The 144,179-nt window shown below is 42.0% G+C and overlaps 2 protein-coding genes across 21 annotated transcripts in view; one reads left to right on the top strand and one right to left on the bottom strand.

The window, feature by feature from the left end:
- Positions 1 to 8,241: 8,241 nt before the first annotated feature.
- On the bottom strand, positions 8,242 to 108,682 carry CTNND1 (catenin delta 1). Of its 13 annotated transcripts, none has more exons than XM_070727125.1 (21): positions 108,110 to 108,313; positions 69,744 to 69,857; positions 67,523 to 67,831; positions 65,244 to 65,315; positions 63,301 to 63,459; positions 61,156 to 61,682; positions 41,373 to 41,836; positions 41,085 to 41,268; positions 39,404 to 39,521; positions 36,384 to 36,537; positions 35,604 to 35,621; positions 31,832 to 31,900; positions 30,036 to 30,163; positions 25,629 to 25,779; positions 23,796 to 23,988; positions 22,126 to 22,240; positions 19,743 to 19,827; positions 11,188 to 11,235; positions 9,455 to 9,543; positions 8,872 to 8,928; positions 8,368 to 8,460 (listed from the first exon to the last, which is right to left on the bottom strand). In XM_070727125.1, exons 3-21 carry the CDS (start codon positions 67,715 to 67,717, stop codon positions 8,452 to 8,454), a joined length of 2,835 nt encoding a protein of 944 aa, XP_070583226.1. In that variant the 5' UTR covers positions 67,718 to 67,831; positions 69,744 to 69,857; positions 108,110 to 108,313; the 3' UTR covers positions 8,368 to 8,451. The 13 variants fall into 13 exon arrangements, with proteins under 13 accessions (XP_070583236.1, XP_070583269.1, XP_070583260.1 ...); XM_070727115.1 differs by having other exon boundaries at positions 8,368 to 8,463; XM_070727135.1 differs by lacking the exon at positions 35,604 to 35,621 and having other exon boundaries at positions 8,242 to 8,463.
- A 24,526-nt stretch (positions 108,683 to 133,208) lies between these two features.
- Positions 133,209 to 144,179, top strand: part of BTBD18 (BTB domain containing 18) — an 11,215-nt gene continuing 244 nt past the window's right edge. The window contains exons 1-4 of one of the 8 annotated variants that reach the window (XM_070726871.1): positions 133,209 to 133,300; positions 136,287 to 136,484; positions 139,029 to 139,190; positions 141,126 to 143,097. In XM_070726871.1, the coding sequence (XP_070582972.1) occupies positions 139,043 to 139,190; positions 141,126 to 143,097 (2,120 nt within the window). In that variant the 5' untranslated portion in view covers positions 133,209 to 133,300; positions 136,287 to 136,484; positions 139,029 to 139,042. Of the gene's footprint in view, positions 133,644 to 136,268; positions 136,485 to 139,028; positions 139,191 to 141,125 lie in introns of all 8 variants that reach the window. The other 7 variants (XM_070726830.1, XM_070726863.1, XM_070726855.1 and 4 more) reach the window with 7 other exon arrangements.

The following is a 144,179-nucleotide window of genomic DNA, read 5'->3' on the forward strand; positions in this document are numbered from 1 at the left end:
GGCCTACCGGAAGTCTGGAAACAAATCATTTCTGACCTCCAGAGGTCCTCTGTGGGGGTGGCCATTTTCGCCCTCCCCAGGCATTGAATTATGGGTGTGGGCACTCATGTGCATGATAGCCCGTGTGCACATGTGTGTACCTTCTGCTGCCTTTGAGAGCAGGTAGGAATTGTGTGAATGGCTGACCTGGGAGAAAGAACTGTTCTGGACCAGGGTTTCTGATTTAGAACTGACCCAGAGAAGTGGACTAATTCTTTGGCCATTTGATCATGGATCTAATGTGTGAGATGGGGGTCCTGGATGTGGGGGAAGGTCAACAGGGCTCAGAAAAGGCGGTGACATCAGGACAGAGGGAAATGGAGGAGGGGGAAACAGAAGGGGCCATTCTTGATCAACAGTCTCATTGTTCCACACGAATCTCTACATTCCAACCCTATCCAGTCATCAAAAGCTCAACTTTTGGGTGGCTACTGCCAAACATCAGCTCAACCTGTTTTAAGGCCTCTCATATTCAAAATTTGATAATAAATGGAAGGGCTGACCCAATATACAGGTAGTCCTCATCTTACAACCACAACTGAGTCCAAAATTTATTAAGCAAGATGGTTGGGAACTTTGGTCCGTTTTACCCCCTTTCTTGCCATAGTTAAGTGAATCACTGCAGTTGTTAAGTCAGTAACAGTTGTTAATCTGGGCTTCCCCATTGACTTTGCTTGTCAGAAAGTTGTGAAAGATGATCACATGACCCTGGGACACTGAAACCATCTTAAGTATGTGTCAGTTGCCAAGCATCTGAATTTTGATCATGTTACCATGGGGTGCTGTAATCAGTTGTGTGAAAAAGTCACATCACTTTTTTCACTGCTGGTGTAATATCATGAACTAAATGAACTGTTGTAAGCCAAAGACTACTTGTACATTAAGATCTGCATGGGCAACGGAAGGAGCCTGTCTTCTTGGAAATGTGGCCATCTTGAATTTCTGATGCAGCATCACCCAGGGCAGGAGTGGAGTGGCTGTAGCCGTTCAAGTTTTCCTCAGGTTTTCAGAGGTTTTGCTCTGAAAATAACTGGCTGTGACTTCATTTGTAAGGTTTCAGTGGTCAGTCTTCCTGCTGGCAAAGCCCCTGTGTTGATTATGCAATAGCAATAGCACTTCAGACTTATATAGTGTGACCAGACGTCCCGCTTTCAGCAGGAGAGTCACTTTTTCATTATTTCTCCCGCGTCCCGCACACTTTGAAAAATGTCCCGCTTTTCCCCCCTCCCAACCAGCCCCCTTGGGAAGAGGCTGAAGGGAGGGGATTCCGAGCTCTCTGTTGCTGTCTCGCCCTCCCTGTCCCTAACCCAACTTGTCCGGAGGTCTCTGTGCTTCCGTCCGGCCAGCTGTGCAGGGTCTTTGCTCGCCCGTTTCCCCCGCCCCACCTCCTCTCCCGCCTTCGCCTCCACCCGGCCACCATCGGGGCAGGGAAGCCGGGCGACTCCTGTGCTGCAGACGTCTCGCCCGTCGGCCTCTGAGCCCGAAGGAGGAGTGGAAGCCGAGCCCCACCCTCTCTCTCCAGGTGAAGCTGCTCCTGGGCAGGAGCGCCTACTGAGCCTCAGGGAAGGGGCTGGGTTCGTGGGGGGGAGGAGGAAGGGGAGAAGAGGAAGGAAGGGAGAGAAAGAGAGGGAGGGAAGGAGGTAGAGAAAAAAAGAAAGAGAAAGAAAGAAGGAAAGAAAGAAAGAGAAAGGAAGAGAGCGAAAGAGATTTTTTTTTTTGCTAATTTTTTGGGGCTAAACTTTTTTTAGTCCCCCCTCCCCCACTCAATGGTGTCCCTTTCCAAATCTTAAAACCTGGTCATTTTAGACTTATATACCGCTTCATAGTGCTTGACAGCCTTCTCTAAGTGGTTAACATAGTCAGCCATCTTGTCCCCAACAATCTGGGTCCTTGTTTTACCAACCTTGGAAAGACAAAAGGCTGAGTCAACCTTGAGCTCGGGAGAATCAAACTACGGCTCTTTAGGAAAACGTTTGGTCCTGGAATACTCCAGCCTTATAATATTGTGGGTCGAAGCTCAAGGAACACTCTCTGAGGCATGGACAAATGGAGGCCCACCAGACCCTTAGAATCTTCCACCTCCTCAAACACAGCTGAGTCAGCCCCTTCCACCCTCAGACAACACAAAAGTGTCACGAATGTCTTGCCAAGTCATAGAATCTGCCCAGGCCATGACATAAAGGCTCTGCACTTCACCAAAGTGATTGCCAAGTGAGCAAATGGGAAGCCCATCAAGTTGGCCAGTAGAAGCTGCAGTTGTAGATTCACAATCTCAGCCACTTTTCAGCCTGAGAATGCTGGGAGTTGAAGTCCACGCATCTTTAAAGTTGCTGAGGTTGAGAAACCTTTAAAAGCATCAGGCAATGTGCCATAATACTTTTCAATGCTTTTTTGTATTGGCTGGAGAGAAGTTCTAGGCCTCAAACAGAAACTATGTTTGTACATATTTCTGTTGTTCGTTTTTGGTTTATTGTGGTTTTCTAAATCTATGTTAGCCATCTAGTGTTTTAAATGCAAGTTTGGTGAATAATTAATTAGAATAAATAAATAATCCAAGCACTTAAAAGTCCAAAGTCTAATGAAACCTATTAAAAAGAATTACCCTGAGTTTATAAATTTTGGAAATAAATATCCAGAAATCTCTCTGCAATTGTCTACCAATCCAAAATCGAAACAATTCTATTAAAAAGGATCTTGGGAGAAAACTTTTCAGAACTACAATTTCCATTGCAAATATTATTCCTAGCTTTAATAGATGGACACTTGGGTAAAACAACTTTGCTGTAAAAGGACAAGCAGGTTTTTGTGCTGGGGACCCAACCTATTGCTATATTTGGAGCTGGAAAGGAATTTTTTCCTCTCCTTATCAGTTATGCTGTTGACTAAGACATTCTACACCTTTTGCTCACCATGAAAAATCTGGCTTGTTGACTCGGTTGTTCAGTTGCACAAGAGCACCTGAATCAAATGAGGAATGTAGGGCAGGCCCCACTTTTCTATGGATAAGTTGAGAGTACAACTCCAAGAACCGACAGCCCCCCATCTGTAAAGCATTGGAATAGCAAAGGCTGATGAAGTGAACAATTCAGGGCATCATTGGAGAGCAAATCAGTGTAAAACAATCTGAGAATTTTATTATTCTGCCAGCCAAGCCACTTCATCTTTTCTTACACTAAAAAGACCACGCTGTGCCGTATTGTGCCATGGGCTATGTTGACCCATTTCAATTTGGGATGACTTACAGATTAATCTGCTGTTTGGGATCATCTTTTGATCTGAATTGAAACCTTGAGAGGTAACCTGGACTTACTTAGCTTTCACCCCTTCATGCTCCTTTCTTGCTGGGCATCTGCCCTTTTATCAGTGCCTGCTATTCCTCCACAAAATTTTCCAATGAAGCAGAATCCATAACTCCTGGAAGCAGGCTGTTCCATCACTTAATAGTTCTCATTGTCAAGGAATTCCTCATTTCCTTTAGATTTCTCTTCACCTTCACCTATAGACCTTTACCTGTAGGTTCTTACCTATCCTTAGGCATGATGCAGAATAAATCCCCACCCTCTTCCCTCTGCCAGCACAAATTTTGCAAGATCACTAATATGCCTTATCTTAGCTTTTTTGTCTGTAGGTTAAACATTCTCAAGCCTTTTAACTGTTCATAGGATGTAGCCCCTATAAGCCCCATCACCATCTGAACTGGACACCCTATCATGGATGAAGTCTGACTGGTATAGTGTAGAGCAGAACTGTTGCATCTCCTTAGCTCAAAACGCGTATCTCTACAGATGCAAACCAATTGGCTCTTTCTGGCAACTGCAGCTCACTGACTTAATCAGTATTTAATTAAAAGTTAAACATCTGCAATGAACACAATACAGTGGCACCTCTACCTACAAACGCCTCTACTTATGAACTTTTCTAGATAAGAATCGGGTGTTCAAGATTTATTTGCCTCTTCTTAAGAATCATTTTCCAATTGCAAACCCGAGCCTCCGAAACTGTAAATGGAAAAGGCAAGGAGAAGCCTCCATGGGCCTCTCTAGGAATCTCCTGGGAGGAAACAGGGCCAGAAAAGGTGGGGAAAAGCCTCTGTGGGGCCTCTCTAGGAACCTCCTGGAAGGAAACAGGGCCTCCATCTTCCCTGTGGTTCCCCCAATCACAAGCATTATTTGCTTTTACGTTGATTCCTATGGGAAAAAATGCTTCTTCTTACAAACTTTTCTACTTAAGAACCTGGTCACGGAACAAATTAAGTTCGTAAGTAGAGGTACCACTGTATATAACAATTTGCAATTTGATGCTATGTCACAATGAAAAATACAGTTCAGGGGCAACGTTCGAAGGGGCTCCAGGTAGGCGCAAGCAACCCGATTTGTATCTTTATTGATGTTAGTAAAGAATAAATATCCCCCTTAATGTCTTTCCACTGCATCCCCCGTATTACACACATCACACGTAACATGAAGCTCAAAGAAATGAAGCAAGAGCCATTGAGATATGTCTGTGAAGTTGAAACCCTAAAGCTGATGTTGGAAATGAGCTTTTCCAGGCACCTCCCTGGAAGACTAATGACACATCTGACCTCATATTGAACTTGGGCTACTAACACCCGTTGCACTATTTAAATCTCGAAGGCTAATATCACTTGTGCTTCTGTAGAAAAGCTACCAACACAGAAAAATAATTTTTGCTATATTTTCTCAGATTTTACTGATGTTCCAGGCAGATTCCCAGTTGTTATTTCCTGCTCTAAAAATACAAGACAGCATGACCAATGGATGACCAGGGTGATTGGAATTATAGTTATCTAGGGGTCCCCAATTGATGGACAGGCACTGGTCCATGGCATGTCAGAAACTGGTCCATGCAAACAAGCAAAGCCTCATCCACAGGATGCAGGCAGCAATCATACGTCCACAGAAAAACCTTGGACCTCACAACCGGTCCCTGGTGCCCAAAAGATTGGGGAGCCACTGATTTAGAACACCAAGGTTACCAGGTGTGCAGTAGCTAGAGATGTCCTAGACCAGGGGTAGGCAAAGTTGGCTCTTCTATGACATGTGGACTTCAACTCCCAGAATTCCTGAGCTAGCATGATTGGCTCAGGAATTCTGGGGGTTGAAGTCCACAAGTCATAGAAGAGCCAACTTTGCCTACCCCTGTCCTAGACTACCTGCATGCTTACAAATGAAGTTATAATGCGGCTGGTTGGGTTATTTTTCTGAGGGATTTGCCAATGATGGGTGACAGATGCAATGTTTTTTCCCCCCTGAAATCAGTATTTGCATTCCATTTTCTCGCTGCTTCTAAAGAATTAAGGTTCATTTCCATCATTTTAGGGGGGGGGGAATGTTTACACCAGTGGTCTCAGCTGGAATTCAAATTGTAGGAACAGCAAGCACAGGTAAAAATGCCCCCTCATCTGTCATGTCTGAAGTGGAAGGGCGTGAGATCTCGCTGAACAGGAAAAGACCCATCAGCAAGGGAGGGAGGGTTAAATCAACTGTCCACTTGGGATCTTTCTACAAGTCAACTTCAGTAGGACCTGCCTTTAGAAAATCTGTTTCCTTTTTCTGCCAGGATGACCCAATCTTCCAAACGAAGATTGCCACAATAGAAATAGAAGTGTGTTCTGCAAAGTGTAATTTTATGTTACAACCCCCAGTTCCTGGTTACATAGAAACATAGAAGATTGAAGGCAACGGCAGAAAAAGACCTCTTGGTCCATCTAGTCTGCCCTTATACTATTTCCTGTATTTTATCTTAGGATCGATATATGTTTATCCCAGGCATGTTTAAATTCAGTGACTGTGCATTTCTAACCACGTCTGCTGGAAGTTTATTCCAAGCATTTACTACTCTGTCAAATAATATTTTCTCATGTTACTTCTAATCTTTCCCCCAACTAATCTCAGATTGTGCCCCCTAGGTTGTGTTCACTTTCCTATTAAAAACACTTCCCTCCTGAACCTTATTTAACCCTTTAACATATTTAAATGTTTCGATCATGTCCCCCCCTTTCCCTTCTGTCCTCCAGACTATCTCACTCCCTTTGTTTGAGCAAAAGCCAAACTCATGAGGCCATGGAGAACTGGATCAAATCCTCATTTGACAAGAGATTATTAGAATAGGACTACAAACACCCTGGAGGCAGGAAGAATCAATCCCCTCCTATACACCCTTATTTTGGGATGTATAGATTGGTCATCACAAAAAAAGACAGCAAGAGACAAACTCGGTAAAATTTGGATTAGTCAATTCCATTTTAACAAATACACACTTTAAAACTTTATTTATATAAAAATCATTTCAATTTAAAAGCATTGCAGAATGAATAAAGGACTCAAAGAACAGCAGGATAACCCCTTCCCCGAGGGGGAGTGGAGAGGAAAAGCAAAAAAAGAAAAGAATGAATGATTAGTTTCTTCTACAGCACTGAATTGGTCAGTGGGGAAGGGGAGTTTTGGTTCATCTGGATTAAAAAAGGAAATAGTGTTTTACATTAGAAAAAAGTTGCGCAACGCCTCAGAAGGTCTTGATTTATACCTTTTTCATCCTCCCCCCCCCAAAAAAAGGTAAGAAAAACTGGACTGGGGGCAAAGAAGAGGCAGTAATAAGACTTTTCTACTGCAGACCCTCCCTCTTTGTGCAATGGGGAGGTGGAGAGAAGTCAAGAACAGCTGAATTCCTTCCAGTTGTTTGATGGAGGCAGAGCTGTGAGGGTGAGAGAGGCCGTAGTCCACTTCAACAATAAAAGGGGCAACCGGCTACCAATGTGGTGCCCGGAGTCATACAAGATTGCCCATCTTATTGCTGCTTTGCAGATTAAAGGCAGAGATCCGTAAGCAAACCCTAAACTCCTTATTCCCTGAAGAAGCAACCCACTAAGGTGCACATTGTGATCCTCACCCAACAGTGCTCTCTCTCCCTCCTCTCACCCTTCAGCCTTTAAAGCAGTAACAGATTAGTTCCCCACGCAGCTGCCTCTATCGCCCCCCCCCCTCCAATCTTCTGACTACATCCAGGGCAACAGCAGGACTCTTGATTTCAATGCAAGGAAGGAGGGGGAGAGAGAGATGGAAAGAGAGAAGGAGAGGGAGGCAGAAGGGAACTCTGTGCCAAAATCTCTATGGTCTAGGACAGTGTTTCCCAACCTTGGCAACTTGAAGATATTTGGACTTCAACTCCCAGAATTCCCCAGCCAGCATTCGCTGGCTGGGGAATTCTGGGAGTTGAAGTCCAAATATGGTTGGGAAACAATGGTCTAGGGATTGGCCCTCTGCACTTGGAATTAGCCAGAGCACCAAGCTATTTCACAGTAGCAAAGAAAAGGCACATGTAAATAGTGACCGGTCGTCGTTTCATTCCCTTGCCTGCATGGGAGGACTTTGGGGCAATATTTACAAATAGCCTTCTCCCCCTCATGCTTCCGGCATACACCAATCTCATCAGCTCTCTCAGCAATTTGTGGCCCAATCTGGGCACTCGCCACGTTAAGTCAGCGACCCAAAACCAGATGCGTCACACTGCCTTCTCCCGTTGAGAGGCAAAATGGACACACTTCTAGGTATGAAGACTACGCCCCCTTCCACCAACTGTCATTTAACGTGCTCCACCCTCTTTCCCTCCTTTAAAGCGCTAGGCCCTAAGCATCTCTTCTCCCACCAATAAATAGCTTCCTCAACTCTGAGCTGATCCATCTCAGAAAGGCCATCAAGAAGCAACTGAGAGACAGGAGAAGGGGAAAAAAGAGACAAATCTACTATTTGTCCTCAGCCTGAGGATAAAGAAGTTGCTGTCTCAAAGAGGCGTATCTTGAAGGGCAGATGACCCAAATGCAATCACTCGCAAGCCGATCCCCTCTAGTCATCTTGTCCCCCACCACCACCACCACCTCTCCCCCACTAGGAATGTTCCAGTATTCCCAGCATCCTTTGTTGCAAACATGAGTGACACACAAAAATATATTCTATAGGCTAAGAGAAGACGGAGATGGCTGCTCTCTCTGCTTTTTTGGAAGAAGAGAGACAACCTCTCCTTAATAAAAAATAAGTTCCAGTATGATTGAATTTGCTGAGATCCATTTGCTCCGATTGTTTCCATCCGCTTCTGTGGATTGCATCATAAATGTGTATTTTTAAAAAATATCTGCCTTTCTTGTGTAATGAGATCCATCAAGAGTATTTGGTCTTTAGGAATTACTTTTTTTGTGTAAAGAATAAAAAACAAAACAAAAATATGATGTCCAGAAGTTCAAATTCTATAGGGAGATGTGAGACCCTGTGGGCTTCAGAGAGCCGGTCATTTGGCTACATGGCCTCAAGATTTTAAAAAAGCGCAGTCCATTTCATCTCAAGAGTTATATAAAATATGTTATGAACCCAAAAACTGAGAAGGCAGATGGTAGCATCTCTAGATCTTCTGCTGTGGAAAAACACAAACAAGTTAACATTAGCTATAATGAAAAACAGCAAAGAGCAGAGCTTCATTCATGACAATCTAATCCACAGAGCTTCAAACTTGACAACATTAAGGCTTATGGACTTCAACTCCTAGAATTCTCCAGCCAACTTAAATTAAAGTCCACAAGTCTTAAAAGTTGCCATGTTTGGGGACTTCTGATCTAATCCCACAGAATCATCAATCAATCCAAACCTCGGTAATTTAAGTGTTGCTCATCCTCAAAAGCAAATACAAAATTTCTTTTGTGTAAAAGACATATACACAAGATTTAACCCTAGGAAAATATGATTGGGAAAATAAGGATTCAGCACCCCTCCTTTTTTTTTAAACACAGAAATAGAGGGTTAATATCAGAAAGCAAAGACCTACCATAGGAGGATAAAGCAACTGCTCAATTTCCTCAAGGGATTCGTGCCTTTCCTCCTGCTGTAGACATAGGTATGGTTAGTAAGAACAGCACACTGGGTCCAAGTGGGGAAACAAGAAGCCTAACTAAAAATCCACTCAGAAAAGCAGAGGGTTAAATGGAGAGGGAAAAGTCAACAGAGTTGGGTTAGTCATTCAAGTTTTTGTTTTTGTTTTAAGTGTTAATATGGCTTTGAAAGAAGGAGGGGGAAGAAATGGTTAATATTTGCATTTTTCTCAAGACGCTATCTTCTTTAAAATATTTGGCTGTTCAAAAGTTTGCTCAAAAGTAATTTCATTTTAAAAAAATTCTACTCTCACAGAAATGCAATAATTTCTGCTCTTTCCTAGCTTAATCTATGCATAGTCTATTTCTCCAAATTACCAGCCTCCACAGTGGTACAGTAACACAGTGGCAAGAAAATATGGAGATGTAAATCAAAATATAAGGATGCCATCAAATTAAGCAAGAACATCCTATTTTCTCCTCCCACTGACCAAGAAGGCTTCTCTAAAGATCTCCATTAACTGAAATCCTGGTATTTACCACCAGTGGTGCTCCCTTCATAGGTTCCATTTCTTCTCCAGTCCGGTCCAATGTCCTATTATGGTCCCGTTCATTCAATGTAGAGTAGTCTGAAATCAAAAGAGATAATGATCAGAGGGAATTTCTCACAGACCTAATGAAGCTGGCAGAGATAATGGCTCCCTTCCTCTTCCACAATCATATTATTGCTTACCAATTAACCAGCAAACAAGTGTTATTTTTTATTTCCTTGCCACACACTAATCCTAATCCTTTCTACTCTTCTCCTTCTTTTTGTCAGCAATAACGCTATCTGTAAGCTAGGCCCTATGGAACTGCCAAGTGGAAGCCACCGCGAGGCTACTCAATCTGGAATACAAACAATTCGCAGGAATTATATTTAATTTTGATTGCAATTCAGGAGAAAGGAAATCAAACTTCTTCTCTCACTCTCTCTCTCTCTCTCTCTCTCATTAGGGTAGTCTCTGGCACACTGCTCAAAGTTCAAGTATAATCCTTGGCTTAGAAGAAATTCTTCTCTGCTCTGCAGTGTAATAGTCATTTGATTTCAAAGACTGAAGCATACCAAGCATAATTCCTGAAAGAGTTTGATCAATCTGAGGATTAGTTTTGTGTGTGCAGTAGTTGCAGACCTATGAAAAATAGCAATGACCTATGAATCCATTCTAATAAAGCTAGAGACTTTTAAATTGTCCTGCAGAATTCCTTAATGTCACTATTCGTTGTAACAAGTGATGAAGGCATCACAGTTAAAGGTAACAAAAACAGGAGAAGAGCCTTCTCTGTGGTGGCCCCGACCCTCTGGAACCAGCTCCCCCCAGATATCAGAGTTGCCCTCACCCTCCTTGCCTTTTGCAAGCTCCTTAAAACCCACCTCTGTCGTCAGGCATGGGGGAATTGAAATTTCCCTTCCCCCTAGGCTTATAGAATTTATACATGGTATGCTTGTATGCATGATTGGTTCTTTAAATTGGGGTTTTTTAGATTGTTTTTTATTATTAGATTTGTTTACATTGTCTTTTTATATTGTTGTTAGCCGCCCCAGTCTTCGGAGAGGGGCAGCATACAAATCTAATAAATACAAATACAAACATCCCAGAAGATTAACAAGATCAATGATTGAAGAGGGTTTTAATCCAAAGCAAGTACTGGTAGTCCTCGTCTTATAATCATTCATTTAATGACTGTTCAGAGTTATGACACATAAAAAAGGCTTATGGCTGCATTTACGACTACTGTAGCATCCCCATAGACACACGGTCAATATTCAGGTGTTGGCAAAAGGCCTATATTTATGAAGTTACATCTTCCAAGGGTTATGTAACCTCCAGTTGCAACATTCCAACCTAGCTTCTGTCAGATTCACTTACAGCCTAATGATTTATTAACAACTGCAGTGATTCACTTACACAATCATGGGAAAAAAAAAAAGGTTGTAAAATTGGGTGTGGCTCGCTGAACAACCACCTTGCTTAGCAATGGAAATTCTGGTAATTTGGAAATTCAATGGAAATTGTGGTCATAAACCAAGGATTGCTTGTGTCTGACCCTCTAACCTTTCGAATCTCTACAATGAAATGGATTGGTGGAATTCTGGCAAGCACCAGGAGACATGGGATTTCATGCACTTGGGCACTTTTTTTGAAGCTGCAGGGGACGATGGGTTTATCCAATAAAAGCTGTTTTAGATTGTTCAAAAAGTTTTTTCCTCTATAAGACAGAAAGTTAGGTACCTGGTCCCAGGTTTCCCATCTGGATCTCTTCCCGAGAGGATTTCTTGTCTAAACAGAAAATAAAATTAAAATAATTAAAGAGTGCAGCATTTCTCCTGAACTGCAGATACAGTATAAGGTTTCTTAAAAATATTTAAGTAGTGTATTTAGAGGATTAAGTAGAAATAGTTAAAAGTTTAGAATCTTATTGTCAACTTCTGAAGAGGGACATATATAATACCATAATATTAGAGCTGGGAACTACATGGCTATTGTATTCTCTCTCTTTTACTGGTTAAATACTCTTAGTAATTCAGCTAGTTCTAGACTTACAATAGTTCACTTAGTGACCGTTCAAAGTTACTACGGCACTGAAGAAAGCGACTTGTCATTTTTCACATTTCTGACCATTGCGACATCCCTCTGGCCATGCAATTTATCTTTGGGTGTTTGAGAACTGGTTTATGATGATTTCCGTGTCCCAGAGGTCATGTGATCAATCTTCTGTGACCCTCTGGCAAGCAAAGTCCATGGGGAAGCCAGGTTCACTTAACAACGGTGTTACTAACTTAACAGCTGCAGTGATTCACTTGAAAAATGTGACAAGTTGTAAAATGGGGTAAAACTCACTTAACCAATTTTTCACTTAGAAACATAAACCTTGGGCTCAATTGCAGTCATAACTCAAGGATTATCTCTACTTGAGAACAACTTGAGAAGTTCTTATTTTTATCTGTGTTAAAACTTTTAGATAAATCCTTAAGTTTTATTTAGCGTATGGTATAATATAGATGTACTAGCAATATATATATATTAACGTTTCATCTATGTTGTAGAACACAATAAAATATAAATGTCAAAAAGATCTATGTTTAAATACTAATGTCTGGCCATCTAGCCACTGATGTGCAGAATTGTTTATATTTTAAGAAATCAGATACTGGGCCGATGTATGCCCTCAGCTTACAACTGGTCATTTATACAGTACATGTGAGGTGCGAATCTTATTCAGGCTTGTCCACTGCTGATGAGGTTGTTTAAAGTCTAGCACCTTTTTTTGAGGTGTCATTTATATGTCCTCCTATGGCTGAGCATCAGCGGCCCACTTGGCTTTCCACCATTGGGAACTGATGTTGGGTAGATGCTGTGCCAATGGGGATTTGATCCTGGATTTGAACCTTCTGGCTGATAAATGAAGATCGGAACCCACCAGTTGTTCGTAATTTTTCTGTATTCTCATTCACCCTTAAAGTAAATTATGTTAGCTCCAATAAACTGCATATAATTTTCCATAATCCCCTTTTCATCATACTAAAAATGCCCAACTACCACTAGAGGGCAGTGCTCTTTGATAAGGACCGTTGAACTTACCTGAACGGTCTTCTCGCTGCACTGTGAGGAGAGTCCAATGTGGGTTGTTCTTCAGCCTCATTGGCAGGGACTGAGTTAAAAATTAACATAATTATGTCCCGCCCCCCTCTACCTCCTCAGGTTCAGTCAAGAAAAACGAAGGAATAGTGTAAACAAACCAATTTTATTAACTAAGAAGTTAAACTGGTAACGAACTGAACCCCTGGGCCAAGAAGCCGGGAGGGTTTGGACTCTCCTCACAGTGCAGCGAGAAGACCGTTCAGGTAAGTTCAACGGTCCTTCTCCCCTGCACTGTTCGGAGAGTCCAATGTGGGATATACCCAAGCAAACCAACTAGGGCGGGATAGGCTGGACCAGGGGTGTCTGAACACAAACCCGTTGCAGCACTCTGCGACCGAATGCCGCTTCCGATGAAGCGAATGAGTCTATACGGTAGTGTCTGATGAAAGTCGTGGGGGCCGCCCCGGTTGCGGCCCGACAGATGTCATCGATTGACGCCTGTGTGTTCCAGGCGGCAGTGGTGGCTGCACTTCTGGTAGAATGAGCCGTGATTGTCCTTGGCAAAGGTGTCCCACGTGTCCTGTATGCCTCCATAATGCAGGACCGGATCCATCGGCTGATAGTTTTAGAGGACACCTTGTTGCCCATGGATCCTGGGAAGAAGGAAACGAATAATGCTTCTGATTTCCTGAAAGAGCTGGTCCGTCGAATGTAAATCTTTAGAGCTCTACGGACGTCCACTTTGTGCCAGCGTAAGACTGACGGGTGTGAGCCGTGGGTACAGAAGTCCGGTAATATTATGTCCTGGGCTCTATGAAATCTTGTGTTGACCTTCGGCAGAAAGCTGGGATCTAACCGAAGAGTAACCCGATCTGGGTGGAACACGCAAAGGTCCGGCCGGACTGACAATGCCGCGAGTTCCGACACCCTGCGAGCAGATGTGATGGCCACTAAGAACGCTACTTTGATTGATAGAAGGCGAAGCGTGATTTCTCTCAGTGATTCAAAAGGAGGTCCTGTAAGGGCCTGTAAGACCAAAGTCAAATCCCAGGATGGGAAGTGATGGATAACTGGAGGAGAAAGATTCGAGGCTCCTCGGAGAAAGTCTTTAACCCATGGATGATGGGAAATCGGTCGAAGGGGGTCTGGTCTTAAGACCGTGGCGATAGCTGCCACCTGCCTGCGAAGGGTGTTTGGGGTCAGCCCTTCGTCCAGCCCCTTCTGTAGGAAGTCTAATAGATGTAAGATGGAGGCTGAGCGAGGGGGGATCTCTCGAGCTCTGTAGAATCTACAAAACGCTGCCCATGTCGCTTGGTAAATGCGAGTCGTTGACGGGCGTCGAGCCGATTGGATGGTATGGATGACCTTTTCCGACAGGGATTCCGCCCTCAAGCGGTCCCCCTCAATCTCCACACGGCAAGCCTCCACCACTGAGGCTCTGGGTGCACCAACGACCCCTGGGTGAGGGAGAGTCTGTGGTATGGGATCCTCCATGGCGGGGAGGTTGAGAGGTCCATCAAGTCCGCGAACCATGGTTGTCTGGGCCAAAAGGGGGCGACGAGAATCACCTCCGCCTGCTCCGAGAGTATCTTGGAGACTACCCTGGGTAGAAGGCAAGTCGGAGGGAAGGCGTAGAGTAGACCCCTTGGCCATGGGGAGAGGAGCGCATTGATACGGTCGGCTCCCGGGCACGGGAACCGGGAGTAGAATCGGACCACTTGGTTGTTGAGGTGGGTCGCGAACAGGTCCACTACCAGTTCCCCATAACGGTGTATAATGTCCTGGAAAACCTCCGGGTTCAATGACCATTCCCCCGGGTCGATGGTTGTGCGGCTCAACCAATCCGCCTGGGTGTTGTCTGATCCTGAGATGTGTTCTGCTTGGATCGAGACCAGGTGTGTTTCCGCCCAAGACATCAGGGAGTGAGCCTCCTCCATCAAACGGCCCGACCTCGTACCTCCCTGATGATTTATATGGGCCCTTGTTGCTACGTTGTCCGTCATGACGACGACATGCTGTCCCTCTACCCGGTCTTTGAAGGAGTGGAGTGCCTTGAAGACTGCCCTTAGTTCTAGTAAGTTGATATTGGGGTCCCTCAGGTCGTCTGCTGTCCAGAGACCCTGGGCCACTCTGGAGCCGCAATGTGCTCCCCAGCCGGAGAGGCTCGCATCTGTAGTGATCGTCACCTCCCGATGGTGTAGGAAGGGAGAGCCTCTGGTCAGCGCTTGGGACGTCCACCAGGGCAGAGAGTGACGGACGGGTAACGTGAGACGTACCTGGTGTTTGGAGTGGCTCATGCGTGCTCTTTGGAAGGGGAGGAGGAGCCATTGAAGCGGGCGGGCATGCAGCCGCGCCCATGGGACGATGCTGATGCAGGAGATGAAGACTCCTAGCAGCTGGGATAGAAGGGCCAAGGGGACCCTGGTGCGGTGCTGAATAGAAGCTATCAGCGTCCTCACCCTCTGCTGCCTCTCTGATGACAGGTAAACGATTCTGGCTGCAGAGTCTATCAGAGTTCCCAAATGTAAGAGCTGTTTGGTTGGATTCAGGTGGCTTTTCACATAGTTGATCGTGAAACCACAGGTCTCTAGAGAACGTATTGTCCGTTGTAGATCTAGTCTGGCCTGTTGAGGGCTGCTGGACAAGATGATTACGTCGTCCAGATAGGCCATGAGACGAATGGATCTGGTTCTCAGGTCGGCTGTCAGTACATCCAGAAGCTTGGTGAAAGCTCTGGGGGCCGATGAAAGTCCGAAGGGCATTGCCCTGTACTGGAAATGATGGTCCTGTATACAAAAGCGGAGGAAACGTCGATGATGTGGATGAACTGGTACGTGCAGGTACGCCTCTTTGAGGTCGATGGAGGTCATCCAGTCGTGGTGTCGGATGGATGCCAGGATTGACTGTAAGGAATGCATCTTGAAACGTTGGTAGCGAACATAGATGTTCAGCTGCTTGAGGTTGAGAATCAGGCGGTAGCCGCCGGACGTCTTGGGGACCAAGAACACGATAGAGTAGAACCCCTGTCCTTGTTGATGTACTGGCACCGGTTCTATTGCCCCAATGTCCAACAGGTGTTGTACTTCCCTGGCAATCAGGGAACATCTTGGTTGAGATAGCGACGGGCATTGTAGGAATCTGTCCGGAGGAGTCTGTAGGAAGTTGATGCGCAGACCATTCTTCACGGTATCTAGCGCCCAAATGTCGGTGGAAATAGCCGCCCAAGAGCCTGAGAAGGACTGCAGGCGTCCACCGATGGGTACCTGGATGGGTAAGTCATTTTTGTTTTCGGTACCCTCCTCTGTTCCCGCCCCGAAAGGATCTGCGGGGCTGTTGGAACTGTCGGTTCCTGTCTCCATAACCTGTTCTGTCGGACCTGAAGGATGGCTGCGTGTAGGAGCTCTGTCCATATGGCCTGGTGTTTGAGGCCGCAGGCGCGGCCGTGTCCGCTCGAAAGGACTGCCTTCTGTAGTATGGGGCCGCCCGCCTGTCTTGCCTCCTCGCCGACCTTGGCAGCACCTTTTTCTTGTCTTTATCCTCGATCAAGACTTTATCTAGTGATTCTCCAAAAAGTGTGGTCCCTTGGTAGGGCGCGGTTGCAAGACGCCATTTCGATTTGGCGTCCGCTTGCCAAGAGCGGAGCCATATTAGGCGTCGAGTGGAAAGGTTGGTAGCCATCGCCCTGGATGAAAACCTAGAAGCAGCCAAGGTGGCATCAGCGGAGAACTCCGTGGAGGCGATCAATTTATTAATGTCTTGGCGAAGGCGAGCGTCCTCCGGGCCCAACCTGGGGAGGATGTCTCGAAGCCAAAGGATTGAGGCCCGGTTGAAGAAGGAGGCTGCCATAGCAGCTCTCAAGGACCAGGCACATAGCTGGTGCATTCTCCGGATCAGGTTCTCGGCCTTCCTATCATCGGGCCGCAAACCATCCGCCATCTCCGATGGAACCAGGGCATTGGAAATTAGTGAGGTAACCGGGGTATCCACAGCCGGGTATTGGAGCAAATCCTCTATTTCTGGATCGAAGGAGTAAAGCTTCTTGTCCAGAGCTGAGGGACCCAGAGCTGCTGCTGGTTGCTGCCAGGGCCTCTTTATGTTTTCTGCAAATATGGGCACTGCAGGGATAGTTTCTGAGTCCCTTTGAGGCTCATTAATGAGTCTGGAAGCGGGTAATGTGCCCACATCCTGGTCAGCCGTCTTTTGGGCACTGGTCAAAGTTAGTGTGGTTCTGGCCTTGTTTAGGAGAACCCTGAAAAGGGGTGCCTTGAATAAGCCTGCTAATACAGGCTGTTCTGGTAAGGTGGCTTCATCCCCCGACAGCTCATTCTCTGGGTCTGAAAAGGCCTCTCTGAACTCTTGCTCCTCCTGAAAAGAGTCATGCAGGGAAGGTGCAGGTGCAGGAGCTGACCAGATATCCTGCCTGCTGGGGCGAGGTGGCAGTGGGGATTGATGTTGTTGTTGGGCCCCAATTGCTATGCCCTGTGCATAAGCTGAAGCAATCATGTCTTGTACCGAGGGAGACATGGCTTGCCAGTTATCTGTAGAGCCCCTGAGCCCTGCTGCTGTGGGCGTGAATGTGGCTGTAGCTGCTGGAGGTTGAGAGGCAGGCCTGCTCCATTCTGATCTCTGAAATCCCTCAGATGGTGGGGGGGCACTTAATGGGCGGTCTGGTGAAAGACCCCCAGCGCTTTGAAAGGGAGGCCCCTCGAAGGTGGCCGATGACAGGGGAGGAGGACCCAGCGGGCTTTGATAAACGGGTGGAATAACCATGGCTGAGGGGCTAGGCCCTTGTCTCGGTTTTGCTTTGTCCAGCTGGGCCTCGAGGGCCTTTATTTTCTTCTCAGCCTCCTTTAGTGCATTGGAGGACTGAGAGCTTTTCCCCTTAGATTTTGAGCTGGGCCCCTTGTCCTTACTTTTATTCTTGGAGGAGGAGGGCACAGGAGCGCTGGGACTGGATTGAGACATGTTTGTAACAACACCGAGCCAAAAACACGAGGTTACTGCTTAAAAGCAAGTAAAATGGTGGACTAGGGAAGCTGGTGTCCCCTAAATAACATGTCATCTGTTTTTCCTGCTCGTGATTGGCTGGATACTAGGTAGAAGCCCATAATAGCTTCGTTGTCCTGGCAACGCCCTGAAGCAAGATGGCGGCCCTGGGATAGGCTGAAAAGAGCCTAGTCACTCTGACCCCTTAGCAAACAAGATGGCGGCCGTGACGTCAGGCGGGAAAAGCTCTGCTTTTGAAACGGCCGGAGGGGGACTCAGAGGCTTTGGCCCTGCGCCAAAATGGCGGGCGCAACTTCGGGCAGCTCGGCAATCACCTTCTGCACCCCCCCCCTTCAATTCCTTCGATCGCTGCTCCTCTGAGCGATCGGGAACAAGGTGGCTGCAAAGGGCCTCCGAACAGCTGATCTTTTTTTCTTTTTCCATTGCCGATCGGCAGGAACGCTGTCTGGGAGCTGCTGGGATCGCCTTACAGCTGATTTCCCCCCATGGGGAAATTCTGTGTACTGATTGCTCCTCTGATCGGTAAGAACCGATACTCGGAGACTCGTTGCGCTGGAAGAGTGGTTGGGGGGGGGGTCTGATCGCGGGCGTCAGGGACCCCAATCCAGCGATCCCTTTCAGCAAGGCAATACTCCAGAGAGCAGTGGCCTCTCAGGGATTGAAGAGACGGAGAACAATACCCCGGAGGGCAGTGGTTCTCGAGATCCAGGTCTTCCTCCTATAGAGAAAGGGAAAAAAAGGAGAAAAAATTATTGTTAGTAAACATCCTATAAATCTCACATACTGTGAGAAGAAAACTCATAGTCCCTACCCTATGACTGAGTTTTTAAGACTGAACCTGAGGAGGTAGAGGGGGGCGGGACATAATTATGTTAATTTTTAACTCAGTCCCTGCCAATGAGGCTGAAGAACAACCCACATTGGACTCTCCGAACAGTGCAGGGGAGAATGATTCTCAGGTTTATATGGCTTTCCCATTTACAATATAAACAACTGTTCTGTTTGCAAATATAAACATCTGTTCTGTTTGCAATATAAACTATCTTGATTCTTTATTTTTTAAAATCATTTGTTCCACAGATACATAATTTGCATTTCGACTAATGAAGCTTTCACCTCAACTCCTGGTATTATAGTATTTTAAAAAAAACCACCCAATATATAATTTAAAAACATTAGTGAAGAAGGTGTAAAACCCCAGAAGAAGGGTGAAAAATTAAGTTTATCTGGAAGTGGAGATCTAAAGGGATTTCCCCACATTTTTAAACATTAAAGCTGAAATATAAATGCACATTATAAGAAACCATCTACAGCATTCACACATAAATCGTTTCTATCCTTTTTAGGAACCTATATTATCCATTTTAGTTTGATAGATTACAGACTGGACAAAAGGCTCAGGTGATTGGATTACACAGCATCAACAAGAGTCTTCTTCCTTCAAGCTGTCTAATCTTATTCTTTTAAAATCCACTGGCTGCTATGGGCCCCAGAAAATCCCATTGCTAGAACAGAACTTAATAGGCCTTAAGCATTGTACCTTATGACGAACTCATATTTTCTTTTATGTACACTGAGAGCACGTGCACCAAGATGAATTCCTTGTGTGTCCAATCATACTTGGCCATTAAAATTCTATTCTATTCTATTCTGTTCTATTTTATTCTAAAACTGCAGTGTTCGTCACGGCTCTAGCAGGGGAGCAAAGAGGAAGAGCCTTACAGGCAGTCTTTGATTCACAACCACAACTGAGCCCAAAATTTCTATTGCTAAGTAAACTGGTGGTTACATGACTTTTTTGCCCTATTTTACGATCTTTCTTTTTTAATTTTATTTAAAAATAAACTTTATTTGTAGCACACAAAACACACAAAAAAACCAACATTAAAATAAAAGTTGGACAATTTGTGATGTGCCTGTAACACAATAAAATACAACCTTTCTTGCCACAATTCTTAAGTGCATTCATTAAGTTAGTAACGTGCATGTATTACGTGAATCTGACTTCCCCATTGATTTTGCTTGTCAGAAAGTAGCAAAAGCTGATCACATGATCCTGGGACACTGCAACCATCATTTCCAATTAATGCACATTAAGCTTTAATAAAGGTGGTGTGTGACACATTTTATTGATTTCCACTGCCTGGACTTCTTAGCAAACATAAATACCTGCGAGAATAATACACTTTAGCATTTACCTTTTTGATTTTTATCAATGAGAGGCAAGGTGCTATCATCAAAGGAGTTGCTACCCTGGTTTCTAGACATGTTATTCAAATGTACCTGTGGAAAAATAGTGGAAGTGTTCAATGCATTTATAATGAAAAACTATTGTTTTATTGCCAGTGGTTCTCAACCTTCCTAATGCCATGACCCTTTAATACAGTTCCTAGTGTTGTGCATTCCCCCACCAAATATAAAATACAGTAGTACCTCTAGATACGAGGTGCTCCACATGTGAGTATTCCAAGTTACGAGCCGCAACGCGAGCGAAATTTCTGTTCGACACCCGAGCTCAAATTCGGGATACGAGCCGAGCTTCCGCTAGGTGGCGCAAGAATCTCCTTGCTTCCAATTATCTTGGTGTGAAAAACAAAGTCTAAAGGCATTCGTTCGAGATGCGAGTTGATCGACTTACGAGCTCGGGTCTGGAACGAATTAAACTCGTATGTCAAGATACAACTGTAATAAAATTATTAGGAAGCTCAAGGGTGGGTTCTAACTTATCGCACTGCCAGTTCGCTTCCTCCTGCTCTGCGTGGCTGTGCCTTATGGGTGTGTGGGTGTGCACATGCATGCAGAGTGCCAGTTTAAAAAAAAATGGCAAAAAAATAAACCCGAAAGCAAGATGGCGATGCATGTGCAGTGCCAGAAATTTGGCTTCTGTGCATGCTCAGAAGTCCCCATGGTACATATACATATATACATACAGTAATCTATTTGCAGCAGTCTATTTGCATGTGGGTGGACCTGCCAGGAGACAGATAGAGGAGCAATGTCTCATTTCCTAAGACCATTGGAAATGGTCTTAGCACTCCGGAGACTTCCCGAAGGCCAAAAACAGCCCAATGGGCAAAACGGAAATCCATTTCCCCAAACTTCCGGTTTGCCCGTTGGCCTGTTTTTCACACTCCAAGGGCTTTAGGCCTGGGGGTAAAAAACAGCCCAAGGGTGTGTTTGCATGCATGTGTGTTCACATGTGCAGTGTGGTGTAGCTGGGTGTTGTGTGATGGCACATGTCCGCATGGTGTGAATGTGCTCACTCCCATTTTTGGCACACAAGAAGAAAAAGGTTCGCCATCCCTGGCATATGGTAAAAAAAAAGGAGTCGCTACAGAATTTACTCCGCTAGTCGTTGCCCACAATAGAAGGCATTGTTCAGCTCCGTTTGAAGGCCATTGAGCCAACACTGTCTAAAGAAGACATTTCTACATTCATCTGGACAGCATGACATCACAGAGCGCTGGTACCTTTCCATCAAAGTACTACCTATTTTATCTACTCACATTTGTATGCTTTCAAACTGCTAAGGTTAATAGGAGCTGGGGCAAGGATAGGAGCATCATGGCCCTTGGGTCTCGAATCTGGGCTGCTGGCTTTCCAACCAACAAGCCCAGCATCTTAACTAGTGAACCAGTCATAACACATGAAAGCTATACAGTGGAACCCCGACATAAGAGCTGCTCTACTTAAGAGCAACTCGAGATAAGAGCTGGGAGGGGAGAGATATTTTTGTTCTACTTACAAGCCCAAATTCGAGATACAAGCGCCAAGGAGCTGTCTCCTGAAGCCAAACGCTAACTTCCGCGTTCGGCTTCAGGAGACAGCTGCGAAGCGGCACGCGTGTTTTAAAAGGTTGCAGCCGGCCTGGGGGGCTCAGGGGGGTGCTTGCAGCTTTCTTTCTTGCTCTTTTTCTTTCTCTCTTTTACCTTCCCTTCCTCTATTTCTTCTTTTCTTTCTCCTTCCCACCTTCTTCCCTCCCTCCCTCCCTTCACTCATTCCTCTCTTACTCTCCCCTTTCATAAGTTTCCTTGCTTCCTTCCTCTGTTCCTGTCCCTTCCCTCTTTCCTTCCTTCCTTCCCACCCTCCGTCCATTCATTCACCCATTCCTCTCTTGATCGCTTAAAGCCGGTCCCTGGTGCAAAAAGGATTGGGGACCTCTGTCCTACAGGATTGGGTGGCAGAGAAGTTGAACATATGTAAATTTAAAAGTTTAAGAAAGTTTACAAGTTAAGTGAAAGAAACTTCATTATTCATTTATATGTACATGTACATTTCTTCATTAAAAACATGTCTTTCTGCATAATTTAGACTAACTTTGTGAGTTTTTTGAGGGCTGGAACCAATTAAAATTATTTACATTAATTCCTATGGGGAAAAGTCGTTCGAGATAAGAGCTGCTCGACTTAAGAGCCCAGGTCCGGAACGAATTAAACTCGTATCTCGAGGTACCACTGTATATGCAAATGTATGTGAGTAAACCAGTGTATAAATGTATGTGAATAAAACCAACGTGGCCCAGAGAAGTTGGTTTCAGACTCAAGATCCCCATTTCCCAATCTTTCCACAACCCTCAAATACCTGGAAGTCTGATTTCTTCCAACCTTCCTTCTCCAAGGGTTTCCGCAATTCTTTGTAACCCCATATGGTCTGCAGCACAAGAGCAGCGGCTCTGACTTCTCTTTCTGATCGGTTCCTAGTGAGAAAATAAAGCAAAATGCATTATAAAAATCTAAAATAAGCAAAGGACTTGAATGCACCCACAAATGCACTAGACAGTTGCTCCCCACAAGGAGACCACAAGACAGTTGTTTCCGGCAGGTTTTGAGAAGATGACAAGGGAACAGTCAACCACAGAGAGTGCCTTTCAAAGGGCACGGAGTACTTCCTTCCTTCCTTCCTTCCTTCCTTTTGGTCATTCTTGTTAACTGTTTTACAGCTGTTAGGAAGCTTTGGATTGACCAATATTATAGCCCTGGCTGAGTTTTCCTCAATCCTTAGCAAAATAAGTTCTAAATTCAAGTATAATTGGGGGGGGGGGGATAAACAGCAAAGGGGTGATTAAATTTTGATTTTAGAAAATTACAAACGGAGTAAAGGTCCGCATAAATTTGAAAAAAGAGTTTGGAATTCATTATAAAGAATCCTTCCCATGGGAAATGCTTTTGTGTTTGAATTCTTTTTTTTTTAAAGCATAAAATAAGAATTTAAAAATTGGACATTAGAGAGAGCCAGAAGGAGCTAAAGATTACAATTACAATTAAGAATGAAGCAAAATATTTCAACACTGGACATTTTATTGTAAGCCACCCAGGTTGTTTGGATTGTGAGGTGGTTGCATATCAATGTAATAAATAAATAAAAGGATATTTTTGAACAAGGGATCATGGAGTTACTTTTAAGAATATCTGCCTCTATAGACAGATGGAGTTCAGGGATGCTATGGAAGAGGAATAAGTGTTATTTGACATGATTAAGACTAAATTGAACATAGATTGTAAAAATGATAAGGCTGTGAGAATGACATGGAAAAAGATGTTACCCAGATGTTACACAAATAATTGGTTTATGTCTTAATGATTAAAAGGGATATATATATATATAGAAGTAACAAACCAAGAGAGTGATCTGGGTAATTTTCTTATATTGGTTTTTATAAAAGAGACTTGTTAAATAAAGCTTTGAAGAATTTTGTGAAAAGGGTTAAAGAAAACATGGAAAGGACATTATTTCAAAGGATTAAAGATCAAGACTGATAAAAGTAAAAGGAAGGACTAAAAGTTGGTTTATTTGATCAAGGTTAAAATTGTTATGGCACCTCTGGTAACCCTTAATGGACTTTTACTGACACTGGAACTGAAATGAAGCTTTAAGGATTTATTTTATGAAAAGCTGGTAAGTTATTGAATTTGTGTATATCTGTTATCATGAAGGTAGAGGTGGTTTCTGTATAATTTCTCTTTCTTGACCATACTGCTATTTTTCTTTTCCATTTTTTTTCCTTTCCTGCACTTTTTTTTTCTTAAGCTTGTATTAGTTTTTATGACTGGGAGAGAAAGCATATGCCCCAAGACAAATTCCTTGTGTGTCCAATCACACTTGGCCAATAAAGAATTCTATTCCATTCTATTCCATTCCATTCCATTCTGACTGTAATTTTAATACAATTACTCTTGATATTTTTTTAAAAAAATCTAAAAGACAGACTTTTAAAAGAGAAATGGAAGGCCTCCTTTACTTCTTCCCCTTACCCTGATTTGTTGATGAGCACCAATTTCTCAATGCCTTGTGTCTCCCGCAGTTTCTTGGCTGCTTCCAGATTGTCAGCGATGACTTCATTGATAGTATTCAGAACAGAGACCACTGTGTCTTCAGAGAGGTTCTTTGCCTGTGTCTGCTGTCCTCCTGGAAGGTTTTTCACCAAACTGGGAATGGCATGTTTACCTATGAGTGGGATTACATCAGAGCCACAATGAGGAGAAAGAAACTTTAAAAGCGGCTGGATCAGCACCTCCATCCTGAAAACCAACCGTATGCGAGAATTTCCTGGAAGCTCACAAGTGAAATATTGGAAGGACCGCAGATTGTAACACAACATAATCAGGATAATGGCACGCAATGACAGGAGGAACAGATGGCAGCCAAGACTTAAATCACACAACAGGAAAAGGAGACAAGAAACAAAAAAAAAATACAATTTGCACGTGAATTCATTATACAGTAATTAATGAAACTGTTAAATACAGCATATTGAAGACACTGCTGTGTCTTCAGTGAAGACAACTTCAATGTCAGAAACACTGAAAAGATGCAGACGATACAAGGCACTGCACTCCAGAAGGAATGGACCATAAAAAGATTCCTGCTCCATAATACAAACTACTTTTTTTGCCTTTCAGAAAAACCATACCTAGATCATGGTTTGCAGTGTCCCAAAAAGCTGCAGTGTTTTTACTCTAGAACAGCATAGAGCAGGTAAAAGTGTCAACCCCACTTTTTCAAAAGCTATTTTTGGGGTAAGGGCCTCAAAGCTCTTAAGTATATCAAGCAAAGATACTATTTAAATTCAGTGGGATTTTAGGCCAGATTCCAGATATTTCTTTCAGATATTTCTCAACTGCAAATTCCAGCATGCACCCCCCCCCCCACACACACACACAACTTCAGCAGTATCTGGGAGAGCACACTAATTCCCCTCCTTTGCTTTCAACTTCACAAAATTCTGGTGATTGAATGATAAACAAGTTTCTTCTCTTTAAAGGACACACTATCCACCTTCCTAAATGAGGTAAGGAAACTCTGCACTATAAAGACTGGTGTGTGTGTGTGTGTGTGTGTGTGTGTGTGTGTGTGTCCTGAGGGCTTTGAGGGGGAGGGGGAGGAAATGCAAGCTTTATACTGGTCCTGCCTTGCCATCCATTTCTGATGCTGATTGGGAAGTACCGCAAAACCTTTGATTTGGCAGCTGGGAGTCTGGTATGTCTGAATAAGAATACTACTTTATGACTGTTAGTGGGATTGTTCCTTAAATGATGCATTCCCCTATAGAAAAGGACTTCTCCATTTTTTCAATGGAAAATCAAGAAGAATCAGAATTTTATGAGGTTTGGCAAAAGGTATACATCTGGTGGGATACAAAGAAACAGAGATAACCTTATTTTTATACTATTTTAAATATATTTCTATCTAGTAGTTATATTGTATTAGACAGTGATTATTTACAATATAAAGATAAACTCCTTCTTTCTTCTTCTACCATTTTTCTTTTCTTTTCTTCATAGTTCATTTTAAGTTATAATTTTAAAATTTCTATATATTTTTAAATGTTTTAGATGTGTTTCTACTTATTATCTTATCATTGATATATCTAAGTATTTTATAAACAATGATAGAGTTAGGGGTTTTTCTCTCTCTTTTTTACTTATTACAAATATAATGATGACTTCTACTTTGAGAGGAGCGAATGTTGCTCCACTAAATGTTATATGTAATGTATGTTTTGTCTGTCTTTGCAATTTAATAAAAAATATATTTTAAAAAGAAAGAAAGAAAAGGACTTCTCCTCCTTTTCCATTCCCCCTTACCAATCAGCTCCTTGTTACGGGAATCCACTGCCAGGTTGCGTAGGGCTCCGGATGCTGCTTTCACCACGCGCTCGCTGTCGTGGGTCAGATGGTCCGCAACGGAGGAGAGACCTTTCTCCTGGCGCAGGGCAGAGCGGACGTATCTCCCATACTGTAAGGAAGAACAGCAACACTCAGCTCAGAATATGAGCTACAATAAATGCAACTAGTTGCTGACATCATTCAAACTGCTTTCCAGACTTATTTATTTTATTTATTTATTTATTAGATTTGTATGCCGTCCCTCTCCGTAGACTCGGGGCGGCTAACAACAGACTTGTCCAGAATTCGGTCACAGATTCCAATTCCTACTAACTCAAGCCAGCACAACCTTTGATCATCTGTCTAGAAATTAAGGCAGCTGTTACCCAGAATATGCGGGTATTGTATGAGAAGGCTGTTCTCAAACATTCAGTGTTTGAGATGTAAACATTCCAACATTACATCTACATCAATCAACTGATAGTCTTCTTAAAAAGTGAGATTAATTCTATCCAGAAATTAATAAAATACTACCACTGAATAGATTTTTTTCCCCCAGAAGTTTTTGCCACAATGCTGACTTCATTCTTCTTTACAGAATAATGACTATTCTTCATTATTCTGTATTAGAAACTCATCATTACCCAAGGCCAGAATCCACACATGCAACATCTTTAGTCTCTCATTGGAAGAGATCTGAATGGGTAAGTTTCTGCAGCTGTGAAAATAGCAGGGTTAATTTCTAACTTCTTCCAGGCTGCTCCTCGTAAAATTGGATCAGCTAACCAAGAGAACAAAATTGTGAGTGTGTGTGTGTGTGTGTGTGTGTGTGTGTGTGTGCAGTCCAAATTTGGGAAAGGGGGTTAACCACAAGAATGCTCATTGGATATTCTGCAAGTCAGAATCTTTAATCTACAGACTATCTTACAAGTCAACATGCCATTGCAGGCATCCCACTAACTTGGAGACCTATGCAAGACAGAGACATACACTCAGAATGCCACATCAGATAACCTTTTATACTTAAAAAGATATGGTACACAAAATAAAAAACAAAATATGTGGGGGGGGGAGACAATTGGCTCGTTTCTGTGTTCCTTCTTAATCTGTCCATAGTTGCCTTATCTTATATACAGAGAAGGAATTCTGGTTCTATTGATTCCTTAAGCAGAAGGCTTTCAAGTTGGGCTTTAAATTTTAACCAGTTTCCCACAATGCTCAAGGATTTTAGAGAAACTACAAACACAATTGTTAGACTAGGTTTTAGCCTCCTTCTGCCTGACAATTTTTTGCATTAAGTGGTGAGAAACTGACTATTAACTATTTTAATATTAACTATTGTCAAATCTTTAATTCCATTGAGAGGGTCTCAGCAGTTAAGAGTATAATTCTTAATTGCAGAATCAGCCAGATGTTCAGAGGGGGTTTGGCATTTTTTTTCTACCTGTTGAGTTCTTATCAAGGATCTGGGAGAGACAAATCTGGACTTTTGATGGTACTACAGATATTGTCGCAGGTTGTTGTTGTTATTACAGTTGACCATACAGTCAGCCAGATGTTTAGACTGGACCTGGCATTTTTGTCTACCTATTGAGTCCTTCTCAAACAGATAGACAAATGTTGTTTGATGGTATTAACAGTATCATTGTAGGATGTAAACGTCTCCAAGTAAAGCTGCCTTCTGCAATTCACTGATGTTGATTTTTGTCAATGCTGAGTGTTTTCAAGTGATGCTCCAAATACAGTGATCCCTCGAGTTTCGCGATCTCAATCTTCGCGAAACGCTATATCGCGATTTTTAAAAAAATATTAATTAAAAAAAACCACTTCCGGGTTTGGCTTCGGGAGTCAGCTGGGAAGCGGCGCGGCTGTTTTAAAAGGTCTCAGCCGGCCTGGGGGGCTTCCCAGCACCCCCCTGAACCCCCAACCCGGGTTCGGGGGGGTGCTGGGAAGCCCCCCAGGCCGGCTGCGACCTTTTAAAACAGCCGCGCCGCTTCCCAGCTGAGTCCTGAAGCCAAACGCCAAAGGCGAACTTCCGCGTTTGGCTTCAGGACTCAGCTGGGAAGCGGAGCAGCTGTTTTAAAAGGTCGCAGCCGGCCTGGGGGGCTTCCCAGCACCCCCCCCCCGAACCCCCAACCTGGGTCTTCCCGGCCGCCCACGCAAAGGGGAAACCCCGGCTCCTCGCTGATGCCCGCCGCTCGCCCGCCCGCCAGCAAGAGGGGGAAGACCTAGGGAAGGTTCCTTCAGCCGCCCAGCAGCTGATCTGCTCGGTAGCGCAGCAGCAGGGAGGAGCCGAATCGGGGTTTCCCCTTTGCGTGGGCGGCGGGGAACGCAAACTCCACCATCTACGCATGTGTGGCCATAGAAAAAAGGGCGCGCATGCGCAGATGGTGTTTTTACTTCCGCAACCCTACATCGCGAAAAATCGATTATCGCGAGGGGTCTTGGAACGGAACCCTCGCGATAATAGAGGGATCACTGTAGTTTGGAATTACATCTGAAGTGCCTATTATTACTGGTATTTTCTTTTTCTTTTATAGTCCATCTATTTTTCTTTGCAGGTCTTTATATTTTAGGATTTTTCTCCAGTTCTTTCTCTTAATACAATCTACCTCCTATTTTCTACCATTACTACTTATTTGTTACTACTGTACTACATATTTGCACTTTCGTAATACAGAAATATTTGTAGTGCATCACCTTTGTATTGTTTTGTTATAACAAGCAGAATCTTAAGTACTTCTAGACGTTTATTCAGAAAGGAAAGGAACAATGGTGACAATAGAAAACCTTTATAGCATTGTTGGTGGAAGATTGCTTTAACTTTTGCTTTGTTGTTTTAGGAATGGCGCCACATCGATAGAAAGGTACAAAATGTGGCTCCAAACACTGGGGGGGGGGGGGTGTTTAAAAAACTGAAAGGCAATTTTATTGAAACCAGTCAACCTGAATTTTAAAATTCTTGTAATGTTTACACTACAAGATCAAGGCAACATGCAGGACAAAAATAAATATAAAGCTGGCTTAGTCACTGTTGCACACAATGATTAAATCATGCCTGTTTCTGACTTTCATAGATCAGACAACTTGATTGATTTTACTGTCTACCAGCATCCATTGCTCAATTTCATACTCTTGGAATGCATGCTCGTGTTTCATCTTACAGGCAGTCCTCAGCTTACAACAATTGGGACCAGAAATTCCATCCCTAGGCTGTTTGGTCAATTGTTAAGTGAATCATAAGGTTGTTAAGTGAATCCGGCTTCCTCTATCGACTTCTGCTTGTTGGAAGCCAGTTGGGAAGATGGCAAATGGCAACCCCATGACCCTGGCATGTTGCAACTTTTGAAATATATGCCCTAATTGCCCAAACTATGACCACGTAACCATAGAGACTCTGCAAGGGCCGTTAAGTGTGAAGGCTGGTTGTTAAATAAACAGTTCTAAGTCAAGGGCTACCTATAAAAATATAAAGCTGGGATGCATCACATCAACTATTACTCTTACATATATTGGACTAAGATGTGTGTTTCTGACTTTGGTAAATCAGACACTTGGATTGATTGCACTTAGCATCTATAAACACAGCATTTATGGGTTTAGTTTAATGAGACTTTTGGAAAACATAGCCTGCTTGCAGTTTTTTTGGCTCATATACTGTAGTTTTGTGTCCTTCCCAAACTTCTAACTAATCCATACGTCTGTGATGAAAAAGCAGCTTCAACATAAGAGGAAGTAGCAAACAAGCTATGGCTATTTTGAAAGTCTACAAAGCTTGAGGGTTGGTTGTCATTAATCTCTACAGTTGCTTGTCTGTCTCTGGCTTGATGTGATTTACGACTTAGCTCTTTAAGCTAGGAGACCACAGTCTGATAGATAGATAGATAGATAGATAGATAGATAGATAGATAGATAGATAGATAGATAGATAGATAGATAGATAGATAGATAGATAGATGTAGGTAGGTAGATAATAGATAGGTAGGTAGGTAGGTAGGTAGGTAGGTAGGTAGATAGATAGATAGATAGATAGATAGATAGATAGATAGATAGATAGATAGATAGATAGATAGATAGAAGATAGATAGAGGTAGGTAGGTAGGTAGGTAGGTAGGTAGGTAGATAGATAGATAGATAAATAGATAGATAGATAGATGATAGATAGATAGAAGATAGATAGATGATAGATAGATAGATAGATAGATGATAGATAGATAGATAGATAGATAGATAGATAGATATGTATCGCATGTTTTTGCTGAATTTTTAAAATTAAGGGAGACTAGGATAGCACATACATTTGCTATCTTAATGCAATACTTTGCTCAGAGTTACTAATTTTAAGGGGAAACTACAGCATTGCTTCTCTTTTATGTGGTTACTCACCGTCCAACGACCAGCACACAGATTCTGGAGAGCTCCTGCTGAGGCTTCTATGATAGCTGGGGTTTTGCTCTCCTTTAACAATGAAATATAAATGCGGACAATTTCTGGCTGGAAGAGGAGTTCATAGCCTAATAGAGGAAAGAAAACCAATTACACACAAATCCGGTCAAACTGTATGCCTCCCATATCTTCTTTGGAGGCATCTATTAAGAGAACTTTCTTAATAATGGCAAATTCCAACCAGCCCTTCCAAAGGTGTCTGGTATCAATACTTGCTCTTTCAAAGTTAGAAAAAGAAAGTGTGTGTGTGTGTGTGTGAGAGAGAGAGAGAGAGAGAGAGTGTGTGTGTGTCTTCTTCCTAGCCTATTAACTGGTTTCTGCAACTTTTCATGTGTTTGTACTTTGTTTCTGTTAATGATGTGGGGAGTTCTGCTGAGAGGCAGCAGAGAATTCTTTTAAATGAATGAAGACACAGAGAAAGGAGGATTCTGATCAATGGGACCCAATTCAGGTGGATGCTTTTAAGTACTTAGTCCACTTCCATTCTCCAGCAGAGAGTATGAAATCACTACAACCATTTCTCCAGGTTCCCATGTTTACACATCGCTGTGGAAATCAACATCAAATTGTTCCTCGGGATCTCTAGTTTGTGCTGCAAACACAATGTACATATAACTGTACATATAACTGTGCATATGTACATATAACTGTACACACACATTTGTCTTCAGGCTGCTGCAAGACTGGTGCTAGCTGATAGTTAGTCTCACTAAGTAGGTTTGTGTACAACCTTCGCTCAGCCCTGCTACTTTTGGGGCAGTTCAGATTGGGACTGCAACTTGCCCCTCCGCATTCCAACTCTTTGGAGACTTTGCAGATCTCTCAGCTGCAACCTGTTGCTGGCAGGTGACGGGCAGGGACTGCTTTTGGACAGTTAAGAGAGAACACTTGTTTTCATCTATTCCTCCTGCTTTGATATCCCTCTTTAAAGCCACTGTTCCTCTAGAGCTCAGTATTAAAACTAAAGGGAAGCAGATTCCTCAGTCAGTACGGTAGACAGGAAGACGCTCTAAGCCCCGTCTTCTAACCTGAAGAGGTAGAGTTCACCCTTTCCTATTAAGGGCCATTTCCTGTGACTAAGAATATTTGTGCTCTGTTTTATTTCCAGATTTGGCAATGGTTACAGAAATGAAGCCACTGCCTTTTCAACTGCTTTGGTCATCCTACAATTGGGTAATTTCCTGACACACCTATGAGTCACACCTTTGTTAGATTTGAGGTGGTTTATTAAGGTTGGAGGGAAAGAAAAAGTATTTTCATTCAAGCCTCCAATAAAACATTTCTCAGCATGTACTGTATATGACTTACCACTTTTGGTTTCCTAAAGCCAAACAATGTAAGGACAAATGCACTCAACAAAAGCCATACAGGAAAACAGTTAAAAGAAGAACAATCAGTTCTCCTAAGGAAAGGAGGAAGTCAAAGAAAAAAATATTCTAGAAATATAAGGAGCTGTATCACAGCATAATTTCCAGATAGGCTTGAGTTAAAAGAGTCCCCAGACAATGTTGCTATAAGTGCTACAGCATGCATTTTTGAGATAGGAGTTTGGGCAAGGCTGATCTAACTCAATGCTGCCTATTTTGAATGGCAATAGTTCACCAGATCTTGGACAAAGAGCTTTTGTCACCAACTGGTGCCTTATCTTAGGAAGGATCAAATTTGGGACCTTGTGCAAACAAAGCGTGTTTGCTTTCCTGGAGCTACTGTTCTTCCAAAAGCAAAGGAAGCCATACCTTTTGCAGGGGTTTGTCTTTTGGGGAAGTCAACTACATCAGCAGACGGGTCCTCTGCCTGCTTTTTACCTTGAAAAGAAAAAGAATAAAAACCCAAATATAACAAAAAGAAATCCTAAGTTATAGACACCCCCGCCAGACACAAGAAATATAGTTCCAAACTTTGATTTCTTTTGCTTAAGGAAAAATGCACAAAGAAAGGAGAGATTCACACCTACTAAACTATAATTAGGATGAGGGGGGGGAGAGAGAGATTCGCCTTCACAGGCTAATGAACTGACTATTTCTGCACCATCTGTTACAACTTGTCAGTAACTCTCCCCCAAAACTGTCTCTTGATCACACACATTTAGCTGGAGATGCCAAGAGTGCATTTGAAACTCCATGCATACCAAGCATCCGAATATGGTCCTTTTCCTTTTAATTTAAATTTTCATGTTCAAATATGCTCTTAAAACTAGCAGTTTATTATGCTGGGTAAAATCAGAGCCTCCAGGCATGTGGACGTCCATCTTTCAGGAGTCTCATTGATGACCAAGCTGGCTAGGAAACTCTAGGAACTGAAGTCCACATTATCAGGGGGCAGGCTGTAGTAAGCCACCGTGAGCCATCTGTTTCTTAGCAACATTTATTTATCTATTCGACTTCTATGCCGCCCAATCCCAAAGGACTCAGGGCGGCTATCAATTTTATTTCCCCAAACTTCTGAAGTTATTAATGTTCTATTTAAATCTCTTCACCTACCCAAACATATATAATAAACATACATATATACACCAACATACATATAATACATATGTGTTGTGGTTAGCTCTGGCCCAGCTCCTGCCCCAAGGAATGTGCAGGTGGATGTGGGGTAGACATCCACATGCAGCAGGCCTGTTTTGCTCCCGATGGAATCTGCCGACGAAGCCTCCTCTGACCAAGGAAGCGTGAGTGACAGGGAGGAGGGGAGTTTGGCAGACAGCCCAGGAGGAGATCAATTATCTGTATCATCCTTGGATTCTGAACAAGAATTAATGACACATCCACGCATGCGGAGAGTGATGCATAGGAGACAACAACTGAAGGATTATTACAAGAGAAAATGAGGCCACCTGTGGTTGGGTAGGGCTGCTGTAATTAGTGCTACAGATAAAAGTGCAACTTGGTGTTTTAGCCTCATGGCAGTTTATTTGATTCATTGTTTCATCAAGATCGTGGTTTTTGTGCTGTTCAAGATTGTGTGTAGACTCTTCTGGACTTTAGAATTGGACTCAATTTCCCAGTTATTGGGTGAGCAATTGGATTGCATTTAACCTGTGCCTTGTGTGTACCAGAAAATCCCTTTGACATTTAAAAAGGGAGCTGTTTCTGTTTTTCTGTTTATAAAAACTTTTGGGGTTTCCTTTTATCATGTGGTGTGTGTCTGCCTGGACTAATTACCCTGTAATTACAGGCTGCAGAACACATGTGTATATTATATAATATACATATATACACACCAAGAGAATATGAAATTCAAACAAGTTTTGAAAAGGTAATTACATCAGCAATAAAAGCGAACAAAAGATGCATGAAACCAGCCAACATTTTGCAAACCGTAGTTAAGTGATGGCTAATCTTTTTGTCACTGTGTGCCAAAAGCATGCATGCGCACCCATAATGCATTATATGCACAACCCACCTCCACACACACATAACCCCCTGCGTGCACCTTGCCCCTCCATTCATGCGCGTGCAATCCCTCGGCATGACTCTCTCCCACACGCATCTGCACATGACCTCTACACATGCGCCCTGGACCCGGTGCATGCGCAGCAGAGACCCCAAAACCAGCTGGCCGGTGGGAGGAATGTGTGTATGCTCGGTGGAGTTGAGCTGGGGAATAGTGAAGAAGGTCTCTGCGTGCCACCTGCGGCACATGTGCCATAGGTTCACCATCACGGCTATAGTTTATAACTTGGCATGCAATTGCCATTTGTGGCTTATTAAACAAATTATAGCGAAGCATGATGTGCAGATCCAAATTTACTTCTTTCATATTAACTTACAGTCAAAATGAGAATCGATGTGCTCTCCCATTTAGGACTAGATGCTACCACACTCCAATTCAGAAAATGAATTCTCTACTTTCTCATATTTATTTGGCTTCGAATCATGCTAGCATGCCAAGTTACTGCATCTATCCAAAGGCATCTAAAATTTACTGAGAGTAGTAGATTCTTGGAACAAACTTCCAGCAGACGTGGTTGCTAAATCCTGAATTTAAACTGAATTTAAACATGCCTGGGATAAACATATATACATCCTAAGATAAAATATAGGAAATAGTATAAGGGCAGACTAGATGATCATGACATCTTTTTCTGCCATCAGTCTTCTATGTTTCTATGTTTCTATCATTTTACTCAATTTACTAAAATTGAGAAAAATGAAATTGACTAAACTAGATGGCACTCTTCCAGTTAGCCTTAAAATTTGTTCAAAATCCATATTTGTTTAAGTTAACTTTAAATTTATCTTTAAGGATTGGGAAGGTTGCAAAGGCTGCAATAGCAGAAACACAGTATCATTGAGAAATGGCCACGTAATACAAATAACCATAATTTTCAGAGTATCCAAAGTATAAGACGCACTAACTTTTTTGGGGGGAAGAAAACAAGAAAAAAAAATCTGCTTCTACCTCTGTCTCCCAGCAATTTGCCTCCTTGCAGCAAACAGCCTATTTCAGTTTCAGTTTCAAGAAGCTTGATTAGCACAAGCATAAGTCCTTAGAGAGGGGAGGCATATAGAAACATAGAAACATAGAAGTCTGACGGCAGAAAAAGACCTCCTGGTCCATCTAGTCTGCCCTTATACTATTTTCTGTATTTTATGTTAGGATGGATATGTATATAAATCTAATAAATAAATAAGGGGCGGTGGAATCTGCCAGTGCCTCCTTGCAGCCTAAAACAGCTGATAGTCAGAAGCTGATCCAACAGACAATCGCCTGCTTGTGCTAATCAGGCTGTGCTGAAGCTGAAACTAGAACAGGCTGTTTGCTGCAAGGAGGTAAATTGCTGGGAGGCAGAGGCCAAAGAGTGGGAAGGGGGGCTACATTCGGTATATAAGATTATTTAGATTATTTTTTTTATTTTTAGATTTGTTACATTGTTTACTTTGTTGTTGTTAGCCGCCCCGAGTCTTCGGAGAGGGGCGGCATACAAATCTAATAAATAAAAATAAATAAAAAAAATAAAAAAAATATAAGACACACCCACGTTTTCACCCTCTTCGTGGGTGGGTGGGAGTGTGTTCTATACTCTGGAAAATACAGCAATCTACTTATAAAGTGGTTCTTGAGTAGTTTTTGTGGGCCCTGTTCTCTCCTGTAAAGCAGAGGCTCCACAGGTTAACCATTATGCAGCTGGAGAATATACTCAAGCAGCCAGGTACTGTATATTCTGTTATTGTCATCAATGTTTATTTCCAAGCCTATTTCCGGATACCTCGATTTAGTATCTTAATTGAGAAGTGGCTTTCATGTTGATGTCACTTGACTCATCATTATCCTACTTTTTTTTGGGGGGGGGGTGTCTGATGGCTCTCCCCAGGCACAGCGCAAGCGAAAGAACAGAAAGAGTGCATCCTCTCACCATGAGACTAGCAAGGAGTCTCACAACATTCAACACCGCCCTTGCTTATGCTTCTGATGGGGTTCAATCACACTAATGAGACCAGGAGGCAAAGCTGTGTATCACACAAACAGGCATGCCCCAAAAAAAAAAATTCAAAAAGCCCAACTCACCTCTAGCGAACCACTCATCTTTTTGGCGCAGAGAAGGACAGGGAGGAAGGGAGGCAAGAGAGAAGAGATGCCAGCAGGACCACAGCCATTTGGGGGAAGGGGGAAATATAAAGCAAAGAGAAGGGGAAATAGGCCACAAATTAATTGAAGAACCATCCATCACCTGAGCTGAATTACCAAACAAAAAATGCTACTTGTTACAGTGAGATAAAGAATAGGACAGCCAGAAAAGGACCCCAAGATGCTTCTACGGAAAGCAATAGCTTGTCTTGTGAAGCCAAGGATTAGAAGCACTTAAAAGCCAACATCCTCTTCCCTGCTAGTTCTACCCTCCCTTTTCTCCGGCTACTTAGCAGAGGAGCAGGTACAGTAAGACCTCACCTATCGCTGGTGTTACGTTCCAGACCCGGCCGCTATAGGTGAAATCCGCGATGGGGAATTTATCGACTGATAGTACTTATTTAAGTATTTATATTGTAATTGTTTGGTAAGTTTTCATTGTTTTAAGTGTTTATAAACCCTTCCCACACAGTATTTATTTTAGATACAGTATTTAAATACAGTATTTACAATTTTAGATATATATTTTTTGAAAAACCTGCCGATCGAGTTCCGCGGGCTGTTTAAATCTGCCGATCGACTTCCTCAGAAACCCGCAAACCAGCGAAGATCCGCGAATGATTTTTCTCATTAACATTTCTTGAAAACCCGCGATGAAGTGAAGCCGCAGTAGGTGAAGCGCGATATAGCGAGGGACTACTGTACTCGAAAGTCACATACCTTTGCCTTTTTTGGCACCAAAGCAACTGGCTGCATGGGGGCCAGTGTTGTTGGCAGCATTGGTGGGGGCTTCCTGATAGCGCTCCGCGTGTGGGATTTCACGATGTACCTGATAGGACAGGTTCCTCAGTAGGCAGACACAGTTCTCCACAAGCTGGGGGGAGAGAGTTTCTCACGTGAGACAGGAAAAACCACAGGAGCGCCAACGCTTCATAGCATAACCAGAACATTTCAGTCTTCATTTATTTAACAGGGATTTTACCCACTTCTTCTTTTTAGCTGTTAACTAGGTAGAATGCCCTCTGGGCAGAAAGCTAAAATTAAACGTTCTTAGGAAGAGATACAAAACTGGGTTATTGAAGGCTGTGGGAGTGTTGATACGTTCCCTGCTTAAAAGAACACTGTGAAAGGTACAGATCTAGATACTGAGTCGGAAGAAAGCCATAGACTGAAAGGGAGAGGTGGCAACTCTTATCAGAAGAGAGAATGTCCTAACAAGAAAGACCAGGCTCATTTGGTCCTTCTGTGCTATTTTCACTCAGGTTTAAGATTTATTTATTAATTTATTATTTATTTATTAGATTTGTATGCCGCCCCTCTCCGTAGACTCGGGGCAGCTAACAACAATAATGAAACAATATGTAACAAATCTAATATTTAAATTAATTTAAAAGACCCTTATTTAAGAAACCAAACATACATACAAACATACCATGCATAAATTTTATAGGCCTAGGGGGAAGGGAATATCTCAGTTCCCCCATGCCTGACGACAGAGGTGGGTTTTAAGAAGCTTACGAAAGGCGAGGAGGGTGGGGGCAATTCTGATCTCTGGGGGGAGTTGGTTCCAGAGGGTCGGGGCCGCCACAGAGAAGGCTCTTCCCCTGGGTCCCGCCAAACGACATTGTTTAGTCGACAGGACCCGGAGAAGGCCAACTCTGTGGGACCTAACTGGTCGCTGGGATTCGTGCGGCAGAAGGCGGTCCCGGAGATATTCTGGATTAAGGATGGCATAGTCAGATTCACTGGAATAGCAATTCTTTCAAGAAATTTAGATCAGGGGTCTCCAACCTTGGCAACTTTAAGACTTGTGGGCTTCAACTCTCAGAATTCTGGCAATTGAAGTCCACAAGTCTTAAAGTTGCCAAAGTTGGAGACCCCTGGTTTAGATTATGTTATTGTTATTTTAATATATTTAAAGCCACCCTTCAAAAAACTGTTTTCTCAGGCGGGTTTTCTCAATCTCCTGAATTCCTAATCACAAGCCATGAGATTGGACTATACAGTTATTGTTCTTTTGACTTTAAAACACTAATATTTGAACTATAACCAGCTTGATTGCTGTGCTCCATAGTAACTCATTGCTACAAATGGAGGATGGTCTTATTAAGCTGCCCATCCCTGAGGTGTCCTAGGAAGTGGCAGGAGGAACAGGTATTATGCCCTGGTTTTGCACATAAACGTTCTGGGATCGAAAATGGGGAAAAAAGATGTGCTTAGGGGAAATGATACTCTAACTTTTGTTTCTAAATCACTCGTCCAAAGATCTTACTGGTTTTGATTTTATATCTTTGGGTGGAAGCCTGTGCTGTTTAAAATCCAAACAGGATGTTCTAATTTTGAGAATATGGGAAAACCAGATGGCCCGTGAAACAACATTGTACCTCCTAAAGAAAGGCAGTGAATACCAAGCTAGCCTCAGAATTGAATAACAAATTGGACTAGAACAGTGTTTCCCAACCGTGGCAACTTGAAGATGCTTGGACTTCAGCTCCCAGAATTCCCCAGCCAGCAAATGCTGGTTGGGGAATTCTGGGAGTTGAAGTCCAGATATCTTCAAGTTGCCAAGGTTGGGAAACACTGGACTAGAAGACCTTGGAGGTCTTTAGTCCAATCCTCTGCTCAGGCAGGAAACCCTATACCATTTCAGACAAATGGTTGTCCAATCTCTTCTTTAAAACTGTGGAGCATTCACAACTTCTGGAGGTAAGTTGTTCCACTGATTAATTGTTTTAACAGTCAGGAAATTTCCTTAGTTCCAGTTTGCTTCTCTCCTTGATTAGTTTCCATCCATTACTTCTTGTCCTGCCTTCAGGTGCTTTGGAGAATAGCCTGACTCCTTCTTCTTTGTGGCAGTTCCCCAAATATTAGAAAACTGCTATCATGTCACCCCAATCCTTTTCATTAAACTAGACATACCCAGTTCTTGCAACCATTCTATTTGTTTTAGCTTCCAGTTCTCCTAATCATCTTTGCTGCTCTTCTCTGCCTAAAGCCTCAACTCTTTCTAAAGCCTCAACATCTTTTTTTACCTTGTGGCGACCAAAACTGGATGCAGTATTCCAAGGGTGGTTTTACCAAAGCATGAAATGAAATATTAAATTTAAATATTTCTCTTCAATCCCCATAAAATGAAACTTCAGAGCTCTCTAACTACAGTGTTCCCTCGATTTTCGTGGGGGATACATTCCGAGACCGCCCGCGAAAGTCGAATTTCCGCGAAGTAGAGATGCGGAAGTAAATACACCATTTTTGGCTATGGACAGTATCACAAGCCATCCCTTAACATTTTAAACCCCTAAATTACCATTTCCCATTCCCTTAAGAACCATTTACTCACCATTATTACTGGTACTCACCATTGAATAAGACACTTAGTGATCCTGATATTTATAAACATAATTATTTATTAACAATATTTTTTTTGTTGTTATTTATTTGCAAAAATTATTAGTTTGGCGATAACATGTGACATCATCGGGCGGGAAAAACCGTGGTATAGGGGAAAAAACGTGATTTTTTAATTAATTTTTTTTTTAAACCGTGGTATAGGCTATCCGCGAAGTTCGAACCCGCGAAAATCGAGGGAACGCTGTATATGTAATTTTTTTTCTACTCAGAAAATGGTTAATCCAAATGGAACTCACGGAACATGTGGTGAAGGGAAAGTTCGATTTCATATATTCCACTAAAAACAAGCTGGGGGGGGGGGAGTTTTGTGTGCTTCCCCTCCTCTTTACCTTGCTGTCTAAATCTTTCTGGCCAATTTCTGCTTGGACAATGTATAAAAGTGCATCCACAAGCCCATCGCACTCCCGCAGCTTTCGACGGGCTTCACTCCTCTCTGAGCTGATGTTCCTATAAAACCAAGAAGGATGGAGATACCAGCAGGTTATGGCTTTGAAAATATATCAGCTTTAAGCCAATTTAAACCAACTTCTACTCTCAAGGTGTTGTGGCTACGTTCACACAATGCAATTACAGCATTATTGGTCCAACCCTGCTGTGCTTGATTTGGCAAAGCGTGCCAAGCATTCAAAATTCTGCGTTACAAATCACCAGTTTCACACTGGGTGGCAAGCCAAACAAATCACACTGCAGCTTATCACAATCTGTGAAATCTAATCCACGTGGGAGTTTGGGTGGAGAATTTCAAGGTCCTAGGGTGAACTTCTAAATTCAGCAACAGGCGGATGCTTCTGTCTTCCGCAATTTTTAACAGACCCTCTATCAGACCTTGAGATTTCATCCGGCAATGCTGCCAGCCTCGGAATGACAAAACAAAGTTCAGAGACATGCCATCTGTTTCAATGTTGATTTTGCCAATTTTGCTTACATTCATTTATTTATAAAATTTATTGGCTGCCCATCTTTACCACAGGGTAATTCTATTTTGATTTTAAAAAAATTCTACTGAAACCATTAGCAGCTCTGTATTGCTAATTCCAAAAAGCCCTTCTCTTATTCCCAGTTTTGATTATGTGGACAGCCCTGTCATTTGCTGTCCAGGGTCATAAAGCCAACGCAAGGTTACTGCATTATCGGGCTATCTAGGAAGCACCAACTCACTTAAGATCCTCTTTTGTGGCCAAAACAGTGGTACCTCTACCTAAAAGTGCCTCTACTTATGAACTTTTCTAGATAAGAACCAGGTGTTCAAGATTTTTTTGCCTCTTCTCAAGAACCATTTTCCACTTACAAACCCAAAACTGTAACTGGAAAAGGCAGGGAGAAGCCTCGGTGGGGCCTCTCTAGGAATCTCCTGGGAGGAAACAGGGCCAGAAAAGGCGGGTAGAAGCCTCGGTGGGGCCTCTCTAGGAATCTCCTGGGAGGAAAGAGGGCCAGAAAAGGCTGAGAGAAGCCTCTGTGGGGCCTCTGTAGGAATCTCCTGGGAGGAAACAGGGCCAGAAAAGGCTGGGAGAAGCCTCCGTGGGGCCTCTCTAGGAATCTCCTGGGAGGAAACAGGGCCAGAAAAGGCTGGGAGAAGCCTCCGTGGGGCCTCTCTAGGAATCTCCTGGGAAGAAACAGGGCCAGAAAAGGCCGGGAGAAGCCTCCATGGGGCCTCTCTAGGAATCTCCTGGGAGGAAACAGGGCTCCACCCTCCCTCTGGTTTCCCCAATCACAAGCATTATTTGCTTTTACATTGATTCCTATGGGAAAAATTGCTTCTTCTTACAAACTTTTCTACTTAAGAACCTGGTCACGGAAAGAATTAAGTTCGTAAGTAGAGGTACCACTGTATATGGTATCTGTTTGGCAACTGGACTATTCCATGAAACAACACCTGGCATCAAATGGCCTTTCCCCAAGAGGCAAATCCTCACAAATTCCAGCATCACGGGTTGACTTTTTTGCCGTTTAGAAGCTGCTCTTCAGAGAACTGCCAAGAGTCCTTGTAATAACAGCATAGATCCAGCTCACCTAAGGCAGCCAATGGTGTTGGTGAGCACGGATTCCCACTCTATATGGCGGGGCTTGGAGTCTTCGCTGGGCTCTCGCTCCCACCCAGAGCGTGGGATGATCACCTCATCTGTGAGGGCATGTAAGGCATTATCCACAATGGCCATTTTTATTGAGTCGTGAGAGGATAGGTTCCAGAGTGTCCCTGTGGTGGAGAATATATATAATGTTACTCAAAGACATATCTGTGTGCTAGAAAGGCCCCTACACCTCTAGCCATTCTCTGTGGACAACGCCAGCAATGGTTACCTGTAATGACTTCAGTGAGGTCCATGTCACGTGCCTTTCGGAGCAGGCGCACCAAAGCAGGGACGCCATCGCAATTCTTGATGGCCACCTTGTTGTCCTGGTCTCTGCCGTAGGAGATGTTCTTGAGGGCCCCACACGCCCCATAGTGCACCTCTTTCTTGGGGTGGTCCAGGAGCCCGACGAGGACAGGGATGCCCTTTAGCTTGCGCACATCTGTTTTCACCTTGTCGTTTCGGTAGCACAAGTGTTGCAGGTAGGCTGCAGCGTTGGACTTGACGGCATCCAAGCGGAACCCCAGCATAGCTATCACCTCGGGGAGATCGGGCTGGCGCCAATTGGCTGGGGGTGGGCCTCCTTTTCGCAGGCTGTCCAAACTGGCTAGGCTGCCTCTATCGTGCTGTGCCATTGGGGACCAGTAATACTGGTCTCTAGCCATGTCATCCACAAGCATGTCTTCGTAACTCCTGCAAAGAGAAAAGAAAGTAAGCGGCCAGGTAAGCCATCTTTGATCGAGGCCACAGAGAAGAGCTCTGTACTAACCTACCAACTCTCTCATGAGGACATCCTTTGCGGTCGGAATTAGAAAAGACTCACTTCCCTGGAAAGCCTCAGACACCACCATCTCATCACTAGAAATCAACAGCATTGGATCCAAAGATGCTTTGGATCTGATGTGGGCACATATGTATAACGTTGGTAGCTTCTTAAAGCAGGAGTCTCCAACCTTGGCAATTTTAAGACTGGTGGACTTCAACTCCCAGAGTTCGAAGTCCACCAGTCTTAAAGTTACCAAGGTTGGAGACCCCTGCCTTAAAGTCCACCAGTCTTAAAGTTGCCAAGGTTGGAGACCCCTGCCTTAAAGTCCACCAGTCTTAAAGTTGCCACGGTTGGAGACCCCTGCCTTAAAGTCCACCAGTCTTAAAGTTGCCAAGGTTGGAGACCCCTGCCTTAAAGTCCACCAGTCTTAAAGTTGCCACGGTTGGAGACCCCTGCCTTAAAGTCCACCAGTCTTAAAGTTGCCAAGGTTGGAGACCCCTGCCTTAAAGTCCACCAGTCTTAAAGTTGCCAAGGTTGGAGACCCCTGCCTTAAAGTCCACCAGTCTTAAAGTTGCCAAGGTTGGAGACCCCTGCCTTAAAGTCCACCAGTCTTAAAGTTGCCAAGGTTGGAGACCCCTGCCTTAAAGGACTCCTGCGTCTTCCATAACAGTCACAGGGCCTCAGGGAAAGGAAGGAAGTGCAGAATGAAATAAACAAGATGTTAAACATTAAGTGGATAATTACAAAAGAAATAGCGGTATTAGTTAAACAAAAGAGAACTGGGAGATTTTAAAGAAATTAAAACTGCAGCACTGGAAAGCGCTCAAGCAGTAGTGGAATTGGGTTGGAAAGAGGCTAAAAAATGGACATTACAGAATTGGTACTGGTACATGGTGGATCACATTCACTTTGAAATTATGGAAATAAGATTAAACAACTTTAATGAAAACAAACTGGAGAAACTGATGGAACGATGGGACAAGGTGAGGGATTATATGTTAAGTAAAATTTGCGACAAAAAGGTGAAAAATAAACTCAAATCACTCTTTGAATTGTAAATAAATGCAAATCAGAGCTGAGGAAATAACAGAATATATACTCGTAAATAATGCTTTGCGACTATGAGCCCTTAGAAAAGAGTGTGGTTCCTTTAGGGCAGGGGTAGGCAAAGTTGGCTCTTCTATGACTTGTGGACTTCAACTCCCAGAATTCCTGAGCCAATCATGCTAACTCAGGAATTCTGGAAGTTGAAGTCCACATGTCATAGAAGAGCCAACTTTGCCTACCCCTGGTTTAGGGGACGGCTGTCAAATGCAATGAGGATGATATCCACCCACTAGACGAGTGATGGCGAACCTTTTTGGTTCAAAAGGGGGTGTGCACGCACATGCTAGCACGCGTACACAGGCCCACACTCATTCCCTCCCCTCCACACAGGCCTCACTGAAGCCTGGGACAGTGAAAAAATGGCCCAACTGGAACTTTGAAAAGATGGGCTTCCGGTTTGCCCATTGTGCTGTTTTTCGCACTCCTGAGGCTTCCCTAAAGCCTACGCAGGGCGAAACGGCCTTCCCGAAGGCCGAAAATCAGCTGACCAGGGCGCTCCTGGGCACTGAAGCTGACATAGGGCAACGGCTCGCATGCCCCCCGATATGGCTCCGCACCCCACCTGTGGCACGCATGCCATAGGTTCTCCTTCACTGAACTTTTGGATCTGAAAAGTGCACACCTCTACCCATTACTAATACCGCTAACCTATTATCTCAGGGACCGCCTTCTGCTGCACGAATCCCAGCGAACAGTTAGGTCGCTGGGTCTTCTCCGGGTCCCGTCAACTAAACAATGTCGCTTGGCAGGACCCTGGGAAGAGCCTTCTCTGTGGCAGCCCCGGCCCTCTGGAACCAACTCCCCCCAGATTAGAATTGCCCCCACCCTCCTTGCCTTTCGTAAGCTTCTTAAAACCCACCTCTGCCGCCAGGCATGGGGGAACTGAGATACTCTTTCCCCCTAGGTCTTTACAATTTTATGCACTGTATGTCTGTATGTATGTTTGGTTTTATAATAAGGGTTTTTAACTGTTTTAATATTGGATTGTTATATGCTGTTTTTATTACTGTTGTTAGCTGCCCCGAGTTTACAGAGAGGGGTGGCATACAAATCCAATAAATAAATAAATTATGCCCTGATAGTGTCAGCAGCGTCTCTCATGCTTGGTTCATGAGGCAGCAAAGGAATCCAGCATGGCCTTCTTTCCCAATCCTGACAGAAGACAGGAGCACAGGCAGGTTCCCTTCAACCTGCCTCATTGCCCCATCAAAGGCAGAGGGAGCCGGCCTAGAAGTTAGCTTGAATGTATAGGTAGGCCCAGCCGGGCCTAGGGGAGGGGCGGGGGAATTAAAAGTGAACCGAATTAGAAGCTGTCAAGAGTTTTCCTTCTGAGCAAACGCCTGTTCTAATTTGACCACTAGAGGGCAAGTAGATGTCATCTATGCCTAACCACAGGCCCTTTCTACATCATCCGGCCTATTCACCATTGCCCCAATTAGACCAAAGCTGTTCACAAAGCCTTCTTGTCAAGCCTGGCCTCCCGACACGGCAATGCTTTCTTTGTTGCGCAATCAGGTCAGGTAGGTGAAGTTAGATGACATTGATTCAAGGACGTTTCTGGATCTTTACGTGACACAATCGAAGTGTAAATAATAACGTACCCGGAACATTTTAGAGGCACGCCAGCAGACTTTACTTAAACGCTTTGAAAATGATTAAGCGACTCTCGCTTAAAGTGTCACACCTAGTAGACTGCATGTCTCATTATTTAATATAAGGGGAATCAGACAGGGCAACGACGACAGTAAGAGGACAGCTGTGCCTTCAGGACAACACAACTCAGTGTGTACTTAGTAATTTTCTTCTTTATCACATCAAATTTAGCTTCTGTAGTGTAATTTACAGAAATCTTCTGCAGGCTGTAGTATTTAAGGCTTTGTTCAGCCTGCCTTAGAGAATGATTGCAAAGAAAGAAAGGAGGGAGGGAGGGAGGGAGGAAGGAAAGAAAGAAAGAAGGAAAGAAAGAAGGAAGGAAAGAAGGAAAGAAAGAAAGAAAGAAAGAAAGAAAGAAAGAAAGAAAGAAAGAAACCAGGAAATGCCATCAAAATAATGCAGAAATTAGGGTGAGGGGGGAAAGGAAATGGCAAAATGAGGTCATTTTTATTAAAGAGCTTCAGGAAAAGAGAAAGTTCCTTCCATTGTAATGATGGAACAATGATGGAATGTCAATAGATACTTCAGCAGCTTCTTCGGGGAATTCCCCTAAGCCAGGGGGCAGGCAAAGTTGGCTCTTCTATGACTTGTGGACTTCAACTCCCAGAATTCCTGAGCCAATCATGCTAGCTCAGGAATTCTGGGACCTGAAGTCCATCTGTCATAGAAGAGCCAACTTTGCCTACCCCTGCCCTAAGCAATTTTAGGTACATGTATCCAAAGCAGGCCTTCTCATTTAAGCCAAAGAAGTCAAGATTCTACCCAAAGCTCAATTCAGCAGGTTATGCAAAAAAAAAGTTTAAACAGTTGATACCAGTAGGACTCATTACAAAAGGAAACGGGATGGGACTTTTGCCAGTGCCGTTTTAACTTTTGAACAGTCACAAAACAGACGACTGTAAGTCGAAGACTAGTGTAAAAAAAACCCCACAATTTTAAATATACTCTAGAGGTTTTTAATTTCTTCAAGGACTGTTGGAAACAAAGCTACGCCTGGCAGAGCTGTTAAAGATCTTGGCCTTTGGAGAAAGAATTATATCTCTCAGCTCAAGTTGCATTCCCTCCTTCTCCAGTTTGTGAGCCATGAAAAGTCAGTCCAACCTCCGTCTCTGCTCAAACACAGAAGCTGATCAGTGTACATAGCAGCACTCCGTCCCTGGTGCCTTATCGCCATCTGATTATACTCGACATTCTTTGCAAAATGAGCTAGGAGCTGCTACTATGTGAGTATGTATGAAGAAAGCTGGGCTGCTATATTAGAACAAAAGACTGACCAAACTAACAAAATAAACGTTTATCTGCCCTGAATGCAAGAGTTATCTAACATTTTACCCAAGTGACAAAAGGCCATATCAGGACTATATCATTTCATGTTTTGGTTCCCGCAGCAATTCCTCAGCTTAGCACCTGTTATCTCTGACACGCAGGGGCAGTACCAAGGAAATGTAGCTAAATCCGCCTTCACTTGCCAACTGCCTCAAATTCAGAATTCATAAACGCTGGATTGGGCTGGGAGGTGGCGTGCCTTTTTTTTATTTTATTTTTTAAAAACACAGGTTGCTCTTAGACATCCTTTCAACTCAAGACGAGAGCTGTGTGTTATGCCAGTTGTCTAGAAGAAGGCTGGGAAATCCCTGATCAAACAAAGCAACCTATTTAGCCAGTAGCAGCTGCAACACGCAACTGAATTTTAAAATACCTGCCAATATTTTCTCCCCCAAGTCCTGGATAATGAAAACGCTGCAGTCTTGAAACAGTGAAATATCTACCTCCCACCTAAGGTTGCAAGTGAATCACACCTTCGAGTTAGTTTCCCCATGATAATAAGTCTTTTTATAAAACCCTCTTGTTCTTCTTTCAGCATTAACCGCTTTGCTAAAACAACAGTGGCTAGAACTCTGTTTTAACATGGATATATTTATTTATTTAAGTGAATATAGTTCACTAGAAATATTACACACTTTTTATAACACACTTTTAATAAACTTTTATTAGTTTATTGAAGTTAGAAATTATAAGGAGCTCTTACGTAAGTGGCCTTTCACTGTTTTTGATTTCTTAAAGAATATCCAAATATTTTTTTAATACTACTTAAGTTATAAGATTGAAATGAACATCATTTAAAATATTATGAAATGATAGCTAAGGTAAAAGTCCTCCCGCACATGCGTGCTACTTGTTTCCGTCTCTAGGGGCAGTAATCATCTCTATTTCTAAGTTGAAGAAATACTGTCCAAATACATCTCTATGGTCATGTGGCCGACATGACTCAATGCCGAAAGGCCCATGGAGTGCTGTTAATTTTCCATTAAAGTCATCTCTATTTTTCTACTTGCATTTTTATGTGCTTTCAAACTGCTAGGTTGGCAGAAGCTGGGATGAGTACCGGGAGCTCACCCTATTACGGGATTCGAACTGCTGAACTGGTGACCTTTCTGATCAACAAGCTCAGCGCTTTAGCCACTCCGTCCCCTTTATAAAATGATAGCCTACCACAAACGTGTGATAAACCACAATACATAACTGCCTATGCCAAAGCCATACGTCTTAAAAACACAGAAGTACTGTAATACCAAAGCTGTCTACACCAGTGTTTCCCAACCTTGGCAACTTGAAGAGATCTGGACTTCAACTCCCAGAATTCCCCAGCCAGCATTCGCTGGCTGGGGAATTCTGGGAGTTGAAGTCCAGATCTCTTCAAGATGCCAAGGTTGGGAAACACTGGCCTACGCCAATGGCTTATTACACTGCAAGTTTTCTTCAGCAATTTTCAGAAAAGTTACTCTTTCTTTGGTAAGACATCCCACTATATTTAGGGGAAACACAAGAGGATTCCAGCAGGGTGATGTCATGTGAAGGTTTTTTTTGTAAAACCTGAGTAAGCCAAGGCAACTCAACAATAAATTGTCTGGAATCAGTTTGCCTCTTGATCTTTGGTTGAAAAATGTCCAAGATAAAGTACTTTGTCATAAGATAAGCTAAAGAAAATAAATAACTTTGTTCTACCCCGCTAATTTTTCTTGACAGCACAAGGAACTGCCTCATGCTAAGTCAAACCACTGGCCTGCCTAGTTCAAGCCAGCTGACTCTGAAGCGTAAAAAAGGCTCTGGGAGGGGTTCTAAAATGTTGCTTCAGAATGGTAACTTTCAATTATGCTCCTGAAATGTTCTCTTATCAACATCTGTGACAACAAAGGATTTTCAAGAAAGCATTAGTTGCTCTCAGGCTCACCACAGTAGAAGAGCTTTGTGCCCCGTATATGTTGTGGTTAGCTCTGGCCCTGCTCCTGCCCCAAGGACTGTGGATGTGGGGGAGACATCCACATGCTGCAGGCCTGCTTTGCCCCCGGTGAAATCTGCTGATGAAGACTCCTCTGACCAAGAAGACATGAGTGACAGGGAGGAGGAGAGTGTGGCAGACAGCTCAGAAGGAGATCAATTATCTAGCTCCTCCTTGGATTCGGAACAAGAGTTAATGATACAGCCACACATGCGGAGAGTGATGCATAGGCAACAACAACTGAGAGATTATTATCAAAGAAAATGAGGCCACCTATGGTTGGGTGGGGCTGTGGTAATTAGTGAGGCTGCTATAAATAGCAGCCTGTGGGTTTGGCCATTGTGGAGGATTATCTGATCATTGTGTTTCGTGACTGCTTTCCTGACTTTGACCTTTAGTGTGCTGATTTTTCCCCGCTTTGAAACTAAACCAGGGCAAAGTGTGTTTCACTTTGTGAAAGAAGAAGGACTGTGAATTACCTCACAGCTGCAAGATAAGTATCACAGAACTGTACAAATTACCAGTTTGTTTGGAGACGAGTGCTCTTTGTTATACCAAAAGATGGCTTAGTTTATGTGAACTTTCATTATAAAGAACATTGTTTTGAATTTTCAAACGTGTGTGTGTCTGAAATTTGTACCTGTGAATTTTTGGGAGGAGTCTACCAGAGAGCCTGACAGAACAGTATACATGGTGTATTTGGGGCAATAGCAGAATCTAAGAGCCTGTCAGTCACAGCTGGACGAAAGAGAGAACATTCTCCGATATCTTCCTCAGACAAGTTAGCATGAAATGTAGTCCCTGAAGGAAGGGAATTTAAAGACCTTTGAACCAGGACTGCAAATTTCCCAGGTGCCTTGAGAGACAGACAATGACGGTTAACAATTATTTTCCATCTTTCAAACTTGTCCGTACAAGATACCCACATAGTTCTGGGTTATTTTTGAAGCCCTGCACCCACACAGAAAAAATACACAGTTCTTTGCTTCTCCTAATCTCTTGATCACAGAACGTAAGCATATAGTATTCCCGCTCCCTGCAACAAATGCGAGATGAAGAATTGGGGGGGGGGGGGGTAGGGGGGGTTGTTTTTAAGCCTAGTCTAAAGCAGACCTGGCAGCTGTTCTGGGAAAATAGTTTCAACGCAATCTTGCCCTTGTGGAGATGTGAACAATGTGGGGAGCCAGAGGAAATTAAACCTCTCCGGTGAACTTATTGTCCAAGTACATTAACTCCCAATGTTTTGTGTGCATGTGTGTGTATTCTTAAGAATTCTGGCAGAATTCTCGAAAGTGCATCTCCAACATTCATGAAAAATTAAAACTAGAGGACATTATATATGCATATGGAAGAGAATTCTTTATTGGCCAAGTGTGATTGAACACACAATGAATTGTCTTGGTGCATATGCTCTCAGTGTACATTAAAGAAAATATAAAGTAATCCCTTGCTACTTCAGGGTTCATCTTTTGTGGATTCGCTACTTCATGGGTTTTCAAAGGTGGCTTAAATCCATTAAAAAAATTTTAAATCCATTAAAAATTTCTTCTACAGTACTACTGTACTCTATTAAAGAAACTGGTAGGATATCACATGTAGTTCCAGCTGAGAAACATTATAAAATGACCGTTTAATGCAAAGGGTGGGTTTTAAAAGTCCAAATATTCATTAAATATATTAAAATATATATTTCCTCTACTTCACGGAAATTCATTTTTCACAGGTGGTCTTGGAACGCATCCCCCGCGAAAAACAAGGGATCACTGTAGATTTGTCAAGAATCATGTGGTACAACACAATGATTGTCATAGGAGCCAAATAAGCAATGAAGAAACAATCAATATTAATAAAAGTCTTAGGATGCAAGCAACAAGTTACAGTCATACAGTCCTAAGTGGGAGGAGACAGGTGATAGGAATGATGAGAAAAAACTAGTAGAAATAGAACTGTGAACTACTAAATCTTTACAGGTTTTTTGCTCAGAACAAATGAACTAAGGTAATAGTAGACGATTCCATAAAGTCAGAAGGGGGGAAGGAATGCATACAAAATTGCACACAGACCTACAAAGCTCCAGTCTGGATAATAATAAGGGAGAAGCCGGAGAGAAAGAGCCAGCTGCAAGAAACACTCAGATTCCAAAGATCTTTGCGATCTTTATCAGTCTGTACACAGCACAGTGGTTTCACAACCGGTGGCTTGAGGTCAAAATCCACATAGGTAGATTCCATTGGAGCAATTTTTATACCAAACGTCACAGGTAACCAATGACATTTTTTCTGTTATAATAAAAGACTTGCAGGTTGTTTAATCATTGACTCTGGTCAAACCAAAAGGGGCAGCATCGTTAGGATCAGTTCAACAGAGAGTTCATTCCTACCCAGAGTTTCGAGGCATTTTTAAATATGTTGGAATTATATCCCGCCTTACATAGAAATATAGAAATCTGACGGCAGAAAAAGACCTCATGGTCCATCTAGTCTGCCCTTAAACTATTTTCTGTATTCTATCTTAGGATGGATATATGTTTATCCCAGGCATGTTTAAATTCAGTTACTGTGGATTTATCAACCACGTCTGCTGCAAGTTTGTTCCAAGGATCTACTACTCTTTCAGTAAAATAATATTTTCTCACGTTGCTTTTGATCTTTCCCCCAACTAACTTCAGATTGTGTCCCCTTGTTCTTGTGTTCACTTTCCTATTAAAAACACTTCCCTCCTGGACCTTATTTAACTCTTTAACATATTTAAATGTTTCGATCATGTCCCCCCTTTTCCTTCTGTCCTCCAGACTATACAGATTGAGTTCACTTCCAACAAATGAGTACTCAAGGCAGCGTGAAGAATAAAAAGCAGACTGGAAAAGAAGTCCTCCAAAGGGAAAGTCTGGAAAAAACAGCAAGTTCAAGCACCTATAATGAAATGAGACAGAACTGAACCCTAATCTAAGCACACGTATTTCTGCTTGTTTATAAAAAGGTCCTCAGAAAAGAAGCCAAAAGAGCACCTTCTTCTATTTAAGGCTGTGGTTCTCAACCTTTCTAATGCCACAACCCCTTAATATAGTTGCTCATGTTGTGGTGACCCCCAATCATAAGTCTAGCATCAATTCTCCCAACAGAGCTTTAAGCTGATTGGCAGGAAGGTCAGAGAGACACCCCCACTGTAATTGCATGATTGGTCAGATTGTAAAAATATATTCCAAGGTGCCAGAATAGAAGCTTTAGTTCCTAACCCCATGGGAAATTTCCTTTTCCCATGGTCTTAGGCAACTCCTGTAAAAGGGTCATTTGACACCCCCCCAAAGGGGTCCTGACCCCCAGATTGAGAACCACTGTATTCCATACTTTTGAAGCACTATCAAAATGTCAGGGGAAAGGAGAAAGGAAAGTTTGAAACTGAAAACGCCTTTCAATAAAATCTAAGCTAATTTGCATGGGAGAGCAGCCATTTGAGACACTGGCTCCCATAGAACTGGTAATAATCATCTATTAAAATTATTGGATAGGAATCACATGCTTCCTATAATTCTTCGGCAGTTTAGTTGGAGAATTCTCAGCCCACAGAAGATCTGAACACTCTCTAGTGAAAGACTCAAGCAAAGCAGCTTACAATTGTCCAAGCAAGACGCAGCTGAAGATTTTGGGTTATACTACTCACACAACATCTCCAAGAAAAAGTGCAGATTATGCACCAGCTGAAGTGCAAAAGCACTTCTCCCGGCCATACAATTAAACCAGTAGCAAAATCTAAACTAGGATATACCGTATTTTTCAGAGTATAAGACCCACCTTTTTCCTCCCTATAAAAGGCTGAAAATTTGGGTGTGTCCTATATTCCGAATGTAGCTTTTTTGAAGCTTTTCCCCCCAGCCTAACTAGGTGTTAATGATTTTCCCGGCTTCCTACTTCATCCAAAGAAGGTTTTTTCCAGTCCTAAGTCTTTGCAGGGTTGTCTTCATTCCTACTCACTCTGAAAAAAGCTTTTTCAGCCCTCATTACTGTGCTAACGATCTTCCTGGCTTGCAGCATTCTTTTTATTGCTACTCCCTCCAAAGCAGTTTTTCCAGCCCTAAGTCTTTGCAGGCTTGCTTTCATTCCTACTCCCTCTGAAAAAGGCTTTTTCAGCCCTAACACGGTGCTAATGATCTTCCTGGGTTGCAGCATTCTTTTTCATTCCTACTTCCTTTCCTGCCCTAAGTCTTTGCAGGCTTGTTTTCATTCCTACTCCCTCTGAAAAAGGCTTTTTCAGCCCTACCCAGGGGATAAAATAATGTGCTAAAGCTGAACAGACTAAGGATGCTAGCCAAATGAATACCTGGTAGGCAGATTCCCCCCCTATTTTTCTCCCCAAAAACTAAAGTGTATCTTACACTCAGGTGCATCTCATACATACGGTATTTAAACTGCAGGTTGGGCTTCAAGGGGACCGTAATGCTACCCAAGACAGATTAATAAGCCCTGGTCCTTTTTCTACTAAACATAAGCAATGCATTAAAGATTTAATTTGCCAGTTATTACTTAATCCTACTTCTTTTTTAATTTAGTCAACGTAAGGCAGCACACATACCTCCTGTCTCCTATTTTCCTCAAAACAACAATAGGGTCTCAACCCACCTATTTCAATGTACAACTTTTCTAAATTTAGATGGAAAGGGAGAGGCACTTGATAGATAGTCCATCAAAATCGGCCAGTGAACTCCAAGCCACCTCTCACAGTAATTGCCTGTCACACACACTGTGCCAGTAGCTAAGATGTCTAATAATATCCACCTCCACATCTCAGAGAAGTCTCCTCCCCAAATCCATTCCAGCTAGCACGTCGGTATTTAAGCTAGAGAAATCCAACAGGGCTACTTGCGATTCAACTTGGGCATGAGGTGTGTCGATATAGATTCACCTAGCTCAGGGGTGTCAAACTCCTCTTGTCACATGACATACCGGGACTTCCCCCTTCACTAAACGGGGTGTGGGCGTGGCCAGCACATGACGCATCCGTCCCGTGGGCCACCAGTTTGATCACCCTGATGCCATGGCACAAGGGAAAGGAGATGCCAATTCAAACGGTTAGGATTATTTTGTCATCATCTTAGAACTTTTGTTAGGCAAGGATCTTATGCCAATTACATCCATTCAAGTGTTGGGGAGGGTACCAAATATCATCACACTATATTTTCAAGATATCAAGGCCACCATGAATCACAAAAGGAATTATTATGGATGAGTGTTCTCAGTATGGAGTTGAGGTTGTACTAGTTATTTAAAAGGTTACTTTCACAACCATAGTTCCCTCTAAGCTGAGCAGTGAGCAATCGCTCACTTAAAAATCATCATCAACTCAGAGTTTTCCAAACCTGCCCAGAAGCCGAGAGGGAAAGAGTGAGAGGGAAGGAGAGAGAGAGGAAGAGAGAGAAACAGATAGAAAAAAGAGAGGAAGGAAAAGAGAAAGAAAAAGAATGGGAGTAAGGAAGAGAGAAAGAAAATCAAAATCTAGTTTGAAACTAGCTCAACTATTTAAGTGGCATTTGGATATTGATAGAGTTGCCCTATTATGAGCTCATTGTTATAGACACACAGTACAGTATTTATTTTGAAATTCTCTGAGGCAAAACAGGGTGGGTTTTTTGTTTGTTTGTTTATTTATTTATTATTTCTGTGCCGCCCAGTCCCGAAGGGACTGCCGCTCAGACACTATACTTTTCCGCCCCCCCCCCCCAAAAAAAAAATTAGAGGGAACACTGTTCACAACTATAGAAACATAGAAACATAGAAGTCTGACGGCAGAAAAAGACCTCATGGTCCATCTAGTCTTCCCTTATACTATTTTCTGTTTTTTATCTTAGGATGGATATATGTTTATCCCAGGCATGTTTAAATTCAGTTACTGTGGATTTATCTACCACGTCTGCTGGAAGTTTGTTCCAAGGATCTACTACTCTTTCAGTCAAATAATATTTTCTCATGTTGCTTTTGATCTTTCCCCCAACTAACTTCAGACTGTGTCCCCTTGTTCTTGTGTTCACTTTCCTATTAAAAACACTTCCCTCCTGGACCTTATTTAACCCTTTAACATATTTAAATGTTTCGATCATGTCCCCCCTTTTCCTTCTGTCCTCTATGATTTTCAGGCTTGAAAACGCATGGGAGTGACAGGCCCCCAGACAACATTTCAGCTGTCAACCAGTGGAAGTGGCTCATCTTTATTTTGTCAGTATCAAGAAAGCATAGGATGATAACAGCAATAATCCTTCTCCTGGACTTTGTCAGAAACCAACTACTGCAAGGTCTCCAGGAGCTGGTTATTTTGGGATGCCTTATCTACTCAATTGAATAGAGAGAGAGAGATTCCAGATTCCTTGTGGAGTGTACTTGCTGAGTGTAGCGAGTGTTATTCCCTTTGCCAAGATAGTGATTGGGAAATTCAGGTCAGCCTTTGCTACTGTAATTGCTTCACAGCTGCGTATGTTCTTTGGCAACAGCTTTAATGACTGATGCCAACCTTCAGTTAAAGAAAAGAAAAGCATGAAGTTTCTCTGCAGGGAAAAAAAACCAGGGCTAAAATGGTGATGGGATTTGGGATATCTATACGGTAATTAAGATTATTGAACGGGTCCAAAGAACGGGCTACAAGAATGGTGGAAGGTCTTAAGCAAAAAACGTATCAGGAAAGACTTCATGAACTCAATCTGTATAGTCTGGAGCAGTGTTTTTCAACCAGTGTGCCGTGGCACACTAGTGTGCCGCGAGACATGGTCAGGTGTGCCGCGAAACTCAGAGAGAGAAAGAAAACAAGAGAGAGAGAAAGAAAGAAAGAGAAAGAAAACGAGAGAAAGAAAGAAAGAGAAAGAAAGCAAGAGAGAGAAAGCAAGAGAAAGAGAACAAGAGAGAAAGAAAGCAAGGGAGAGAGAAAGAGAGAGAAAGAAAGTAAGAGAGAGAGAGAAAGAGAGGGAGGGAAGGTGGGAGAAAGAAAGACATAGAGGGAGGTAGGGAGGGAGAGAGAGAGAGCAAAAAAGAGGAAAGAAGGAAGAGAGAAAGAAAGAGGGATGGAGAGAGAGAGAGAAAAAGGAAGGGAGAGAAAGTGGGAGAAAGAGAAATAGAGCGAAAGGGAGGAAGAGAGTGAGATAATTTTTTCGTCCAAACTTTTTTTAGCCTCATCCCCTCAATGTGCCCCATGGTTTTGTAAATGTAAAAAATGTGCCGCAGCTCAAAAAAGGTTGAAAATCACTGGTCTGGAGGACAGAAGGGAAAGGGGGGACATGATCGAAACATTTACATATGTCAAAGGGTTAAATAAGGTCCAGGAGGGAAGTGTTTTTAATAGGAAAGTGAACACAAGAACAAGGGGACACAATCTGAAGTTAGTTGGGGGAAAGATCAAAAGCAACGTGAGAAAATATTATTTTACTGAAAGAGTAGTAGATGCTTGGAACAAACTTCCAGCAGAAGTGGTTGGTAAATCCACAGTAACTGAATTTAAACATGCCTGGGATAAACATATATCCATCCTAAGATAAAATACAGAAAATAGTATAAGGGCAGACTAGATCAGTGTTTCCCAACCTTGGCAACTTGAAGATATTTGGACTTCAACTCCCAGAATTCCCCAGCCAGCATTCACTGGCTGGGGAATTCTGGGAGTTGAAGTCCAAATATCTTCAAGTTGCCAAGGTTGGGAAACACTGGACTAGATGGACCACAAGGTCTTTTTCTGCCGTCAGACTTCTATGTGTCTATTAACCACCTGAGTGTATTTTTTAAAAAGTCAATGGAAGGAAACTCCAAATTCAGACCAGGTTTATAAGAATGAGAGGAAAGGAGAGGATAACCTTTTTCACCTTTCTCTGATCCTTCAATTTGTACTCTTGACTTTCCAGAGGTCTTAGAACATAGAAACATAGAAGATTGACGGCAGAAAAAGACCTCATGGTCCATCTAGTCTGCCCTTATACTATTTCCTGTATTTTATCTTAGGATGGATATATGTTTATCCCAGGCATGTTTAAATTCAGCTACTGTGGATTTACCAACCACATCTTCGTTGCCATTTTAACCGAGAAGACTATTGGGCCTCCTCACTTTGAGAACAAAGAAAGAAAAATTCTCAACAACACAGGAAAATTTAAACACTCAGAAACTTCTGTTTTTCTACTTTGAGGGGGGGGGGAGGAATTAAGATTCTCTTTGCTATCTTGGAGGAATCCTTCTCCTTATTGGATCTCTGAACATCTACTCCAAAGTCTTGCATTGGTGCTACCGTTACAGTCTGTGGTCGCTTGTTACATCCATTGGACAATCTCATGTAATCCTAAACCACCAATCTTCCCTCTTGCATCTGGGTTTTGCTATAAAAAGATTCTAACACTGAGTTAAGCAATAATTTGAAAGGGTTTGCAGGTTTTCAATCTCTAATTTGCCTTTTAAAAGTCTGATTTTGTTATTGGCTCAAGAATCTTCCTAAACTAGATACTCTCCAGGCGCCTTAAAACAGCATGCTCGGATTAGGGGGAAATTACTCCCGACGCTTTACTGATTTTTTTGAATATTACATCAGGCAATTATAGGCATGGAGACTAATGGGTAAAATGGCAAGCAAACAACAAGGCAATTTCATCTACAGACTTCAACTTAAGCAAGCAAAGTAAATGCAATACCTTAGGAGGTGGAATGCTTCCTTTCAAATGGCTGCAAGTCAAACAGATGTATTACAGAAGACCTTTGCATGCCTTAAATTTATGCAGTTTACTGTAGCTGAAGACTGTAACATGGAAGGAGTGGGCAGACTAATCAGATTATGAAAATTGAGACCCTACTTGTGAAAGGCAAGGCAGGCAGGCAAGGGACATAAACTTGCCTTAGAGAAGGGAGGGCAATTTGAATACACAGGAGAAATGGAAGCCGTACTCCATAATTACTTATTGCATTGCCCCATTTCAGTAGAAACCACAACCACATCCTCTTTTTTTGGAATGTTTAGGTGGAACAATTTAGGCCTCTGCAGTGGATCAAGCTAGCAAGTTAGGATGGTGTTTAGTTCTTTCTTTCTTTCTTTTTTTGTAATGGAAATTCATATTCCCAGGATCCTGCAGCAGCTACCAGACCAGTTAAGAATCTAAGTTAAGCAATTATAGCCCAGAGGATAAACAGATTTCTCACACTGAACAAGATATCAGGATCATTCCATACCTTAGAAAAGAAAGAGGGGAAAAAACCAAAATAAACCCCTCCCATGAACTAATCACATCTATCTTCACTTAGCAAGCCCACACTGGTGTAAGCAGCAACTCATTGCCAAATCCTCATATAAATACCCTTCTCTTGCTATAACCCACCTGTAGCACAGAAGACTTTATCAAAAAGAATAGTAGTCATATGTTATCGCTACTAGATCAGTGGTGGGTTGCTCCTGGTTCGGACTGGTTCTTAGAACTGGTAGTGCTGGCGGCAGGAGGCTTCGTCCACCTGCCCAGGGCGCTTCTGTGCATGTGCAGAAACCTCCCGCAAGTGTAAACCGTTAGGCAAATTAATTTACAACCCAGCACTGTACTAGATGTACTGCGATATTATTTGTATAACCATGAAATACTTCCTGCTTGTAATTTTTACAACTCCTCCACAAAGTTTAAACTAGTATTTACTCAGAGGAGGGAAGGAGGCAGGGAGAGTCTTGGGTAAGTGCAGAGCCAAGGTCTAAAATAGAGGCCTTGAATCCAAGATTTAGCCACAATCCAGCAAAAGAAAAGAAAAATCCAGCCTTTAAAAGCTTTAAAAAGCATTTCAAGCATAACTCAACCTTGTTCATTGTAGTCTGATATTTTCAGCTTTATTTGCCTAGATGCATCTGGTGGAATGTATAAGCACATGTTACATTATTCCCTGGATAAAAGGTATTTTCTCGTCCATGGCATTAAAATCTTGTATCAGTGATAAAGATGAAAATTTTTAAAGTTCTTATTTTTGTTAGAAAACAGAAATCTGATCTGACCTAAATTCATTTTTCTATTTTAAAAACAAAACAATTTAATACAACTCATGTTCGGTAAATTTATAAAACATAAAAGTACAGCTTAGTCAGAAACTAATTACACTTTCTAGTTGCGCTCACAATAAAATTTTAAAATTTTTCTCAAAGCTGAAACTATCAACCGCAGAAGTGATTTTTTTTAAAAAGAACACCTCTTAATTTTGTCAGCTTGACAAGTTAGAAAAACAAAGTTGAAGTCAAAAGAAACTGTCAACATGGTAATAAAACAGAACTATTTAGTCTGACCCTAGACTATGTCCTCACTGTCATCTAAGCACAGGATAAACATGTCCTGACAAGGTTTTCTGCCATAACCCCATGAGTAATTTTGTTTCCAATACATATGTGAAGCACCTAAACTCATCCTCAGCTGTTTTGCTGTTAAAATGGTATTTTTTTCCCCTTTAAACTGACAGCAAACTCCAGCCATTTTAATCCAGGTTAATTTCATACATTTTGCTCTTCCCTTCAGGCTGGCTTGGGAATGCCCATCGCCAAGTCGGATTCCTGGGCACTGTCTTCCAGGAGCATGTTGTTTTGGAAAACTGGAGTTCTCTGTTGTTTCACCCACCATCTGCCAGAACAGACGGGGTGTCTGATGGGCTACATACAAGAGGAGGCGGCTTTGGAAGAGATGGGATTTCCCGTTGCATCCACCGCTTCCTGGAGGATGCAGTTTATTAAATCCACCCTCAAACAAGGCTACGATCAGCCGAGTGGCAAGCTTGTTTTAAATGCAATGTTGGAAGTGGTGAAATGGGACAGCTAGCTCTCCCCTCTCACTGTGCATGTGGGACAAGCTTGTCAAATAGCAGATCGAGGGCTTCTTCTGGGGAGCGGGCTTAGTGGTCTTTCAAAAATGGTCTTTGAGGTCTAATCAAGGGTAGATCCACTGAACTCCTAGATCGGAGCTGTCAAACTCACAGCCCACAGGCTAGATGCATCAAGTGCTGGCCATGTCCACACCCGGTTTAGCAAGGGGGGGGGGTCCCCGATATGTCACATGACACCCGTGCTTAATTTTTAAAAATCAGTAGCAAAAGAGGCCCATTAAATGAAAGCTTCTGACTCTATTTGTCCTCAAATGTAGGAACTCCAGCTCTCATATTCTCCAGAGCAGAAGTTCTCCGGGAGAGAGGGTATTTATTTATTTTATTATTTGATTTTTTATGCCGCCCTTCTTAGACTCAGGGCGGCTTACAACATGTTAGCAATAGCCCTTTTTTTTAACAGAGCCAGCATATTGCCCCCACAATCCGGGTCCTCATTTTGCCCACCTCGGAAGGATGGAAGGCTGAGTCAACCTTGAGATGGTGGTGAGATTTGAACCGCTGACCTGCAGATCTACAGTCAGCTTCAGTGGCCTGCACTCTACCTGCTGCGCTACCTCAGCTCAGTATCTCTGAGACCCTTTCATAGGGGGTGGGGGGGTCTGCAAAATCAAGTTTTAAAATGTGTCAATTTCAAACCAAAGATCTTCAGTAATTTTTAAGAATGTAGAAGGGTCCCAAAATCCAAACATTTGAGAACTCACTGTCCGAGAATAAAACTTTATTCATTCATTCATTCATTCATTCATTCATTCATTCATTCATTCATTCATTCATTCATTCATTCATTCACTGGGAAGTATCAAACATTTCCAGACAGGAGAAAAGGGAAAGGGGAAAAAGAAAAATATTCCCTGTACAGTAATACCTCATGATACGAACTTAATTGGTGCAAGGAGGAGGTTCGTAAGACGAAAGATTCGTAAGACGAAACATTGTTTCCCATAGGAAACAATGTAAAGTCAATTAATCCGTGCAACCAAAAACCCCCCCGCAAAAAAACGGCTTTCGGCGACTGCTGGGAAGCCGCGCGGCTGTTTTAAAAGGTGACAGCCGGCCTGGGGGGCTTGCCAGCACCCCTCCGAACCCGGGGTTCGGGGGGGTGCTGGCAAGCCCGCCAGGCCAGCTGCGACCTTTTAAAACAGCCGCGCCGCTTCCCAGCTGTCTCCTGAAGCCGAACGCGGAAGTTCGGCTTTAGCGTTCGGCTTCAGGAGACAGCTGCGAAGCGGCGCGGGTGTTTTAAAAGGTCGCAGCCGGCCTGGGGGGCTTACCAGCACCCTCCCGAACCCCGAACCCGGGTTCGGAGGGGTGCTGTCAAGCCCCCCAGGCCGGCTGCGACCTTTTAAAACACCCGCGCCGCTTCGCGGCTGTCTCCCGAAGCCGAACGTGGAAGTTCAGCTTTAGCGTTCGGCTTCAGGAGACAGCTGCGAAGCGGTGCGGGTGTTTTAAAAGGTCGCAGCCGGCCTCGGGGGCTTGCCAGCATCCCCCCGAACCCTGAACCCGGGGTTCAGCAAAATTTTGCCTCTTCTTACGAACTTTGTTCGAGTTACGAACCGGCGTTCGGGAGGCTTCTGGGAAGCCCCGCCGCCCAGCTGTCACCTTTTAAAACAGCCGCGCGGCTTCCCAGCAGTCTCCAAACGCCGGTTCGTAACTCGAAAAAAGTTCGTAAGAAGAGGCAAAATTTTTCTGAACCCCGGGTTCGTATCACGAGTTGTTCGTAAGACGAGGGGTTCGTATCTTGAGGTACCACTGTATGTTTAAAAATAGTCTTGTACTCACTAAAATAGTAAAAGATTGAGCTGTGCTGTTTACCGTTGCAAATAGGTATTTAGAAGGCAGGGATCTCTTATGGAGCAGCACGTGACACAGGCATTATTAGGAAGCAGACTAGACAGCTCCTTAAAATACAAGCTTAGAGCTTGGAGGTTTGCCTTCTTTTTGTTACTCGAACCTTTTCTATCATTGGGGTCCTATTTTCCCCATCTGCAATTTCATGCCGCTCGCCTGGACTAGGATTTATCCCATTAGCGGGAATGAGGCTGATCTGTGTCACTGAAAAAAATTACCAGCTCAGCATAGTTGTGATGTAATCCTTCCCTGCATGCAAACTTACAGGAGAAGGAGCAAGCATATTTATTCCCCTGGAGAATTTTTGATACGCAAATAGTCTCGAGTTAACCGCCGTCTATCTATGGTACCACACACTAAATTTATCCCAGAACTGTCCTGGTTGCTTTAGAAATGTCACTGTTACACAGTACCACAATCAATTTTTCAAAGATAGTTAGATCCTTCTCTACAACATGGGGGAAACATCAAAGCGTCTGGCTCAAATATACTAAAAATATCCTCTCACCTGAGTCTCTGGCGGGGATCAGAAGGTGTCCCGGTCCGCCTCGCTGTCCCATATTCCGGCACCGCCCCATAATCCAGGTCATCATACGCCATGCTGCGTTGGTCATCCTCTAGCCCGTAAGGCTCAGCGTGGAAGCGGTTCAGGTCCATGTTGCTTCCCCCTACCCGCACCTGCGGCTGGGGACCATAGACATCCTGCCTGCTGGGGGCCCTGTAGCCATCCACAGAGGGTCGGTAGCGCTCATCAATCCGGGTGACTCGGGATAAGCTACCGTAGCTGTGTTCGCTGCCGTGGTAGCTCTCTTCGTAGGGCCGCCCATAACTATCGGAGTAGTGATAGTTTCGTGGAAGGGTAGCCGTGCCTGGCTGGGTCATGTAGGCCCCGGGGCCGCCATTGGTGTTCTTCCTGAAATTCCTATCCATGGTCTGGATGTAGTTGTTGGTAACTGGAGAGCCATCAATAGGTAGGCCATCGGGGCCCACTTGCTGCACTGTACGTGTGGTCATGGTCTTCACAACTTTTTTCACCTACAGAATAATAAGAATGAGCATCAATTTGTCATTTCACAATAGTTCTGAGGGCAGAGCGGGTATCACTGCTCATACGCTGCAGAGCATTTCTTCATTAATTCCACAGGACACTACTCTCTATTACAGTGATGGGTATAGCAAGGGTGCCACAGGTGGCACGCAGAGCCGTATCTGGGGGCACACGAGGCCCTGCCATGTGTCAGTTCCAGAACACTGGTCAGCTGATTTTCAGCCTTCTTTTCAGCCGTTGTCACTTTCAGGCTTCAGGAAAGCCTCCTGAACCAATGGGCCTACCGAAAGTCTAGGGCAGCGGTGGCGAACCTATGGCACGGGTGCCACAGGTGGCACGCAGAGCCATATCTGCTGGCGCGTGAGCCATTGCCCTAGCTCAGCTCCAATATGCATGTGTGTGCCGGCCAGCTGATTTTAGGCTTGCACAGAGGCTCTGGGAGGGCATTTTTGGCTTCCAGAGAGCCTCCAGGGGATGGGGGAGGGCGTTTTTACCTTCCTCCAGTTCCAGGGAAGCCTTTGGAGCCAGTGGAGAGTGAAAAATGGGCCTTCTGGGCCCACCAGAAGTTGAGAAACAGGCTGTTTCCAGCCTCCAGAGGGCCTCCAGAGGGCCTCCAGGGGGCGGGGAAAGCTGTCTTCGCCCTCCCCAGGCATTTGAATTATGAGTAAGGGCACTCGTGTATGTGTGATAGTGCGCGCAGGTTCTTTCGGCACCTGAGGGGAAAAAAGTTGACCACCACTGGTCTAGGGCCTTCAGTGAGGCCTGTGCGCATGTTGGGGGGCAGTGCAAGGAGGTTGTATGCATGCATGGGGGGCAGTATGGGAGTTGTGCACGTGCAGGGGAGGGGGCATTGCATTATGGGTGTGGGCACACACACACACGCTATCGCACGATTGCACACCCATTGGCACCCCAAGCCAAAAAAGGTTCACCATCACTGCTCTATTATCTCAAGTCACGTCTTGCATATTCAAGCTTCAAATATTATCCTGTTCTGTAGAACTCCCTAGAAAATTTTCTGATCCCTGAAACTCCTGGACTACAGGAAAATTAAATCCAACACTTTTCACTCATCAACAAGAACACCTGCAAAACTGTATCTGTAGTTGTCAGTATCTCACTTCACTTCACACAACGCAAGGGTACCAAAAGCATCACTGTTGGCAGGCTCGCCTGCTCTGTTCCTTATGTCAAGTCAAAAACACCTCCAGGATTTCAGATCTGCTACTAATGGTTTTCTCACACTGATTATCAACTTTATGCCAATACAACAGTTAACTCCAACCAGACTGAAGAAGCATTAACTAATTGGTCAAAGTTGCAGCTTTCTCTGTATTTAATAAACTTTCTATATTATGTCTGCGCTGAACTTTTGAAATAATAAACTGAATAAATCACCAGGTGAAGGCTACCTCAAATCACCATATAAAGACAGTTGCCAGTGACAAAAAAGAGAAAAGCATTATTTGTTTTAGATGCTTTTTATTTGCTATTAGAGCTGACTCAACCCATGCACCTGGTAACTATAAGCACCACCTCTTCCCTACAGAAAACCCTTCCAGACAGTTTGCCTAACATGCTCGCCACTTCTCCCTAGACTCTCACCGTGGTCTCTGTACGACGGGTTGTCCCATCATCTGAGGTCTCTACTGAAACAACTGACATGGCACCTTCGGGGTCCTCCTCCATGGTGTATGTCTCTTCCACAATTTGGCCTGGATCCTGCATCCTGGGAATGGTGCTGTATATGAGGTGACTATGGTCCTAGGTAAATAGGGAGAGCCCGTCAACCTATTTCTGTGCAAACAATACTCTTAAAGCAGTAATTTCTTACAGATCAGACACCACTTGTAAAATAAAATGTTCAATGCTCAAGCCTCCGAAAGCAACAAATTGCTACATAAGCCAGCAGTGTGCATCAGATGCCAAAAAACCCAACACAGTTCTAGGCTGCGTTAACAGCAACATCGCGTGAAGGTTAATACCACTATACAATGCCTTGGTAAGACCAGACTTGGAATACTGCATTCAGTTTCAGTCACCAGGATGTGAAAAGGATGTTGAGACTCTAGAAAGAGTCCAGAGAAGAGCAACAAAAATGATTAGGGGACTGGAGGCTAAAACATATAAAGAACGGTTGAAGGAACTGGGTATGTCTAGTTTAATGAAAAGAAGGACCAAGGGAGACATGATAGGAGTGTTCCAATATCTCAGGGGTTGTCACAAAGAAGAGGGAGTCAGGCTATTCTCCAAAGCACCTGAGGATAGGGCAAGAAGCAATGGGTGAAACTAAACAACGAGAGAAGCAACTTAGAACTAAGGAGAAAATTCCTGACAGTTAGAACAATTGATCAGTGGGACAGCTTGCCTCCAGAAGTTGTGAATGCTCCAACACTGGAGGTTTTTAAGAAGAAGTTAGATAAGCTTTTGTCTGAAGTAGTGTAAGGTCTCCTGCCCAAGCAGGGGGTTGGAGTAGAAGACCTCCAAGGTCCCTTCCAACTCTATTGTTATTGTTATTATTATTGCTGTTGTTATTGTTATTATTATTGTTGTTTTGTTGTTGTTGTTGTTATTTGTTTGCATGCACTATAATATATTTTAAAAATGTGTTCAGCGTCTGTAAAGCTGTCAAAATCAGACAATGTGAAGAAAGGTGCTAAAACTCATAGGAAATAGTTGAAAAGTGGAATTTTATTCCAAGATGGGGACACATGTCCTGGAAAGGTGAAGACAGAGTCAAAAGAGGGGGAAATGGAGGCATAGGTGGAGATCTTTAGAAGACTCAGTCCTGATTGGCTGGATAGATGTATCATCCCAAACTTGGATATGGGCTCCACCCACTATACAGAAAAACCCATGCAGAAAAATCTCATAAATTCAGTGATATATGTTGAAACTCTCTTGACTAAGACTTTAGAACTCTGGTGGTGGTTGTTGTTGTTGTTGTTGTTATTATTATTATTATTAATTAGATTTGTATGCCGCCTCTCTCCGTAGACTCGTAGACTATAATTTGCATTTCATTAGTTTAAGTAAATCTATTAGCAAACCACCAAACAAGAATAAAATATCACAAATTTTCTTTTCATACATTTAGTCACCAAGGTGTTCCTTCACATCTTTTATCCACATAAGATTTCAAATTTTATTTTAATTTTTTTTTTTTGGATTTTGCTAAGATTCCAACCAATTATCTAAGATCTTTTCCAAAAGCTTAGCTGCAAAGCTGTTTCAAAAAGATCTTAGACAATTGGTTGAAATCTTAGCAATAAGTAAGTAAGTAAGTAAGTAAGTAAGTAAGTAAGTAAGTAAGTAAGTAAGTAAATAAAAATAAAAATAAATAAATATAAAAATAAAAATAAATAAATATAAAAATGAATAAATAAATATAAAAATGAATAAATGAATAAATAAATATAAAAATGAATATATATATATATATATATATATATATATGTATGTATGTATGTATGTATGTATGTATGTATGTAAATAAAATGAAATTCTGTAAGCTTTGCCAGAAATAAGTTTTCACTTTCTTTTCCTACCTGTGGTCCGTTGAGTTTTAATTCTGAGAATTTCTGTCTCTCCAAGTCAGCATTGCCCAAGAAACGTCCGTTCTGCAAAAAATAATAGCGATGAATTTTGTGACCAGTAACAGAAAACAAGAAAGAATGGAAGGCAGGAAAGGAAAGAGAGAGAGAGGCAGACAGACAGACTGAGCACTTCAGTCTATTACACTGAATCCCACATAAAGCTACAATGCCAAATATTTAGAAACGAAGCCGCTGCAATTTGAAAGCGAGAAGATAATACCGGTATTAGCTATACAGTGTAGGTAGTATCTTAGGTTTAAATTTCTTCACGGAAATAAAGAAACAGGTGTGTATTATCGTATCCGTTTATTAACATCTATAACATACTGAAGTTGAATACCGTACATTCCAAGGTTTATAAATACTGAGTCCATGCTGTCCCAGTTCTTACAGACCCCCCAAAAAAATCAAAAACAGCAAATGGAAGCATTTTTAGAAATAGTTCAGAAAACCAAGCCATTGATAAAATCTCTGGAAAAAGTCAACCTGGTCTCCGTCATCTAGTTCTACTTATAGACACCACCCTTTATTGCCCAGAATGAAAAGGGGGGAAAAAATTATAAATTTTTTTTATGGTAGAGTTTCTGCTTATCATATTTATGCCTTCCTGCATGCATCCAAAATAATTTCTACCCACTATTTGGAGGGGAACTCTGTCCTTCCAAGTATGAGTGGAACACAGTATTTATGCTAAACACAAGTTTAACATGATCTGATATTGGCGATTTGCTCATCTGTACAGCGTTTAAGATAAAAGGGCAGAACCTGAATACCCAGTAGAAGCCAAAACCCAAGGGGAAAAGCAAGATGGTGTCAAGGCTTAGTCAAATGTGGCTGTTGGCAGACACATTCACTTCATCCTATTTCATGCTTCTTATGTCAATAGTTTCAGGATCTGATAGTCACCACTGGAGGCCATTTTACTATCATCATCTTGTACAAATATTGTCATTCAGAGCAAAGATTGCTTTGTTTACTGTCTGGCATTCCTTAGTCCGTAAATCTTCTCGTTACTCTTTTTGTCTATTTCATCAGCTTAGGGTTCTCTTTTCATAAAAACCATCAAGCTACTGGTTAAGCATACACAGGAGCTTGCATCAGGCATGGGAAGGGCAATTAAGAAAGTTAAGGGTATAAATACGTATGATCTACAGATTTGTTTTCAAAAAAGCAAAGGACTCTTGTAATCTAGTGGCTTACTACTAAACATCTCCACTGTTGTACTGTGTATCCACAAAACAAATAGTGAACCTGTGTTCTCAGTTGACACTACAAGTGCATATGTAATAAGCACAATGAATTTGAACATTAGCCAGACACTGTGAAATTGGATGAGACCACTAGTAATTAATTGCCACACTGGATAGCCTTTAACCAACACAGCTCTACTCCCTACTCATACTGAATACTGACAAATACAGCGGGACCTCTGCTGACGAACTTAATTCGTTTCGTGACCAGGTTCTTAAGTAGAAAAGTTTCTAAGCAGAAGCGATTTTTCCCATAGGAATCAATGTAAAAGCAAATAATGCATGTGATTGGGGGAACCACAGGGAGAGAGGAGGCCCTGTTTCCTCCCAGGAGATTCCTAGAGAGGCTTCTCCCCACCTTTTCTGGCCCTGTTTCGTCCCAGGAGATTCCTAGAGAGGCCCCACGGAGGCTTCTCCCCGCCTTTTCTGGCCGTTTCTTCCAAGGAGATTTCTAGAGAGGCCCCATGGAGGCTTCTCCCTGCCTTTTCTGGCCCTGTTTTTTCCCAGGAGATTTCTAGAGAGGCCCCATGGAGGCTTCTTCCCGCCTTTTCTAGCCCTGTTTCGTCCCAGGAGATTCCTAGAGAGGCCCCACGGAGGCTTCTTCCCGCCTTTTCTGGCCCTGTTTTTCCCCAGGGATTCCTAGAGAGGCCCCATGGAGGCTTCTCTCTGCCTTTTCTGGTTACAGTTTCGGATGCTCAGGTTTGTAAGTGGAAAATGGTTCTTGAGAAGAGGCAAAAAAATCCTGAACACCTGGTTCTGATCTAGAAAAGTTTGTAAGTAGAGGTGTTTGTAGGTAGAGGCACCACTGTACACTCATCAAAACACATAGCTATGCAGACAGCAGACACCTGACGCTCTTGGACCAAGCTGCTCTAACAAAGTACTTCCAACAGAAGCCAAACTACCAAAGTAGCCCTCCAGCAAGAACCACATAATCAAAAGAGGACAAGTATCCCACTTGAGCACATCACTAGATGTTACCTGGTGCCGGCGGGTGAGGGTGCCGTTGGCCATTGTTTGGCTGGCATCTTGTGGGGAGACACGGACGCGCTCCAGCTGTGCAGAGACATGGCGCCGTTCTTCCTCCAGCGCCCGTGTCAGCTTCTCAAACTGTGCCTCCTGTTCTTTGACGGAGGCAAGTATACTGGCAGTCGACTCCACTTCCGAGTCATCCATGGTTTTGAAGGCCCCACACAGGGGGAGAGTGGGTGCAAGGCAGGGAGATGCCACGGGGGATGTGAGAATTGACGACACACCGAAAAGGGGTACGAGGGGAGAAGGATCCCCTCACTTCAAAGGACACGTTTGGGAGACAAGCAAGGAGAAAGAGAGAAAGACCGATCTTAGATCTGGGGAGAGATTAAAAATACTTGAAAGAGACCAGGTTCCACCTAAGTCCTCCTCCCCCAAATCAGTAGAGTGAGAAAGATTGCACATTAATAACCACTGTAATATTTTAATTGGGTCAAGAATATATATCTATGTACCTATTTACAGAGGTGCTCCTATAACACAATGTGGATGGTTGAAAATCCATCCCTCCAGAGTTTTCTTCATTTCAAATCAGATACTGGATAGGATATAGGCATGCTAATGACATTGTCATATATTTTTAATTAATTGGATGCCTTAGTTTACCTTTTTAGGACTTCTTTTTATCAGAATATCAAATATCAAGTGTCATTTTAACAAAGACTATGGAACTTTCTATCTTTGCAACGTAGCACATTTACTAAGAATTTGCTCTAGTTCAGTGTTTCCCAACCTTGGCAACTTGAAGATATTTGGACTTCAATTCCCAGAATTCCCCAGCCAGCAAATGCTGGCTGGGGAATTCTGGGAGTTGAAGTCCAAATATCTTCAAGTTGCCAAGGTTGGGAAACACTGCTCTAGTTAAGTGGCTGTCACTTGCTGCCTTCCTGGATTAATTTTTAAGACAGTGTAATGCATAGGGAGGCCATGTTAAAAAGAAGCTTTAGCCAAGATTTCCTTCTGTGAACACCAGTCGGAACAATCTTTAGGTGCTTCTTGATCATTTTATCTCATGACATTATTTCTGGTCATCAGAGGAAGTTATCTCAACTTTTAAAAACTGTTTTTAGGAATTGCAGTCAGTCTCAACCACACATACATATTTTACTATAGCAGCATTTTCATATCTGCTCGCCTGCCTGGGTTCAGGTTACTGACCCTCGAACAGGAAATTACATGTCACTTTACATTTATGCATTCCTGTCAAGAGAGTAACTTCTACCATTTTAAAAACACGCTTCTTGGGAGTCAGTTAGCTGTACTACCAACTAATTATAACAGGCTACGGCAGTTATATTGAGCAACATGATAAGCCTGGGCCACAAGGGGAGAGGCAATAGGCAGTGTTTTTAAGAATCTGCAGTGTTTTCTTTCAAACATACATATATAGAGATACTTGGAGAAAAGCTGCAGGTTTTGTTACGTTACCAAAAAATGTTTGTCATATAAAACTGTTTAAATGCTTTTTACCACTATTTATGCAGTGGTCACAATAAATAAACAATCCTAGAGCTTCTCCAATTTAATCTTGCAAAATCGTTCACAAGCTATATGTACACTTCTGTATGGAATTACATGTCTTTGTTTTTTTATGCATTTTATTCCCCAACTGGAAATTTAGTCCTTGTAAAAAAAAAATATGATACATTAAAATAATTTAGGCGTTAAGGATTGGGAAATGCTCAAGACTTATTTTATTAGAATTTTTTTTCTCAAGCCAATTCTCTTCAGGACCCCCTTTTTATCAACTTAAAACCACAAGTGTTAAGCTATGAACCTTAATATTTATTATTAATATTAACAATGATGATGGTTGCCAGTCTTTATAACAGGGCTAACAAGACAAGCCAGGAGAACAAGCCATTTTGCATATCATCTACCCAAACTGTTGTTGCCAAAGTGCTTCAAGACAAAGCATTAGCATATGTCCATCAGAAATATCTTCAGCCACAGCCTACTTATGAATTAATAAAGATATTTTTAATGGACCTCATATACAAAAAGGCTGACAGATTTGTAAACATATATATATGTATCTTCCATCCTGGAACCATTGTTCTCCTGACCACAAGAGTTTCACAGTCTTTAAAGAAAGCCAACCTGAAAGAAACCCCAATATTCATCCTGACACAAAATAACATTGAAGACTGATTTTCTGTACCATACACACCTGTGGAGGAAGGCCGGTCTGAATTGATTGGTTAAGGCACAGCTTGGTCTAAGTGCAGAAAATCATGGGAGAAGGAGCCCAGCCACCAACAGCAAGGAAGCAGGAGAAAAAAGGCTGCAGAGAGACAGCAGGAAGGGGATAAAAAATAGAAGTGTAAATTTAAAATAGGGAAGGAAGCAAAGGGGTCAAGGAAGGAAGGACTTAAGATCAAATCAGTGTTTATACATTTAAAAAAAAAAACCCAATCCAATTGTTTTCCCAAAAGGGATTTAAAACAACTTTCAACAAATTAATTTTTTTTAAAGAAATAATTGCTTCATTATGCAATAGTAGCATAGTAGAAATCAGTGTTTCCCAACCTTGGCAACTTGAAGATATTTGGACTTCAACTCCCAGAATTCCCCAGCCAGTGAATGTTGGCTGGGGAATTCTGGGAGTTGAAGTCCAGATATCTTCAAGTTGCCAAGGTTGGGAAACACTGGTAGAAATGTTTCAGACTGGATCATGGAATTTGAGGCGCATTTAATCTTTTCCCATTATGACTACAACTGAGGTGAGGGAGAAACGCCACGAAACAGAAAATCTACACACAGAGACTACATTCCTAAGAGATTGGCAAGGGGGAAAAAAGAATTTAACTCCACCTCGGTTCTGAATGTTGCCATTTTCACACATGAATAGGTTAGAGTTACAGAGCAAACAATCTGATAGGGCAGAGATCTTCAAAATGCACAATTTGTTCAGAGATTTATATGCAGTTTCTTCCTAAAATTGTAGGCTTTCAACTTTTTCATAAGGCAAATTCCTGATGCAACCACAACAAACCTAAATGTTACAGTGAACAAAATAAACCTCACATTTTGAGTGGCCCATGAACTAAATATAGACTCTTTATAAAGCTAATGAGCTTGTCCTCAATAGTCCTGAGCATACCAACCATCAGTTTAAAGTCAAAGAGGTTTGACTATAGAGAAAAAGGAATCACTTATTATTATGCCCATTTTTAAAGAGAGTGCATCCCTTCTCCTTTTAAATTCTTTTAAAAAATTCTTAAAACCTTTAGTGCTTTTAAAAAAAATCCCTTTTCTTTCTGGTGGTAGGGGAAAAAATAACAGAATGTTATTTTGTGGGATCTTATAGAGGATATACAGCATTTCAAAGGTTTATTGATTGACTGATTTCTTTATTCAATTTCTGTAGCTGCCCAACTCAACCAAATGACTCTGGCCGGCTTACAATTCTATAATTATAAAACTAAACAACTAAACAAAACATTAAAACAATAAATACCTCCTTTTTGATCTATCAATCCTAAAGAAGCTGAAGAAGCTACAGGTTACCCTCCAACAGCAATTCTAAAAACCTAACCTTCTGATATCCCAAGACAGGCAAGACCATATCCCTGTCTTGTACATTATTCCAGTTTTCAAAAAACTGATTTTTAAAAAAAGAATACTGTACCATTACTTGCTTGCAACCTTTCCTCCAAAATATTATATATAAATATAGGGGAAATACAGGATTACGGTATGGGCTTGATGTTACCAACTCAGTGGGCTATACATACCGGTATTTTGATTATTCTGGATTTGATGGAAGTAGTAGTGGCCAGAAACTGTTTCCCTCTAGCACTTATATCCCCTTGTCCAAGCATGCTGGATGTGTTTCTTTACTTTTTAATTCAGATTCCCCCTCCCCCAAAATCAAAGCAGGAACAACATGTTTGGGCTAGCCAAGCCTCCAAGACAGAAACGCTCTCAATCTGCTTTCCCACGGTGCTGGTGACATGTCAGCCCCTAAACTGACTTAATACATAAGACCACAGGCATAACAGTTTGGAAGGGGAAAGTGGTTTCTTTGAAGAACACATTCAAAAGATTATTTGAATGTAGCAGAACCTTGTGACTTTTTTAACCCCCATAGAATAGACTTAATTCCTCAGAGGGCTTTCAGTTAACCATCACAGTTGAGTGTATTGATACAGAAAACCAATATTAAAATTAAAGAGAAAGCCATCAGGAAAAAAACAATCTACAGCATTGAAGTCTATTGAAGCTCATAGAAACGGCAGATTGACGGCAGAAAAAGACCTCGTGGTCCATCTAGTCTGCCTTTATACTATTTCCTGTATTTTATCTTAGGATGGATATATGTTTATCCCAGGCATGTTTAAATTCAGTTACTGCGGATTTACCAACCACGTCTGCTGGAAGTTTGTTCCAAGCATCTACTACTCTTTCAGTAAAATAATATTTTCTCGCGTTGCTTCTGATTTTCCCCCAACTAACCTCAGATTGTGCTCCCTTGTTCTTGTGTTCACTTTCCTATTAAAAACACTTCCCTCCTGAACTTTATTTAACCCTCTAACATATTTAAATGTTTCCATCATGTCCCTCCTTTCCTTTCCGTCCTCCAGACTATACAGATTGAGTTCATTATGTCTTTCCTGATAAGTTTTTTGCTTAAGACCTTCCACCATTTCTGTAGCCATTTTTGAGACATTTCATGTCTCCATTTACTGGAGCTTTTGCAGGCTTGCTTGGGATTGTAACAGAGTGTTAAACTTCCATCTCAGTGTCAGGAAATAAAAGTGTTAGAGGCACTTTTAACTGAATTAAAGAGGAAGCCTGCAACAGCACAACATCACTTAGTGGTAGCAACTACCCAAAGTGCTTACTTGAACACAGAATCTCCAAGAACGTAATCCACCCTTATTTTTTAATGTCATTTTGCTTCCATCTGTGGCCTATGCAAATGTTACAGTTTGCAAGCAAGTTTGATGAAGCAATTTTGAAAGATTGGAGTGTGTGTTGCAATTCTGGATTGTAACAGTTAACACACATCAGATTCATATTTTCAGTCACATGTAAAAAGAACTTCTTACTCCAGTTCAGACATATTGGCACCAGAAGGACTTTGACCCCAAAGACACATTGTTAGTTTGCTTAGGCAATCTTGCACTTTGCCATATGATGATCCTCACCCCGCCTGTAATCTCCCCTCTGCCAAAAGCCAATGCAAAACTTCAACAAGGGTGCACTTAGACTGGGATAGTTCAAGTAGAGCTGTCTCCAAACCCCAAAATAAACGGCCTTTCAAAAAGTTATACAGCATTGCCTTCCTGGGCTTCGTCATCAACTTCAGGTCAACCATGGGGATTAAAATCTGCAAGGCACACAGATGACATCACAAGCAAACAATGTGGTGTCGCAATCAAAGAATTGTAATTCTTCCACCAGCCCAGGCACGTATCCGTTTACAAGCCAAAGACTTACTACAGATTATGAGACAAAAGCTATGAAATGTGTTCGTGTAGGACTGGAGTCCCTGGTATTCATTGTTCCAAGCAAGAGGCAGTCTCCCCTTTCAGCATGAGAAAAAGATACCAGGAGGGGTGGAGGGTGGCGCACAAGAAGGCTCAGGCCTTAATGCTGCACTTGGTCTCAAAGTAGTATGCCCAGGCAGTGAACAGAACCAATTTGGAGATCATGTGTCTCCAGCGATGGGTAGCAGGCAGGACGGGGTGGAACACAGTTCCACCAGTGGAAATTTATTTATTGGATTTGTATGCCGCCCCTCTCCGAGGACACGGGGCGGCTCACAACAAAAATGAAGCTGTGTGCCCAGCTCCAGCTGACCATCCCACCCTCCCACCCTCCTCCTCCTCCTCCTTGGAAAGCAGCAGGGAGACCAGCACGGCAGGACTTGCAGGGGGTCCATTTCCTCCCCCCTCTTTTCTCAACAGCTAATTGGCACCCGTTCGCCTAGCTATCCAGCCTGAGGCAGGGGGCGACCCAGGAAGGAGAGTGCGGGAAACGCGAAGCAAATTGTCACCCCAGAGAGCGACACTGGTGAGGTTGTAAGTTGAGGACTTAACAATTCACTTGAACGATGATGATCGTTCAAGCCACTCCCATCTGGTCGCATGGCCGGAAAGCCACTCCTACCCAGTCACATGACCATCAACTCACACCCACAGTGTGGCAGTAAAAATTTTGGCTGCCCAACAACTATGGATGGCCTGTACTTTAAAAGCAAGAAACAATAAAGATACAGATACATGTAAGTCCAGAAGAAAAATCATAAATTCTAGTGATGGCGAACCCATGGCACGTGTGCCACAAGTGGCACGTGGAGCCATATCTGCCGGCACACGAGTTGTTGCACAGGTTTAGCTCCAGTGTGTATGTGTGCGCTGGCCAGCTGATTCTTGGCTCATGCGGAGGCTCTGGGAGGGTGTTTTCGGCTTTCAGAGGGCCTTGGGCAGACAGGGGAGGGCATTATTCCTCTCTCCAGGCTCTAGAGAAGCCTCTGGTGTCTTAGGACAGCAAAAAACAGGCCTACTGGGCCCACCAGAAGTCAGGAAATGGACTATTTCAGGCCTCCAGAGAGCCTTCAAGGGGGAAGGCAGAGGAAGCCATTTTCACGGTCCCCAGGGAATCATGGATGTGTACACTCGCACATGTGTGATAGCGTGCACACACAAGCTTTTGGAACCCGAGGGAAAAAAGGTTCACCATCACTGCAATTTGAAGGCTTGGGAGATCAGCCTGGTATTCAAAGACTTCCTGAACATCATCAAGATGGGAACTATGAAGATCTTGAGAAGATGCTATTCCACAGGACAAGCATCATTTATTTATTTATTTATTATTTGGATTTGTATGCCGCCCCTCTCATGTCAGAGAAGGCACATTTTTTATTTCATTTTTTATTCCATTATTTAATTTAGATAATCAGGAGCACATACATTCTACTCAATGGGCAGAAACTATTACACAATGGGCAGGAACTATTAAGAGACAAAATAACCAACCCTTAAAACATAAAAAGAAAAACCTTACAGATGATAAGTAGCCCCTTGACTGGTACAATGCCAATTACTGCCCAAACTATTTCTTTTTGGACCCAATGTAGGTTCCAGGTTATCTTGAAAGCTAGCTCCATGTAGATTGATTGCAATAGCCCAGAGGTCTTCAAACTCGGCAACTTTAAGACTTGTGGACTTCAACTTCCAGAATTCTTCATCCAGCATAGCTGACTGGAGAATTGTGGAAGCTCAAGTCTATGATTTAATGTACTTAATAACTCAGTCAGAAAAAACTCTAGGAATTCTACTCAAGGCTTTGGAGGGACACAGGTTGTGTATTTTTGTTCTAACAATAAACAGTAGATACAGTTTGCAAACAAAACTCTAAAGTGATAAAACGGCTGGAAAATGTAAGAATCAGAGCGGTTGTTTTCTCAACAAGGGTAGATAAGATGAAATTTCAGCCTTTCTTACTCCCTGTGTTACCCTGTTTCCCCCAAAATAAGATATCCCCAGATAATAAGCCCAATCGGGCTATTAAGTGCATGGCAATAAGGCGAAGCACTTATTTCAGGGTTCAAAAAAATATAAACAGGGTCTTATTTTCAGGGAAACATGGTATATGAGTTGCATGCCAAGAGAATAATGAGCATTACAATTTTGTAGAAGTTTGGGACCTGAAACGCAAAATTCAGAAAACTGATTTATTGAATTCAGCTATTACTTGCTATTACAAAGTTTTGGTCAAATCTCCCTCATATGTCAACACAAGAAAGAAAGGAAGGAAGGAAGGGAGGGAGGGAGGGAGGGAGGGAGGGAGGGAGGGAGGGAGGGAGGGAGGAAGGAAGGAAGGAAGGAAGGAAGGAAGGAAGGAAGGAAGGAAGGAAGGAAGGAAGGAAGGAAGGAAGGAAGGAAGGAAGGAAGGAAGGAAGGAAGGAAGGAAGGAAGAGACAATATTGAGTATCACTTTAACAATATTTTCAGCCCTATTTGATTAGCTGTGGGTGCTTCTTTAGGGTTACATAGCATTTGATAGATATTGTTCCAAGGAATACTGAAGGAGGAACCTATCAGGTTTATGTCTCACTTTGTCCAATTCCTGGCAATATTTATTTAACATTATCCTCAAATTTTACTGCTTAAGACCACAGAAGGTATCATATGTCATTTCACTAAATCTTAATTTTTTTAAAAAAAAGATGTTTTGGAGATATATTTGCATGACTTTTTCAACAGCCCCAGGACTACACAGTCTCATTATATTTGCATGTTTGCAATATATTTGCAAAGCGAAAGAGTAGAACTATAGTAGTCCTTGAATTACGACTGGCTGTTCAACAACCATTCAAAGTTAGGCTTCTGAAAAGATGCTTTATACCCTGTAAAGCATTTCTGACCATTGCAAAGCATAACATAGTGTGAGTGTGTGCGTGTGGTTGTGCACACGCGTGTGGTTGTGCACGCGCATGTGCATCCACCCACATTGTCACATTTCAGACCGCATTTCAGAGACTTTGCAATTGACTTGTATTGATGACTGGTTGCCAAGTGCCCCTTCATCACATCATCACCATCTGCAGTCTTCCCTGCCAGATTCCCCACAGAGTCAATGGGGAAGCAGGAAGGAAGGGTTGCAAGCGGAGAGGACACAGGGGAAACAGAATTCCCTACAGCAGCATACTCTTGGAGAGCAAAAGGGCTCTCACTTAACAACTAGGCACACATTTTTTCCTTGGGTGCCAAAAGTATGTGTGCCCACACCATAATTCAATGATCCCCCATGTACCCTGCCCCTTCCGCATGCGCTCACGACTCCCACTCCCCCATTTTTAGACTTCCGGTGGGCCTAGTAGACCTGTTTTTCGCCCTTCCCAGCCTCCAGAGGCTTCCCTGGAGTCTGGGAGGGCGAGCACTGCCTTTCCGGGCCCCCAGAGGCTGGAAATGGCCCATTTCCTGACTTCCGGTGAGCCTGATAGGTTCATTTTTTGTCCTTCCCAGGCTCCAGAGGTTTCCTTGCATCCTGGGGAAGGTGAAAATGCCCTCCCCTACTCCCCCCAGAGGCCCTCTGGAGGCTGAAAATGCCCTCCCAGAGCCTCAGTGAGAACCAAGAATCAACTACCCGGCGCACACATGCGTGTTGGAGCTGAGCTAGGGCAGTGGCTCGCATACCAGCAGAAAAGACCCCGTGTGCTACCTATGGCACACATGCCATAGGTTCGCCATCACGGAACTAGGAGATTGCTTAATTTATGCAACTAGGAGTGCTAAGATTGTTGTAGTTGAATGTAGTTGAATGAAGCAAGCACATGGGCATCTTGTTTAACAATTCCTTCCTTTAATGACCAAGATTCCAGTCCCAATTTTGGTTGCTAAGAGGTGGACTACCTGGTACATTATCTAAGGAGTCCATTCCTTAGAACTGAAAAGGAGAGTATCTCATGGAACCCTAACTCCATTAATATCCTCATTGAACACTAATGCTTACAAACCATGTTATTTAAAAATTCCGCTACTGGTTGGTATTTGAAACCGACAGCTCAGGATCAAGATAGGGTGGAAATTAAAATTTAAACTAATTCCCATAGCTCTTTACCTACATTTCCCTAATAGGTAAGTCATAATCCAAAGTATTAATTTTGTTATTACTCAGTTTAAGAAAACAAGATGTTTACATGCTACTTCCATAGAGTTTTGCTTAATTAAAAAGACTTAGTTTAGATTACTCCAAAGTAACACAATCTTCATGTAAGAGTTATCTTCTTGTATTAGCCCAGATTCTACATGTTTCAGTATTAGAGTGGCTAGGTAACAACTAACTGTTAAACAATGGTTTGCTTAGTTTTGGTATAAGAGGTTATATGAATTCCATTAGTCATTAAGAAAAACAGTTTGCACTTATCCATCAATATAAATGTGCAAATACCACACTATATTTCTTGACTCCTTTTTGTATTCATGAGTTATCTCTATCAATTAATACCACTGTTTATAATACTAATACTACTAATAATATTAATACTAATAAAAATAAAAATAATAATAATTTATTAGATTTGTATGCCTCCCCTCTCCGCAGACTTATAAATCCCCAGGATCCAAATTTCCAAACTACTAAAGTCAGAAGGCAACATTTTCACTTTTGTGGTACAAAGCTGAGAATAAGCAAGATGAACCTTGAGAAATCTTAAAATTACTGGAATCTCGGTCATTGAATGAGTTGAAATTGGCTGATCTGACAGCAACTCGAAGCTAATAACTTCAAAAGGATGAACAAATCTGCTTTCAAGAAGTATCCCCCCCCCCCTCCATGCCCTACCACTTGTCATAAATATCTAAGCTAGGTATCCAACTGACTATCTAAATGATGCCAAAAAGACAAGCATTCCCTGTAGGAAGAAGTTTGACATCAGATACACCATTAATAATTTAGGACAATCATAAGTTAGAACATCTTTTCCGTTGCAACTTCAAAGATTCCAGGGCTAATTATTTAAAAGCTCACCATTCTTTTATGCTTCTGTGTCAATCTTAAATTCAGTTTTCTAGTTTGCTCAAATATTTTTTTTAAAATAATTTTTGACTCTGTACCACAGATCATTAAGTTAAGCCAGGGTTCCCCAATTAACTTTAAAACTTGTGGACTTCAACTATGCTGTGTTGGAGAATTCTGGGAGTTGAAGTCAGAAGTCTTAAAAGTTGCCAAGTTTGAAGACCTCTGGGCTAAACTAACACATTCTAATCTATTTAAAATCAAGATAATAGCATCTTGTCAAACCAAGAGGCTAAATGATACCCCTTCATGCATCTGATAAAGGGAGCCATAGTTCACAAATGTTTACGCCCATGGATTAAACCTACCCAAAAAGTTAAGACACCACCTTCAAATACTCCCTGCACAAAGGCAAATGAACAAAGTATATGCAAACCAAGATGAGGACACAGTAAACATCTGAAATGATCCTCAGACATCTTTTTAAAGCGTACCCATGTTTCAATATTTACTGAATTAGCTATCATGAAGCCTTTTATACCTCATATGAAAGACAGTTGCTACTATTCAGTTGCTTTGACTCTGGATTACCAAGGACATCATTTCGGCGGGATTATAAGTCACTTTTTCTTCGAGGTTTTACTTACGTCATTAGTATCCAGCCTCAGTTTTTCCAAACATTTTATTTATTTATTTTATTACTTAGATTTGTATGCCGCCCCTCTCCGAAGACTCGGGGCGGCTCACAACATGTAGAAACAAATCATAAGTAAACAGACAAATTTAAAAATATTTAAATATTTTAAAAACCCCATATGCTAACAGACGCACACACAGACATACCATGCATAAATTAAACATGCCCAGGGGGAGATCCATAGACATTTTCCAAACATCCATTTTCTTCAAACACATTTGCTTTCGTATTAGCAATAGCAATAGTGTATAGACTTATATACTTATATACAGGGGTGGGCGGTTGCCCGGACTGGGGGTGGGGGGGAGAGGAACGCAGTGGAGTAGCAAAAATGGAGCTTCACCCCAGAGCACCCAACTTGCATTGAAAGATGTTGAAAGAAAATGCAGGGCATCCTGCATAAGCCACGGCCACAGTAAGGCAGTAAAAAATTTGATAGCCCTTCACTGCTTATATACCATCCCAAAGTGCTTTACAGCACTCTCGGGATGGTTTACAATGTTTTGCATAGTGCCCCCTACAATCTGGGTCCTCGTTTTACTGACCTCGGAAGGATGGAAGTCTGAGTCAACCTTGAATTGGTTAGGATCGAACTTCAGTTGTGAGTAGAGCTTCTTGCAGTGTTGCGTCCTAAGCTGAAAATGCTCCAAACATTTATGCTTTAGCTTTTTCTTATTACAGCTTCTTTTAAACAGCTTTGTTTTACTTCAACTACTATCAAATGACTTGTTCTTGCAGTATTCTTCACAATTTTCTCATGCATCATAACTGGCAGGCATACTTTTTTTTCTTCAATCAGCCTTTCTGAGCTCCATCTTTCATTCCCATGCAATGAGAAAAACCATGGCTTTGACAATACGCATCAGTCAGAACCAGAGCTGGAAGGGACCTTGAAAGTCTTCTAGTCTAACCCCCTCTACTCAAGCAGGGCTGAAAGGATGTTTCCCCACTTTTCTATTTCATAGAAACATAGAAGACTGACGGCAGAAAAAGACCTCATGGTCCATCTAGTCTGCCCTTATACTATTTCCTGTATTTTATCTTACAATGGATATATGTTTATCCCAGGCATGTTTAAATTCAGTTACTGTGGATTTACCAACCACGTCTTCTGGAAGTTTGTTCCAAGGATCTACTACTCTTTCAGTAAAATAATATTTTCTCATGTTGCTTTTGATCTTTCCCCCAACTAACTTCAGAGTGTGTCCCCTTGTTCTTGTGTTCACTTTCCTATTAAAAACACTTCCCTCCTGGACCTTATTTAACCCTTCAACATATTTAAATGTTTCAATCATGTCCCCCCCTTTTCCTTCTGTCCTCCAGACTATAGAGATTGAGTTCATTCAGTCTTTCCTGATACGTTTTATGCTTAAGACCTTCCACCATTCTTGTAGCCCGTCATCCAGAAGTGTCGTAGTATTTTTCCCAGGTACCAGACATCTGTTTATTTCGTGGCTACTGTTATCACTCCCACGAATATTAGTCTAGAAAAATCATCTGCATTCAACTGGCACTGCCCATTGATGTCAACTTAATTTTTTTTTAAAAAAACACAATACTGAGCAGCAAACCAGCTTTTGCACTTTCTTCTTTTACCCATTAAGAGATTCCTAGAGCCTTCTTCACTTTCAGCCATCAAATTCTGAAGTTGCCAATGGTCCTCCCTGCAATTTCTTCTAGTAATAAAACATGAACGGCTGTTAATTCACCCTCATTATGGAGACCAATGTCAATATCTGGCAAGTAAGTGCAACCACCTGTGAGCTTTATATGACATTAAAGCCTTCAAGGAGTACTTGGGAACTGTACCTGCTTGCGGGAATTGGAAGATATTTTTTTTAAATTTTTTTTATTTTTATTTATTGGATTTGTATGCCGCCCCATTACAGAAGTTAAGTTAGAAAATGTAAATGCTTTCCCTGTTTTCAATGAACAATCGCTCCGATCCCTGGACTCTGCCAAACCAGGAAGCAAAATATTAACCAATATTTACTTACTCCTGCCCTAAGAATGAGGCTTTTATATTTTCAGTATCAATTTCCAAACACAACGTATATTAAAAGAGAGAATCTTTCTTCCTGTTTTCAGACTTCAATGATGCTTTCCTGCAACTTTTCTTCACAGAAGCAAAAAAAGCCATTCTTATGTTTAAAACTGAGTTTCCTGTTTGGTGCAGTGTTAAGGAGATAGACTAGAAAATAGGAGACTGGGATTTCTAGGTGACTCTGATTTCCAGCCAGTCATTTTCCCTCGGACCATTTCCTCTGTCATGGAGGAGCTATGAGAAAAATAAGACCAGGAAGCATTACGCCTACCATCCTGAGCTGTACAAACTAAAAAATTTGTTTATAGAAGAAATATTTCAGCTTTCATCTCAATTCTCAGAATCAGACAACTGAAGATAAGTTAGAGCTTTAGGTGATTTGACTGCCAAAGTTTTCTGATTAATAATCACAGCAATTCCCCCCCCCTTCCCAAATCATATGACGTTTGTCAGTAGACAGAAAAAAAATAAATCTGATTCTTTTCTTCATGCAAAGTACGAGGGTCGCCCAGAAAGTAATGCACCACATTTTTTGCTTCAACAATTATTTATTGAACACAATGAAACTTACACACAGGAAAGAATGATGTTTCTTCTGCACTCCCTATTTTTCCACGTAATCTCCCTCCCGTTCTATGGCCTTCCTCCAGCGAGACACAAGGGCGTGTATGCCCTCTTGGTACCACTCCTTGTTCTAATGGCCTCACCCTCTGTTCTTCTGTTCTGTTCTTCTAATGGCCTCACCCTCTGTGCCCAGCGACTAACCGTATTTCTGTCAACTGCAGAGTCTCCATAAACTGCACAACAAAAGTTTGTGAATGTTCCCAACAGTTTCTTTCTCCACAGTGAGAAATTCAATGACGACACACTGCTTTTTAACGTACATCACTTACAGACGCCATTTCAAAACACTGCTGCAGCTACACTATCTGTCTGAAGAAACACAAAATTTACACATGCACTCCTGACAATTCAAATAATGTATATCTAAAGTTTCACATTTGTACCATTACTGTAGGCTGAGAAAAAAAAAGGTGGTGCATTACTTTCTGGGCAACCATCGCAGATTAAACTATGGTTCTTTTTCTGAAAAGAAAAAAAACTTGCTAGGGATGTATGTAAACTCTTTTAACAAGCACTACTGGACGTGGTGGCTTAGTGGATATGAATTTGAGTGTGTTGATCAGAAAGGTCGGCAGTTTGATAGTTCGAATCCCTAGTGCCGCCTGACGGAGTGAACTCCCGTTAGTTGTTCAGCTTCTGCCAACCTAGCAGTTCGAAAACATGTAACAATGCAAGTAGAAAAATAGGAACCACCTTTGGTGGGAACGTAACAGTATTCCATGCACCTTTGGCATTTAGTCATGCCAGCCACATGACACAGAGATGTCTTTGGACAGCACTGGCTCTTCGGCTTTGAAATAGATGAGCACCGCCCTCTAGAGTTGGGAACAACTAGCACATATTTATTTATTTATTTATTTAATTTTTATGCCGCCCTTCTCCTTAGACTCAGGGCGGCTTACAACATGTTAGCAATAGCACTTTTTTTAACAGAGCCAGCCTATTGCCCCCACAATCCGGGTCCTCATTTTACCCACCTCGAAAGGATGGAAGGCTGAGTCAGCCTTGAGCCGTTGATGAGATTTGAACTGCTGACCTTCAGATCTACAGTCAGCTTCAGTGGCCTGCAGTACAGCACTCTACCTGCTGCCCCACCCCGGCTCCTCATATATACAGTATGTATGCGAGGGGAAGCTTTACCTTTACCTTTTCCATCATTTTCTCTTTATATCTTCAATTATGTATTCCACAGGGGTCATTTGTATATTTTTTTTTTCATAAAAGAATAGCTTTTATATGGTCACATTTTTTTTATAGATAAGCAAACTAGAAATTCATTTCCTGGGTTCATTGCCACACACAGAAATTGTCTTTATAGCTTTGTGAGTTGTCGTTTTTTTCTCTCTCTCTTTGATGAGGCACACATCCTGTTAGCACTTTATAGTTCAACCTTCCTTGGACTTTCAGCCTGTGTCTTTTTCCAACTTCACAGAATCACAGAAAATGGAGAAGTCTTTGTTAGATCATTAGTCCCATGTAATTAACTGCTGGACATTTTCTTCTGTGTTTCTATTAAAGAATTACAGGGACCATCTAGAAGAACCAAGATTCAATATTGCAATGTAGAGTGGCAGATCTAGGTGAAACTGAACTTGGATGTGATGGGGTTGTGCAGTATTCTGTAACCAGGTATATAGAGGGACGGAAAGCATCTTAAACCAGTAGTTTAGAAGGTCCAACTGAAGAAGATGCAAGTATAAATAATGCGTCACTTTAACTCATGTTAACAAGGTTAACTTTACTGTAATACTCTGCAAACCAGCTTTCTGTGGTTTAATAAACTATGATTCAGCAAGTATGGCTGTACCCACTGCTGGCAGCTTGCAGTAATCATAATACACCCTTAATTAACAGAAGTCAAAGTTGTATGAGACGATACAGGATCCCCCTATACTTAATTAATGTTTTTCATACTTCAGAATGCAGAATATTTTTCTGGTGTGAAATGTGTGTGTGTGTGTTTATTGTATATTTTAGAGCTGCTTAACTTGAGATACTGGTTACAAGTAATCGCAACTTTGGTTTAGTTTCACAAGCAGTCCTGCAGGCCAGAACTCATCTCTACTCTTATTCGAAATACAATATTCAACAAGACTGAATTTTCAAAGCGCTAAACCAAACTTTTTCCAATCACCTTATAGTGAGCACAGTAGGTTCTATTCACCTGTTTCTCATTCTGAGCTTTATTTCCAAAGACCCACGTTGATTTCTGCCTTTACTTGGCAGGAAGATGAGAAAAAAGAAGAAAAAAAGAACCGATATGATAGCTTTGTTTGCAACCTTGTTTGGACTTTGAACACTGCCACTCCTTATACAAGCAAGCTGCTATCCGTGCAATAATGATAAGGAGACCACAGGTCCTTGCAGGCAGCCATAGACCCTTCCAACCACTTAAAAAAAAATCTTGGTAGACAGAGACTTCAGCAAAAAAACTACATGCAGGGTGTGTTCCCCACTGACTAAAACTGGCCCAAGGCAGAAAAGTAAAGCTTTGCCCTAACCTGTGTCACACACACAAGACTGGTTGAACTAGTTAATCTGATCTCTGCAAGAGACTCACCTGTCTCCCTAACCTATGCACAGCTATCCTGCACCCTTAAGGGATGGAAATTACATGCTGACCAGGAAGAATTCTTGTAGGATACTGGAGACCTATGACTCTATACAGTGATCTCTCGGTTAGCGCGGGGGTTACGTTCCAAGACCTCCCGCGCTAACCGATTTCCGCGTTATATTGGATGCGGAAGTAAAACCACCATTTGCGCATGTGCGCCATTTTTTTCATGGCCGCACATGCGCAGATGGTGGAGTTTGCGTGTGGGCGGCGGGGAAGACCAAGGGAAGATTCCTTCAGCCGCCCAACAGCTGATCTGCTCCGCAGCGCGGAAGCAGCGAGGAGCCGAAGATGGGGTAAAGGCAAAGGGGAAACCCCATCTTCGGCTCCTCGCTGCTGCCGCGCTGCGGAGCGGATCAGGTGTTGGGCGGCTGAAGGAACCTTCCCTTGGTCTTCCCGCCAGATCACTTGCCGCTTGCCGCTTGCCAGTCCACACACGCCCCCCTGGATGAGCCGGCCACAGGGGCGAGGGGTGGGGATGAAGGGGCAGGACTTCCCGGGCGGAAGGCATGCTCGGCTCTGCCGCTCCAGCCCCTTTTGGTCGAGCCTCCCTAGCCAAGCGACTGCCTTCCGTCGCAGCGGGGAACATCGGCGCAGGAGGCAGGAGAGGACCGGGCGACCGGAGAAGCAGCGCTGCCGCCGCCACGCCTGGCTCGACTTCCCTGGCTGCTTGGCCGGGGAGGCTCGGCCGAAAGGGGCTGGAGCGGCAGAGCCGAGCCCGCCTTCCACCCATGGAGTCCTGCCCTTTCATCCCCGCCAACCACAGGGGCGAGGGGTGGGGATGAAGGGGCAGGACTTCCCGGGCGGAAGGCGTGCTCGGCTCTGCCGCTCCAGCCCCTTTCGGCCGAGCCTCCCCGGCCAAGCGGCAGCCTTCCACCGGGAGGCTCAGCATTCCGTCAGTCGCAGCGCTGGCTGTCAACTTTTCTTTTTAGCACTGGGGAGGCAAGTCAGCTCCTGCCCAGTTTTAAAAAGAAAAGTTGACAGCCAGCGATTGTTCCGCTGCCGCCAGCATGGCCTGGCTGGCAGCGGAAGATGTAACGGAGCCCACGGGGGATTCGCCTTCCTCCCACCCGCAGCCGAGACTGATCGTGGGCTCCTTCGCAACCTCGGAGAGCTTCCGGGGCATGAAAGCTCACGAAAACCAGGAAGCTCTCCGAGGTTGCGAAGGAGCCCAAGATCAGTCGGCTGCCGGCGGGAGGAAAGCGAATGCCACGGGGCTGGGCTCGGCTCCCCCCTCGGCTCCCCCCCTTACCAGCCCCGCCGCGGAAGGCTCCATTCTGTTCCCTGCCGGCCCGATTGAGCGGCCGGCGGTCTCCATTCAGGGAACAGAATTAAAAAAAAATTCTTTTTTAATATTTTATTTTTTTAAATAATATTTTTTGAAAAACCACGTTGCAGCGTTTCGCGTTAATCGAGAACGCGCAAGTCGAGGGACCACTGTATACCAATGAAAAGCCCACCTTGCCATATATGGGAAAATTCGAGCAGCAGCTGATACAAAACCAGGATCCCTGAGGCTGGCAAAAGAAAAGGTAAAATGGACAAGGGAGGCATGAGATCAAAGGGCAGGGGAGCACAAAGATCAACGCAATCAAGTCCCAAGGGAGAGTTCAACACAATCCCATAATTATCTCTGATGTTTTTCTCACTTTTTTTGGTCCTAGCTGAAAAACTACTAAGGAAAGCTTTTCTTAGTACTTCTGAGGTCAGCATGGATGCAAAGTTAAAATCCAATGGCCGCTTTAAGGGACACGCCACCCCGTCTGGGAATATTTAGGCGGCTAGTTAGCGGTAGCCCATGTCCTGCTGGGAATTTAGTTATCATTTAACTCAGCAAAAATGTGCTCGGGTCAGTGGCAAAACAGCTTTAGGGATGGTCGGAACAGAACAGCAGCACTCTCCCAAGGCGAGGCAAGGCGAGGCCCGCAGCAAAAGCTAGAGCAATAGGAGCCCCACCCAGGAACCGAGGCCCCAACCTTTCAGGAAGGGAGCAGCAGGAATAAGGAGGGGGAGGGGTTGTGGGGCACACACACACACACACACACACACCAGGAAAGGAAACCAACCAAGCAGAGGGAAAGGATTGTTCCACTGGTATGCCAGAAATCTGGCTGCAGGGCAGCTGTCCTTCAGAGCAGTCAAAGGAGAAACTGTGTGTGTGTGTGTGTGTGTGTGAGAGAGAGAGAGAGAGAGAGAAACTGCCCTGCTGGGAGACTTTAACTCAGTTACGTAACTCTCATTCTTGGGGCCCAAATACAGACAAAGTGAGCCTAGCTAAATTGAACAAAGACAGGATAAGACTACAGATTCAGATGGCCAAGAGTCTACCACTTACACACACACTCTCTCTCTCTCTCTCCCTCCCTCCCTCCCTCTCTCTCTCCATTGTGCTTTCACTCACTTCGAGAATTTATTTGTCTGAGGGGAAAAAATTACAATCCTTTGACGGATGCCAGCATAGTTAATTTGTGACCAAGGTCTGCAAACACACCAAGACTTCTCTTCACCAAAACTGCTTTATTTTAGATATTTATTTAAACCCCATATTTATTATGGTGAACGTAACTAATTCTCCTTCCTGGTCCTGTTTTCCCCACAACAACAATCCTGTGAGGTGAGTGGAGACAGAATGACTAGCCCAAAGTCACCTCCTTGGCTTTCAGGCCTAAGGTCAAAATAGAGCTCCTGGCTTTCAGGCCATCTCCTTCACCACTAGACCCAACATTTTCCAAACAGAACCTCTTTCCACCCTCACTTATGCATCCACCTCTGTGTTGTGTGGTTGTTCTAGTTGTGCATCCTTTCTTCCACTTACTGAATATCTGCAACTGTTGTTATTAAGGGGCCAAAACGACCATCAATGGTAGCTTTTGATACAATCAAAGCTACCCACTCCTTTACCCAAAATGAACAGGAAGAGGACTGCTTTAACACTAGAAATACAGTTGGCCAAGTTACATTGCGCCAAAGCTAATTAGATCCTCAACCGTAAGACAAGCATTTAATCTGGACTATCATTAAGTGTTACGATTCTGGATGAATTTATCTTTTATTTTATGTACACTGAGAGTATGTGCACCAAAGACATGTATTTGTATGTCCAATCACACTCGGTCAATATAATTCTGTCCTACCCTACCCTACCCTACCCTATCCAGCTTGGGCAATTTACTGGCCACAACATAGCAAAGAATAAAATAGGCGTTGATTGCTTACCTGAACGCCTCTTCTCGTACGGTGAGCGGGTACAGCAGTCACATGGGTTGCTCATGTCCAATCCGGTGGAACTGAGCCTAGTGTTAAAAAAGCTTGCCGGATCCGCCCCTTCCCCAGAATTCGCGAATCCATAGACTAGGCTCAGCTGTGAAGCTCTGTAGTGTTCAACTCTTATTGTTAGAGGAAAAAAGGATTATAGAAAGGTAAGGAAGACACATACAAGGGCGGGAAGTGACTGCTGTACCCGCTCACCGTACGAGAAGAGGCGTTCAGGTAAGCAATCAACGCCTATTCTCCGTACTGAAGGAGCGGGTCCAGCAGTCACATGGGACATACCCAATAGATGGTCCCTAGGGTGGGATTAGATTGCTATCGTGTGAGATAACGGATTGGAGTACCCTTCTGCCGAAGGCAGCGTCCGCTGAAGCGTAAGCATCAATCTTGTAGTGCCTGATGAAAGAATTTGGCGAGGCCCAAGTGGCTGCTTTGCAGACCTCCTCCAACGGGGCTTGCGTCGCCCAAGCGGCCGAGGTGGCTGCGCTTCTGGTGGAATGCGCTGTGATGTTCCTTGGAACTGAGAGGGAGGCCGATTCATAGGCCTTAGATATAGTCCCTCTGATCCAACGGCCTATTACTGTTGAAGACACTTTGGTCCCCATGACTCTGGGGTGATAGGCTATAAACAGTGCTTCTGACCTCCGAAAGGGTCCTGTGCGTTGGATATAGATTCTCAGCGCTCTAATAAGATCCAGAGTGTGCCATCTAATTGCCAAGGGATGGTCTCGTTGGAGGCAGAAGGAAGGTAGGACAATATCCTGAGTTCTGTGGAACATGGAACTGACCTTGGGTAAGAAGGTAGGGTCCAGTCGCAAGACTACCTTGTCCTGATGGAACTGACAAAGGTCCTGCCTGATTGAGAGGGCAGCCAGCTCCGAAATGCGTCGAGCAGAGGTAATAGCCACCAGGAATGCTACCTTAAAAGATAAGTACCTTAGGGACGCTGATTTTAGGGGTTCGTATGGTGCCTGCGTGAGGGAATGGAGAACCCGAGGCAAATCCCAAGATGGATACCTGTGGACCTTGGAAGGTCTGAGGTTGGCTATGCCCTTGAGAAATTCCTGAACCTCTGGAAAGGATCGGAGAGGCTGTCTGCGGGGGCCCCCTAGGACAGATGAAATGGCTGCCAGATGACGCCGGAGGGTGCTGGTAGAAAGTCCTTTATGGAAGCCTTGCATAAGGAAGGAGATGATTCTGTGTATGGGAATGCACAGAGGGGAGAGGCCTTCCTGAAGGCACCACTGGTGAAATTTGGACCACGTGTGGTCGTAGATTCGATTGGTCGAACTCCTTCTGGCCTTTAAAATGACCTCCGCTGTATCGGGGTCATGACCACGCAGTTCTAAGTCTCTCCTGATAACAGCCAGGCGGTGAGGTGGAACCACTCCGGGTCTGGATGGAATGAGGCCCCCTGCCGCAGCATATCCCCCGAAACGGGGAGTCGCCAGGGGTCCTGAACGGACAGCTGTTGGAGATCCGCGAACCAGGGTCGGCGGGGCCAATGAGGGGCGATTAGGATCACTCGGGCCCTCTCGGTGAGGACCTTGTGGATCACGTCCGGGAGAATTGGAATTGGAGGAAAGGCGTAAAGTAGGCCTGGCGGCCATGGGCTCCGGAGGGCATTGATTGCTTCCGCTCCCGGGGATGGAAATCTGGAAAAGAAGCGAGGGAGTTGGGCGTTCGCATTGGTCGCGAAGAGATCCAGAATAGGTAGGCCGAATCTGAGGCAGATCTGATGGAACAGGTCCTGATGGAGGTTCCACTCTCCTGGGTCTATCGTTGCTCGAGATAGCCAATCCGCCTGGACGTTGAGGCTCCCCGAGATGTGGTCGGCTAGGAGCGACCGAAGATGTTTTTCCGCCCAAAGGCCTAACTTGAGGGCCTCCCTCATGAGAGCCTTGGATCTCGTGCCCCCCTGTCTGCAGATATGGCTTTTTGTGGCAATGTTGTCGGTGAGAATGAGAACGTGCCGGTTGGGAATGCGAGGAGAGAAATGTTTCAGAGCCAGCGAAACGGCTCTTAATTCTAGCCAATTGATTGGCCTGGAAGCTTCCTCCGGGGACCACGTGCCCTGGGCTATCATCCCCTGGGCGTGGGCGCCCCATCCCGATAGACTGGCATCTGTGGTGATGACAAATTGATCCGGACACCTGAACGGGGATCCTTTGTCCATGGCCGGAGACTTCCACCACTTGAAGGATCTGCGAACACTTGGTGGAATGACAATGCGACGATTTGAGTTGCTGTGCCCCGATCTCTGAAAAGGTAATAGGAGCCACTGAAGTTCCCTAGCATGAAGGCGGGCCCAGGGAATGATGCCTATGCATGACACCATCTTCCCCAAAAGGGAAGACAGAGTTACTATGGATACTGAAGGTTTGGATAAAATGTTGGAAATTAACTCCCCTATACTGAATTTTCTCTCGGGAGAGAGAAAAACCTGGGAGGATTCTGAATTAATAATGGAACCCAGGTGTAAAATGGATGTGGAAGGTTGGAGATGACTTTTATCAAAGTTGATGGAAAATCCATGGTCCTGAAGGACTGACATGGTGACAGACAGGTCTGAAATCACTTTCTCTAGGGAGTTCCCATGAATCAAAATATCATCAAGATAACATAAAATGTGGATGGGAGACGCCCGGATATAGGCCGCCAGGGACCCCAAGAGCTTTGTAAAGACCCGAGGGGCCGAGGAAAGGCCAAATGGCATCGCCCTATATTGGAAATGCCTGCCTTGAAAGGAAAAACGTAAAAATTTCCTGTGGCATTTGGCTATAGGAATGTGGAGGTAGGCCTCAGTGAGGTCTAAGGAGACCATGAAATCTCCCGTGTGGATGGCGGCCAAAATAGAAGATAAGGAGTGCATCTTAAACTTCCTATATTTGATGAATAGGTTCAGCTTCTTTAAATCCAAAATAGCTCTCCAACCTCCGGAGGACTTTGGTACCATAAATAGGATGGAGTAAAATCCTAGGCCCTTCTGACCGGAAGGGACCGGTTGAATGGCTCTGATTGACAATAAATGAGAAATGGCCTCCTCCATACGGTTACAATCTGAGGATGACCTGGGAGAAGGGCAGGCAATAAAACGTTTCGGGGGAGGAGAAACAAATTCTAACAGAAGGCCTGTTTGAACAGTGTCAATGACCCAGGGGTCCTTGGAGGTGAGACGCCAATTAGAGGCGAAATGGGCTAGGCGACCCCCTATGGGAATTGAGGAAAAATTACCATCTAGGTTTTTTTGAAGCCCTGTTAGAGGACGCTCCCCTTTGGAAGCGAAACCCTCTGCCCCTGGAGTTCCTACCTTGGGAACGAAAGCGGGGGGAATACTGACCTGGAGATCTCTGATAGGAAGCCGCTTGATCTGGTTGGCGCCCTGGGCGACGAAAGGACTGCGTTTTGGTAGCCTTTTTGGTGGTTGGGCCCAAGACTTTCTTCTTGTCCGTGGTTTCCGTAAGGAGTGGATCCAGAAGATCACCGAAAAGAAGGTCGCGCTTTAAGGGACCCTGGGATAACTGCCACTTCTGGCGTACTCCCGCTTGCCAAGGGCGAATCCATAGGAGTCTTCTTGCCGTTGTAGAAGCTGCAATAGACTTAGCAGAAAATCTAGTAGATTGCAAGGTGGCATCAGCCACGTACTGGGCAGCTGCAAAGACCTTGTTGAAGTCTTGTTGACCTCTCAAGTCATCAGGAGGAATATGCTGTTGTAGTTGGCGAAGCCACAGAAGCATGGCTCTGGAGAAAAAGGAAGCTGCTGCAGAACTTTTAATGGCCCAGGAATCTGCGGTGAATCCTCTTTTGAGCATTTGTTCAATCCGCTTGTCCTCTGGGCGGAGGACTTCCTCTGCTTCGCCTGGCACAGCCGCTGCCGAGTGAAGGATCTTGACAGGTTCATCCGGTTTAGGAAAGGAGAGGAGCTCTTCATAGGAAGAGGAAAGTTTGTACAATTTTCTGTCCTTGGTGGAGGGATTAAGGCCAGAGGCTGGGAAATCCCACTGTTTAAGTAAGGCATCTTTAAACAATTTAGGCATAGGAATTACCTCGTTATCCTCCTGTTCCTCTGTGAAGTAAGGTAAGTTCTCCTCCGGGGGATCAGTGGAAGTGGAGGCTTGTTTCTCCTGGGCCGCTAATCCCGTAGAAATTCTAGCTTTGAGAAGGAGAGATTTGAACAATTGAGAAGGAAAAATAGTAATTGGAGAAGGAATCTTTATTTGGGATTCCTCATCATCTGAGAGGCCTTGAAAGGGATCCTCATCATCCTCCAAATCTTCATATTCGTCCTGAGAGGAATCTGAATCCTCCTGAATAGGAGCTCTAACCGCTGGGGAGGAACCCAAGAGGCGGGAGGGACGAGGAGGAGGAGGAGGTACGGAAAGCTCATTGATGGTGGAGAGTTTGGCATCAATGGCCTTGGACAACACAGAAAAAATAGATTGGAACTCAGGAGGTAAACTAGAAATATCAGCAGGAATAGCAGAAGAATCCCTAAAGGCCTGGGAGGATCCTGGCTGAGGGGAATCTTCAATCATATCTGGTTCCTCTGGACCTATGCCCCATAGATTAGGTTGGGGTCTGTCTAGGTTAGGCTCATCCAGAGATAACACAGGGACCCCAGAAGGAGGTAGACTAGAAGCCTCTGGGGGGTCTTGGCTACTGAGTACTTGGGCCTGTACTTTCAAACGCTTGGCTGATTTATCATGGATTCTTTGTAGGGCTAGGTCCCTTCTCTTCTCGGCCCTGGTGACCTTGGTCGAGGGGCGGGCCCCTGGAGAAGAGGAGGAAGAGGCCTGGGGGATACTAGTAATTTCATCGCCTGTAGGCCTGGCCTCTCTGGGACCTTTAGTTGTGCCTCTCTTGGGAAAGGTAGCCATAGTCTGACAATTAACAGAAGACAAGGCTGAGCCAATAACTGAATAATTAAGGAGAAGAATTTCAAGTACTTCCCAAGAGGAATGGATCCTGCTTCGAGGCCTCGAAGCTGCTGAGACTTGAGGGCAATCTGGGCAAACCCAGAGTTCGTGTCCCCAGATCCAGCGGGGCCCAGCCTCCCTAAACTTTGTAATTAAGTAAACCAAGGCACTCTGGTTGGAGGCTTAGCCGGTGGAGAATTAAGCCTGGGCGTCCCAAGGCCCGCTCCGGGATCCACGCGGTGGACTGAGGCCTACGCGGCTGGCAGAAGGCCAACACAAGAGGCCTAAATTTAAAAATGGGCGCGAAGGCCTTCGCGCCGAAAAATCGCTCCGAGATAGGATTTTTAAAAGGGAAGCGATCGACTAAGTCCAGGAGACTAGAAAGGCGTCTCACTCCGCAGGAGGTATATTAAAGCCCTTTAATCATATTACAATAATGAATCAATAAATCAATACTTGCACCGAAACCTCCAGGCCAAAGGATTAAAGGAATCCACAAGCGGCCGCGGGAATCGTACACGGCAAAACCGCCGGGGGAAAACGAAACCGCAACTTCTCCAAAGGAAAAAAGCCGAGCCTCAAACGGCTGGCGCTATCCGTGCAAGTAAATAATAATGATAAAACAATTCTTACTACTTTTGAAGGAAAAGATCGAAGGGAAGGTGTTAGAAAGTTGAACGAGCTATCACAATACAACCGCAGGATATGCGAACTGAGCGAATTCTGGGGAAGGGGCGGATCCGGCAAGCTTTTTTAACACTAGGCTCAGTTCCACCGGATTGGACATGAGCAACCCATGTGACTGCTGGACCCGCTCCTTCAGTACGGAGAATTCATAAGACATTGATGGCATTCCACCTTTTTGTCTGCCATAATAATCCCGCGCATTACAAGTGTTTTCACTGTACCTATAGAGTGTAACATGAAACAAAGAAGAAACACGTCTGAGTTAAGGATGCTTATGAATAAGATTATAAACATTCATGACCACATTTGTCAATGCATTTGGATTACAAAAGCTGACACCAACCACCGTTGGTGCAACCACCGTTTTTCCACTGTTTTAGTGTCTCGCTTTATACAAATTTGCTTTAAGCGCGATTTTAAAACCAGGAAAGCTTGTATACCTAGCAGATAACTCTGGAATAGTCTTTTCAAAATGGAGTAATATGGTCTGATAAATCTGAACTACAAGAACACCAGAAAGACATCCATCTTAAAAGGCACTTAATTTGCTTCAGCCGTTAAACAAAGAAACGGGGAAAAAATAAAAGATTGTCTTTGAGGAGCCTGAATAGTGCAAGAAAAATGCAATGACAAAAAAAGGGCATCTGACATCAAACATCTCTCTCTCTCTCTCTCATTCTTCCGTCTGAAGACAGAAGTATTTTATTAGCATGAAACACTAGCTTTGAAAAATGCCCACTAATAGTTTGCAATCAAGCCCTACACTTGTCATCAAGGCAATTATGCTTGACTGGGGACAGAATTCCTCTAACTCAGTTGGGAGCTCAAGGGCACTAATACATTGGAAGACTCTTCCCCTGGGCGCTGCAGGATGCACACCCACCGGATTTCTTTCTTTAAAAAAAAAAGAAAAAAGATTTAATTAAGAAAATATTTAACGGAAAGCTATGCTGCAAAGCAAGACGCCAGCTGTAGTGTGGGTTTTTTTTTTTATTAATGTAAATATTTCTAAGCTCCAAATTAGATCCTTAACATTCTGGGAGAATAAAAACAGCAGATTCTTTTTTAAAAAGCCTTTCTTTGTAAATATGACCGCCTGCCAAGGAAAGGAACTGGGGGTAATTAAGAGCATCCTCACTAATTTGTGATTTTGTTATTACTGTATCTACCTGTCATCTGTGGAACCATCCACACATGAGAAAGACGCATGCAGAGTGAGTAGTCTTTGACCACTGTTTAGACCGTTTACACTTTTGTTGGTATCTGTAAGTTCAATAGAACAGTGTTTCCCATCCTTGGCAACTTGAAGATATTTGGACTTCAACTCCCAGAATTCCCCAGCCAGCATTTGCTGGCTGAGGAATTCTGGGAGTTGAAGTCCAAATATCTTCAAGTTGCCACGGTTGGGAAACACTGCAATAGAAGGCTGTTTCCCAAAGTTTCTGTAAGTTGAAGTCCAAATATCTTCAATATCTGGGAGTTGAAGACCAAATATCTTCAAGTTGCAAGGTTTGGAAACACTGCAATAGAAGGCTGTTTTCCAAAGCACCAGAAAGCCAGACAAGGAACAACGGATGGACGCTGACCAAAGAGAGATTCAACCTGGAAATAAGGAGGAACTTTCTGACAGTGAACTTTCAACCAATGGAACGTCTCGCCTGCGGAGGTTGTGAACACTCCAACATTTGAGACTTTCAAGGAGATTGGGCTACCATTTGTCTAGGGTGGTGTAGGATCTCCTGCTCAAGCAGGGGATTGAACTAGATCAGTGTTTTTCAACTAATGTGCCGTGAGACATGGTCACGTATGCCGCGGAGAAATTAAATATGCATCCCCAAACTACCATTCCTGCCAGGATATCCCTTTTGTGTTCATCGAAACAGGCCCAGGTTTCACACTAAATGAGTATAAATACATTTAGAAACTATATTTGTTAACTATATGTATAAAATGTACTTTGTTAGAGTGTCATTTTGTGTCATTTTGGTTGGTGGTGTGCCCCAGGATTTTATAAATGTAAAAAATGTGCCGCGGCTCAAAAAAGGTTGAAAATCGCTGGACTAGATGACCTACGAGGTCCCTTCCAACTCTAATAACAAATTAAATAAAAATAAAATATTCTGCTCCCAATGAGATATCCTACGGAGCACCACAAGCTTTCCAAGTTTAGACAACTACAGGAGCAAGGGGCAGGGGGGGACATTGAGCTCAGCTTTTTATGTCCTCAGGATCCTTACAATGAATGGATCACGGGGCAAGACACCTGGATTCACGTGCCAAATCTCTAAACTCTGGGGATCTGCACAATTTGCAAATCCTTTCATAACACAAAGGTCACTCTCTTTTCTCGGTGGGAATTTTGCAGCTGAAATCAGGGGGGACAAAGAGATTGAGCATGCGCACATACAGACGTCTCTCTCTCCCCCCCCCCCTTGCCCACCCATTTCCTGTCACAGTAGCACTAGATCTCAAGCTCAGAAACAAACAAACACAGAGTGCTGGATTCTGGGAAATGGGCCAGAGCATTCCAGGGCAGCCTTGAGCACCAATCAGGAGCCAAAGCTCCCACTTTATCCTGCAGAACACCCTTATCTTATTAGAGGGAAAACAACTCTTGTAACCCCACCGAGACAACCGGGGCTCGAAGGGGAGGCTTGTGTCAAGGATGCAGGCCAGGGAGGAAACGGGAGCAAGGAGCAGGGGAAAGGAGAAGTTGTTCTGTAGCCATTTTGCTACACCAACAACATTGCAACAGGAATTCCACGCTAGAGGAAACAAAGGAGGATTAAAAACCCATCAATAGCATACAGTCTCAGGCGATAAACCTCCCAACATTTCGTATGGAAGCTTCTCAAGGGCACCAATTCATTCCCTTATCGTACAAAGATAAGTTGATGCATTTTAGCACGCTTCTCCCCATTCTCCTTGCTCAAAAGGAGTTGGCTACTTTTCCATCATAGCCTTATTGTAAGTACAAATTGTGGCCCTGTCTATCAGGAAGACAGATTTTTCAAGTCCTTTGCAGCGGGATAGTCTCAGCCTGGTCTGGATACAGATTACTAGAAGCAGTCACTAGAAATCCTTTCTACAGCCAATAACCCTGCTGACATTTATTTCCAAGGCTGGGCAACCCTGAGGAACAAGATTAAGAAAAAAAAGTACTTCAATGAGCCAACGTTACTCCTGCCACAAGCTCCTTAAAGCACCTGCGTCTTTTCTCAACAGCCCTTCTGCCCCTGCCATATGAATCCAGGAAAGACGAGGCTACTTTAAAGATTGTTTTTGTTCATGTTCTGAAGCACCTTTTGGAGACTGAACTCAAATATCCTGCACAACCTTATTCCATATACCTGCAGAAGACAACAAGCACATAATTTTGTTCTGCCTAGTTTAAAGCTATGGGAGGATAAGAATTAGATTTACAGTAACGATTCCTAATTCCTAATTACATAAAATACCAGCCAGGCAACACTTTCTATTCTCTAAATATACTTAAGTGACAAAACATTAAGAGGAAAGGAGAAAATTATGTGGTTTGCATTTATTATGAGTACTAGGCCCAATTATGGTTCAGGCTCTCCGTACAAGAGTTTTTAAAAAATATTGATCTCTGAAGCCCAGCAATCCATTTCTCTAGATCAAAACCTTTTTTTCCTTGGGTGCCAAAAACACATGGCCACATGCTATTGCGTGCGTGCGAGTGCCCACACCCATAATTCAATGCCTGCTTGCCCACTGCGCATGTGATCCCCCCCATGCTGCCCCACCCTGTGTGCCTATGCACACGATCCCCCTGTGCCCCCATTTCCCGTTTTCGGGTGGACCCAGTAGGCCCATTTTTCACCCTCCCCAGGCTCCAGAGGTTTTCTTGGAGCCTGAGGAGGGCTAAAACAGTTTCCCCCATCCCCCAGAGGCCCTCCGGAGGCCAAAATAGCCCTCCCAGAGCCTCAATGCACATGTGCACTGGAGCCAAGTTAGGGCAATGGCTCGTGTGCCAGTAGATATAATTCCGTGTACCACAGGTGGCACATGTGCCATAGGTTCACCGTCACTGCTCTAGATTCTCACTACCTGAATCTGACATCTCCCCCAGGCTTTTTTATATTTCTTGTTTATTATGTATGTGCTGTATGGTTTTTAATTGTTGGGGTTTTTATATATTTTTTATTATTAGATTTGTCCCATTGTTACACTATTTCTTATTACTGTTGTGAGCCGCCCCGAGTCTTCGGAGAGGGGCGGCATACAAATCTAATAAATAATAAACCTTTCAAAATTGATAAAATTGTTTATTCACTAAATGTTTAGGGTTATCCACCCAAGTTACTTTAAATAGGTGGTACATCTACATAACAGCTGATAAAACTATTTAGAATAAATATGATTACTCAAGATACAGTTACTACATTCAAACTTTGTTCAGTAAGTAAACTATTACTCTACCCACAATCACACAAGAGTGAAGCTCTTCTCTCACTTGACATGTAGTTTTTTTTAAAAATATTGTTGATTGATGCTTAAAGTATATGTTTGTAAGCGATCCAGAGTTGCCTCTAGACGAGTGCCACACAAATATAACTAACAAATAAATAAGGGCGGAACCCAACTGGAGCAAAATAGTATTGAAATGGCAAAGTAGGTATGGCTCTCATCTAGGAAACTAAAGTACCTCCCAACTATGCATATATAGTACTAGCTTTTGTAGCCATCAACAAAATCCATACAATTTTTACCAACAGCCATTTATTGTGAACCTTCTGCATTATTATGCATTATCAAGTTGCTTTTGACTCTTAGCAACAGCATAAGATAGATCACTGTGCATTACCACCTGTGTTAAACACAAAAATTGGCATTATCAGTATAAAAATATAAGAAGAGCCATGCTGAATCAGGCCAAAGCCTATCGAGTCCACTATTCTGTGTCACACCGCCAATTGTACATGGGGATCTTGAGCAGAAAGAGAAGGCAAGACCCTCCCTTTCTCCTGACCCCCAACAAATGGTACTTAAGGGAATCATGCCTGCCTCAACCAACATAGAGGCGGCACATGGACATCTGTTTCAATAATCACAGATACACTTGGCATCCAGGAATCTGTCTAATCCTGCCTTGAGGCTATCCAGGCTGACAGCTGTCATGACCTCTTCTGGAAGTGAATTCCATAAACCAATGACCCTCTGGGTGAAGAAATATTTCCCTTGATTTGTCCTCATTTTCTTACCTATGAGCTTTAGGGAGTGCCCCCTCCCTAAGTTGGCTTAAGTATGCTTAATTCTTAAACATATTTTCATGATAGCCTTAAAGCCCAGGCAATGCCTGCAACTTAATTGGAGGAGGGAGGGGGAAATTTCATATTTTCCGGTTCTTAATATTCAAATAATTGGAGCAGCCTATTATGAACCTGTCATGGCCCTCCACAATCGAAGAATCTTATTCTTTTTGTTTTTTGAGATTCTCAGAATCTTAAAAACCTAGCAATTTTCTAGATCTCACTATTACGGTTAAGAACTGACAATATTGCTCTAAGTGAGATGGGCAATATAAAAGTTTTAATATAAAATACAGTGATCCCTCGAGTATCGCAAGGGTTACGTTCCAAGACCCCTCGCGATACTCGATTTTTCGCAATATAGTGGTGCGGAAGTAAAAACACCATCTGCGCATGCGCGCCCTTTTTTCCATGGCCGCGCATGCGCAGGTGGTGTTTTTACTTCCGCACCTGGGAAGACCCAGGGAAGGTTCCTTCCGCCGCCCAGCAACTGATCTGCTCGGCAGCGCCGCAGCAGCGAGGAGCCGAAGATCCGGGTTTCCCCGCCGCCCACGCAAAGGGGAAACCCCGATCTTCGGCTTCTCGCTGCTGCCGCGCCCGCCGCTTGTCCGCCCGCCGCTTGTCCGCCGCCTGCCTGCCCGCCTGCCCGCCGCTTGTCCGCCCGCCGCTGGTCCGCCGCCTCGCTTGTCCGCCCTCCGCTTGTCCGCCGCCTGCCTGCCTGCAGCAGCAGCGAGCAGACGAAGATCGGGGTTTTCCCGCCGCCCACGCAAAGGGGAAACCCTGGCTCCTCGCTGATGCACCCGCCCACCGCCCGCCAGCAAGAGGGGGAGAGATAGAGAAAGAGAGAGAAGGAAAGAAAGAGATGAGAGAGGGAGGAAGAGAGTGTGAGAGAGGAAGAAGCAAGATAGAGAAAGAGAGAGAGAAAGATGAGAAAGGAAGGAAGAGAGTGACGTCATCGGGTGGAAAAATCGCGATATAGCGTTTCGCGAAGAACGAGATCGCGAAAATCGAGGGATCACTGTAGTATAAAATAAAAGTTCAGAAACCATAAAAGGAGAGTAGGAAATTTCCAATGTACCCAGGCTTCTCTTTAACGGTTCTTCAAAAATCTTTCCGAAATAACTTCACTGCTACTTGTTTGTTCTCTGAAAATTTCTATCCTGCAAAATTAGTGTTGAAACTTTAGACAGAGCCTCTATCCAAAAGCAGAATATTGCCTTCTAAACACAATCTCAATATCATATTCCACAACAGTGCAAAGAAGATATTTGCATTAATAATAACTTATTTCAAATATATAAATATCAATAATTTTAATAAATATATTTAAATGCCAGATGTAACCCAAAAAGAATATTGGTTATGATTGGAAATTTCCTAAAGCGAAGTTGCTGTCTAGAATTGTCCTAGTCTTATGTCCCAAGGGGTATTGGGAGACACACCTTTATGCCTTTTTCAATTATTTGGCTACTTGTCCAATATTTTTACTTTATCTGACAGGAGACTGTATCTTATCTGCTGAAGCTATGCAGTCCTTTTAACTGAGCTGGAAAGGTTCAAGATTGAATCTGACTGCTTCTACACTAACAGTTCTACCACTGAGTTACAGCCTTTTTTACACCACCACTTAGTCCAAATATATGCCACCAAAGAGTTGTTTCTCCAGCAAATCAGAATAGCATGGCATTCAATACAGTACTCCTAAAATAATGCCAGAGTCTAAAGTCTCGATGTCATCACTATTTGGTCCAGACCTCCTTCTCTTCTCTGTATACAAGATCAAAGTAAAGTACAAACACTACAAACAACTTGGTATGTTCTTCCGGCAAACAGGAATGGCATGACACAGTCTGGAACAACAAGTGCTACAAGTCTATTGTGTGAGGTATACCAGAAGACTTGCACTAGACCACGATCAAGTATTGCCTGACTGTTGAGCTGCTATGACTAAGGTTGCAGGCTACTTCCTCCACAGGCACTCAGAACTTTAAAGAAGGTACAATTGAGTTCATCAGGAAGAGCTCATGGAACATGCATCCCCATCGGATCCTTTTTTTGTGTATTTAGAAAGGGAAGGCAACAAGCATGAAACTCACAAACTCACAGAATGAAGATACTGTATTCACTTCTCACACCAGCTTTTTTTTTCTGAGCAGGAAAAAGATAATTATTTCTAATATTTAAGAAACACTTCTTCCCTTAAATTTAAGCATTTAATCTTCATCTCACTTTAACTTGAGCTCTTTTAACTCCTCAAAAAGAGTTTAAGTCAATGATTAGAATTTCTTCTCAAAAGTTTACAATAAACTGCCCAGGAAATAGCCCCCAATTTTATTCTTAAGAAGTCTAATTTAAAGAAATCCAGCTACTATAATTTAAATCAAAGGCATGATTTACGCACATTTCCTGCCTAGCAGATGAAGTAATTCAAATTGCAATTCATCAAACAAAAATAAATTAATAAACATTATGAAACTAAATGTTAGGAAGTTTTAGGGAGATACAGCAAAAGTAAAACTGAGGCATTCCTTCTACAGACACAATGCTATCCACAAAAATAGAATGTCTCCCTGTTTTCATGAAGCGTGAAAGTAATGGATTAACTACTTAGAAATATCTATATTCTATCAATCCATTTGCTTCAAACTGTTTCATGCACCATATGTTTTAATATTCCTATCAAACCGGTTTAAACAAGAGAACTGGAAACGAACAATATCCAATAGTCAAGAAAATGTCAACCAGGGGTTGACATACTATATTATAAAATTCATTGGGTTAATGCAATAAATAGATCACGTAAGTTCTCTTCTCCATTTTTCTTATCCAGGAAGCACATTTTACAATCCAAACATCCATACCTGCTTATAAGCCACACCCAACTTTTAAGAAAAGGTTTTACAAAGAGCTACACAATGCAAAATGAGACACAGCTGCACCTTTACAAAAAGCAGCTTAAACTAAATGGGTACCATAGACTGACTCTCATTTGGTTGGGTGAAGGAAATATTTTAATCCAAACATCTTTTAAAATTCTTTGTTGTTCATGCAGAAAGGAAGGAAGCAAGCATTTCCTGGTCAGACAGGAAATGATATTGTGTTTAGAAACTTGCAGGAAAGAGAAGACAAATTTCCGACTGGATGCTAGATGTTGGTTTGCTCGAACAGAGAAAGGATGCAGGATGAAGTCAAGGAATGCAATCCATTCTTCTTCTTTTCAGATTGTATCTTATAACAATTCCACCCTCTGTCCAACTCCCCACAAATCTCATTCCCAGGCCTGGGCTTCTGTTTTTTCATGTTCCCTCTTACACACACCCTTTTCACTGAAACACACAAGAAGGCTGTCATCTCCAGAACACAAAACATCTCAGTCCCCACCGCCCCCATTTTCAAAAATGTAAGACTGCAGCCACATTTTATCAGGACCCTAAATACACCATCGTGCAATCTTGTTGGACAATCTTAGCTCTGGGATGCAAGCAGTCCCAGAATTCTCCTTCTGAAGTCCTCTGCCTATATTTGTGGAAAACAAGAGTCCAGATTGCTAGTACAGTATTTTGATATGGGGGAATTTTTAAAAAAATCAGATTGAGCCCTAAAAGACATATCATAGTTAGGCAGTCAAGACATCCTTCCATTCCAACCATCCTTTAAGCAGGATTTTCTCCAAACTGATACATTCCAACTACATGCTAGATTTGGAAAACTTGGTTCTAGCATGTTTGCTGAAAACTAAGGAAACTATAGTCCCAATATATCTAAAGAAATCCAGACTAAAGCCTAACCCTACCAGCAATCCCAATTATTAAGAATGTATAGCATACTAACCTCATCCTTCCTCCACCAGCTCTGGTTGTAAAATAAAATGTGAAACCTAAAATTGCTGTCTCAACGCTGCTCTCCTTATGACAAATCAGCTAGCCTACGTTCAGAGTAAAGAGAGTTGTGAATTAGTCAGGAAACATTTTTCTCACAGACTTATATTGCTCAATTCAGAAGAGTACTGACAGAATTGGGGTGACATCCCATTTGTCAGTGACTGAGATGACCACTCGAGGAGGGCATAATTAAGCAATAGCTCGCGGGAGAGAAAAAGGGAACAATCGAATAAAGATAGAAAGACTACCATCCAAATCGCTTCTTTTCAGTCTCAGCGGAGGGAGTGGCTTTTTGTGAGATATTTAAGCCAAAAAGAAGCAAGTATTGCAGGCTTCTCCCTCACCAAGGGGAAAAAAAATCCAAGCCTGCTTGATTCATAAGCCAGGCTGTGGCAGCAACAGTACATGCAATAACATGTTCAAAAGTATGTACTGTATTGTGCTATTCCAAAAAAGAAGGGAAAGGCATGTGTGCGATCAGAGAGGGCTCTGCTAGATGGTGAGACAAGTTTGACTTGTCTACAACTTTAAACAGGCGGAGGAGAGATCTGGGGAGCAAAGAGAGAAATCCATGTTTTGCATTCCCTGAAGTAAGGACAAGTCTGATCAAAGACAAGTTGGTGTCTTTTCCTTGGAAAAAGTTGAGTTGATTTTCTCAGAAATTGGTGCTATTGGTGTTTTTTTTCCCCCTGCCACCATTGCCCTTAGGCTGTGTGGTAAATTTTCCCCATCTGAAAAAGGAGTTGCTGTTTGTCAGTCCCACGCCCTGTTAGCATTTCTGAGAGATGCTAATAGGCTATAAAGATGGGTTTCACTCACACATTACAGTTTTACATGTGGATCAACTTTCAATCTAAAAAGGTGGTATCACTTTTCAGCCAGTTGATCACAAGGGCCTAACCTTCAGCTATTCAAATAGGGTATACAATTTATGTATGGTATGTCTGTGTGTATGTCTGGTTTAATAATGGGGTTTTTAAATGTTTTTTTAAAATTTATTAATTTGTTGTGAATTGTTCTATTGTATGTTGTGAGCCGCCCCGAGTCTACGGAGAGGGGCGGCATACAAATCTAATAATAGATAGATAGATAGATAGATAGATAGATAGATAGATAGATAGATAGATAGATAGATAGATAGATAAATTTAATAGAAGAGTGGAAAGCAGTTACGTGGATTATTATTTTTATTTTGCTTGAAGAAGATACAAAAACTGCATTAAGCTGTATGAATGGCTGTTTGGCCAGCCTCATTTTTACATTTGGCTTTGTTTGGAGATTGTGGGTGCTGGCAGAAACTCTCGGTTGAAGAGCGGCAGAAGGGTGTGTCAAAGGACTTGCTCTTATGTAGCCACAAAAGCAGGAGAGGCTGGAATACCATTGGCAGTTCTTCACTCAATTATGACAATGTCAGTTTGGACAAGCTAGCCTTCACAATTCTAGCTACGCTTTTCATATATATTTACCCATGTGTAAAGCATGGAAAATGCCTCCTTTTGTTAGCATGCACTCAAATCCTCATAATCTTCACTTAGTACCTAAATAGGTAGGTGAACATGGTAGTTGTAGCTAAAAATATCTGGAAAGCACCAGCTTGCTTATCTCTGTTTGAGAGGTGGTAATGAGAAGAATTCTCTCCAGAACACAGCACAGCTCAGTCCCCACCAAGAAGAATTCTTTGGAGAATTATTCTGGCCATTTTAACTTCCCTGAATACCTAAATATCCCTGAATACCTAATAACAAGAAATGGGGGGAAAAATACATTAGTTAATCCATGTTGGAAGTGCTATATTAAACAGAGGCGCATTTCCACCCCCATTTCAAAACCTTCCAAAATCCAAGTCAAGTGCAGATTAACTACTGATTAACCTGAATGGTTGTCCCCTTTTCCCAAATTCAGAACTGTGTGAATTCATGGATGTGGATTAATTTCCATTACTCAGAAGAATCGTAATCTTCTTTATCAGTACTTTCTGACTTCTCTTGTCTACTTTCTCTTTCTCTGATTCTTGTGATTGCATAAAGGGCATAAAATAGGAACCCATACTACAAGGGAAAGTCACTGTAGTTTATATTTCTTTAGAAAATCAACCTTAGTCCTCCCTTCAATGACTCAGATGATGGTAATGCGTATGTCTGCCCCCCTCCCTGTCTATATACTATACTCAGAATAAATCAGAAGTCCCTTGATTGACCAATATTTCAACAGCTCCTAAATTACGTTTCAAGAATGAATGTGTTACATAAGTCATCAGTGGTAATGTTGTCACTCCTAACAGAGGCAACCCCAATAACCCCAGTTATAATATATTCTGCTCCAGGTTTTTAGTTTTATTACATTCATTCATAAACAGAAATAATTTAAAGTTCCATTTTGAAAAATGTTGGTGAAAATAACCAATATAGTGCTCCATTTCTTATAATGCCATACTATATATTCAGTAGCTACAACACCTGCAAAAACCCAACCCCTGTTATTTTTACCTCTTTTACCTAAGCTACCTTCTAGCAAAAGATGGTCTCCCATTTCAGGCAACTTTGGTTAAATTCAATTTCTCCAGCTTGGCACCCTCCAGACACATCAATTCTCATTGTTCTTAGAAGTATAGCCAACAAGTTCAATTACTGCAACTTGTGTAATTAAGTTAGTTATGACTGCATTAAGCCTTACTGATTTCACCCAATCTATTTTACATATGACTAAACCTAGATTCAGCCCACTATTTTGAGCTATGTGGAAGCCACTTCATCAACTTAGAAAACTTTATAGTATGATTAGATGCAGCTTAGTTCACATTACAGAATCATAATCCATTCACTTAATTGTACCTACTGTATTTGTCAATCCAAGATAGTGCATTTCTCTATTGCTCCCGCTACGAACGTCACAATTTATTTAAACAGAGCTGACCTTTCAAGTAGTCGTATCAGCACCTGTTTTGATGATATTTTAATTCATGTGGGAAATGAAGCAGTTGTAACCTAGAGCAGTGTTTTCCAACGTTGGCAATTTGAAGATATCTGGACTTCAACTCCCAGAATTCCCCAGCCAGCAAATGCTGGCTGGGGAATTCTGGGAGTTGAAGTCCAAATATCTTCAAGTTGCCAAGGTTGGGAAACACTGACCTAGAGCATGGGTGTCAAACTCGCCACATCACATTGCCGTCACATGACATATTGTGAAGTTTTTTTCCCTTTGTGGAACTGGGGTGGGCATGGCCTGCACATGATGCATTCCAGCCCGTGGGCCACCAGTTTGTCATCCCTGACCTAGAGATTTAAAAAGTTAATTGGGAATAAAACTAGCCAAAGTTTGGAGGGTGTGCTTCTAAACCTGACTCCCAAAGGATCCACATGCACTAAAAAGAGTTGGATTTACTTCCCAGTTCCACATACAGAAGTGATAAATACACAGCTTTACACTTTAGCTCACTGGCCTTCCAGCCCAAACATACTGACTCTGAAGCATACCACAGAACATTTGTGTGGCTGAGGTTTTTTTCCTCAATGTGCAATTAGATGCATATAAAAAGAATAAGCAAACTACAGCTCTCCAGTTGTCATTATCTTTGTCAAACTTGGCTCAATATTTTTTAAACTATACAGAACGGTAGCTTCTCTACCATGAAGTTACTGCCGCCCTTAAAGAAGCAAGGGCTCTTTAAAATGGAGGTAAACTGCCCCACCCATAACGTAATTCAGCACTGAGATAAGTAGCTGAACTTTGCTTCCTGAAAAGCTCTCATACGTTTTAGATATTCACAGGTGCAGTAATTAAATGCTGCTTTCTTTAATACTGTATGTAGAGTTCCCATAACATAAGATTTACCAGAAATATGAGACAATTTGGGCATGGAAAAAAGAATCACCTTACTAATGATTTCTTGTAGGGTCCCTGTTTAGATAAAATAAAGCTTTCCCTCTTCTCTCAGACATGGTTCCTTTCTGGCACAAAAATGCCCTCAGCAGAAATACAGAAGTTTGTTTAGAATCATTTTTTTTTGCCTCAGGAAAACAGGTACCAAGCTCAAGCACTTCATTTTCCAGAGTTTGAAATTCTGAACCAAAGTATTGGGGGTTTCTCACCACTACTCTCCAGCAAATGTACTCTAAATGGCAGAACCATTTTTAAAAAAAGGACAAATAAGTACTTGAACCTGGCTGGTTTGACCCCTAAATCACTGCCCCATATCATTAATGTATAATGTTTAGCAATAGATCTCAAGGGAATCAAAGGGGAAGATGCCCAGGTACTAGCCAATCTGATGCCTCCTTTGTGTTTGGAGAGAATATGATTTTCTTTTACATGCATGTACTGTATTTACACTGGGAGGAAACCAAGATCTTCAGGGTTTCAGATAAATTATTATCCTGTTTTGCAACTACTAAACCCACAAGCCACTGTGTTGGTTTAAACCCAAAGGAAGAAAGCTCCTCCTCTGTTTTTTGAAGTGCCTTTGTGTTCTGCTTTCTCAGAGAAAAGGCTCTTTCTTAGGGATTTGGTGGCTAACCAAGGTTTCTAGTGTAATTCCATCGAATTATCAAGACATGAAGAGAAACAGCAAAATGGCAAGAATGTAATAGCAGGAAGAGGCATTAGAGGGAACGCTACCTCTTCTTCAATGGCCAAATTTTAACTCTGTCCTCTTTTAACTATGCTATTTGTGTAAAAGGGGTTTGCACTATTGTTAACATCTTCCAACAGGCTTCCCACAGGACCCCCAAAGCAGTTTTCTTTATCAGCTTTCAAGAGAAAGCCCCACCCATAGAAATCCCAAACACATAAAGTGAAAATGATAGCCACACCCTGTGAATCTACATGACAATTGGCAGTCACCAAAAACCTGCCCCCTGCCCCAAGGAATTCACTTTAAAAAAAAGAGAGACTTTAACAATGAGAGAGGGGCAAGAAGTTTGGGGAGCATAATAGGCAGGGGAGGGCAAAATGCGAAGGGTGGGAGGCCACGCAGTTCAATTACTCATAACTTCAACAATTCACGTAGCAAAGGTTTCGGTGCTTTCAACTGTAGGGAGACCCACCTGGGCAGAATTCAGGACTACTAACAGAAAAAAAAAATAATAATAATAATAATAATAATAATAATAATAATAATAATAATAATAATAATAATAATAATAATACCGCACTACAGATTCAGCATTGGTGATTTTGCAAGACATTCCAGAGTTGTTTCTTTTTTAAAAAAAGCTTTGTCTAACTTAATTGAAGTAAAACGGTCACTTAAACCAGTGTTTCCCAACCTTGGCAACTTGAAGGTATCTGGATTTCAATTCCCAGAATTCCCCAGCCAGCATTCTGGGAGTTGAAGTCCAAATATCTTCAAGTTGCCAAGGTTGGGAAACACTGACTTAAACAACTCCCCTAGGGACTTTTGCCGCATTTGCAAAGATTCACAAAACTAAGGAAAACTCCTCCCGAGTTTTCAAACAGAAGCACACAACACTTTTAATATCTATCCCCCCCTTCACACCAGTAACGTTGCTTTAAAGACGACAAGAGATCCAAGTCTTTACAACTCCCGCCCCCCACCTTTTACCTCCCAATGCCGGATGGTAGGCCCACTCCCTTCCCACTCTCAAACCCCCACCTCTCTTTCAAGAGGAATTTACGATGCTTCCAACCCGGGAGGAAAGTTTTTTTGCTGGTTCGATCCGGAGCTTAACTTTTGAAGCAAGTTAACCCACCCACCCACCCCCAATCCGTAAGGCACCTGGGAGAAGCGAAACGCGACCGACCCCGCACTGTTGCTCTTCTCTGCAGGACGGCGGCGGATCCGATGTAATCTTTTTGCCCTTTCCTCCGCTCCCTTCTCTCTCCCCCTCCCCAGCAAGATCTCCGCCAAAATCCAAGTCGATCCTTGCCCCTCCCCACACATACAGAAAGAGAGAGGAGGGGGATCACCCGGGTGGATCGACCCCCCGAAATTGTAATGGGGGGAAAGGGGGGAAATCTCCCCGTGCCCAATCAGAAGTCCAGCCCGAGAGGAGCGGCGGAGAGAAGGGCAGTCGGATCCAACGATTATAGAAATCGCCTTACCTTGGGCTCTCTTTTTTTAAATCCTCCCTCGCTTTGCTCTCGCTCGCTTCCCGGGAATCTGGCGGTCCCCTTCCGCGACTGCTTCGGAAAGCGAGTTGGGCTTCACCACCGCCGCCGCCCCTGGAAGGCTTTTAAACAAAACAATCGGGACGGAGAGGAAGCGGAGCGCTTTTCCCCGCTTTCCTTTTCCTTCTGGAGTGCCACGATCCCAACTGTTCCGCTAGGTCTTCTTTCCTAATCATCCGAGTTGACAACTTCCCACAGTCTTTTTTTTCTTTCTTTCTTTGGACCGGGCGCCTTCGGTCTCCTTCCCTGCTGCAAATGCAAAGGAGGAGGAGGAGGAGAAGAAAAAAAGATAAGCTTGCGGTTTCCTAACCAAAGCGCTAAGGAAGGATTTTTTTTATTAAAAAAAAATATCTTATCAACCGGAGCTTTAAAATCTCACGGACAAAAGACGGAGGAAAGCAGCAGCGATCTCCTCTTCCTCCGCCTCCCTCCCTCCCTCCTCCTCTCTCTCTCTTTTTCCCCTGCGGGATCTTTCGCTACTCCCCCCCAACCTCCCCCCCCTTGCTCAGTTCCAACACCTAAAATGGAAGTTGCACCCAGCCAAAGGCAGAGCAGGCGGGCGGTGACACAAGCGAGCGTCCTGCCCAGCCCCTCTTTTTCCCGGAGTGATGTCAGCTCCCGCACGGATCCAATGGGAAGCGGCCATCAATCAGGGATCCTTAGGCCTATCCAATAGGAAACTTCATTGTAGATTTTTTGTGTGTGTGGTGGGGGGTGCTTTAAAAAAAAGACAAAAAGGAAAATAAGGGGGGGGGGGGGTTGACAGGAGAAATGTGCAAAGAACTTTTCCAAATCGTAAAAGAGAAGGATGCTTCCGCTAAAAAAGACAGAAGCCCGAATTTAAATAATAATAAAATTCTAGCGCGCTGAAGAATTTTCTCCAAAGGGAAACATTCCATTCCGCGAGGAAGAGTCAGAGTCCAACACGCTTCACTTAGTTATTTCGAATTTCCTCTCTTCTGTGATATCCCGGGATTTGAACTAGTTCTGTTAACATTTTTTACCCTCTGAGGGGGTCGCTCTGCGATGGGCCCCGAGAAATCTCGGCGGGGCGAATTTCCCCTGAGAATTACAGCTAGGCTTGCGCAATCCTAAAAGAGTTATTCAGAAACCAGGACGGGGTTGCATTGGTTCTATTGTTCCGCTTCCTCCGCGTACAGATGCCCCCCCGTCTCACCCCCCAAGAAATGAAGCGTGTAACAAAAACATGCGATTTCAGAACTTTATTGTATTAAGGTTTCCCTAATAATTAAAAAAAGTGGTATGCCAGGATATTTTAGTCGAATTCCGAAGTGGGGATTTGGCAGCACTTGGGATCATCAAGTGAAAGGATTTCATTTTGCGTGCCCTGTAATTAAATCTGCACTGATTTAATTTGGCTACAGTGACTAGGGATTTTTTTCTTTCTTTCCTGCCTCACACCTTTTTCAGAGCGCAGGCAATTTGTTTTCTTTGCCTCTGATTAGCCTGTAGTCTTACTCAATGTTTAATTTGATTGTGGATCAGGATTGTTGTGCCCTACTGTAGTAACTCAGGTGCTTGATTGAGTGTTTGGAGATACTCTATACTTAGGTTCTTTTCCCCCCTTCTTATCATTCTGAGCACTGATATTTTTTTAAGTCAGTATCAGTGGGATGTCAGTGCTTAAAAATGGTATTTAATTCCCAAGGACGATATAGGTTTATTGAAGTGAATAAAGCACTTTTCACTAAGAACAAATTGGAACATTTTCTAAGGCAAGAGGAAAATAGATTAGAAACAAAATCAACTTCATTCAAATTAGAAAATTAGGCTGTAGTCCTAAACTCAGTGAAATTTTCTCTCAGTTAATTTTAAACATGCATTCTCTCTCTCTCTCTTGTAATGCTTAAGTACCATGAGCCATCTCTGAAGTACAGTATAAAAGTGGAAAGAGTCCAAGTTGATTATGTTCTCATGTTTGATGAACAAAAATACATATGTACTCATGTTCCACATACCATAAAATAATTGGTATTTTATATATAATTAGCAAATGAATAGATACAGTATTAAGAATCCTCTACAGTACTAGTAGACCTTGACTTATGGCCACAATTACGCCTAAAATTTCTGTTGTTAAGAGACATTTATTAGGTGAGATTTTATGACCTTTGTTTTCACAGTTGTTAGGTGAATCACTGCAGTTGTTAGTCACATGGTTATTAAATGAATCTGAGTTAATTTAATTTAATTTTGACTTATATGCCGCCCAATCCCGTAGGACTCAGGGCGGCTTACAACAATAAAATAATACAATAGAAGACTTCCCCCGTTTACTTTGCTGTAGTGTCCCAGGGTCATATTTGCTTGCAACCTTATGATCACATGACCCTGAGATACTACAGCTATCATTAATAAATGCTGTGACCATGGGAATGTTGCAACAGTCTTGGGGAAAAGGGTCATGTCACCTTTTCAACATTACCCTTGACTGAAGATCGGTACTCTCATATCTGGGACGGTTGTCCCCTTCCATTAATTGTGCAGCTTCAGGATAGAGGCATGGGACACTCACCTAGCCAGCCAGATCAGCTGAATCAATCCTGGCGATCAATGGGGTGACAGATGTCACAGCCAGATCGCCATCACATCCACTTTTTCAACATTGCAACTTCAGTGACTAAGCAAATGGTTGTAAGTCAAGGATTACCTACATTCCTTCCCTTCAAACTAAATATTACAACTGCTTTAGACTTTCACAATAAAAAAGTAGGATTAAGAATAGCAGGTGATCTCTCATGTACAATCTTATACCAGTAAGTCAAATTATTTTACAAAATAATTATCTAGGTCCCCAGCAGTCGGGTTTCAGGCCCGGTTACAGCACGGAAACTGCTTTGGTCGCGTTGATGGATGATCTCTGGCGGGACAGGGGTTTATCCTCTGTCCTGGTGCTCCTTGACCTCTCAGCGGCTTTCGATACCATCGACCATGGTATCCTTCTGCACTGGCTGGAGGGGCTGGGGGTGGGAGGCACTGTTCTCCAGTGGTTCTCCTCCTACCTCTCTGGCCAGTCGCAGTCGGTGTTAGTGGGGGGTCAGAGGTCGGCTCCGAGGTTTCTCCCTTGTGGGGTGCCTCATGGGTCGGTCCTCTCCCCCCTGCTATTTAATATCTACATGAAACCGCTGGGTGAGATCATCCAAGGACATGGGGTGAGGTATCATCAATATGCTGATGATACCCAGCTTTACATCTCCACCCCATGTCCAGTCAACGAAGGGGTGGAAGTGATGTGCCGGTGCCTGGAGGCTGTTGGGGCCTGGATGGGTGTCAACAGACTCAAACTCAACCCGGATAAGACGGAGTGGCTGTGGGTTTTGCCTCCCAAGGGCAATCCCATCTGTCCGTCCATTACCCTGGGGGGGAATTATTGACCCCCTCAGAGAGGGTCCGCAACTTGGGCGTCCTCCTCGATCCACAGCTCACATTAGAGAACCATCTTTCAGCTGTGGTGAGGGGGGCGTTTGCCCAGGTTCGCCTGATGCACCAGTTGCGGCCCTATCTGGACCGGGACTCATTGCTCACAGTCACTCATGCCCTCATCATCTCGAGGTTCGACTACTGTAATGCTCTCTACATGGGGCTACCTTTGAAAAGTGTTCGGAAACTTCAGATCGTGCAGAATGCAGCTGCGAGAGCAGTCATGGGCTTACCTAGGTATGCCCATGTTTCACCATCACTCCGCAGTCTGCATTGGCTGCCGATCAATTTCCGGTCACAATTCAAAGTGTTGGTTATGACCTTTAAAGCCCTTCGTGGCACTGGACCAGAATATCTCCGAGACCGCCTCCTGCCGCACGAATCCCAGCGACCGATTAGGTCCCACAGAGTGGGCCTTCTCCGGGTCCCGTCAACTAAACAATGTCGGTTGGCGGGCCCCAGGGGAAGAGCCTTCTATGTGGCGGCACCGGCTCTCTGGAACCAACTCCCCCCAGAGATTAGAACTGCCCCTACTCTTCCTGCCCTCCATAAACTCCTTAAAACCCACCTTTGCCGTCAGGCATGGGGGAATTGAAACACCTCCCCCGGGCATGTTCAATTTATACATGGTATGCTTGTGTGTGTGTCTGTTAGTATATGGGGTTCTTTTAAATCTTTAAATATTTTAAAGTTATTTGGATTATTTATGATTCGTCCTATCTTGTTGTGAGCCGCCCCGAGTCTTCGGAGAGGGGCGGCATACAAATCTAAATAATAAATAAATAAATAAATAAATACATACATACATACATACATACATACATACATACATACTGTACATACATACATACATACATACATACATAAATGGTGGTAGGCTTTAGGAGAAACCCTCCCATCGTACCACCTCTCACAATACTAGACAACATAGTATCAACAGTAGAGACCTTCAAATTTCTAGGTTCTATCATATCGCAAGACCTAAAATGGTCACCTAACATCAAAAACATCATCAAAAAAGCATAACAAAGAATGTTCTTTCTGTGCCAACTCAGGAAGCTCAAGTTGCCCAAGGAGCTTCTGATACAGTTCTACAGAGGAATCATTGAGTCTGTCATCTGCACCTCTATAACTGCCTGGTTTGGTTCTACAACCCAACAAGGCAGACACAGACTTCAGAGGATAATCAGAATTGCAGAAAATGTATATTATCTTTTATGTACACTGAGAGCATATGCATCAATGACAAATTCCTTGTGTATCACACTTGGCCAGTAAAGAATTCTATTCTACCCTACCCTACCCTACCCTACTCTGTGTAATTGGGCTCAGTGGAGACCTGCCATTTTACCGAAAGTTGGGCCTTCGTGGAGCAGGAGCAGCCAAGTTAAGCTGCAAAAAATCTGGACAACAGATCCCTTCTATTTATACCACTTTTCTTTATTATGAATTTAATTATAAGGCTTACATTTTTTCCATGTGATGTAATTACAGGGAGGGATCAGAGAATAGTAGCAAAACACCTGCAAAATTTTCCTAGTTCATCCAGGAAGGCAGGAAAAACTGGTCTTTGCAGAAACAATCACTGGTCGCTAAAAAAATGGCTAGAAGCCATCCTTCCTGGACTAAGTTAATAGTTTCTTAATGAAAAGTCACTTTCTATACTTGAGTTCATAGAGTACACTAAGCATGAATTTATTTATTTATTTATTTATTTATTTTATTATTATTATTACTACTACTACTACTACTACTACTATTACTACTACTACTACTACCCCTTTTGTTGTATAAACAGAGCCACAGTGGGTGGGCCCTTCAAGTTAAGCTTGACTTCTGCTGTTATTTCTTTCACAGAATTTCCCTTAGTGCAATTATTATGGAGGTGTGGAGGTAAGAAATGATAGTGAACAATACTATAGAGGCTTAATATGTTATTCAAAATCACTGGTTGCTTCATCCCAGCTTTATCCAGAATCATGGTATTTATTTCTTTTCACACTTTAGCTTACGAACCAACTTTTGGAAAGCTATAGTTAGTAATATCAGCCATTAAAGGTTAAAATGATCCCATTGTAGCGATAGTATGAAATAAATGTAAACTAAGAAGCTGCAGATTAAAAAGGCATGATGCAATATTTTAATTAAGTGGCTGCACAGAGCAATTGTAATATTTATTTAGGGATAATTGCTTGACCGGATTCCTCAGCCAGTGACAATCTGCATGTAGACACACCATTATCTGCATAGGAAATATAAGTAATTATGTGGCAATTATTCATCTTTATGCAAAGGAAACATTTGCATAACATTTTCAGATTAAAAGGATGTCAAGTGACATGCCTGTGATACTTGATTTACTTGTCAAAGGAAAACCAAAAGCAGTTTAGTCCATAAAGTTTATTTATGTGAATTGCAGGCCATGTTCATTTGGTTTTATAATTTACTGTACAAATTACAGATTATGGAGTTCTTAGTCTTCTGGTTGTTTGCTGCTTCTTTGCTTGTAGACATTTCATTACCTGAGTAGGTAACATCATCAGTGCTACTGAGTGTGGGATTTCTCCCTGCTGATATACAGTAGCTTGCCCTGTCAGTGTAAGAGTATGCTTTTTCTCCTTAAGAGTTTATTGATTAGGGTATTGTTCTCTGCTTGCTTAATATTGTCTAATATTAATTCTTTTTATATGAGTATAAGTTCTGGAGAGGATGTGTTCTGCTCTTTTTGTTATCTTTTTAGCTTTTTTACTGTCTCTTTTTAATGGTATGTAAATATGATTTATCTTTATGTATCTATTGATGACTGATTTGTCTATTGAAATTACAGATTTTATTATGACTGATTGAAAATTGTAATTGGACTGGACAATAACCATGATGCACAAATTTCCATCCTCTAAGTGGTTAAACCTCAAGAACAATTTGGCACATGCTGCTCAGTGCCGTAGTTTGTTTAACTATGCTATGTTATCTAAACTACAATAACTTGGTTTAATCAATACAGTACTATGTACTAAATAACAACTGAACAAACCATGACACAAGAATACTACATGTGGAAAAGACACAAAGTTGAGATCGCTGTCAGATTCTATGGATCTTCTGAAGGAAAAACAAGTGTTGGTTATGACCTTTAAAGCCCTTCATGGCATCGGACCAGAATATCTCCAAGACCGCCTTCTGCCGCACAAATCCCAGCGACCGATTAGGTCCCACAGAGTGGGCCTTCTGCGGGTCCCGTCAACTAAACAATGTCAGTTGGCGGGCCCCAGGGGAAGAGCCTTCTCTGTGGCGGCCCCGACTCTCTGGAACCAGCTCCCCCCAGAGATTAGAACTGCCCCTACCCTCCTCGCTTTTCGCAAACTCCTTAAAACCCACCTTTGTCGTCAGGCATGGGGGAACTGAGATATCTCCCCCGGGCCTATACAATTTATGTATGGTATGCTTGTGTGTATGTTTGTTTAATAATGGGTTTTTTAAATATTTTATATTATAAATTATTAGATTTGTTATAAACTGTTTTTATTGTGTTGTGAGCCGCCCCGAGTCTACGGAATGGGGCGGCATACAAATCTAATAAATGAATGAATGAATAAATAAATAAATAAATATGCAAAATACAGAATATTAGGGCTAATAGAAAAATGCACAGTGGAGTTATAATTATTAGCCATTTATCTGTTATCTCAATTTTCTACTTTCCATTCTTTTTATACATTTGATACCTCAACAGCATAAATGGAATGTTCGGCTGTATTACCCTGTTCCCACCCAAAATAAGACATCCTCTGATAATAAGCCCAATTGGGCTTTTGAGTTCATGGCAATAAGGCCAAGTGTTATTTCATGGTTCAAAAAAATATAAGACAGGGTCTTATTTTCAGGGAAATACGGATATGGCTAAAAGACTGACACTCCCACCTTGGAAATATTAATATATGGCTCCATTCATTCTATGGATTGAAGATTTGATTACATTTCCCAACTAACAGCAGACTGCCTATAGGTATAGATTTTGTATGCACAAGTGAAATAAAATATAGAATTCATTTTTACAAAATACAGTGGGTTAAAAAAGAATAGTTATATAAATGTATTAGAAATAAATTATACTTGCATATTTATATTAGAAAAACGTATATAGAATTGTAACTGTTAGTTGCTACAATAGTATATTATACTTTACTTTTTTTCTATTTTTTATTTTTAAGCACTTTTTCCATAGGTTTTGTATGTACAGTGGTACCTCTACCTACAAACGCCTCTACTTACAAACTTTTCTAGATAAGAACTGGGTGTTCTATATTTTTTTGCCTCTTCTCACAAACCATTTTCCACTTAAGAATCCAAGCCTCCGAAACTGTAACCAGAAAAGGCAGGGAGAAGCCTCCGTGGGGCCTCTCTAGGAATCTCCTGGAAGGAAACAGGGCCGGAAAAGGCCGGGAGAAACCTCCATGGGGCCTCTCTAGGAATCTCCTGGGGTGAAACAGGGCCTCCACCCTCCCTGTGGTTTCCCCAATTGCACACATTATTTGCTTTTACATTGATTCCTATGGGAAAAATTGCTTCTTCTTACAAACTTTTCTACTTAAGAACCTGGTTACAGAACAAATTAAGTTTGTAAGTAGAAGTACCACTGTATTTGCATTATAGCTATCTCAGGTTTTGACTTTTCTCTTTATTTTTTTAAGAAGCAATAATAAATAAAAATGTATATTAATATACAGAGATAAAAGAAGGTCATGGAAGTTTGGTACCATTTACCCAACACTGTATTACTTCAGAGAGAGAAAACAATAGTCAAAACATTGTATTTTTTCCAACTAGTCACATTCTCATATAAGGCATGAGAGAGATCACAACTGCTGCAAAGTACAAACAGAAAAGATCACATTGTTTAACAGCTTAGATTCATTCTTAAGCAAAAGGATTCGCATATCATAACTGAGCCTCAAAAATCATTGGTTCTTTCAGCAAAACGAGTATTGAGAGTGCACTATATTAATTTATTTTAGTATTATTACTAACACTGTTCAATTTAGACTGCTATCTACAGGCATGTTGCCAAATGGGCAAAATAAAAATCACGATTGCGTTGTACTGCTGCGGTTCATTTTCCAATCAACCAACTTCCTAAGCAAACACTTTTATTGTGAATAAAACAAAGGCCTCTTTTACTGTAGGACAAAGATTCACTTATTTTCTTGGATTAAATAACCTATTTTATGAAGGTCACAGTTTGGCAAAAGTGTTGTATGGCAGCTCAACCTGATACTTTGCAAAGTAGTAGTATCAGAAGCAGAAGCAAACATATAGTTCCTGGAACAGTCAAGTCCAAACCTAAGGGATGTTTGGTTAGGAAAGGCTGACATATATTAACCAATCACATATCCTCCAGCTGTAGCAGAAGATCACACATTCCTGGGTAAAATCTGACTGACATCTGTAAATGAGTATTGCTGTGGAAGAGTTAATAAACAATCAAATGTCCATTGAATTGAGCTCAACTCCTGATGTGCCATAAATACACCTAAATAAACTTGACTGTAAAAAATATGACTTCAGTAACCGAGTTGACGAAGCGTGGAACTCATTACCGGACTCCATAGTGTCATCCCCAAACCCCCAACATTTTACCCTTAGATTATCTACGGTTGACCTATCCAGATTCCTAAGAGGTAAGTAAGGGGCGAGTACAAGTGGACTAGAGTGCCTTCCGTCCCCTGTCCTATTGCTCTCCTATATCTCCTATACCTTTCTTCTATTCCTATATCTTTTCTTTTATTCTTTCATTGATATGTTCTATTACTATACCTTCTTTTCTATTCTTTCTTAGATATATTTTACTATGAGTATCTCCTCTATAACCTTCTTCATGTATTTTACTATGTGTATATAGATATATACCCACTAAAACCCTCATTGTGTATTGGACAAAATAAATAAATAAATAAAATAAATAAATAATAAATATATGCAGATATCTTGGTAACATTAACTCAGGTTGTCCTTTTTTTTCTCCCTTCTGGGTATTTTTTTCTGACTTCCTTTCTACTAGCCTCTAGCCCTGTGATTCTCTGGTAACAGTTTTCCATTAAATCCAACTTTCCTTGATAATAAATTCAACCCACCCAACTTTTTCTAAGCATAAATGATGCCAGCCATATGCTGCCACCTGCTGAGGCATGTATATGAATATGATTATACCTAAACTTCTATCATATTTTATTTATACTACTGATATACAAACTGTTTGTTACTAACAATTATGGGTGCTTGTATACATACAAACACAAATAAATGCTGGTAACATGGAGTCTGTGTACTGGTAGTATAAATAAAACATGATAGAAGCTTAGGTATATCAAATCTAAAACACCATTTCAACCTATCCCAATTAAACAATTAACTTATTGTTAACTAAAAAGTTGTTCAGTGGATAGAAGTTAGAGTTAGATTCTTAATCTGTTAGGAAAATACTATTCCTCCATAATATTGAAAAAATGAATAATATAACTAAAGATAGCTTAAAAATTTAAAAATACTGAAAATAGATTTTTAAAAACTTTTTTAATTCTTCTCCCATTTTTTAATCAGGTTTAAATAAATAAAGGTCAAAGAATAGGGGGGGAAAGAATTTGAGAAGATCATTGATGGACAATCTATTTCCACTGAACATATATGATTAAAAAAATGTTCCAACTGAATTCCACATAAAATAAATGCAATTATTGTTCAAGTCAAGAACATTTACAATATTTGAAGAATGGTTTCAACTTTTCTTTAAAATATTTTTAAAAGATGGGAAAAAGTTTTAGGATATTAATGAATCAACTTGGAATCTTATGTGATATAAAATTTGATCAAATAATCAGGAAAGTAAAAATAATTAGTAATACTGTATCACATTCTCTTAAAATTGCATTAGATTAATTAAGTTGCCTCTAAAGATAGAAATCCCAGTTTGATGTTTGGGCCAGGATATACACTCTGGAAAACTAAAGAATATTTTTCTTTGAATCATTGTATTAAAAATGTGGTAAATAGAATAGAGTGAAAAATGAACATGGTCATGAATTCTGTAATTAAATAATGGTTTATTCACATATGCCCTTTTTTACTTCTATCAAAAAAGAATTTAAATACATTTAGATAGAATATTGTTTATGGATATTAACATGTAATATTTATGATTACAAATCACAAGGACATGGGGTGAGGTATCATCAATATGCCAATGATACCCAGCTTTACATCTCCACCCCATGCCCAGTCAATGAAGCGGTGGAAGTGATGTGCCGGTGCCTGGAGGCTGTTGGGGCCTGGATGGGTGTCAACAGACTCAAACTCAACCCGGATAAGACGGAGTGGCTGTGGGTACTGCCTCCCAAGGACAATCCCATCTGTCCGTCCATTACCCTGGGGGGGAGTTATTGACCCCCTCAGAGAGGGTCCGCAACTTGGGCGTCTTCCTCGATCCACAGCTCACATTAGAAAACCATCTCTCAGCTGTGGCGAGGGGGGTGTTTGCCCAGGTTCGCCTGGTGCACCAGTTGCGGCCCTATCTGGACCGGGACTCATTGCTCACAGTCACTCATGCCCTCATCACCTCGAGGTTCGACTACTGTAATGCTCTCTACATGGGGCTACCTTTGAAAAGTGTTCGGAAACTTCAGATCGTGCAGAATGCAGCTGCGAGAGCAGTCATGGGCCTACCTAGGTATGCCCATGTTTCACCATCACTCCGCAGTCTGCATTGGCTGCCGATCAATTTCCGGTCACAATTCAAAGTGTTGGTTATGACCTTTAAAGCCCTTCATGGCATCGGACCAGAATATCTCCGAGACCGCCTCCTGCCGCACGAATCCCAGCGACCGATTAGGTCCCACAGAGTGGGCCTTCTCCGGGTCCCGTCAACTAAACAATGTCGGTTGGCGAGTCCCAGGGGAAGAGCCTTCTCTGTGGCGGCACCGGCTCTCTGGAACCAACTCCCCCCGGAGATTAGAACTGCCCCTACTCTTCCTGCCTTCCGTAAACTCCTTAAGACCCACCTTTGCCGTCAGGCATGGGGAAATTAAACATCTCCCCTGGGCACGTTTAATTTATACATGGTATGCTTGTGTGTGTGTTTGTTAGTATATGGGGTTTTTCTTAAATCTTTAAATATTTTAATTATTTGTATTATTATGATTGTTTCACTTGTTGTGAGCCACCCCGAGTCTTTGGAGAGGGGCGGCATACAAATCCAAATAATAAATAAAATAAATAAAATAAATAAAATAAATAAAATAAATAAAATAAATAAAATAAATAAAATAAATAAAATAAATAAAATAAATAAAATAAATAAAATAAATAAAATAAATAAAATAAATAAATATTGTGTGAAATATGCATTTTCTACTCTTTTTGCTTGCTGTTTCTTAACATTTTGTTTTATTCTATTTTTATTTTGTGTTTTGTACAATATGATTAGAACAATCTACTTTAATAAATTCAACTTTTAAAAGTCACTGGAACAGCAGAAACTGGAATATCAGAACAAAAACAACAGTTGCTTTCTGAGCCAATTAAAATGCATCCATTTGTCCTTTTACCATGTGAGTTAAGTACATTAAAATTATTTTCAACCACAAAACCAAAACTAAACAGGATTATTTTGTCCTCTAATGGTTTTCAGCTGAGTAATTTGGGCAGATTTTGTTTTAATCATCCTTTTCTCAAGCTTTGCTTCTATCAATAAAACACCATTCTGAGGACACAAAATTTTATCTTTGTTGTCAAAACCCCCCATAAAAGCCAATTGATTGTCTTCAATATTTTGGAATTGATGTCTCTTGGGGTTAATTAAGCAGTCTGGTTGTTTTAAAAAAGGGACATCCATCCTCTTCAAGCCCCCCTAATTAATCCTCCAATCTTCCCTCATAGCAATAATAATAAATATAATGGATACATAAAGTTAAAAACATCCTCATATAATTATAACATGCTTCCAGTCTTGTTTGGAAAATTCAGCCCTCTGCAGCTAGTAAATATAAGTAAGTACAGTATAGTAAATTTAGTACGTAAATAGTAAATATTTAGTAAATAGTAATTATGTGGGTCATAAAACAGGTCCAGGCATGAAAATAGAAACAAAACAGTGGTGTGTGAAAAGCAGAGAAACTGAACTCAAAATATTTACTTTAGTAAATTTATGCTGAGAATCTATTACTATTATTATTATTATTTCTTACTAATTATGCAGTAGATATTTCTCACGTAGGAAGAAATGTCTTTTCAAGGTTGTTATGTAATACCACAAGATCATTTTGCATAAGGGCAAAGAAGGTAGAAATTTTTATCATTATTGCAATAAAACAGAAAATGTGAATTATCTTTCTACTGGCACTAAAAATATTTTGCTGCTATATCTATTATTATCGCTTGCTGATTACCAAGAAATACGTAGTATAATTGGCCTGTTATACATTATCTCCAATACTGACCAGAACAGGGAAGTAAGATATTAAGTAAACAAAGACATACCTGTAATACTTTACACCTTGTTAGATTGTGGTCCTAGCATTCTCTAAAACTACAGCACAAGGAGGGGGTGTTGTAATTTCAAAATAAGTTTGTTTTTATTTTGCATTTAAATGGCTGCAGCTTCCACCTGAATTCTATAAATATTTTCAATTGTAACTATGAACAGCAATAACATTCTGCTACTTTTAAACTCAAGCTGCTTTAACCTGCCAAAATCTCTATCTTCTGTCTACAATTACTTCTGTAGTGCTACAGTCCAATAGGTTTAATGAAATTCTCACTGTACTGTATTCGCAAGGCTGACTCCCCACAAGACTGAATAATGTATTTCTTGCACTTCAGTAAGTAGTTAAATTTTTGAGTTCAGTTTCTCTGCTTTTCACACGCTTCTGTTTTGTTTCTATTTTCATGCCTGGACCTGTTTTTTGACCCACTTAACTATTATGAGTCAGAAAACTCTTATGGCAGCACATTATATACTGCTCGAAAAAATAAAGGGAACACTTAAACCCCAGAATAAGTAAATCAAACTTCTGTGAAATCAAACTGTCCACTTAGGAAGCAACACTGATTGACAATCAATTTCATTTTGTTGTCAGCACATTCAACATCTTACAGAACAAAATATTACATTCATTCAGATCTAGGATGTGTTATTTGAGTGTTCCCTTTATTTTTTTGAGCAGTGTACATAACTACCTTTATAGAAACAAACAAATTTTGTACTGTATTAAGAACGAGGCCGCGCAGGAAAGACCATAGCGAGTACTTTTTCTGTTTGAAGATCTGTGAGTGTTCTGTATGAAGTGAGCTAATGTGCCATCTGTTGGGGAGTTTTTATTAATTCATCTCAGGAACAGTTTTCTATTGAGGTAGATACAATGCTACAACAGTATTGAAAATAACTTCAGAAGGTACTTACTGAAAGCCTCATCCAAAAGTTAAAGTATATTAAGAATATGCATTATAATTAATCCTGAGAAAGATGTTAAGATTATGATACATAAAGGATATAAACAATATAGTCTCTAGGGCAGAGATTTTCAACCTTTTTTGAGCCGCAGCACATTTTTTAGATGTACAAAACCATGGGGCACATTGAGGGGTGGTGGTGGTAAAAAAAGTTTGGACAAAAAAATTCTCTCTCTCCCTCTTCCTCCCTTTTGCTCTATTTCTCTCTCCCTCCCTCTTTCTCTCCCTCCCTCTTTTTTTTCTCTCTCTCTCCATCCCACTTTCTTTTTCTCTTCCTTCTTTTCTCTTTTTTGCTCTCTTTCTCTCTCCCTCCCTCCCTACCTCTATGTCTTTCTCTCTCCCACCTTCCCTCCCTCTCTTTTTCTCTTTCTCTTTCCTTCTTTCTCTCTTTCTCTCTTTCTCTCTCTCTTGCTCTCTCTCTTGCTTTCTTTCTCTCTCTTTCTCTCTCTCTCTCTTGTTTTCTCTCTCTCTCTAAGCTTCGCGGCACACCTGACCATGTCTCACGGCACACTAGTGTGCCACAGTACACTGGTTGAAAAACACTGCTCTAGGGATATCCAACAAAGCGAGTTTTACAATGTTTATTAGCAGGCTTTGTTTGGCATATACAGTATGTCACAGAAGTGAGTACACCCCCTCACACTTTGTAAATATTTATCTTTTGATGTGACAAACTGAAGAAATGACACTTGGCTATAATGTAAATGTTCTGTCCCACGTGCCGAAGCCCCAAATACGTACGCAACACACAAACACTCACCATGGTTTGTTTTAGAAATTAATTTACAAACAATTCAAAGAAAACCAAGACAAGACTGAGCCTCCAAGAGTTGGCAAAGTTCCTGGAAATTAGTCCTTGAAGAATCCAAGCCGAAACAAAGAAAACCAGAATCACTGAGCAGGCTATGAACAGACAGGTTTTCTGAAGACTGGAACCACTGAAACCAAAATTTAAGCAAACTGGAAACACAGAGATTAATATTCACTACAATGAACTACAATACAGGATTCAAGAGACAGGATGCAAGATTCAACAAACAAACTGGAGTCAGGATTGGCATTGTTCCCTGCCACCTGGCTCAGATGGGTTAGCACTTAAGTAGCCTCAGGGCGTGGCCACTTAGCCTGCAGCTCTACTCTCCAGTAGACCTCCACCAGAGTAAACCTTCCTGCTTTTTCAGCAGTTATTGCTTCTCAGCAGCCCTGCGTGCTCTTTGATTCAAGAAAGGAGTAGCCCCTCCTTTCTCAGCACTGCTTCTCAGGAGCCAAGAGGTACCGCAGGCTTCCAAAAGCAGTAAAGTAGTGAGTATACAGCTTGTATAACAGTGTAAATGTGCTGTCCCCTCAAAATAACCCAACACACAGCCATTAATGTCTAAACTGCTGGCAACACAAGTGAGTACATTCCTAAGAGATAATGTCCAAATGGGGCCCAAAGTTAATAAAAGGCTTGACAAAATGCTGGCAAAATGATTTACAAATAGACGAAAGTGAAATGAAAGAAATAGTAGAATATATATATAAGATTAAGAATACAAGAGTTAAAGAGATGAGAAGAAAAACTTTACATAAATGGTATTATACACCGGCACAACTTACACACTTCCAGGGGAAAGGGAAAGGTAATTGTTGGCATGGTTGCCAAAGGAAAGGAATTTTCATGCATATGTTCTAAGAGTGCGTTGAAGTTCAGAAATTTTGGAAGGAAGTGCAGAACGAAATAAACAAAATGTTAAACATTAATTGGATAATTACAAAAGAAATAGCGATATTAATTAAAGAGAACTAAGAAATTTTAAAGAAATAAAAACTGCAGCATTGGAAAGCGCTCAAGCGGTAGTGGTATAGGGTTGGAAAGAATCTATAAAATGGACATTACAGAATTGGTATTGGTACATGGTGGATCACATTCATTTTGAAATCATGGAAATAAGATTAAACAAGTTTGATGAAAATAAATTGGAGAAGCTGATGGTACGATGGAATAAGGTGAAAGATTATATGTTGAGTAGAATTTGTGACGAAAATGTGAAAAATAAACTCCAATCACTCTTTGAATAGTAAACAAATGCAAATTAGAGCTAAGGGGGAAAAAAAAGAATATAATCTAGTAAATATTTGAACCCCCCCACAATTGGTGGTGGTGGTGATGGTTATTGTCAGTCGGGTGATGGGCACATGCACTGTGCACTGTTTTATGTTTGTTTTATGTAACCTTATGTGCAAAACCAATAAAATATATTTTTAAAAAAACAAAAAACAAATGGGGCCCAAAGTGTCAATAGTTTGTGTGGCCACTATTATTTTTCAGCACTGCCTTAAACCCTCTTAGGCATAGAGTTCACCAGAGCTTCACAGGTTGCCCCTGGAGTCCTCATCTACTCCTCCATGGCAGCATCACGGAGCCCTGCAACCCAGCGTCCAAAGGGAGGAGATCATGCTCTGCTTCAGTATGTCACAGTACATGTTGGCATTCATTGTTCCTTCAATTAACTGTAGTTTCCCAAAGCTGGCAGCACTCGTGCAGCCTCAGGCCATGACATTCCCACCACCATGCCTGACTGTAGGCAAGACACAATTGTCTTTGCACTCCTCACCTGGTTGGCGCCACACACACTTGACTCAATCTGAACCAAATATGTTTATACTATTGGTCTCATCGGACCATGGGACATGGTTCCAGAAATCCATGTCCTTAGTCTGCTTGTCTGCCGCAAACTATTTGCGGCCTTTCTTGTGCATCATCTTTACAAGAAGCTTCCTTCTGGGACGACAGTCCTGCAGACCAATTTGAGGCAGCATGCGGTATATGGTTTGACCACTGATAGGCTGATTTCCCACCACTCTTCAACATCTGCAGCAATTTTGGCAGCACTCTTAGGTCTATTTCCTGAAGCCAACCTCTGGATATGACGTTGAGCACAGGCACTGAACCTCTTTGGTTGACCATGGCGAGGCCTGTTCTGAGTGGAACCTGTCCTGGTAAACTGCTGTATGGTCTTGGACACCTTGCTGCAGCTCAGTTTCAGGGTCTTGGCAATCTTCTTATAGCCTAGGCCAGTGATGGTGAACCTATGGCACGGGTACTACAGGTGGCACGCAGAGCCATATCTGCTGGCACGCAAGCTGTTGCTCTAGCTCAGCTCCAATATTTATTTATTTATTGTTTGTTTGGTTTTTATTTATTTATTTATTTATTTATTTATTTGTTTGTTTATTTATTTATTGGATTTGTATGCCGCCCCTCTCCAGAGACTCGAAGCGGCTAACAGCAACAATAAAACAGTGTACAATAGTAATCTAATACTAAAAACGATTAAAAACCCATTAATATAAAAACCAAACATACATACATACATACCATGCATAGAATTGTAAAGGCCTAGGGGGAAAGAGGATCTCAATTCCCCCATGCCTGACGGCAGAGGTGGGTTTTAAGAAGCTTACGAAAGGCAAGGAGGGTGGGGGCAATTCTAATCTCTGGGGGGAGTTGGTTCCAGAGGGCCAGGGCCGCCACAGAGAAGGCTCTTCCCCTGGGTCCCGCCAAGCGACATTGTTTAGTTGATGGGACCTGGAGAAGATCCACTCTGTGGGACCTAACTGGTCGCTGGGATTCGTGCAGCAGAAGGCGGTCCCTGAGGTAATCTGGTCCGGTGCCATGAAGGGCTTTATAGGTCATAACCAACACTTTGAATTGTGATCGGAAACTGATCGGCAACCAATACAGACTGCGGAGTGTTGGTGTAACATGGGCATATTTGGGAAAGCCCATGATTGCTCTCGCAGCTGCATTCTGCACGATCTGAAGTTTCCGAACATTTTTCAAAGGTAGCCCCATGTAGAGAGCATCTGTGTGCTGGTCATCTGATTTTTGGCTTGCACAGAGGCTCGGGGAGGCCATTTTTGTCTTCCAGAGAGCCTCCAGGGAGAAGGGGGAGGGTATTTTTACCCTCCCCCACCTCCAGGGAAGCCTTTGGAGCCTGTGGAAGGTGAAACACGAGCCTACTAGGCCCACCAGAAGTTGGGAAACAGACCATTTCTGGCCTCCAGGGGGTGAGGGAAGCTGTTTTCGCCCTCCCAAGACATTGAATTATGGGTGTGGGCACTCGTGCATGTGTGATAGCACACAGCCACGCTTTTTTGGCACCAGAGAAAAAAAAGGTTTGCCATCATTGGCCTAGGCTATCTTTATGTAGAGCAACAATTAATTTTTTCAGAGAGTTCATTGCCATGAAGTGCCATGGTGAACTTCTGGTGATCAGTATAAGAGAATGAAGCAATAACCCCAAATTTAACACACCTGTTCCCCCTTCACATCTGAGATCTTGTTACCATTAATGAGTCATATAACTCCAGGGATGGAAAATGGCTACTTGGGCCCCATTTGGACATTATCACTTGGGGTGTACTCACTTTTGTTGCCAGCAGTTTAGACATTAATGGCTGTGTGTTGTGTTATTTTGAGGGGACAGCACATTTATACTGTTATACAAGCTGTATACTCACTAATTTAAATTGTGGCCAAGTGTCATTTCTTCAGTGCTGTCACATCAAAAGATATACTTAAATATTTACAAAATATTTGGTTGGTTATGACCTATAAAGCCCTACATGGCATTGGACCAGAATATCTCCGAGAACGCCTCCTGCCGCACGAATCCCAGCAGCCGATTAGGTCCCACAGAGTGGGCCTTCTCCGGGTCCCGTTGACCAAACAATGTCGGCTGGCGGGACCCAGGGGAAGAGCCTTCTCTGTGGCGGCCCCGGCCCTCTGGAATCAACTCCCTCCAGAGATTCGAATAGGCCCCACCCTCCTCACCTTCCGTAAAATGCTCAAGACCCACTTTTGTCGCCAGGCGTGGGAATAATTACCATCTTTCCCCTTTTTATTATATTTTTGGCCTTACTGCATGATAGATTAGGTTGAATGTGTGTGACTGCATAGCTAGGGGTTTTATTATGTTTTTATTACTGTTGTGAGCCGCCCCGAGTCTTCGGAGAGGGGCGGCATACAATTCTAATAAATAAATGAATGAATGAATGAATGAATAAAGTTATGTTATTAATGTCTTTTAAATGGATCTAATTTTTTATTGTTAGATTTGTAATGTATTGTATTATTGCTATGCTGTGAGCCGCCCCGAGTCTTCGGAGAGGGGCGGCATACAATTCTAATAAATAAATGAATGAATGAATAAATAAAGTTATGTTATTAATGTCTTTTAAATGGATCTAATTTTTTATTGTTAGATTTGTAATGTATTGTATTATTGCTATGCTGTGAGCCACCCCGAGTCTTCGGAGAGGGGCGGCATACAAATCTAATAAACTATAAACTATAACTATAAAAATGTGAGGAGGTGCACTGTCTTCTGTGACATACTGTACAAAAGAATAATGGTTTTGTCCATTTTCATTTCATTTCATTTATTCATTTGTCCAGTACACAAGTACATAGGAAGAAAATAGACATGTGATAATATAAAAAGGGTGAAAGTGGGCTTAGAGGAGAGGAAATATGAAAGGAAGAGAATATATAAGATATGTGAAAGAAAGGAAAGACAATTGGACAGGGGACGAAAGGCACACCAGTGCACTTATGTAGGCCCCTTACTGGCCTCTTAGGAATCTGGAGAGGTCAATCGTGGAGAGTCTGAGGGAGAAGTGTTGGGGGTTAGGGGTTGACACAATTGAGTCCGGTAATGAGTTCCATGCTTCGATAACTCGATTGTTGAAATCATATTTTTTACAGTCAAGTTTGGCGCGGTTCGTATTGAGTTTGAATTTGTTGCGTGCTCTTGTGTTATTGCGGTTGAAGCTGAAGTAGTCATTGACTGGTAGGACATTGCAGCATGTGATCTTGTGGGCAATACTCAAATCATGTTTTAGACACCATAGTTCTAGGCTTTCTAGGCCTAGGATTGTAAGTCTATTTTCGTAGGATATTCTGTTTCGAGTGGAGGAGTGAAGGGCTCTTCTGGTGAAATATCTTTGGACATTTTCAAGGATGTTGATGTCTGAGATGTGGTATGGGTTCCAGACAGATGAGCAGTAGTCTAAGATGGGTCTGGCAAACGTTTTGTAGGCTCTTGTGAGTAGAGTTGAGATTGCCTGAGCAGAAGCTGCGTAGGATCAGGTTAACAACTCTAGAGGCTTTTTTGGCGATATTGTTGCAGTGGGCTTTAGCACTTAGGTCATTCGATATTAGTATTCCAAGATCTTTTACAGAATGTGGGTTAGCTGTGAGAGGTTGTTTATTCAGTTCGTATGTGCGGTTAGGATTCTTTTTGCCAATGTGGAGGGTAGAGCATTTGTTGGTTGATATTTGAAGTTGCCAGGTGTTAGACCAGTTTGAGACAAAGTCCAGGTCTTTCTGGAGGGTGACTGTATTATCAGTGGTGTTGAAAAGTTTCACATCATCGGCATGATCTGTTCTTGTGTCTGGATTCCTAATGCAATGACAGCAGATTCCACTATGAAGACAGGACAGTGTTTTGTGAACTGAAGTATTGTTAGATAGAAAACTTAATTTTCAGGTTCAATTTAGTTTTCTCCCCAACGGGCCTACATTTTAAACTGTTATTTAGTGACGGTTTTAATGGCACTCATGTAACTGCACCTCAGAGTTTATTTGCTTTAGTATGTTTGTCAATCAGATTTATTTATTATGTAATGGACGGCAGCTAAGTGCCACATGTAATCTCTGGTATTTCGTGTAGGCAGCCCTGGGCTTAATTTTGAAAACTTCTGTAAGAGATCAACTTTTTGATGGAAAATATTTCTTCTTTTCATTTTTCAAAGAAAAAGAGGATGTAAGAAAGAGAAATTAAATGAAGGAAAGAAAGAAAAAAAGGGGGTGTGTGTATCCATGACAACAAGGATGTCTTCATCTGGTTTTGGCTCTGGCCCGGGGTGAAATCCAGCAGGTTCTGACAGGTTCTGGAGAATCGGTAGTGGAAATTTTGAGTAGTTTAGAGCAGTGTTTCCCGACCTTGGCAACTTGAAGATATTTGGACTTCAACTCCCAGAATTCCCCAGCCAGCAAATGCTGGCTGGGGAATTCTGGGAGTTGAAGTCCAGATATCTTCAATTTGCCAAGGTTGGGAAACACTGGTTTAGAGAACCAGCAAACCCAACCCCTGGCTAGCCTGAGTGGGGTGGGAATGGAGATTTTGCAGTATCCTTGCCATGGAGTGGAACAGGAATGGAGAGAAGATGCAGGAGTGTGAGATTTCAGCAATTTTTGCTGTTTTTTTTTTAAAGGTGAAATTGCCAAAATCTCACACTTGTGTGCATCCTTGCACAATATTTTGGTTCCTGCACATGTGCAGGAAGCAAAACTTTGCTCTGATGCCTGCCCCCTGGTCAGCTTGAGCTTCACGTGCAGCTCCATTTTTGCTACAGGAACGGCATCCCCCCCTCCCCCGTCCATGCGGCAACCCAATACTGGATCCCAGGCTCTATGGTGGCATTTCCAACATTTCATTGATTTATCTTTAAACGTTTTCTCCTGTCTTTCCAGGGACATATGCCATCTATAGAACATTTTGTACAGATCCTCCTTATATATTGTTGCCATGGTTAATTTATAATTTATAATAATTCCTTCAACACTGTCAAATTTTTACTAAGGCTGCACTTCTATTTCTACTAGTTTTTTCTCATCATTCCTATCACCCTTTTCCTCCCACTTAGGACTGTATTTATTTTATTTATTTATTTTGTCAAACAATTATAGGGTGATAATTTGTACAAATAAAACATTAGATAAGTAATGATAAAAAGTAACAAAAGAAGACAATAGGACAGGGACGGTAGGCACAGTGGTGCGCTTATGCACGCCCCTTACAGACCTCTTAGAAAGGGGGAGAGGTCAATTGTAGATACAGTGTTCCCTCAATTTTCGCGGGGGTTGCGTTCCGAGACCGCCCGCGAAAGTTGAATTTCCGCGAAGTAGAGATGCGGAAGTAAATACACTATTTTTGGCTATGAACAGTATCACAAGCCTTCTCTTAATACTTTAAACCCCTAAATTACAATTTCCCATTTCCTTAGCAACCATTTAGATTATTACTCACCATATTTATTTATTAAAGTTTATTAAAAAATTTTTTTATTAAAGGCGGATGAATGTTTGGCGATGACATATGATGTCATCGGGCGGGAAAAATCATGGTATAGGGGAAAAACCTGCGAAGTATTTTTTAATTAATATTTTTGAAAAACCGTGGTATAGACTTTTCGCGAAGTTCGAACCCGCGAAAATCGAGGGAACACTGTAGTCTAAGGTTAAAGGTTTTGGGGTTAGGAGTGGAAACAACAGAATCAGGTAGTGCATTCCAGGCGTTGATTACTCTGTTGCTGAAGTCATATTTTTTGCAGTCAGGTTTGGAGCGATTGACATTTAGTTTAAATCAATTTCGTGCTCGTGTGTTGTTGCGGTTGAAGGTGAGGTAGTCGTTAACAGGTAGGACATTTTGGTATATGATTTTATGAACTATAATTAAGTCGGAATGGAGAGGACGGAGTTGTAAGTTGTCTAAACCAAGAATTTCAAGTCTGGTGGAGTAAGGTATTTTGTTGTGAGAAGAGGAGTGAAGGACTCTTCTTGTGAAATATTTCTGTATGATTGTAATTTGTTGCTTGTATCCTAAGATTTTTATTAATATTGTTTCTTCATTGCTTATTTGACCCCTACGACAATCATTAGGTGTTGTACCACGATTCTTGACAAATGTATATTTTTCTTTTATGTACACTGAGAGTATATGCACCAAGTCAAATCCCTTGTGTGCCCAATCACACTTGGTCTATAAAGAATTCTATTCTACTATATTCTATTCTTTCCCATAATTGCTGCCATTTATCTAACCCTTTTGTATATCCGAATTTATTGCCCATGCTATCGTTTCTTTCACTTACTCTTCTTCTAACTTAATGTTAAGTAAGTAACTACTGTATACAATTTTTAATCATACTGTCCTCTGTGATTATTTCATCCAATTTTGTCATTTCCAAATAAAAGCCACATAGTTCAGCATCTTTTTCATATCTCGCTTGTATATGCAGTTGTGTATACCACACCAGATCAATCCCTTGTCTTCTAATTCTTGTTCCCTTTCAGTTCTAAACCAAACTAAAAAGAGGCAAAATTCACTTAAAACTAGAATCAGAAGAAACGAATCGCTTGCAAATTTATTAAATCCCAAGAGTCTTGGCTGAAAGCGTAGCCTTCTCCAAGATTCCCAATCAAAACTAAATGCCATCTGTAATACAAATATAAAATTAATCCCAGTTGGGTTAACTCATGAAAATTCATGGATTATTTTTTTTAAAGACTTAATTGAATAAACTACAATTGGTTGAATTCATACAATATGGTAAACCACATACCAGAGTTTATAAACCACAGTGGCTGGATTTTTACAACACACAAAGCTAAAACCAAATGTAACACGTTTGGGCTTAGCTAATGAATGCATTCACTAATTTAAATGCAAACTGAATTTCCTTTTCTTATTTCTCAGGGTTTTTTGTCCTTCTTTCCTTCTTTCTTTCCATCCTATCCAGCCTTTACTATTTTTTCAAACAATTCAAAGGGGCAAACATTTCCAACATCTTCTTCCTTCTGTTTTCCCCACAACAACCTCCTTTGTAACAAGGAAAGTAAATCTGGCATATTGATTGTAAGCTCCCTCAAGGTAAGATGGGCAGCTAATGAATTTAATAAATGAAAACTTTCTTGCATTTTAAAAAATAACGTAGAGAAGGATTACACACACATACCGTATCTTCCATTCTAAATGCTTTTAAGGTAATCAACAACATAATTAAAGTGCGCAGATTTTATGCCTAGCAAGTAGATATTTTTGGAGAGAAACCGATAAGGAAATGTCAGCTTGTTACTTGTTGTCTAAATTGAGAAATATAAGAAAATTTGAGTTCAGTAGCCATAAAATTAAAAAAAAGTGGTTGTGTTCATTTTCCCAGTAAGTTATAAACTGGCTTGCTATCTGTGATTAAGCATGTGGCCTTCTCCCATGTATGCATTCAGTAAATCATGATTAAGGGAATCATAGTTGGGTAGTGTGAACTCATTTGATGTTTGCCATTCCGAAATTCTCTTATTATATAGTGAATTTTACCCATTTATTTATTATTTATTAATTGGATTTATATGCCACCTCTCTCCAAGAACTTGGGGCGGCTCACAACATATATAAAAACATAGTACATCTAATCCAATTAATATAACTAAACAACCCTAAAGATCCTAAAATAATATAAAAACATTCATTATCATATGCGTATACTAAAACTTATTTTACTTAATACTGGGGTCCATGTGAAGCTTGTAAATAGTTGTATTTAAGATAAAAGCTTTATCCCTATTCTAACATTTCACCAACAACCTAGCACAGGGATTAACCTTGATTTTAATTGGATGACAATGTTGTTTCTAGGAGGCAATGATTTAACTTTTATTCATTTATTTGTTTGTTTTGTCAAGTAGGTATTGGTGGTATACAAAGATATATTTATATACATGATACTAGTAAAAGAGAAACATTAGGACAGGTGCGGAAGGCACTCTGGTGCACTTATGCACACCCACACTGAACCACAACAGCTAACTTTAAAAAGCACATGGTTGCATTTTTCCCTCTTGGAGAGGTGGCCCATTTTCCTTCCCATCTTGCAGGGACTTAAGAAAGATGGTATCTTTCTCCTACCTCTTCTAATTCTCAGATACTGCTCATTTCCAACCACCTTCCTCTTTCCGCGTTCCCCAGAACCACCTCCTTTGTAATAAGAAAAAAGCGAATAAGGCATATCGGTTGTAAGCTATCTCTAGGTAAGATGGGCAGTTGTTAAATTCGGCGGCATTCAAGTTTAATACGTTATTAGGCGAGAATTAATACCGTCCGTTTAATTTCTTTTGTTAGAAATAGCCGGGAACCGCAAAGGACGGAAGCCTCAATTCCTCAAACCAGGGAAAAGACGCAAATGAGAGAGCTTCAAACAAAATAAGCAAGCTTCGATTTGGCTCCCTCCCGCCTCGCTTTTTTTTTAATTTTAAAGCCGAGATTCCTCCCGCCAAAAGCCAGCCTGCCTCGTTAAGGGCTGGGACTCCAGCCAATGGGAGGGCTGTTTCCCGGGAGTGGGCGTGGCCGGCGCGTGCGGGTACGGTTTTTTCCCCCGCTTTTGCCCGAGGCTGCCGGGGAGCGTTGTTGCAGGCGGCGTGGGGCGAGTGGGTATCGGGGAGGGGCCGGTGCGGGTGTTCGAGTGGCGTAGGCGACGCGCCGTCCCTGTGTCGGCCGTGGCTGGAAGGCAAAGGGAATTGGGGAGCACGAGAAAGGGAAGGTCCTGCACTGAAGGTGGGGAAAAGCCTCCGTGGGACTTTCACGAATGAATGACTAGAGAGGGGAGTACAGTAGGGGAAATGCGTTGTATCGAGGCAAAAGAGGAGGAGTCGTGAAAATGAAATATTCCCCCGCCCCGTAACTTTGAACCCGTCTTTCCCCAAGTATGGGGAACCCAAATATTTGGGTTATTTTATTATATTATATTTCTATGCCGCTCAACTCTCTAAGGACTACTATACAGGTCTGACTATATAGTATATACATATGTATATGTCAGACATATACTACTATATGTCTGACTACAACTCCTATCATCCTCAGCATAACATGATGGAGTTGAAATCCAACATCCCTGAAGGGAAAGGTGCTGTGAACGATCATCTAGCCAATTCATGCTATTTTACTGCTTTTTCCTGCTGCTTTTCCTTGTACCGTTTTTTTGTGGGGCAATGTTGTACTTGGTTAGCTGTTAAGGTGTGCATCTCTCAGTTGAGTTGTTTGCCGCTTTGGAGTTTCTGAAGATAGAAAAATAATATGGGTAGTATATGGGTAGTGGTGAAAAAACGACTAATCCAGGATTACCTATTGCCTTCTTTGGTTCAAAAATGCAACACAAATTACTGCTGGGCTTTTTTTTCTATCCAGAAAGTCAAACGCTGAGTCAAACTAATCATGGATTAGTTGTTTTTCACCACTACCCATTAATTAAATTTATATGCTGCCCATTCCCGAAGGACTCAGGGTGGTTATTTAGTGGGTCTTTTTTTTTGGTAAGCATATACAGGATTGCAGCATAAATCTAGAGAAGCACTGCTTAATGCCCACTAGTAGTTATCTTCATTTTGAATGGAACTTTAAATTGAAAATATGAACAAAAAGAGATTTTTACCATTAATGCATTTGTCTGGAAGATTTTGCTTCCTTTTAGTGAATGGGTTTCAATTAAGAGAGGCATTTCAATGACAGGAAAAATGCAAAATTACAGCTTTTGGATTTGCTAAATTTACACTTGCAAATATATCTAGAGCAGTTTTAGAGATTGCTAGATCTGTTTTACAACAAGAATATCAGAAACAAATATGTATGCAGAAAGACGGGATAGGAAATATAAGATTATCCTCATTTGCAATTGCTACAAGAAGGAGCAGTGAAAATTAGCAAAAAGGGCTGGAACTTTTTTTTCCTTTTCTTTAATAGTTTACATTATTAAGAGAGGAGTTTGGAGGGAAGAATGATGAAATGACAATAAAAATTAGGATAGTGAAGAAATTAGGAGTTTTCTTTCACTAACTTGTACAATCTCAAGTGCAGGATAGTGATGGGATAAAATAATTGATACAACAGCATTAGAATCAGTTATCGGTATATAATATGAAATAAGGAGCCTCCAAACTAAAATATTATAACATATCAGTATTTATACATTGAAAATAACAGATAAAACAACTTGGATGAAGCAGTTTTAAATAAGGATACAAGAAGCAGACGATTGAGTACAAGCAAAAGAAAATTTTATTTTGTGTACCATACAATTTCTAAACTTTGTTACCATAAGATGAGATGATTATTATCAACAAGGGAATCCAAATAATATAGATTCAAGTGTCAATTAAATGCCAGGTAATGGGATTTGAAAGGAAGGACATGGTGGTTTGTTTTTAGAAAAAGCAAGTTATGAAGAATGTGGAAGTTCATAAGCAGTGTCCAATTGACTAAATAAAATAACCATTGATATAAATTCGGGATCTCCAAACTTTTCAGTGTTGAGGGCCACATTTGCCAACATTTTAGGTTCCAGGGGGAAAAGCAATTTTATAAAGGAGCCAATCAAATTTAGTTAAACAAATGCTTTATTTTGCTCAGTATAATATGATTCACAACAACAGCAAAAAAGAAACAACTTGGATGAAGCAGTTTTAAATAAGGATACAAGAAGCAGATGATTGAGTACAAGCAAAAGGAAATTTTATTTTGTGTAGCATACAATTTCTAAACTTTGTTACATAAGATGAGATGATTATTACCAACAAGGGAATCCAAATAATATAGATGTGAGAACTACAAAGAATGTCCTGCTTGTACAGACATGATATTAGAAAGATTTTAAAGGAAAAGATGTGTCCCCTTCCTCGTCCAGCAACCCTCCAGATGAATTGCAAACTCCCCCCTCCATTGACAGTGGTGAATACAGATAGTCCTCGACTTACAACAGTTCGTTTATGACCGTTCAAAGTTACAAGGGCACTTTAAAAAAGTTACATGACTATTTTTTCACACTTATGACTGTTGCAACATCCTCATGGTCATGTGATTTTTGCTCAGATGCTTGACACCTGGTTTGTGTTTATGACGGGTGCAGTGTCCCAGGATCGCGTGATCACCTTTTGCAACCTTCTGCCAAACAAAGTCAATGGGGAAGCCAGATTCACTTAACTGAGTTACTAACTTAACAGCTGCAGTCCATTTAACAAATGCAGCAAGAAAAGTAAAATAGGGCAAAACTCACTTAACAGATTTCTCACTTGGCAACATAAATTTTGATCTCAAATTTTGGTCATAAGTCAAGGACTACCTTTACATCCCTGCTGTATCTCCCTGTGCTGCTTGGAAAGGATCAGAGCAGAGTGCATGGGAAGAGCTGGCTGGGAGGAACCTCTCAAAATGCTGGATTTAGTCCACACACTGTACTAATATAAAACTACATGGCTACTGAGCCATGTTATTGAAAGTTATGTCATGTAAACTTTGAACTTGAGTCAAAATGTAGATCAAATAAAATGCCGTAGCCGTGCTTTATATTTAAGGTTTGTTATTGGGCACTTAACCTACCTGGGCCTGTATACAACGTGTACCTGGAAAAGAAAACTACTTTGAAGACAATCCCTAGCTACTGGACACAGAGGCAGGAAAACAGAAGAGCTGCTAATTTGGGAGTATCTTCCTGTGCCATCTCTGCTTCCCTTTCTCTTCTCACCCCCAGTATCCAGGAGGAGAGGAACAAGGTGAGTGAAGGCAAATAGTTCAAAGTTGGAAAGATAGCTGGAACGCTAGCAAGAATGACTGTTTTCACTGATTAGAGCAAGGCTTTTAATTATTTTTTTGGTGCCGGATTACTGGGTAGATCATCTATATGCCAGACTTCTGAAGACCTGTTATATGAATGTGTCCAATGAATGGAAACATGTTAAGCCATGGTTTGGTTAACTATGGAAAAAATAGTTGGCTGAATTCAAGATGGAAAACCCAAACAAATAAATGGTTTAGCGTATTTGCTGAAGGCAACTCATTTAACAATAGTATAACTTCAGATAGGAAGGAATAATTTTTTAAATTACTGAAGTTACAGATTAAAAAAATATATTCTGCGCAACTAGTCTTATATAAATCAGTGAATATCTTGCCTAATTTTATGGTTACAAGATTACTTTAAAACATTTTGATAAATGTTTGACATTCTTCCGATTTCTTGAATTACATATTCATGTTTATTTGTGACTGTTGTAAGCTATAAATTAACATAAAACTTGCAATCTTTTTCTATTTTGGTCCTCAATATATGAAGTGAAATTTTTGCTCCTTTTTGCATTCTATCTATCTATCTATCTATCTATCTATCTATCTATCTATCTATCTATCTATCTATTCTTCTATGCCGTCCAATATCTCGATACTCAGACCAGCTTACAATAAAATAAAATAGTATACAACAACAATAGTAAGAAGTCAAATAAATACCAAATTATAGAAACCCCATTATAAAACCAATATAAAACCCTATCATAAAACCCACAACATAATCCTATCAAAAGACACACATACCAATCAATATATTTCAGCCATGACAGATGTTAATATTCATGGCTCCCAGGCCTGCCGGCAAAGCCAGGTGTTTTCAGCTTTCCGGAAGGCCAATAGGATGGGAGCTATACAGACATTGGAGGCGGGAGTTGGTTCCATAGAGCTGGGGCAGCCACAGAGAAGGCCCTCCGCCGTGGTCCCACCAATCTGCATTGCTTAGTCGACAGGACCCAGAGAACACCAACCCTGTAGGATCTTATTCATCTCTGAGAGGTATGTGGCAGGAAATGATCCCATAAATAGTCTGGTGCTAAGCCATGTAGGGCTTTATAGGTAATAACCAACACCTTGAATTGTGACTGGAGACTAATCGGTAGCTAGTGTAGCCCACAGAGCATTGGTGTTATGGGTATACCGAGGTATAGCCATGATGGCTCACGTGGCTGCATTCTGGATTATCTGGAGTCTCTGAATACTCTTCAAGGGTAGCTCCATGTAGAGCGCATTACAATAATCAAGAGGGGAGGTGATGAGGGCCTGAGGACGCAAAGCCTCCTGGTCCAAATTGTTAATGGGTTTGAGGTAAAATGTTAAAACTACAAATTCCTTGGGTCCTTTATTCATCCCTTAAACTCTGCAATTTTCTTTCCAAATAGGCCCCGGTCACATTCATTTGGCAATGTGGCTTATAAAGTCTGGAGTCGCGTTTTGAGTTTATGAAAGTTGCATGGGGCTGTTTTAAACAGACCGAAGTGCAAGGGTCAGCCGTAAACACCTCCAAAACCTAAATTTTAATGTGACTAGAAAAGGATAATGATCAAATATGTAGGAAATAATCGTGATTTTATTTAGCAAATTTAGATCAACTGCATTTAGTTTTTATTTTAGCTACAGTCATTAAAACATTCATTCTGTGCCACTAAGAGGTTACTGGCCTCTGCCTCCTGCCCCAGATAAACCACGTAACCCTGGCAGTAGAATGTGTATTTCCATAAGTTGCATTTCCCCCCCACACTAGACACAGTTTGAAATATAAATGCACGATGAGAGGAATAAACCCATCTATGTAAATTTTAAATATGTGAAGGTATACTTTTTGAACAATTTATTACTCCAGGAATGCAAGGATTCTGAATTAAGAGTGCCTTCTTGTTTCATAAAGCTTTGAAGAAAGTTTGACATTTAGTGAAATTGCTAATGTAGCAATTACATACCAGATGAAATGATACCTGTTTCAATTGTCCTGATCCTGTTTTTTAGGACTTTTGTTTAATATGATCAACCGCAAGATTGAAAAATCCATAAGACTATTTTCTACTAAACAATTTAGGCAGTTCAAAAATGTCTTTCAGAAAGTATCCATTGAGGAAAAATTAGAATATTTCTCTGATAATATATTAGTAGAATACTGTTAATAAAATTAAAGGGAAACTTTGACAGAATAATAAGAAGGGTGTGTGTGTGTGTGTGTGTGTGTGTGTGTGTATGTTTGTTTCGGTTGAAACAAAATTTAACTGATGAGAGCTAAAGAGCTTGAAATAGATCTATACTACTCTCCATTTTCATAATCAAAAATATGTTACATATACATATGTATATGTAATTTTGTGTGTATGTGTATTTCCTATGCTGGGTAGTATGCCACCAGATTAAATTCTGAATTTAGTTGAAATAAATGCTTTTGAACTAGTGAGAATTGAGCATAGACTCCAATTGCAGTGCTAACATGGGCAACATTTATTTCACAGAAATCTGGTATACAATGAAGGAAAGTTCTGTTACCATGAGTTCTTCAGATACAAAACCCAAGATTCTATATAGGAATTCTCGTCTACTCCGTATGGTGTTCCTACAACTCCATCGCCAACAAAGGGCTGACTTATTTTGTGATGTTGTCCTACAAGCAGAAGGTACTAATTTTTCTAAAATCTGAAAGAGAGGTATCTAAAATAAATAGAGTGGGTCAAGTTCTGGTATTTTGGCTGAAATTTTTTTAGAGCTTTACAAGTCCCCTAAAAGAAATGTTCAGATGGTAGATGCCAATATGCAGCATGTTCTTTTTAAAGAGAGAGAAATCTAATTTTTCAGGCTCACATAATTTTTTCCATAAGTTTTCTCATGTTTTTCCATATACAGTATGTGTATATTTATCATGCTTTGTTGTATAAAAAGGAGCAATAGCTTTGGTTTAGTGCAGAGTAACCCTTTTATAGGATGTGCATAGTTCTAATAATTATCCAAAATGTCTATTATTCTTTTTGTTACTGCAGTAGTTTAATGTGAAGTATGATGAATATCCTGTTTTCAGTGCCATGACTTGCCTTGAAATTTGAAGTAATATGAAATTGCCTGTGAATCCATTTTGCTACCTCACCCAGTTTGATGCACCTCAGATTGAGACTCCTAGAATTCCTCAAACATATCCATAGGTTATGTGACCTTCTGACAAGCAAAATCAATGGAAAAGCCAGATTCACTTTAACACTTTTATTGACAACTGCAGTGATTCACTTAACAACTGTGGCAAGAAAGGTTGTAAAATAGGACAAAACTCACTTAACAATTGTCTTGCTCAGCAACAGAAATTTTGGGCTCAGTTGTGGTTGTAAGTTGAAGATTACCTATATTAAGCCTTGATGCTTGAAACATTTTTAGCCATAATGAAATTTTGCCCCCACCCCAAAAACGTGTGATAGATCCAAGGAAGTTATTTAGCGTGCTGGCATTGCTACTTGTTATTTATAGTTGTGTTGAATTCTTCCACTGAAATCTATGGAGCCATTTGAGGTGCTTAATTTTACCTCTGGCATGCATATGGATTTGTTAGATATCTTGTTGTGAATAAAATACAAAATAAAATTTTGTATTTTAATTTAATTTGTATTTTAAAAATACAAAATAAAAAACCTAGCTTGTACAGTTTGCAATTGTTTTTGTTACTCAATTGTCCCCAAATAACTAGATCAAATTGCTAAGCATTGCCTTAAAGAAGCCTTACTAGCCTAAGAACTTTAAGCAAATTTAGTTAGGAAAGATGCAGGTATCTGTTTAAAAAAAAAAATGTATACTTTAACACTACCCAGTAAGTTGATATAAAAGGAAGACTGAGCTAAAATATCCCTTGCAAGCAACCCTGTTCTTGCAACTTTGTTTTAAATGTACAACTATTTTAAATTAACATGTGAAAAAAGCAGTTAATACGTAATACTTAAGTATAATTAAGACATTATTTAAGTTAGCATGCTTAAAATATAAATAATCAATGATCTATGTACCGGGAATAGAGTAGTAGATCCTTGGAACAAACTTCCAGCAGACATGGTTGATAAATCTACAGTAACTGAATTTAAACATGCCTGGGATAAACATATATCCATCCTAAGATAAAATACAGAAAATAGTATAAGGGCAGACTAGATGGATCATGAGGTCTTTTTATGCCGTCAGACTTCTATGTTTCTATAACTGGCAAATGGACCAGGCCCTTTCATCTCTGAAGTCCAGGTTCCTTTCTGATACCTTGCCCTTCCACTTCTTTGCACTTCTCTTCTGTCAGAAAAAGGGAGCAAAGACAGTTGCTTGGGGAGATGTTGCTTCAAGGTGCATTTGAGTTAGCAAATGCTCCTTCCATTTCATGCCAGGGCAAGTAAAATAGTTCAGGTTAGTTGCCCTGGGAATAGAATTTTGGACAAGATATGTCTTTGCTCTGACCCAGTAAAATTTTCACTTTGCTGACATTATATATGGACTGTGGGAGAATTTCAAGGCTAGCCCATGGAGAACATCTTCAGTCAAAATTGATGGTCCACTGGTAAAGTACCTGCTAATAATGGTGTTCTTTGTAGGTGAAGCTGTTCCAGCTCATTGTTGCATCCTGTCGGCCTGCAGCCCCTTCTTCACAGAGCAGTTGGAGCGAGAAATGCCCCCCAAGGGACATAAGGTGGTGCTGGACATTCTGGGGCTGAAAATTGGGACGTTGCGTAAATTGGTAGATTTCCTCTATACATCTGAAATGGAGGTGTCCCGGGAAGAAGCTCAGGATATTCTTGCAGCTGCACGACAGCTTCAGGTGTCAGAACTTGATTCTTTACAGTTAGAGGGAGGAAAGTTAGTGAAAAAAAACCTGGGCCAGCGATTAAACAGGAACTGTTTGCAGATAACCAGGTCAGAGACAAGTTTAATTCATTCTTCTGCTCCCTCTGGAGGTAGCTTGACATCCTGGATAGCTGCAGGCAAGCGAGCAACACAGGGCACTAATTTTATACCATCCTCCAAAGAAATAAGTAGCCACAACAGTACTGATCAGAAGGATGTAAAGAAACAAAAGCATACCGCATTGCTGAGTGGTGACAAACAGATTTCAAAAAGCCAAACAATTACTGCTGATCCCATGAAATCAAAAGTTAAAAAACGCTCTCCAGGCACAATAAAGAATATAATGGGCAGCAGTGAGAATGGCGGTCTGAACAGAAAGGAGGAGACTGAGGCTGGAGATACCCACACCAGGGCCAGTTTGCAGAATTCAAAAAAGATAAAGCTCAGGCGTCCAAAGCTTTCCTTGTCACCCTTGTCTACGTCTTGTGCCTTCAAAGACCATTGCACTGTGACATCCAGCAAATCACCAAGGTTTGTGAAACGTCTTTGGAGACAAAAGTGCCCTGTCAAGGATGAGAATGGAAAAGAGGATAACCATTCTTGTGACTTCAGAAACCCCGCTCTTCTTCTCAAATCCAAAGGCAGAAAGCGCACCTCCAGTGATCCATCACCCTGCCCAAACGTTCCCCAAGAAATAGGTCACGTAGGCCGGGTAAAGCTCAGAAAAGCTATCGATGGCAGCTCCTGGGAAGTGGTGCGCGAATCGTCTGCCGTGCAGCCGACAGTGGCGAAAAACACTGGGCGCACTTTGAAAGCGGAGGGCTTCCAATCTCAACCCAGGCATTCTAAAACAGACGTAGAAGAGGTGCAGCAATTGGCCAGCTCTCCTAAATGGCTCCCTGCAACTGCTGAGGCTGCACTGGGTCCTGAAAAGAGTGTGATAAAACAACAGCCAGAACTGCCTGAGAAGGCGGCCTTGGATGAAGGAACTGATGCTGCTCAGAATCATTGTGACATGGAGGCATTTGTGCTGGATTTGGTCAAGGAAGAGCCGTACGATAGCCTTGCTTCAGCCGGAGAGTTGGAACAAATGCTAGAGTTGTTGCTGGCTGATGAGGATGCCCCTGGGGGAATCGAGAGCACCACTATCACACAAGGCCTGTGTGCCCCACCCCAGGCAAATGAGAATGTCCCAGGGAATGTTGGAATTAAAGAAAAAGAGAAATGTTGTACAGTATGTTTGCAGTTGGATAAGACGAATAAAGCTGGTGACTCAACAAATGGGAGCTCTTTGCTGGGCCCTGTCCTTAACTGCCTTCCTCTTGGAACCCCTGAGCCTAATGGTGACTGCCTTTCCTTGTCCAAGCCAGCCTCTCTCCAGTTGGGAGATTGTCAGCCATCACCTGCTCACTGTCCACTGTCTGAATCCACAGATGGGACTGCAAAATTTGCTGAGCCTTTGTCTGTCACTTGGACAAGTGATGACCAAGGACCTCTAACTTACGGTGCAGGGAATTCAGATATAGAAAAAAAGTCACTTATTGAAGCTGTTCTGAGCAACCCCATGCAGCACCACGTGGATTGCAAGCTGCCATCTTTCTTAGCCAGCCTAGACGAAGAAACCATAGATGTTGGTGGGATGGAGGATTTCTTTCTTAATCTTGAATGTGTCCGGCCAGATCCTTCTCCTATATCTGAAACTGAGGTGGATATTCTGAACTAGTGAGTGCAAGTAGTGGCAAGAAATTATTTTGATTACTTGGTGAGGTGGGCTAGCAGACAATATTGCACTTAGAATTCCATGGCAAATAGTAAGGAATCTGCCACAACAAGCAATTAATAGATTCCATGTTTTTTAGTATTTTGTCTAGATGACGGAAAAGCCCCTTTTAAAATCAACCTGGGGAGAGGCTGCTTCATTATCACCCATTCTCAGCCTCATTAAATCATGACCCTGATGTTGGTATAATCTTGCAGGATGCCAGGGTTCTTCTGGCCTCTTGTTGGATAAGTAATCTGCAGGAAACCTACATCATTACTTTTGTGAAAAGTAAGGTTTTATGTTGTGAGAGACATCTTGGGGGCTGGTAATAATTTTACACAAATGTGTTCTATTTAATTTCCTTTATTGATCATAATGTAAATGTCTTACATTAAACATAAAACACCAATTTAAAGCGTCACTTATAATTCAGAGGACAAAATTACGTTTTCTGGGAAGAGCTGATGTGAAACAATGTTGTCCTCAACTGTTTTACGTCATGTGCTTCCCTTCAATATTTTTAAAAACATTTTATTTAATGGCTAGTGAATTGACCAAACCAGGAAATAAAAATTCATTGCTCTTAGGACGACTGTTGTCCCAAGCTGGGAGCTACTATATTGAGGTAACAGTTCAAAGGCAATACAGTATAAAGGACTTCGCAACAGGATAAAAATTGCTCTGTGTATTGGTTCCTTCAGTTCAATGCTTCAATTTTCAATTTTTATTTTTTGAGTTTGAAGGTCAGATTGGAAGGAAGACAGCAGAGGGTCTGCTGATCTTACTGCTGTATTTCCCAGTTACTGGAGATCACAGTACCAATTCATCACTTGCAGTGGTAGATGCTTTGCTGTAAATGTTAATTCTCATATGTTGCTGGAAGCAGCACCCCTTTCTCCTGCTCCCTTTGGCTGGATGGCCCACTTGAATCGAGATGGCTTTCCTTCTGATAAGTGGCCTGCAGTGATTAAACACTGATACTGGGAACTAAGTGCCTTGCTAACTTTCTGTATTTTAAATAAGGTTCCCTAGAGGCTTGAGA

This window comes from Erythrolamprus reginae, chromosome 1, assembly GCF_031021105.1.
Source record: "Erythrolamprus reginae isolate rEryReg1 chromosome 1, rEryReg1.hap1, whole genome shotgun sequence".
In the NCBI taxonomy this organism is placed as follows: Eukaryota; Metazoa; Chordata; class Lepidosauria; order Squamata; family Dipsadidae; genus Erythrolamprus; species Erythrolamprus reginae.

Excerpts from the sequence above, each read along its gene's own strand:
- CTNND1 (XM_070727115.1), bottom strand. The coding sequence starts at position 67,717 with ATGGATGACTCGGAAGTGGAGTCGACTGCCAGTATACTTGCCTCCGTC. Across the intron at positions 30,164-31,831 it reads AAGACAAACCCCTGCAAAAG|GCTATGAACTCCTCTTCCAG; the intron begins GTATGGCTTCCT and ends TTCCTCTATTAG. Across the intron at positions 19,828-22,125 it reads GGAAGAAATCAGACTTCCAG|GTACATTTGAATAACATGTC; the intron begins GTATTTGAGGGT and ends ATTTTTCCACAG.